Consider the following 125000-nt stretch of genomic DNA (forward strand, 5'->3'; position numbering starts at 1 on the left):
CCAAGCTGTACAATTTAGATCAGAAATGCATGAATTATGTGTGTGATATCTTAACTGTATTCACAATAGCAGAAACAAATAACAATTAGGTTTGGTCCCAGACCATAAAGCAATACCAATAGAAATGACTGGATTTTTACAAAAAAAAGTTTAATAATGAATAAACATTGCACCGTAATATACTGCCATCATGTTCAACTTGCCAGTACATTTTCTGCTGAGCTTTAGCCAAATTTATTTATTTGTTTGTTTGTTTAAACATTTATGTTCTTTTGCTTTCCTTAAATGTAGCATCTGATTATATGGTCTCGAGAAAAGCGCTAGTATCATTTAAAAGATTATCATCCTGCAACTCAAAATATATTTTTTTCTATTGATGATAGTCTAGCAGAAAATAAACAGTACATTGAAGGGTTACTTCAAATAAAATGGCCTTCATGCAGCGATCTTGAAAAAAAAAGTTTTCTGAGAAAGACCATAAAATGTATATTTTAACTAATACAGATCAGAATATGGGGGGGGGAGGGTATTTCCTCCTCCAAAACAAAGCTAATCATTTCTATGTCAAATACCAAAATATATCTTCCAAGTGAGATGCAATAATATAATTGCTTGTAACTATGGTATATTTAATAGTACTTAATGAACACTTTCACAATGCTAAATTATATCATTTTCTATTGGTTCAGAAAGGTAATCGTTTTACTTTCTGTGTTATGAAAATATACTTTGGAGCAGCAGTAAAATAGGTTAATCACACTCAGTACCTCAGAAATTATTCTTTTTGCAGTTCCTAATTCAGCTACATAGCATATTTTATTTCTAAAAGAGAAAACCAATCAGTATAGTTAAGTACACAAACGCTTTCATTTACATTTCTATATATCTAAACTCCCGCTTTATGAGTGGTGTATCTCCTCTCTTTACTATATAAATCTCCTTTGATTTAGATTCATTTCTGATTAATGTGAACAAATTTATATATATATGTAAGTATGTATTACTGTGCTTTTAACAAATACAGGCAAGAGAGCTAGCAACCAAATTTCTCCAAATAAAATCCTCTATAATTCTAGTGAAAAAGATAATAATTAAATATTCAAATTCTGTCACAACAGCCTGTCAAAGCTTCCAGAGATCTAACATCTTGGCTTTAAAAGGGGGTGGGCATCCTTTGATGAACCAAACAGTTGGTATTTCAACATTTACAGGATACCTAGGAATCTTGGTCATAACTGACCAGTTTTTAAGGTTTGGAAGCTCTCCTTTTAATATTAATAGACCATCTGCTACTGAGATCTAATATTCACCTTAAGAAATGTTTGCTGATTATACTAAAAAGCTGAGTATTCCAAAGGGTCATTTGTCTTCTATTTCTCACTAGTCTTAGTTTAGATGTACTATTTTCATAATTATTGGATTTCAGAGTATTGTATTCCTCCTTCCCCCCCCCTCTCTCATGAGCTAAAGGCATGTGATATAGTCCTGTTGCTAAATAGGTATAGTCATCCAAATTGCTGGTGTAGACAACTCTCTGAGAATAATACATTGTCTGCTCTGTATTCTTAAGTCTGGTATTTAGTGCAGTAAATTAGAAAACTGAGTAAGAAACTTACTCAGTTTGGAGTGGTTGAGAAATACTTAAAACTGGTACCTCAACAGCACAACATCATATTCTTCATAGGATAGTGAGAAATATTACATCAGAATTAATCTTTTTCTTTTGATTGGCCATAACTTAAGAAAAGATGGATGGGAGGAAGGACAGACAGACAGGCAGACAAATGGATGGATAGACAGACACAGACAGACAGATAGTGACGGCTTTTTGACAATGCCTTTCTCAAGTTATTTTCCAAAATGTCTAGTTACGAAAATAAAATTTGTCAAAGCAATATTAAATATGATAAAACCTGATTTCTAAAAAAAAAAAAATGATATATTTGTAAATGTTCCAGGTACAGTTTTGGGGCACTCTAGTATTTACTTTTCGTTTTACAAAAGTAGAATCTGTCCCTTCAAAAGTCTTTTATAATTTTAAGTACATAGAATGGGGAGGGAGAAAAAAAGAACCCACACCCCTCCAAGTTCCTTGCATTGGGCTAAATCATATTAAAATATAAGAAGTACTGGACATGATTCAGGTTTTTATTATAGCCATACAGTTGATTTTATTCTATGCTAACTGATTTTCAGTAGTGAACCAATTAAATCTCTCTCTCTCTCTCTCTCTCTCTCTCTCTCTCTCTCTCTCTCTCTCTCTCTCTCTCTCTCTCTCTCCCCCCCCCTCCCTCTCTCCCTCCCTCCCTCCCTCCCTTCCTTTCATCCATGCTTTCAATGTTTCTTCTACAAGTAAAGGCAGCTATTTCAAAGCCCCAGAGTGCCATCTTCTGGCTGTTTTTACTTAGTGAAAAAATATTTAAATAATTTAGCTATTTAATTATCAGATGAGCCAAGGAGTCAATAAATATATATTCATATGGCAATATGAAATCTGAAACAGGCAACGGACACTGATATTTGCTGCATTCTCTTGAAACATAACACACACGAGAGGGAGGGAGGGAGAGGGGAGGTGTTTATTTCTGATTTTTTTTTCTGACTAAGTATAATATTGTGTTCTGATTCCAATCCACACTTCAATATTAGTAAAACACTGAGTTGCCAGTGAGTGACGAGGAAAAGGTCCCAGAGTTGCAGAAGACAGTAAAATACAAATATCAAGTGCACATGCAGCTACTGTTGAAAAAAATGCATATTAGTTATGGAGCTGAAAATAAAATTACAAATCCACTTGAAATACTTCGTACTATCCTGGATACCAAGGGGCAACCAAAATTATCAAAGGATTACAACAATTCACACAGGTATAATCTCTGATACTCTATAGCTTAGAAAAAGGTCAAGCAAGGCAGAAGATGGTAGAAAAAGTATCCAGTATGCTGTATTTAACAAGGGAATTGATATAAGGAGGATGTTTTTCTATTTTTCATAATACTAGAATTCAGCATCCTCCAGTGCAGCTAAGTGGTGAGAAATTCCATGCAGACAATTGGAGAAATTTCATCACATCACTTAAAAGGGAAAATACAGAATTCAGTTTCACATGCTGTGCAATGTGTAATGCTGTGCAAAAGGGTTTTTTTTACAAAGGAATTGGAGAAATCCACAGAAGTTAAAATTATATTTACAGTATCTCTTTTATGAGACATAGTGGGGAATCTCCATATCGCAGTGACTGGAGAACAGAAATATATATGAGAGGAAGGGAGGGAAAGAGTTAGTTATATCTATTTGAGAACAAGAGAAGGAGAAAAGCTCAAACATAAAATATACGGGATCACTTGTCTGAAACCCCAAAATTCTTCCTTTCCATATAAACATATAGAAAAAAATTATAGATTAAATGAATTATTAATCCTCCTTGCTCTTTTTTCCCTACCACATAGTCAATAATCCTCTTAATAGTTGGATTTCAAATATAAGACATGTGAATCAAATGAAACAGAAAAATGAGGCATAAAATGATGTACCATTTACAGGTATCAACAATTTTGCTTCAGTTCTGCCTAGGAAACAGGAAAGTAGAAACTCCATTCTTTCCTCACAATATTCAGTTCTGCCATTAGCTTTGATAAGATCTTACAACCTATAAATTTAAGACAGGATAATTCTTACTAACCATATTTTTTTTTCACTTGAGCACAGCAACAAGTTATGGTTAATCTCAAATTAAGCTGTACAAATTCATCCTTACAGCCAGAGCAGGAGGAGGAGGAAGGACCTCACTCAAATACAAGCAAACAGTTCTGCTTTGCATATAAACAGGGCCACCACAAATGTTATGAAAACTACATACCCTTCTTTTTAAGTCACAACGTCTGCATTATAACCAGAAAGAAAGACTGGGATTATTGATTATTTCAATCATTGCAGAGAAGAATTCTGAAGATTTGTTCCACCTTACAAATATTATTATTTATTATTTATTTATTTGTCAAGTACGTATTAGATAATATATATAAGTATCAGCATGAATTGAATACATAAAATGAATACAATTAAATTAAAGGGAACATTAGGACAGGGACGGTAGGCACGCTGGTCCTCTTATGCACGTCCTTCACAGACCTCTTAGGAATGGGGTGAGGACATTTGCCAAAAATTTTCTTCTCTGTGGCCATTAAAAAGGTAGCTGCAGTCTTCATTACTGCAAATGATCCTGCAAGCTATTTTAAATCTTCCTTCTCTGGACTGGAGGGTGGGTGGAAGCAGATTGTAGGACTGAGGTGATAGCCTTTACTGGCAGAATTAACAGGGATCAGATTGCAGAATGAATAAGCATCCTTCTTGTCTGATGGTTGCCCCCAACCTGCAAGCAATCTTTATTCTCACGTTCAGCACACATGCTTACTATCACAATAGTAATAGTTTCCTGTCCTAAGCATTCCCAAAATGAGAGAAAAATCCCATCCGCTATTTTTGTTTGGAAGTTTGGAAAAGATGCTATGGGGAATTCCTTTTAAATTCAAGCTGCTGCCTTGTTATAGTAATTTTTGTTTCGCTGCAAGGGCTCTTGAGGTTCCGATACATCATTCTATCATTCAGTGACACTGAAAACTGTACTTTTCAAAAGAGAAACTCCAAGTCTATTTTCAGGTCAAAAGGGCTGGATGGCAATCAGAATCGTCTAAATCTGAACCGAGATGCTTGCAGCTTGGGTGAAAATATCACCAATTCTGTAACCCTGGACTGTAAATGTACATATGAGTTTCTGAAAATAGTTTTCAAGAGAAAATGAGAGGGAGAGGGAAAGGGACTCTGGAGTTTACTAATGTCTTATTTCCCTGCGATTGCAATTTTTTCTATAATCTGGTTCTGAGGGAGTTAATGCACCTGCCATTCCGGTGCTGACAAACAGTTTTTCAGATGAAAATGGAACATTAAAAAAGAGAGAGAGAGAGACACTCAAAGATTGCACTCTGGAGATTTCCTGAGTCCTGCCAATAACTAGCAGGTACCAAGCACATGAACATTTTTGACTGCTCTATGATTGATGGCGTGTATTTGTGGCTTGCTGCCTAAACCTCTATTTTGCTTTGTGCATCTCACTTTCAACTTACCAACCCTTTTCCTCCTCCCCCTCCCCCTCCCCCTCCCCCTCCCCCTCCCCCTCCTCCTCCTCCTCCTCCTCCTCCTCCCACCTCAGCAGTTTGGAATAAAGACATTTCAGCCATTTGGGATGAGAAGAATGATTAATCTAGTGTTTTCTCTGTTTTGAACTGCTTTGTTCTATTGGGAGTTGGGGGAGTAAGTAATCCATTGGGAGGAGTGAAATGTTGCTGCAAGGAGTAAAGCCTTTTGTTCAAGTCATGATGCCCATGCCAACGTTTTTGTTGGTGGGGAACTTTTTGTCAGAATCAGGAGACATATACAAGTAGTCCTCAACCTACAACAGTTCGTTTAGTGACCGTTTGAAATTGCAATGACATATGACCATTTTTCACATTTATGACCATTGCATTAGCCCCATGATCATGTGATTTGCATTTGTATGTTTGACATACATATGACGGTTCATATTTATGACGGTCGCAATGTCCCAGGGTCAAAAATGTCCCCTTTTGTGACCTTCTGACCAACGATGTCAATGGGGAAGCCAGATTCACTTAACAGTAGTTTAGTTACTAATTTAACAACTGCAATGATTCACTTAACAGATGTGGCAAGAAAGGTCATAAAATGGGGTAAAACTCACTTAACAAATTTCTCACTTAGCAACCTAAATTCTCGACTCAATTGTGGTTATAAGTCGAGGACTACCTGTATAACAAACAGAACCAGGCTAAGGTAATTTGCTGCCTGAGATGAAAGATGCTCCACCCAAGCCCTTCTCATGACCAATGCCTGATGCCAATGCCAGATTGTGACTGCAGTTGAATTTTCCTGAAATATAGATTATTCCATCTCAACTCTCCATACAGGTAGTGTTTCTGCAAGGTTATCTACTAATACTATTTGCATCCCAGGATCCATTAGTTAAGGCAATGACCTCATCCTGGCTAATGACCTCTAACAGCCTTCTCAAAGCCTGGTTGGCAAGAGATCTGGCCCTCAAACACCTGGAGGGCACAGGGAGATTTATGGAGATTTAGCATATTGTGTTAGATTTAAATATTTCCCTGTCTCCAGATTCCATTTCCAATGAGCCACTTAGGACAGCAATCCTACCATAATCAGCTCAAATTCTCCTTGAATAAAAAGTTATTAAAATAACTTATTTTACTCATTAGTCAGATCACTGGACTAATTAGTCACTGGAACTTCTGGTAGATAGAGAAATCTGAAAAAGATTGTAAAGGTATTCAACCAGATATGATAACAGCCATATTTCTGATATTTTATTTTAATTACAGAATTAGGTTGTATGCCCTATTTCATATTTCTCTACAAGCTGAATTTAAAAATCTAAAAAAGCCTGAATTTGCCAGTACCTGGACTAAAAAAAAATGTTTTCAAAAAGGTTTTTTTTTTTCATTTTATCACATGATTCCCTTCTATTTCACTAGTGAAATAGTGTTGTGAAATCTTTAGTTTAAATAACTTACAAGTCATTCTATGTGAAAATTTGCCAGTTTATTAGCAATGTAATTCCTTTCCAGTGTTGGAGAAATATGGTTTGCACTGAAGATACATTCCAAGAATTAGAATTATTAATATATTCCATAGCCATAAAAAAAAAACAAGGCAAAAATACAATATTTCCTTAAACATATTTAAACTGAATAACATTTACAGATATCATGGTCATAATATCTAAGCAAATTTATTTCTTGTTTACTTCCCTTGTTTCTCTGTTTATGTATTATTTGACCGAATTCAGAGTTCTAGAAAATTCTAAACATTGTGTGCCCTTTAGTGACATTTGGTTTGGCTGCCTTAATAAAAGTACTAGCCAATGTTGGTTTGTACTTTATTAAAATATAAAGTGTTTCTAACATGTTGAAATTCACAGTCCAAAGCATATGTTTCCAACTAATTTTGAAAAAAAAACATTAAAGATAATAATGCATTGAAAAGGAGCCTGAAGAACAGAAAACATTTTTACCAAATCTGTTAAAAACATAAAATAGATCTACTAAAACTGTGAATGCAGTCTATTCACTCTAGAACAGAAAGAATTACACATGCAAACCAGGAAAATCTACAGAGCAGTACAAGAGTGTCACCTACAGGGGAAAAAATAAGTCAGAAATATAAGTTTTAAATAGCTCAAATCACTTAAAGTCAAAAGTCAATAGTTGCAAAAGGGTGAAGAGTTCAAGAGATGCTTTATTTTTCTTAACATAATGGCATGGGTTATTTGGTTCTCCGATCGATAAACGTTTGTCAGATTGCTAAACTAGAGGCAAAAGTGGTTTCTGTACACATTACAAAGAAGCAACCCTTCGTATTACCAACTATTTTGGTCTTGCACCAAAATCAGTCATCAGACTGCTGCCCTTTCTTGTAGATATGGTATAAACTGATGCAGTAAATGCTGAGAAAATTGATTTATTGATTTATTTATTATTTATTGGTTCGATTTATATGCCACCCTTCTCTGGAGACTCAGGGAGGCTTACAATGCGTTAAGCAATAGCCTTCATACTTTTGTATATACCTGCTTAGTAGGGCTTTCGGGCCCCCTAAGCGGTGTTCTTTTTTATACAAAGTCAACTTATTGCCCCCACAATCCGGGTCCTCATTTTACCTACCTCGGAAGGCTGAGTCAACCTTGAGCCTGGTGAGATTTGAACTCGCAGTAATTGCAGGCAGCTGGCAGCTAAGTGCTACTTAACAGCACTTTAGTCTGCTGCACCACCAAGGCTCTTTTTAATAATTCCAGTGCTGACTTGAAGAAGATAATAAGATGGGACAAAGTTGCTAAACCATCTTATGAAATACACAATTACAATTCTCAATTTTGCAGGCATGAAGCCACCATCAGAACAACTTCCATCGGCTAATTTTAAAATTGGCTCAACATTCTGCAGAACAGCTTAGTTTCTCTGACTGTGAAGCACTGAGCAAAAGTAAACGTCAACTGTTTCTATGCATGATGAACTCCACCACAAAACCTGTGAGATTAGTCAGATATGTGTCTTTTAATTAACTTGGAAGTAAATGAGTGGGAAGAAGAAAAAGCAGAAAGACATTTAAGGGCTGAATTAGGGAGCTTGGTCTGCTAAAAAAAATGTGCACTCTTTTGAAATGCTAATTCCCATCAAGATTTACAATTTCTTGCTTGTCACATTTTATACCTGAGGGAGGAAGCATGCATAGAAAAATATGTTGTTATTATTTTAAAAAGTGTACTTACACGAAAGGCATTGTGGCTGGAGATGCCCTTTCTATGAAACAGTACTTTCTATGGTTGTACAAGTCAAAGAAAGAAAAAGAAATGGTGTAAAATTATAGAACTCAAGCAAAGAGAAGACTCAACACTCAGCTAGACTGCTGCATCAGTATCTAAATTGGGAGACGCTAGTTTTCCCCTTTAGTTCTACGACAAGAAGCCTTGACAATATTGTTTGTCTTCAGCATCTCTGCTTCCTCCATATAGGTATATATGCATAACTATGCCTTTTACCCTAACGTGATATTATAGGTTTGCTAGGATGAGAACTAGGAAGGAAGGAAGGAAGGAAGGAAGGAAGGAAGGAAGGAAGGAAGGAAGGAAGGAAGGAATATGGTTCCAAAGAATGAAACACTTTGTTATTAATAAAATTCTGTGCATTCCTATCTGCATCCAACTGCTTTATTTGGGTGCTTGTTATACCACTATAAGTGCACCTACCATTATTGGTACCACTACTGTACTACTTTATTTTTCCACATTCATTCAATCTCCATTTGAAGGTCTTTATATTTCTTTATTTTTTCTAGTTCTTATTGACTCTTCTAACACCACCCACTGCAACATCAATTATCTATATTTGTTTCTTTGTAGCTACAGTTGTGTTCAGCTTATTATGGGCTAAATGTTTATCAGTTTGCATTTGAAAGTCCTATAGGATCTTAACCTCTTTGATCTCAACCACGTTTTTAAATAGAGTGATTTATTCTACTTTAAAATTTTTGATGCCACCCTTCCAAATCCGGGTTTCAAATCAAACTCATAAACATGAGTTTATTAAATTCCTTTCTTGCTTTCTAAATTCCAGTGGATATGTAGAATATTAGAATATTCTTTATTGGCCAAGTGTGATTGGATGCACAAGGAATTTGTCTCCGGTATCAGTGTACATACAAACAACAGTGTACATATAATCATAAAATACCAATAATAGAAGGTAATAGGAAAGATGAGAAGGGAGTAATACAGCCTAATTAGAGGGTAAATATCCTCAGACATAAGACTGCACTGTGGGAAATAGGTGTTCAGCAGAGTGATAGCATGAGGGGGGGAAAACTGTATCTGTCTAGTTGTTTATCAAACTCATAAACATGAGTTTAAATTCCTTTCTTGCTTCCTTAAATACCAGTGGATATGTATGCTAGTTAAATCATTTTTTTATATATATAATGAAGGATAGCTATGCTAATAATTTCCCTTTTTAGAAGTCAAGTTTTGTTGTAACATTGTACACAAATCTGTCATATGCTATACTTCTGGAGAAAAAAACTCCCAATTCTTGTGTGGAGATTTTACAGTACAGCGTAATTTTCAGAGGAGAGAGAATGCATGGCAACAATGTGGAAAAACTTTGATAATTGGGGCATAGAATATGTGTGTGGTTTTTTTTCTGGATTAAGAAATATCCTGCCTTTCCTTTTGTCCAGCCAGCATCATAGTTTGCAAAAACAATCGTGCTTATTAGGCAGCCATGATTAAGGATGCATCAGAGCATTCAACAACATCCGTTGTCCATTGCTAGGATTATATTGTTGGCCACAACAGAGACAGGCAGGATTAAGGAGGCAGAGCGATTCACAGCTTTAAAGCATAGCAGACACATCCTAACATAGATTTTAAAGGTGTCCTTTACACCTTTGGAATCACCATGTTAAAATGTAATAAGAAATAGAAATGACAAAATCATTCTTTTAGAGTACACACAGGAAAACAAAAACCCCTGTCTTTTATCTTTTAATAATGTTAGTGATATAAATGTCAATGAAATTAAAGCTTGAGGCAGTAGAGTGATTTAAGGGAGTTGAGTAATTAAAAAAAGGAAAGAGAAGCACGTTTCACTGGCTGTTAATTTGTGGCTCTCCCTTTTCCTCCAAAAATGCACCACCACAATAATCCTAATAGCTGCAATCACAGCATTTACTGCACATTATGGCATCTAAGAATGTGCTGACTGGGACAGCCGACAACCATTTTGCAATGTAATTCACACCATAACATCAACTCTCAGCTTCTTGCCTTGAAAAACGATGCAATACTTTTTGGGAAACCTAAAACTGACTTACTGATATTCAGCAACGAAGGCTTATGCGCACAAAGAGAAAGAGAAAATGTACACAAACACTACTAGTTTCTGGCAAATTAATTCTAAGATCCAAGCAAATGTGTTTATTTTCTCTCTCTCACTAGCAGCTCTAAGTTTGGAAAACATGTTTATTTTATTCCTAGAATTCTACGGCTGATGTTGATCTCAATAAACTGCTGCATCAAACTTTCTCTAGTCTGGTATTTTTAATCCCTTTTTAATTTCAACCATAGGAAAATGTATGCAAGTAGCCATTTAAGAGTAGTTTTAAACAAATCCACTTTTCCTCCATCGTCCATGGAAAATTTTCTTTTTCTTCCTCATTTTCATTCCCTTTGTTTAGAATAGGAATCTCAAAATAAAATAACTCCCATCTCCTTCAATTCGGCTGTAGGATTGAATTGTGCAAATCGGGGCAAAGTTACCCATTTTTCAGACTGAGAAGTGCAGGCAGCACAGGGAACATTAAGGGATGGAGGGGTCTTGATTTATCAGGAAAGGGGGGGAAAATCAGAAACCAGAGAACACATTTCTGCATATTACTATTAATCCAGCAGTGTTGATATATTCCAATGCTGTTTCTCTTTCGTGAAATAATTAACATATGTTGTAGTTAAAGGAAGAGTGAATGATTCTATTACTCCGTTGATCACAAATTAATTTTCAGCAGACAACATAAGACACTTATTGGACATAAATTTATTTAACAAAATTTGTGATCATAAGATCCTCAGTGGCTCACAAGATAAATGGTAAAAATATAATAATTATATATAAATATAATAAGAAGAGATTTAAAAAGAGAACAAAATCTAAACAATCATCTAGCATACTAATATTGGCTATGACCTACAATACACTGAGACCTGGATGGAGGTAGAGCTCTAGTCTAATTCTTTTGGAATTAGGACAAGTACTGGATTTTTCAGTACTTGTCCAAGAACTATTTTAATATTTTGAAATCAGCCAAGTTTGGCAAGATACTTCTTAACTGCATGATCTCAATTAGTTTAACCTTCTTGCTCACGTTTTGTAAATTTTTGCCACTCCCTGCAAGAGAGTTCTCTGTTGAATTTATTCAGTTTTCTTCAGGAAGAAGTGTAGGAAGTGGACAATCACACACAGTCAAATATACACAAATAATTGTGAACTGGGAAATTGTGAGATTGGAGGCAGAATCAGTCATCAGCCCATGCACAAAATGGCCAATAAATCAGAATTGTCCATCAAAAATCAAAAAACCATAAATCAGTAGATTTATCAGCCTTGGATAACTAAACTATAGATAACAAGATCCACTTCTACATTGTTTACAATGCAAAGGGCTTCTACCTAGCTCTTAAACCACTATCCCTGAATTTGGTTGGATGCAAGTAAGTATAATTTAAGTATATTTTAACTTTTCTTAAAATAATTGAAAAAGAAGTCAGGGTGATACAAGTAAATAGCACACTTCAGTCTACTTATTATGACCTTTGGACTAATCAGACTGAAGGGGCACCAATCACAACCACAAAGTCAACACAAATGTAAAGTTTGGTGTGCAGATTCAATCAAAACAGTGAATGTGTAGATTAAGCAGAGGAAAGAAACCACTGTAGGACAGTATTAATTTTCGATGTGTTTAGCAAAAAGTGAATTGCCAAGGACAAACGAGAAGCACTATAGACAGTAACCTTAACATGGTGCAATTTTCTGAATTTCTTAATGAGTTAGGATGATGATAGCACTTTCACACTTCTTTTTCTTGCCAGCACTCTGCGGTCAATTCAACAGTTCCCTTGTGGGTCTTAAAATCAAAGTGGACACTTGCAATCAGACAGCCATTCTCAGATACAGACAACTGTCTGAGAATTCTTTTTTTTTTTTTTGTCTAATTAATATAAGATCGTTATTTACTATAGGACTGTTAATCTCTTTTATTTAAAAATAAAGAAGATGCATGGACATCAACGGTAGTATAACTTTTCGTCTCTGGAAGATCCAGAAGAAACTTCGCTAATTCTCTCCCCCTCCCTTTCTCCCTCAAATAATAAAAACACACACTGAGAGGCACAAGGATCATTTTAACCTAAGTGTCTGGGAAATGTGTAAGGAAAATACAAGGCAAAAAAGTAAATCTGAAGAGTTGTGTTGCATGATTTTCATAAATATCTGCCTTATTTTTGGTTCTAAAACAAACAGAAGTCTACAGTGTGTCACAAAGATTTCTCTTCCTTTGGCAAGAAACCCTGCAGAGGGGCATGACACTTTCTCTTTGAAGAGGAGATGCTGGGGACTGAACTGAGACCTTTTGTATGAAAAACATGCTTTTATTACTCAGAGTCTGGCAAGAGAATCTGGAAACAGACTGCTTCTTCCATAAAACATATTTTGTTTAAAAGTTCTATTCCAAATAACACACGCACGCACACATGCACGCACGCACACATACAAATTATGAGCAGTAGTTTACAACTAGGGATAGTAATTATGGAACAGCTATCCCTGAAATGTTGATCTGGCATCGTTCCTGTTGTTTTAACTTCAGGTGAAGAGCATATTTTTCGGTGAAGCCTTATAAACATCTCGTGTAGTATGGGGCCTTTCACTTTTAAGCATAACAGTTTAATTGTTTGTTTGCAATTAGTTTGCTATTATTGAATTTTCTGTTACTTTTGATGGGAAGGTTTCATGCTTTATTTCATATGCCACTTGTTTTATATTGTCAGCAAATAGATAACAAAATTTATAGCAGTCAACAAAGGGATACATCCCGCCAGATGCATCACACACTGGCCACACCCACACCCAGTTTAACGAAGGATATGTCACGTGGTGCTGCTGTGATGATGCGACTTTGACACCACTGTCCTAGATGATAATTCTGGAGATTGGGGGATGATAATTAAATAACAACCACAAACATCACTACCTTGCATTGTACCTAGAAATGAACCAGCCATTAGTGATGTCACTATAAAACAGGAGTGATACACATCCAAATGAGGCTTAAAACTCTTGTACCAATGTTTCTCAACCTTAACAATTTGAAGAAGTGTGGATTTTAAGTTGCCAAACTGGCTGGGGAATTCTGGGAGTTGCCTTACACCAAGGATTGTTCACCAATCTTTGAAGGGGATGCATTGCCCAGCTTTTGTCAGAACTTGAAGTGATGAAGCAGGTCTCCTGAAAGGGTCATCATGACTGCTGCCAAGAGTTTATTCAGTTGTCTCTGCATGTGTGTAACTCCTGAGGAGAAATATTTTGTTAAGCCAACACACTTTGCAAAGTAGCCCTTTCAAATATTTTTTGAATGACTCTCCCATTCAGTATACTTACCACACTGCCTCTCTTCCTAGGCAAGTTTCAGAGATAGCTATTGATAAAAAGCTTACAGTTTTAGACAAATGGCCTTAAACTGTCTTATATTAATGTTACTTTCACTAAAATAGAAGCTTTATACAAAATGATATCTACATAAAACTTACTGGGTTTCAATTCAAAGTCTACTTTGTTTCTCTTGGTTGCAAGGCTAGTAAAGGCATCTATATGGTTCAGAGCACAAGAAAAGACAGAGTTTTCTACTTCCACACCACTGATTCAAGTCTAAAGCTTTACTGAATTAGGCTATTTGAAACAGGCGGCTGTCTCTCCATTTACTACTAATAATCCTCCAGTGCCAGCAGATGGAATTCATGAGCAGGGGAAAAAAAAGAACCTGTCAGACTTTCACACAATTGGATGTCTCTGTGTGTGCTTCAGTCTCTAGCCTATTACTAATTACCTCATGAGTGGTGCCATTTCATTTATTTCCATTTCTGTGGGCCAGGGCAATAGATATAAGACCTCTATGAGCTCCTAAAGGAAAATTCTCATCTTCTGGAAGCTCACACATAAGGCCATATTCACCTGTTACATCTGGAACAAATATAATACTGTTTAAGTGGGCATAATGCCCAGGATTTATAAAAGAATAAAAGAGTCAAAAGTGCTCAAATAACTCAACATCAAAAATGATATATGCAATTAGCAAAGAGATATAACGTATATAGCTCTATAGTTATATAGATGCATTTTATTCATGGGAGTTACACTCCAGCAGACAATTATGGGTAAGGAAACTATAGTTAATTCAGCCTATGAAACCTGGAGGGTTAGGTTCTGGGATTTGGAAAACCACCAGAAAACCATCAAAAATATAAGGAAAAAGCAGAAATAAGGATACTTTACAAAAAAAAATAAGGTATACAGAATTAAATGAATGAAGGAGTAGAACTGCCATCCTCTTCTTCAAAACTCTGGAAATTATCACTGTTTCTGATGATTCTGCAGTTAGAGCGGGTATAGCTACATCTTCAAATTAGACGGTGATCATTCTTTGCAGAAACTAAAAGGCAATAAAATGTCAAAATAGCTTTTAACTACCTTTTGAACTTGATGCTATAGTCCATCAGAGTGTCAAGTTCAAACACATTGTCCACCAAGATACTTCTTAACTGCATGATCTCAATTAGTTTAACCTTCTTGCTCACGTTTTGTAAATTTTTGCCACTCCCTGCAAGAGAGTTCTCTGTTGAATTTATTCAGTTTTCTTCAGGAAGAAGTGTAGGAAGTGGACAATCACACACAGTCAAAATATACACAAATAATTGTGAACTGGGAAATTGTGAGATTGGAGGCAGAATCAGTCATCAGCCCATGCACAAAATGGCCAATAAATCAGAATTGTCCATCAAAAATCAAAAAACCATAAATCAGTAGATTTATCAGCCTTGGATAACTAAACTATAGATAACAAGATCCACTTCTACATTGTTTACAATGCAAATAATTATCTACAAATTTCTTGCAGGTTCTACCAATATGAAGATGTCCCGGCCTAAAAAGACTACGCCTGAGTGGTGTAGGAGGCTAATGCCTCCTAAGGCAGCATTTAACATCCAGCTGTCTGCAATTACTGCGAGTTCAATTCTCACCAGGCTCAAGGTCGACTCAGCCTTCCATCCTTTCTAAGATGGGTAAATTGAGGACCCAGTTTGTGGGGGCAATAAGCTGACTTTGTATAAATATACAAAAGTATGAAGGCTATTGCTTAACTCATTGTAAGCCGCCCTGAGTCTCCGGAGAAGGGCGGCATATAAATCAAATTAAAAAAAAAAAAACTGGCCTTGCATATTCAAATTTTTCAGCTCCAAGAGCTATATACATTTCATGATCAAGACTAATTATGCCTATTCTCATGCATTGATTCATACACATACACACTACATATCAGTGGTGAAATCCTCCACGGATTGCCACCAGTTCACTGCCTGCGCATGCATGTGCAGTGCACACAAAACGTGCGCTTCACGTGGGAAAAGGAGGCTTGGGAAGGTAAGTAGAACAGCGAGGAGGGGAGCAGCTGTGCCATGCAATTTAGCTTCACTAGAAAGCAGGATTTCCTACTTTCTAGCAAATATAAACCATGTGGCACAGCTGATCGTCGGAAATACCGATTCACCTGAACTGGTAGCTTTTTTTTACTAACAGTTCATCCAAACCGGTAGTTTTTAATCACTACCGGTTCACCTGAACCGGTGTAAACCGGTAGCATTTCATTACATATTACCTGCTACATATTACCTGCTACTAAGTTAAGAAGGTTCTCCAGAAATGAAATAAAAATGTGGTATTTTGGATTTTATGCAATATTCTTCTTTCATTAGTCAAATGTTAGAACGTAATCTAGTGAAGCAAAATGGAATGATGAATTCTTCACAGATATAGAAATAAACTATGACTGCAAAATGCAACAATTGGGTAACTTCCATAAATGGGCTACTAATCATGAACCTTTTTACAAAAGAGAAATAGAAAGGCAGTTTAAATATGTTCATATTGTTTTTCAAGCGTTACACTGAGCTGAACATGATTCCTAATAATTCTGGGTGCAAAGAAAGGTAGAAATTATGCTCAGGCACATATATCTTTGTAGGCAAGCTTTTCACCATAACTATCCTCAGTTGTGGAAAACTATAGAAGTTTTCAACAAAGGCTCACCCAATGGTACAGAGTTCATACATGTGGTGCAAAGACCTAGAATAATATAAATTGTGCTATCCACTATCAGGAACTATAACATCAGTTAAATTAAATGGTCTACAAACGAAATTGGGCAAGATTGTGGAAGGTATGCATTCCAGAACTGTATTTGCCAATATGTTATAGTATCACTACAAGAGAAGCAAAATTGTACTCTGTTTATAGATATCGCAAAGCATCTGATAGACCAGGATGCTGAACTGCGTACTTTGGAGCTCTATAATTTTTGAAAGATAATGGCATCAGTGCATTTACGCTGTACTGTACAGTATATTTATACTAGTTAAGCAAAAACTGCTCACCCACTACAGAGAAAGCAACAATTCTTCCTCTTTTTGATCAGTTGTACATGATGCCACCATATGGCGTTCCATAATCAATTACAAAGTTGTACTTCAAACTCAGTGCTGCATTTATAATATTACTGTAAGCAGCATAAACACCAACATGGGGAGGGGAAAATGTGTCCTTTTTATAGGGTTCCTGCTGATAGTCCAGCTGTTAACCAATCCATGTTCTCTCTCATGTATTTTATATTTAAAAAATAAAACCCTGCACATTTTTTCTGCTTTTTTTCTTTTTAAGTCTTGCGGCTGAAAGGTACATTTTGTCCTGCCCCACTAGGTCTGTATAACTATGTTAAAATGTTTTTATTAGATGAATTGCATCATTAAATTGCATTATAAAAACTAAAAATGCATCATTAATTTTCAAAAACAATAGTAAATACATCTCATTTCTGATACATGATTTTGCATTTAATTTTTGCCCTCGGCCATACGTTTTTTCCAACAGACTCACTGTCTCCCATTATGCAGACTATACAAATAGAGCTAAATTGCCAAAGAGGTTTTTTTTGCCTTGTTGCTGTTGCCAAATGTCTGTAATGTGAAAATAAATGAATTTCTAATCGGCTGTTGCAAAAAGAAAAATTACTTTTTGATCTCGGTTCAGCCAAGCAAGAATCTACCTACCTAGTATAATAGGATGGCAGGGCAATGTATAGGATGAAGAAAGACAAGGCTAGACAGAGATAGACAAGCCAGCAAATTAGGTTAGCACATTTCAGTTCTATGTGAGTGGCATTTCTTAATTAAATATACACAAGTTCCACTGAACTATACAGTCTCGTTGCTGGAGGGGCTTCCTATTTAATGTAGCATTGGTTCTAAATAGCCATAGATCACTTATGTTTACAACAAAAAGAATGAAATGAAAGAGCACTCTGCCTTTTTTTTTTTCAGGAAACAAGGCTGATAAATCAAAGAGAATAGTGAGGACACGTACGTGCAAAATCTGAAACATTTAAATGTGGCAAAACAATGCATGTGTTAGCAATCTATTGATGTAAATAGTTTAAGCACTTCTTTAAGACATTATATGCTCAAGGATAATCCCAAACGGATATTAAATGGCCATAGGCAGTTACGATATCAAATAATCATTTTTTTAAAAAGATGAAAAAGTACTGGAAAATCTGTTTGTGCACCTTTGTGCACTTGAGAAACAACTTTCTACATCCAGCTCATTTTCAAGAAAAGCAAATAAAATATGGTCAACGTATATGACAACCTGGAGGTCAGAGTTTGGCTCTTATTTTTCCGGTGCTTATTAAGGAGTTATTAATATAGTGTGCCCTACAGTATTCTAGACAGCCACTGCTTTGTACAGATTATGTATCTTTTATATACATAGTTCTTCTGTGTATTTTCTATATACACAATTTCTAAATTTCCTTGGGTGTTTTCTATAAATAAGGTTGCAAAAATCCAGATTGCCCCTAGACGGCAGCAATTATATTACTTGCAGGCTTCTGCAAGTAAGGGCTCTGGGGTAGAGAGAAAGAAAAACCAGAAGTAAACAAGCAGGGTTCAATTCAATGTGAGTTACCTTACCACACAAACAGATGAGACTGAACCTGAGCAAGTGTTAAAGAATGAAATGCAAACTGCTGTCTTTTGATGGTTTAAACCATGGATGTCAAACTCAATTTCATGGAGGACGCATCAGGGTTGTGTTTGAACTTGGGGGTGGGGGCATGCATGAGGGGTTGTGGCCAGGTTGTGCATGGTCCCCCGAGCTCCATTTTCACTGGCAGAGACACTGTGAGCCGGTCCTTCACTATTTGCAGGGCGGCCCCATGAGCCGGATCTAAGCACCCTGCGTGCTGGATCTGGTCTGCATCAGTGGTGGCTTGCTCCCGGTTTGCACCAGTTCTATAGAACCGGTAGTAAAACTGGCAGGAGGCTCAGCCCACCGACCCCGACATCATCAAAACGTCTGCATGCGCAGAAGAAAGCGCGCACGTGTGAGCAAAGCCCCCATTGCAAACCGATAGTAAAGGTAAGTAGAACCCACCCCTGGTCTGCATGCCTTGAGTTTGACACCCCTGGTTTAAACAGATCTATACAAAGTTGATGAAATGTATACTTGCAGAGCTGTATTTGTGACAGCCCATTGGTGCATGTAAGTAATAGATAGCTTTGCAATCATCAAGCAGTAATGCATTCTGCAAATGAGCCAGCAGAACAGTACAATTTTACACAGCTTACAATATTTCTGAAAACAAGTGTTTCTATGTAAGATAAGAATTGCCATACTTTGAGACTACAATGCACATTCCACACTACGTCTAGCAAACGTATTTGGATTATGCTCAAACTTTTGTTTCATCCAATTAAAACTAAGCTAATATAACAAATTTATTAATCCTAGCATCATGGAGTAGATTTTAAACACTGAATTTAAAGCATAATTGTTCCTTTGTACCCATCCTCCCTCTTGAAGCTTTAGCAGTCAACATTCTCTGTACCAAAAGTGGTCTTTTGTATTCTTTTCATCTGCAGTCTGCAATTATATAACATACAGGAATATTATCATACTATATCAATTTATGAGTACTGTAAATAAAAGAATGGAAATACCATATTCAACGTTAACCCTACTCATGCTTTTTAAGGCAAATGTGCCTGTCTTGTGACCAAATTGCATCTCATTTTGAAATTGCATTATAGGACATGCCACATATATAATTTCTGAGCCGTTTTTGGCACAGCAAATCCCACACTGGATAAATTGCAGTATAGACACTACCTTTCACAGTTAAGGTTTACTTTGAATCCCTCCCCGTTCCCATTTTTATCTATAATAGTTTCTAATCAATGCATTAGTCCCTTCCCTGAATTAATTTGCTGCATTGCTCAGAAAGCCATTCAGGATACATTAAACTTGTTTGCTACTCTGCTGGCAAAGCAAACACTGGGCTCATGCTACATTGCCAACCTTTTGAATTGCTGATTTAGTTTCAAGAAAACTTTGCATATTTTTAGAAGGCATATTAATTATCCTAAAGCAGGTGCAAATTCCACCACATGTTCCAACTCCCTTCCCAGTCTTGTTTATTATTATTTGACTCCATATTGGCAGTCATAAGCAAATTACTCCAGTTAATGAAATAAAAGGATTTATTGTCACCCAAATTTACATCAACACTTTAATCATAACACCTTTTCATCTAACATACTTTTCCAAGAACAATTTGCCCCACAATTTGTCAGCAGGGAAAATGGCCTTGTATAAAATGCTGGGAGGAAGGGAATGCTAATATGTACCACCACAGCCTTTCATTCTTCTAATTGCCCAGGGAATTTAAAAGAGACAGACTTATTTACTCACAGTAGGAAGTGTGCTGCAATAAATTAACATGATTATGGGCCTAAATAAGACATTGACATTGAAAAAACAAGGTGGGAGGGAAGAATGATAAAATCCTGGAAATTTATACGTCAGTGAATGAAGCGTTAGGACCAAATATCTCTATGTCAGTAGCAGAAATATCAAAGGAATACATTTAGAGTGTCTTTTAAGACTCTCTCTCTCTGCTTTTAACATGATGGCCATTTATGAGTAAGGCATTTTAAAGGAATAAATTATTGAAGTTATTATTTTAAACTACATTTTTTGTCTCTGCAATCACATCATGTATAGTCACCAATATGGTGCTCTGAATAAATTGGCTGAAATTACACAAGAAAGCCATGTACAACTGCTGTATAAAATTCATGAAAAATGAAAAAAGGATGGTCTGATGGCTAAAAATAATTGATTAAAAATACATAAAATTCATTGCGGGGTTTAGTGCATTCTTAAGCTGCTCCTGTCCTGTGCTCCTGCTAGCAAGACTCTAAATAGGATTTTAAGAACTGAATTCAGATTGGGATGCTTTCGCATTGACTGATCAGGTGTTCAATCTGAACTACTGGCTACTGTGATTCTACAATGGGCAATTTTTGTCCCATTATGCACTTCTAAAATTCTGTACCAAGAAAACAATTGCCAATCACTTTCCTTTCATTGCAGCTTACAAATAGCCAAATCAGTAAAGTGTTCACATAAGCTATTTGGAGACTCAGGTTAAACAACAACAACAAAAATCTAAAGTGTTTAGTACTGCACTGGTGAAAAGTAAGTAACTCAGGAAAATAAAAATAATAATTAAAACAACAATAACAATAAGATGCCCAGTTTTCCAGACTGGCAGGCAGAGTCATAAATACTCCACTACTGGTGCACCGTAGTAACTGAGCAGAAAGATTATTGAACTGAAGAGAGGTAACCCTTAACACAAGAAGGTGTTGCTGTCACTGAATGGAGTAGCAAATCAAAATGTAGGAGGTTGTCTAGAAAACAATGAAGGACAGAGATGATCTGCACAAGGCAGAAAATCCTACTTTCAACATGGAAACTACAGGGAGAGTTGGGGCAAGTAGAGGATAACACCCCTTCCTGACTTACAGATATCGTTGTTGGTTCATATTCACAATTGGGGCAACCAGGCAAATATGTCCTCAGGAATATAGAAAGGTGAGTTATACCAAGCAAGAACATCTGTCTTTTTGGTCTGTTGAAACTATGTACCAAGCATATGCACCAAGGCAAATTCCTTGTGTGTCCAATCAAAGACAATAGAAAAAAATTCTATTCAGTCAATCAATCAATTTTATTTATTGATTAGCCCTTTGGGCCATATCAAGTGCAGAATTACAAAGACAAATCATTACAAAGTTTTGGTAAAACAAATTAAGTAAGATTGGAATAACTCGCAATTAAAATACAATTAGAATAAAATACAATCTAAAATAAAATCGGGATAAAATACAATAATTTAAAGTACCATTTAAATATAATTAAATTTATATTATGATGTCGCCCCTGCATCTACCCAATCAGTGTTAACTGCTCTTAAAATTACATTGTTAGATCAAGTGATCATTCTTACAATCTACCACATTTTGCTGCACCAACTTTGTCCTCCTTCCCATCAACTTTACCACAAATTTAGCAATCCATTTTACCAACTGCAAGTTGGAACCTAACAAACAATATCGCAAAAAGTGCTCTTTAGACTTGGGGGTGCTGGTATAAAAGATCCTGCCCAGTTGATGTTCCCTCAGGTCTGAATATAGGGGGCAATCAAAAATTACGTGGGACGTTGTTTCGACTTCCCCTGTCCCACATAGACAGACCCTTTCCCTTACAGGAATACCCTTATATCTACCCCAGAGCATATTTGTTCCAAGTTGGTCCAACCTCAGTTTTGTAAAGAATCTTCTCAGGACAGGAAACAAAGGCACAGCTAAATATTTTTCTATTTTGAAGATTTGTTTATTGGCTGATAACCAGGGGCAAACTTTTACTGCTGTCACCTGTGCAATATCCGATTGGGCACTTATGTCCTTAAATCTCTGTGCAATCCAATTTCGGATCTGCCTATAGTCGTACTGCTGCCAATTTAAAGGGATACCAGAGCTAGATACCTGCTTCAGAACTCTTGATAACCAGTTATTTTTATTACTTGAGATAATCTGCTCCATTAGCGCTAATTTTGGTAACCTCCCTTCCTCCATCTCGATTATTCTCAACCAATAATAAACAGTCTTCAACAAGGCCCTAGTGCCAGTCGCATGGACTCCTGTTTCTGCCCTTACTACACATGCTGGGGTTCCGGGGGACACTGCCAAAATTCTCCTAAGGAACTTATTTTGAGGGGTTTCCAGCCCATAGAAAAAAATTCTATTCTATTCTATTCTAATCCTTCAGAATCCATGACAGTCACCAAATACTTTTGTCAGGGGTTTCATGTACACTGAGATATGGGTCTTCTTTGAGAATGCAGAGTTTTCATTCTAGATGCACAAAAATACCTTCTTGAGTACCATTGGAAAGTCACTCAAAGCCTCATCCAGTTCCTATTATACCATATTTATTCTTACCTGTAACATTATTTGTTATACACTAGTATCATAAGTGCATAAGTGCATATGCATAAGCGCACCAGCGTGCCTACTGTCCCTGCCCTAATTTTCTTTTATTCGTATCCTTTTCATGTATTTATAATTATGTTTACACTTGTATCTGTCATAAAATACATGCTTGATGAAATAAATAAATAAATAAATAAAATAAATCCAGGGTCTCTTATAATGTCAATACACATTCTCAGTTGTCCTATGAAAGATACATCATTATCCTGAATACTAGAAATCCTATTTTGATGACTTTGCATCCCAAATGCTTACCTAATATAAGAGTAATTTAAGCATTAAGAGCCCCATTTTCTCTCCTAGTTTAAGAAAGAGAAATCTAGGTGATCTTTCCAAATTTTATTCATAAAGTCAGTATGGCTTGAGTTACACATAAGCTTCAAAACAGAGTTAAGATTCTCCATAATGAAAAAAACAAAATGTTAAAATGTTATGGTATTTATATAGCTATTTACCAAGCATATCTAAATTATATTAAAGTAACCAAAATATTGTCACAATCCCCAAAGCATGTCACAACTTTTGAGCACTCCTAATGTTTAGAAATTGAAAGTTGAAAAATTTGACACAGTACCAAATACTGAGAATATTTGTAATGTATACAATAGTGAACTAAAGGGCCATTCAAGTCTGGAGCGATCTTAACATGAACTTCACATTTGGTATCAAACAAGCTTTGATTCTCTTATAATGCAAAAAGCCATATTTTTGGTGCAATCCCTCTATAGGTATTTTTTGCCTGCTTGCTTTGCTTCTCTTTCAGCTAAAAATTTCTCATTCCACCAAAATAAATTGCCCAACACTTGCTTTCTCATACATCACCAAGTGTGGATGCGCCTTATCAACACTACTCTACTTTCTCCATCTATTACCCCATTTGTTTGCACTTTTATCCCATTGTCCTTGCACAAGGAAGAAAACATCCATCACCACCACATCTGCCACCTGTCACAAAACCGTCAGTGGTATAACAGCCAACATGACAAAACTGTTGTAAAACTGCACCATCTCTGGAGCACCAGGTTAGAGAATTAAATGCTACAAGAAAGGTGAAGGAGAGAGAGAGGTACTATATATAGAATAGCTGGAGAAATATTAAACCTTCCAAGTCTTCACATACTTGCCAATTAGCAAAGAGGTTTTTACAACACTGGCCTTGATTCACAGTGCTGAAAGAAATATTGGTGATTTAGTAAACCAGAACCTTTTGATTCTGATCATTCTGTGGTGCACCAATCCTCAGATGTGATATATGTTGGGCATCTTTAAAACAATAGCAATAACTAATGTCTTAACATAATATTTCTTGAATATCATGTCTTCCAATTTTAAAAAATATCATTTTAAAAAAATAAATAGTTTTACATTCTATTTTGTACATTTCTTCTGTCCTCACGTCATTTCAGTCACTCTTTTTTTTAAAGACATAGGCTGATCAGCCTGATATTGTGTTTCCCCAAAAATAAGCCCTAATGCTTATTTGGAGCCCCCAAAAATATAAGACCAGGTCTTATTTTGGAGAAAACATAGTAGCATTTTTAATATATGGGTCAGTATATGGGCAATAATCAAAAGCTGCTTAACCTCAAACCCATGGAAAACACAACAAAGAATCTGTTGAAAAGTGGGAGAGATACAGTAGGAGACAGAAGGGTTTAAACTGTTTTGGGGAATAGAGAGAATTACACTCTTGTGAGCAACTATTTAATATGACTTAGTTTGGCTTACAATAAAATTTCTTATCTAACTGTGCTATGTCAAGTAGCTAGACAGCTACCACTAAGTGTTGAGCTCAGACAATTGGTGTTGTGGGGGGGATAATTTTCAGCCAAACCCTAATCCAGGGAACCTGACAATATATACATGACCCGCCTCATACGTTATTATATTTACCACCAATATTGGTAAATATAGTGGTAACATCTCCAGATCTGGACTAGAAGCATTCAGCATCAGTAGCCTATATTTGTTGGTGGTGGTGGTTTTTGCTATATACCATGTTTGTGGGACAGTTTATAAGCCAGTGTAGTCTAGTGGTTAAGGTACCAGGCAAGAAACCAGGAGTCTCTGACTTCTAGACTCCTCTGCCCTCACTCCCTTAGACATAAAATCCAGGTGAGTGACTTTGGACCAATCATTCTCTCTTGGCCCAACTCACCTCTCAGAGTTGCTGTTGTGAAGGAAATGAGTGTACACTCTAAACACGCACTTTATTCTTTCCAATCCATTGGCGTCAGCCTCACAGGGTAAACCAGATAGGAATCACAAACAAAACAGCCATTTCTACTTTATTGTGGTACTTAATTGTAAAGCCCCATTGACAGAATCATGCAAGTCTAAAAGTATAAGTACTCTCTCCTCCTATCTCCATTACAATCCCAAGAAACTAAGGAGAATCTCTATTGAGCCTCTTGCTCTGCCCAATATCCAGTTGCAGACTATGTTATCTCTTATCTCTTATTTCCTTGCAAAATCTCTTGCTCCTGTCTCCCAAGTCTTCTTCACTGTGCTTTGAACATTTCCCTTTTTCATTCTTGGATCTGGAAAGGAAGGGAATAATTATTTATGGAACTGATAATCTAATGGTAGCTTTTAGTTTCTATAGGTTAGGATTGCCTGATCCTGAGGACAATATGTGTCTGTGTGAAGGAGGCATGGCGTTTACTGTATTAGATTTGTGGTGCATATGGAGCCTGAAGTAACTTGATGCATGTTGAGTGATCCAGTTAGAATTATAATTCTTCCAAAGCCTGTTGACTACATAAGAGTACTATCTGGAAAAACATGTGAGATCAGTTACAGCTATTGCAACCTGAAAAGTGTAAATGAAACTTCTTGGAATTAGGCAAAGTACCTATGGTATCATTCCTTGCCCCATGATTATGCTATCAATCATCACCACCATGCCCCCAAATTCATTCTGTGGCATGTCTACAGAAGCTGTAGATGGAAAGATCCAAAACATCCCTTAACATTATTTTTAAGGCATGCTTGAAATACCACCACTACTCCCATTTGCACTATCATAATAGCAGTGATAGAGTAGTAGCAGAGCTTTCTCCACAGACAGAGACAGGATGGGGGAGAGAAAGATTTTTAAAAAGTCAAAGATGGTGGCCACAGCCATGTGTCTGAAGCCCTGTCCCTTTTTACATGCATTGCATATGGGACCCATTTCATCCCTCAGTTGCAGCTGCTGCTTTTACTTTTACTTTAAAAAAAAAACAAAAAAAAACACCCTAATGGATTACTCTTTCCATTGGCAAATTTCTATCTGCACAAAGAGACGAAAGTTGTAATACCATATTGCTTCTCTTTGGGAGCACTGAATTAAACCATAGAGGGGTTTTGTTAATGGCTCTGGAGGTTCATAGACAACAAAAAGGCAAAACCTCAAATACAATACAGAGAGTTTTGGTATAGAGTTTTGGTATCCAAAAGTTGCTTATTTTGTTGAAAACTAGATGGTTGTTTCCATCTAGTTTTCCAAGACAAATGTCACCTCTAAAATTATTTTGGGGAAATATTTTATTTGTTTTTTCTTAGATTTATTTGCTGCCCATTTCATTTTGAAGTGTCATTGGATGGCTAGATTCTGGTGTCAAACAGATGAACTATTCTAAAATACTCTTATTTTCTGTCCTGTTTCCTGGTTTTAAAAATATTTTAGTGGGTTAATATTTTTATTAACTTCTTTACTGTACTTATATAGTACTGTATAGTTTGTGGATAGTGGAGCTATTTAGATAAAATGGGTTGGAATTTTCAACAAATATTAGCAACCAAATTTTGGAAATCTACACTGATGATATCTAATACTGACACTTTTTTAAATTTCAGAGTATGTATTAAAAACTAGCTGAAATGATCAGCTATGTCTGCTTTTCCCTAATCTGTTGCCCCCTAGATCTGTTGTATTACAAGCCCCTAAATTCTGAGTGTGGTAGAAGTTGTGGATGTTAGTTATAATCTCAGGATCTGTTACTAATAAATGAGAGGTGATTCTAGGCAAGTTGAGGGGAAATGAATGTGTGAATATAAGTTGTATGGAATTCTAAAAGTAGCTGTAAAAACTTTAAATGATGTGAGAGAATTTAGGTACAGCAACAGCAAACTTGTTTCTTAAAGGCTGCAACAGTTTACTTCCCTAAAAACTAAGCTCTACCATTATATTTATGAGCAAGAAAAGGTTTCTGCTACTCTATTTTCTTGCTGCTGGGGCTATTACCTACTGCAGCCCCACTGTAATAGCGCCTGACAATTTTGCTCAGCAGGAAATAAGGATTGTTATGGCTAAGGAAGCATGGAGAAACTTGTGTGTTCCTTTCTCCTAACTCCTTTAGCACTTCTGCTAAATAAAAATCCATTTTTATTCTTAAGGGAGCTAAGCAGAACGATGTTGTTTTATGTCCCAGTTTTTGCCACCAGTGATGTATGTCCCTTTTACAAACTTATCTGTGAGTTTTTGCTCAGTTTATAAGCTGGCGGCAATCTTTCTTTCTTAAAGCTTCCTTCTCTCATAGTCTGGAGGAACCTTGAGATTTCCTGCTAGTGATTTAAAGGGCTATAACACTTGCAGGCTAGATTTGTTTTAGTGTCCATAAAACTCAAAAATTTCATAAAACAATTGGTGAAAATAAAATTACCAAAAAATGATGTACTGCCAGCAGACTGTATAATAGTTACGGGGGAAATGGAGAATATGATTCACTGGGGTATAAAAATGACAATGTATTTATTGCAGTGCAGTGACAAGAAACTAATTTGTCCCATTTACTTTTCAGACAGGGATAGAATTCTGATATTTTTCCTCCTCTCGTTACCTAAGCTGAGGTATAGTACTATTTCAGAGTGCTGGAATCTGAGGGTTTCTTCTGAGTGTACTGCTTTAGAATAATGGAACTAGTTACACTAGTTACACTATTTATAAATGTGAAACTATGAACCAGATTTCTCCATGTCTTGTATCAGACATAAACCTGTTGAGAACCTATGCCTACGCAGATTTTATTTATTTATTTATTTATTAGTTTGATTTATATGCAGCCCTTTCTACGGAGACTCAGGGCGGCTTACAATGCTTTTAAGCAATAGCCCTCATACTTTTGTATATACCTGCTTAGTAGGGCTTTTTGGGCCCCCCTAAGCGGTGTTCTATTTTATACAAAGTCTATTTTATTGCCCCCACAAACTGGGTCCTCATTTTACCTACCTCGGAAGGATGGAAGGCTGAGTCAACCTTGAGCCTGGTGAGAATTGAACTCGCAGTAATTGCAGGCAGCTGGCAGCTAAATACTACTTTAACAGTAGTTTAGTCCACTGCACCACCAGGCTCTTATTATCAGATGTTGCCCAATCACAACTTCCCAACCAGAATGGTCAAAGATGAGGGATGATTTGTATAACATCTAGACGACTACAGATCCTTCACCTAGTTTAATCTAAAACAGCAGCTCTACTGTGTATTTATAAGCCCCAGCTTTCCTGAATAATTAATGACAAGTACTTTGACCAGAAAATCAGTATGGTAGAAGAACTCTCTTGAGAAAAAAAAAGGCTTTCCTATCTGGAACTGATCTTATCTGCCAAGGAATGTTGAACAGGAATAGATAGGCAGGATTGTGCTGCTGAATTAATCCTTGGTTTTAAATTCCAATTAAATAATTTATAATCCCACACTGAACAATCAGTATCAACATTAAAAATTTTGGTCTGTATAAACAATACAAATCTATGTCTTTAGTTAAGGTACTTGACTTTGCCAATAAACAATTATCTGGCTTTTGGAATCTACTGATAAACAGGATGGTTTTACAAAAAATTAACTCAGATCTCAGGAACATGGAATCTATTAATATCCATTTTAGGATATATAATAACTAAAGCAAAAAAAAAATAGTCAAACTCAAATGTTCACATTACCAGAGAATGTATTCTAGATTTATTTACCTATTAAATTTATATAGTTTCCCATCTTGCTGTTGTGACTCTAGATGATTTACAGTGTTAAAAACCAAAAAAGCAATGCAAAGACAACTACAAAAATTAATTAAAAACATTAAAAACAATAAAACTACTAAACCATAAAAAACAATGGGAGAACATTATTCATTTCCTAGAAATGTAACCATTGAACAGGCTCTCCACCAATATGACTGGATTTCCATGCTAGATGACAAAGCCATATATCTTCAATTACTTCCAAAAGGCCAACAGGATCCTTTACTAAAGATCTTTAGTAAAGATCTTTAGTAAAAGTCTGATTTTTTTTATCAACCCTATGAAAAGAGCCACCAACAGCAAGATGCAGTAATTAAAAAATACAATCTATGAAACTGATTTATTGTAATCTATATTATTTTGTATAACTGGACAGGTTTTTCTGGCCTACAAGAAGATAACATCCATAGAGATCCTGTTAAGCTGATGATGTTACCTAGTTAGCTAACAAAACCTGAAAGCAAATAACCAAGCTCTGAGAGCACTAAGGACTCCATAGTTCAATCCTGAGCTATATATCTTCTCTTCTATTGGATCCAATTAAGTCTGCCCACTTTTCCTCTACTAGGACTTCTGCCCATTGAGTATCTGTAACAGGCAAGGAAATTTTATAGTATAAATGGGAAATGGCTGACTATTTTGCAGAGATTTAGCAGATCAAGCAGAGGACCTAGGTGACTTGAACTGTCAGCTTATCAAAAGCATGCTAGAAACACATAAACACTACTCTCAGTTGCTTGACTGCTTACTTTGCCCAACTGATTAAGTAGCTGCAAAGTGTGTTGGGTTGACATTTAAAAACCTGATGGACCTAAAAACTGGTTACCTCTGAAATGTCTATTCTCATTTTTTTAAAGACTTTTGTGATCAGTTTTTAATATTAGCACATGGTCGGGTTGATTTATACTAATAACATGCCTCAAAAGAGATTCAGAAATAGTGCTTTTGCATCCCACAAGACCAATATCTCTCTATTTCTCATTAAAGCAGCCCGTGTTTCTTTTCAAAAGTCAGTGCAAAAACAAAAAATACCCACTGCTTTAATGAATCTACTTATTAAAATAACTCTTAAAGAAGCAGCACCTTTTTTTCTAAAACTTTTTCTAAAAGTTAAGCTGCTTTAATGAATAGCAGTGAAAAGCCAAAGCACTTCTTCAAAATCATTTTAAATGTTGAAATCCATAAGGCTTTCTTTTCTTCGAGCCTGCTTTTATTTAATAGACATATTTGTCAAGACCACTTTTAAAGTTTGGAAAGTTTTATAAAACTTGATAACTAATGCAGTTTTTGTCTAGTCTTAAATTGTTTCAAATATTATTCTTATTTCAGATTCTTTAAATTTTTAACATTATGATTAGGGTTTTGTTTTTTTTTCATTCAGCAATGAAGGCAGATTTAACCTGGCATTTTCAAACTTGTTCAATCTAATAAATTAGAATAGTTAATGAACAATTTCCAAAAGTCATTAGAAAACATGTTTTGCTAATTTAGAGCTCTTTGAAAGTTTCTGCTGGGGTGAGAACAAGATGGCTAATTCCATTATGTCTTGACTCTCAACATAAAAAACTACTGTCCTGAGGTCTCATCACAAGGAGCAGTTATCCGGAGCACATGTGGGCAATCTCCTGTCTTCTCCTTATCCAGAGAGTTTTCAAGGAATTGGTCTACTCTCTAATTTTGTAGTCTTTGCCTCATTCATTGCCTCCACTTTTACAGAGCCATCTTCATTTGCCATACCATTCTCAGAAGCCCAAAGTGAATGTCTTCTCATAGAGTTACAGTATCTTTTTTTTGTGTTCTCTTTTTGTTCATAAAATTAGCATTCCAAACTAGTGTTTCGTTTAATTGAGAATAGCAAATAGAGGTATAATCCACTGTAGAAAGAGTTTATGTTTTAATCAGAATGCTTCTTGTCAAAATTTGTTTGTTTCACTTAATTTGATTAATCAACTGAATTTGTATATATATTTGATTAAATAATACAATAATATTGAAGTGCACTTTTATCTTAAAATTGTTATCTTGATTTCTTAATGGAACATGGAATTAAATAATTCTTTTTTGTTTAAGAATCAGATACAACCTGTGAGTTGCATGTTGAAAACTAGCTGCACCCCAAGAAGGGAAGTGGGAGTAGGGACAGGTGGTAAATTTGATTTTGAATTTAAATGTAACTAAAATTAAAATAATTAGCATAGTTAATGATTTATTAATACTACTGTCCCAAAGATACTTTTTTCAAGAGGCAGCTGGACTTTCCTTATTTTTCCTTGAAGACATTTTGCTTCTCATCCAAGAAGCTTTTTCAGATGAGAAGCAAAACTTCTTCAACGAAAAACAAAGTCCAGTTGCCTCTTGAAAAAAGGATCTTTGGGACAGTCATGACCTGAATGATTGAGAATCTCCATAGATATTAATACTACTTTTATGTCACATTAAAAATTGTAGCATAAAGGGATCCTTCCCTACTATACAAAGAAATGAACAAAAATGTTCTTTTTATCTAGTAACATTTCTTTCTTACATGCTAAACTGCAAATTGTCCCTTGCTGCTTGGTGAGCTGGATTCTGATTTATCTCCCCCCACCCCAATTTTCTCTTCCCTTGACATTTTTTGTACCCCTATATGTCCTGGTGTTTTGGGAAATTTCTACCTTACAGTATGGTAGTAAAAAAGTTTTAATACAGATGGGAATTAAATGAAAATGGTTTCCCCATCTTTCCAGTTCGCTGAAATCAACAGAAAAAATTAATTATAATAACTTTCCCTTCCATTACTTTCAATGGGACAGTCATGATTAAATTTAACTGGACTGAAACAATTGTAGACTGTGTCTGAAAATGCTAAATTCCATTTTAATTCACCCTTTACAAATTTACTATCCTCATTCTCTTCTTCATATGCTTATAATCTGGCAATATTGAGCACTAAAGGTGATAAGCAGATTGTGTTTATTAGGACCACATAAGGCTTAACTTTCCATTGCTAATTAAAACCTGTTTTAAAATCTGAGGAGAAAAGCCCTTGATTCTATCAGTTCATTGACTCCTATTGCTCATAAAAACTGCATATTACCATAAGGAAATTTAACCAAGCGAAGCTAATGGCCTTTTAGCTGCTGTGCAAACACTGTTCTGTTCCATTCTATACCAAAATTATCTTTGTCCAACCTGTCATCAGTTGATCTCCAATTCCCCTCATCCCCAGTCAAGTCCTGCTGGCTAATGTGTGATGGGATTTGTAGTTCAACAAACATCTGGGGCCTACCACAGTCCTCTTGTATAGAGAGCAGGTCATCAGGACTGTGATTGTGTTTCCCTTTACAAAACAAAAGAAGGGTTATTCTATCCCCTTAACAACATTGTGCCAGTTTTGATAATCAGTTTGACCATGCTGGGATTCTCTCCAGGACCAGTATCCAAATTATAAATAAATTATACACTTATTTATTTATAAGATAACCACTTGTTCTTATAATGCCTGAGAAATCAGGCAAACTTTTCTTTCTAGCATTTTTTGAAAAAGATGCTTGTTTTGGGAAAAAAAGCTTATTAAAAAAGGGAGCATTTTATATCCTGTTTGGTATTTCTATACGTGACTATTTCTCCAATATTAGCATATTATACACAACACTTTGTATAAGGTGTGATAAGTAAATATTGCAACTCATGTGAGAAATGCCTGACTTTAAATCCCGTTCTGAGTGGGATACATTATTATATGAAAGTATCCCTATTGTATATCTTCCTTGATATGAAGGGTTTGTGATTGGACAGAAATTACTTAAATAAAACATCATAAAACATATATTAGTACATATTTTATATTCCTAGTCAACCAGAAACCTAGACAATTTCCTTACTCCTCCATTCCTGGATAGAAATTTCACTGAATTTACTGGCAAGTATTTTTGTGTACATACAGTATATATTATCTAAATACATTTAGATATTTACAACATCCGCTAATAAAGTATGACAGATATGCGATGTCATTTCCTAATACAATACTAATAATGTTTTCATGCTGTAAATGAAATTTATGAACTACCATATATTTTGTATGAGGAGAGCTTTGTTAGTTTTCAGTGTCAAAAAATCAGGAGGCGTCTAGTGATATTTTTTCCTAACAAATTTTATTAAGAGGTATAAATGTTTGTGGATGAAATTTTAAAATATGCTGCATAAAAAAATATGTGTGCAATAATTTGGACAATGTGAGTTTGCACTCTCTTCAATTCTTGACCAAGCTAGGAGAATAGCAGTTCCTACCTATTATAAATCTCACAGAATTTCAGAAAGATGCTGTTATCTCAGCTGACGTAAACGGAAAGAGTAACTCCTTATGGCTGGTGAATAAGCAACAAAATCATTCTGTTCATCTATCTAGGACCTGGTTACCTACAGGACCGCATTCTGCCACCGATTGCCTCCCACTGACCAATACGCTCCCACAGAGGGGGCCTCCTCAGGGTGCCGTCAGCCAAACAGTGTAGGCTGGCGACCCCCAGGGGGAGATCCTTCTCTGTGGAGACCCCGGCCCTATGGAATGAACTGCCCCCAGACATACGAAGGATCCCCGACCTCCGTGCCTTCCGTTGCGCTCTGAAGACCCTATTATTCCAGCAAGCTGGTCTGACAGGATAAAGGTTTTTTAAATTGGGTTTTGATAGGGGTTTTAAAATGATTTTAGTTATATGTTTTAAATTTGGCCGAATGATTGAATTATTTTAATAAGCTTTTAATTTTTGTTGTGCATTGTTTTTACCATGGCTGTTCACCGCCCTAAGTCCCTCGGGAGAAGGGCGGTATATAAATATAATAAACTAAACTAACTAACTAAACTAACTATCTTAAAAAGTTGCAAGAATTAAACTTAAGTTCTTGTGCTATAGAAAATATCTGTACTTTTGTCTATGAACAATTGTTTTCTTCTTCAGGTTTCTTCAATTTACATCTTTAAAGCATTTATTTGAATTGGATTACAAGGCCTTTATATTCATGGACTGACAATTCTTATATCCAAATGTCACAATTCTTATTATCATAGCTGAATTTTGCCAAACCAATAAAAATGCATGTGATTCTCAAGCTGGCAATAGCACTTAGAATTATATACCACTTCAGGGTGCTTTACAGCCCTCTCTAAGCAGTTTACAGAGTCAGCATATTGCCCCCAACAATCTGGGTCTTCATTTTACCATGACTTTAAAGGATGGAAGGCTGAGACAACCTTAAACTGGTCAGGATCGAACTCCTGGCAGTGAGCTGAATTAGCCTGCAGTACTGCATTCTAACAACTGCGTCACCACGGCTCTTGTTTTAACCTATATTCCATTTTTTTGATTTGAATATAAAATCTGTTCACAGCAGTGTTTATAAATAAAGACTTAGAAGAGAAGAACGAACTAATAACAGGAATGATCTAGGAAATTGTCCAGTTAAGACACAGATAAACTGAACCAAATGTTAAAGGGAAAAAAAACTGTTGGTTTGTTGTTGTTGTTTTGCTGTTGTTTTTATAGCAAAAATAGGTTGTATAAAAATTGTTTTTATACCAAATGTAGGTTAAGGTTCATTGGATTTAAAGATACAACTACTTCTTCCATTTTTTTGAAAGTCCAGAATTAACAGTTTAGCTGTGGCAAAAAGAATCACGCAAGGAATACAATCCCTAAACATACAGGAATAATCCACAACTCCAAATAGTTTATATCAAGTTTTTTTTTTTTAATTCAATTATATCTGATTCACTAAGACTGCCTGGAGAAGTCCCTGCAATTTTCCAGAAAGGTTTTTCAGAAGTGGTCTCCTACTGCCTCCTTCCTAGGGCTGAGAAGGAGTGACTGGCTACCCATCTGATTTCATGCTAAGGCAGGACTGGAACTCCTTATTTCTAGCCCAGTGGTCAGTGGTGGGATTCAATTTTTTTAACAACCGGTTCTGTGGGCATGGCTTAGTTGGGGGTGTGGCTTGGTGGTCATGTGATTGGGTGGGTGTGGCTATCTGGTCATGTGACTGGGTAGGCGTGGCTAGCTGATCATGTGACCGGGTGGGCGTGCCTATGTGCATAGGGACTACTCAGAGGGCTGAAAAAAGTCATTTCTGACTGATCCTCGCACTTTTGACCGGTCCTCGCACTTATGACCATCCTTACATTTATACTCATTGCGGCATTCTTAGCAACCATGTCAATCATTTCACCACTACTTCTCTTCACCACAGTGACAAGAGCACTGGCTCTTTGGCTTTGAAATGGAATTGAGCACCGCCCCCTAGAATCAGGAACGACTATCACATATGTGCGAGGGGAACCTTTACCTTTACCTTTACCTTTACCTTACACAAGGGAAGATTGTACATATTCAAATGACATGCAGGCAAGTCCTTGGATTTGGGAGGTTTTTAAAAAAATTATTCACTGACATTTCTTTCTGCTGTATGGCATGATTATTAACGTCACCAAATATTACAGACTTCATCATCTTATACTAAAATGTAATGTAATGTACATTATAAACATTACAATAACCTTGTAAAAGCTATTTCATTTACCCAATTGTGGTAAATTATTATAGCTTTATTCATTATAATTTATATGCTGACAATTCATAATTACTCTAGGTAACTTATACCTGACAGATCTTAAAGCAACCAGCTTTAAGGACAGCATTAAATCACCATTCTCCCTCCTCCGAACTGCTCCTAGTTTAGTGGCACTCCCTCCTTCAAAGACACTTTGGGAAATCACAGTCTTAATGGTCATCCAAAATGACAACAGGGAATGCAATCATCCTCGGAACGGGAGGGGGGCAGGCTATTCCAGAACAAAAAGATTTTGAAAGCCTGCTTTGCTCATGATCCTTACCATTGAGGGGGAAATCCATAATCATGACCTCTCAGCCAGCAAAGCTCTTGAACAGCATCCAGGAGCTTCGGTTGCTTCGGAATGCAGTGGCCTGAACAATTTTGTGCAATCTTAGACTTGCACATGTATCATCACTTTTATGGGAGCTGCACTGGTTGCCAATCTGTTTCTGAGTACAATTCAAGGTGCTGGTTATCACCTTTAAAGCCCTATATGGCTTGGAGACAGGCTGTTTGAAGGATCACCTCTCCTGCATTTCATCCACCCATCCCACCAGAATAGGAAGACAGGGAATGTTGCAGGTCCCATAAAATGGATGTATATTAGGAATATACATCTGGTGGAACCACAAAAAAGCCTTCTTGGTGTTGGCTTCTTCTCTATGGAACGTCATTGCCTTGGAGATACAATTGGCTCCACTTCGTTGCTTTTACCAAAGGCCCTAAAGAGGCCCTGGTTTTCTTAGCAGGCCTGGGACCATGAGTGGACCTGGAGCTAATCAAGTGGTTGATTTGATTATGTTGTTGCTGCCATGGTGGTGGTGGTATTTTGTGGATTTTTAACGTTGTAAGCCACCTAGAACCACCTGTATGTGAGTTGGGTGGACCTCTGTTTAATAAATGAATAAAGTCTGTCAATAATAGATGGACTCAAAGGGAACAAGAATACAAGTTATAAAAGGCTCTAAAGGTAATAATGTCACCTTGAGTTGGACCCAGAAGCCAACTAGCAACCACCAATGGAGTGTCCATGATATCTGTATTACTCTATTATAGCTGTTCTCAGTTATTAATCAGCCTGATTACAACAGTTAGGCTAATTGTTTCATAATATGAATTATATATTCTGGGGTTCTTAAAACTCTCTGAACTTCGTTGTTTGCTTGCAAAGATTTCATTTCCCATTTATTACCCAATATGCAACTAAGCAGGGATCAAAAGCAGACAAACATTCAATTGAAAATAATACGGTAAATCAAGTAGGAAACTATATCCCCACCAAAACAGGCAGGGTAAATTACACATACAAACATACAAACATACATTCTGTGTGTGTGAATACATCAGTGGTGGGTTGCCCCCAGTTTGGACCAGTTTGCTAGAACCGGTAGTAAAACTGGCAGGAGGCCCCGCCCACTGCCCCGGATGTCATCATCGGTGATCTGCGCATGCAATCCCGTTGCGATCCCATTGCAAACTGGTAGTAAAGGTAAGTAGAACCCACCCCTGCAATACATGTATCTCAAATCTCACCCTCATTCACACTGAAGTGCTACTCTTTTCTATTAGATTATATATTTCATGTAGTGAAAATTATATTGAGCAATATATATTATTCCCTATGAACATAGACTTTCAAAGAAAAAACATGGATTTTAAAAAAACTTTTCAGAGTATATTGGAGTCTATGGTCCTTCGTTTAATTATCTTTTGTATTTAAAGCTATGTAGTTAATCTCTATTTAATTGTCCAGTATAGTAAAGCCTTAATTTAACAGACCAATTGAAGGAAGGGCCAAATGTTTGTTAAATCCAATTGACATTTTTTACATAAAATCCACATCATTTACACAAAATATGTGATTTATAGACAATTATAAGAGACAATAAAAAACCTAGGAAGGAAAGAAAATACTAAGACACATTGTCTCCAGCAGCCCACATTCAAACATGTGGACTTGATGTATCCTTTTCTTGGATATACACAAAATTATACATTAAGATTGCTAGTCCTATATATTGTAAGTATTAAAGACTTAATCAATGTCTGGCTCATACTGCTTTTCATCAATAATTAAGCTCAGTAGAAAAAAAGAATAACCATTTCATTCCTATATCATTCTCTAAATATTTTTATGGATTACATTTTTGCAGGTGTCTTTTAATACATCCCTTTGCATACAATTTGTTAATTAATCATTCTATCACAGAGTAATGCATGCCGCTTTAAGGACAATTGTTTTCTTCCAGTCCATATAAGTTGCTTGGGAAATGTGCATTAGGTCATTTCAGCTAAATAAAAGAATACAAGTTATCTCCTATCCCTAACTATGGATTGTCCTAAAATAGGTCTTCACAGTTGGCAATTTTAGCTTTGTGATCGAAAATGTATTTATTTTTAAGGGGCTACAAGACCTTTTCTTGTTTTGTAAGTGGAAAAGGAGCTCCTGTTATTTCAGAAACAGCTGTTGCTTTCCTAACAACAAATGTACTCATGAGTAGATCTCCTAATCGATGCAATACTCCCCAATATTACTCCTATGCCAATACACTTGGCAAGAAATATAAGAATGTGGAGCAAACCATTTCTGTTTTGGTCATCTTGGGTAAATAGTCCAGCTTTATCAAAATAAATAAATAAATTAGAATCTGAAGAATATTGTTCCTTCCTAAACACACCAAAACAGAATGAGCATTGGATTGCCTTAGAATATTTATACTGAAGAAGATTACATCCCGGAAATCTAAATTATCTCTCTCTTCCTTTTCCTCTCCTACCTGCCATGGCCCATTTCCTGTTATATTTTTCCCCTAACAAACCAATAGATTCTTGAGATCATGGGAAGCCATAAAGAATTGGAATCAAATTAAGTCTACATTCTAACTGCATTAGGTGCTGTCAAGCATAGTTTACTCACTTTTCACAGTTCCACCTAGAGACTAAACAGTTTTGTCCCTTTCTCCCTACTAATCAAAACTGATTACTCCAATAATAGACCCCTGATGCTGAACACTTTATGAAGGTAAATTATGCCATATTGAACAGGAAAGGGGAATGGAGAACTCTCCCAGCAATAAATAGGTTTAAAGATGCATGTATTGATCTTGCTCCTGTTCTTTATCTCTTTCAGTGCTTTGCCATAGTCATGGGCTCAATCAATATTTGCAGTGCTGTAATGCCATCTTTCATAATAGCATCGTAATTGGCTGTTAGCACATTTTGTCCTACAATGAGCTTGTACTGGGACTTTACAATGAAGTCCTTTGTCCTCATCATTCCTCTACCCCAGGGGTGTCAAACTCGTGTTGTCACAGCAGCTTCACATGATGTATCATGACTTTTTTCCCCTTCGCTAAACTGGGAATGGGCGTGGGCAGCACATAATATATCCGGGCCATGAGTTCGACAGCTCTGCTCTACCCCATCTACCCAGTGCTATTTGCAAACCAGAGGCAAGGCAGGAGACATCAAATTCAAGGCAACCAATGAAATTCTACATTTCTTGATCACCAGCTAGTTCAAATATATATAATCCTTGGCATTCTCTCTGGTTCTGCTATGGCAAGAAGTTTCTCTGCATAGGAACTGGATGATATAAAATAAGTTTTCTAATGATAAAAGAAAAAAATATGCTAAACCATATTGTAACTGAGGAATAAGAATCCAGAAGTAAAAGCACTAAAATTATATAGTCCAATTCTCTCTGACCTAATACTCATCAAGGTATTTGAATTTGGATCACACTATTTCAAATTAGCATGTTGAACATGACATGACTAAATCTACCTGTTTTGAAACATATTTCCATATAGGAATTAGCATGACAGGAGGTTAGATAAATTATATTCTTTATTTCTAATTATAGGTGTGAATGATGATTTCTGGCATGGATGAGTGTTAAATCATTTGAGTAGCAACCTTCAGTTAAAAGTGGTAAAACCCAGGTATGGCTTTTCTGGCCCTTCTCCACAAGGAAAGCCATGTTTTTACTTTCTAGACTACAAACATGTGGATCTATTTATCCATCCATCTTTAATTTACACAGACCTGTCAAATGTGAATTAGTCACTTCTGAAATTCTACATTCAACATTTTAATCTGAACTGACATTTTTCTTCTAAATAAGATAATTGTTAAGATAATTTTTTGTTAAATGTGACCTTGCAAAATCTAAGCAAACACTTTCCAAATATACTTTTCTGCCAGTTAATTAGCAGAAATCCACAAACAGTAGAACTACTACAGTGCATTAAAACATAAACCTATGAAAGTTTCCTATTTTTACATCTTGAGATCTAAGAACAAAAATTTGCACAGTCTTATTGACTGCCATATAATGTAAACTTACAATTTATGGTAAAAGTTTTCCATTTGGAACTCATTCATATTCAATATGAATTAAAATAATAACATATCTATTTATTTTACTGAACTTATTTCACCAAGAACAAACTGGGAAAACTGATGAATAAACAAAAAAGCCTAATTTTTACTTTGGATTCTCTTACCCTGGCATTTGGATAGGATTACCAGATATCTGAACAGGGAAAGGAGGACGCAAACCATTTGAAACAAGGACCAAGCAGAAAGGATGCGCTAATGGTTTAACTGTCTTGGCATCTGTGACAAAAATTACAGTGAAAACTGCAAAAAAAAAATGTACTTAGCCTACATGTACTTTTTGCACCATCAGAAAGATTGGTTTTTTTTTTAATTTTACCAGTGTACTAGAACTGGTTAGGAATAAAAAACCTTCAATATATAACTGATTAAAGCCTTGTCAGTTTCAGACAATTGCCCAAGAGGGTTGGAGGATACTGATCAAGATCACAATGGAGGTTGTTAATTTGCAGGGCATTGCAGAGACAAGCTCCTCATAGATATTCAAAAAGCCAAACAATATTTTAAGGATATATCTTAAAATATTAATAGGATTACCAGTCCTCCTTCTGACAGATGCCTAATAATCCTATACCTATCAAAGAATATGATTTTGTTTATTGGTGCCATAGAATATGTTCATACTATTATAACAACTCAACTGTTGCAGTTGAATAAATATAACTGGAGAACTTGTTATCCTCAGAAGGCTTGAAAAGGCAGCCTGACTATTTGTGGCATCAATATTAGTAAATTGTTCTGTTTCCATTTGTTGAGATATTGCATTCCATCTAAAATTCCTCACTGTGGTTCCTGAATCATCCACTCTCTTCAGTGCTTCTATTTCTCTGCCGTGTTTCTTCAGGTATAGGAAATCTAAATACTTCCTGATGTTGCTAAACTGCATCTCCTGACATCCATCCTTCCTCATTGATTATGAAGAGACTGCACAAATCTGCAGACATCCATCCTTCCTATATTGATTATGAAGAGACTGCACAAATCTACCAGTTTCTCCATCTGTATTTCATTCACAGTTAATACTACATCATATGAGCCAGAAGTCATACAGAGGATCATGGAACATGCTTCCATGTGTCAAATGTTCCATATTGTAAACACACTGAATTTAGCTCACAACATGGAATATCTCTATTGTAATGTATTTCTCAATCATTGAGGACAATTTGGAATACAATATCATAGTGGGGGGAAAGAGTTAAGCATTTCCTCTTATCACTTCTCCTCTTGTTCCCCTTTTGAAGCTAGTTTTTAATCTTCTCATACACTCACAAAAAATATTATATTTCCAGTAGGTATATTATATCTGGACTACAAAAATCAATCCAAACACAAGAGGAGAGCAAAAGGAAGCAGGAAACTAACTCTTGGTTGCCTTCCATATTTTTGCAAGCTTAGACATAGTGTGCCTTGCGGAGACACAGTATTTTATCACTTTGGCTGACCATAATTCAGTTTACAGTGGTTGTTGCAGTTTACATAATGACCTTTGCACATTTTCCAGCACTTCTTCTTTTTTTATTATAATTCAGCATTCATAGGTCTTTCTCTCTCTCTCTCTCCCTCCCTCTCCTTTTCCCTCCCGCTCCCTCCCTCCCTCCCTCCATTTGTGTATGCATTTATGCCCAGGTGTATGCCCATGGTTCTGTCTTGTTTCTGTAAAGTATGATTAAAACATGCCACATTTTCCTCCAAGTCTAACAACACTCTAATATGATTTGTCTAATATGAAAAGAAGTTATTCTGTGGGAGTAAAGAAAACCGGAAGGATTCAGGTGCAGTCCCTGTAACAGCTGCTAAACTGCTAAATCACATTCAGTGTCCAACACTAGTTTCTATTTGGTAGGTTCTGATTTCTATATGGTGTGATTATAATATTAAAGAACCTAACACCTTAGCAGTAGCCATTCATTCTTTCACATGCCCAGTTGTCTTTCATTGAATTATTGTGCTATAAAGAAAGACATTTTGTTCCAGAATCAATAAGATGCAAAAAGATGCTACAATCTATTTTCCTAGGCACATAAAAACAAGGTAAGAATAAACTATGTACATACCGTCCATCATTTTACATAATGCAGGATGATATTATCCAGAAAAATCCTTCTCTGTATCCTGTACTTAGAAGCTTGACCAAAGCCAACTCTGAGCAAAATAGAAAATTCTTGCCTACTTTGCTGCCATCCTTTTCTTAGGGTCAGGGACCCTTACACAATTCACATGGTTGAAATTAAGTCTACTTGATGCAGAAATTAAGCTACATTCTTTTCATTCCAAATCTACATTTACTAGAACTGCATTTAAGACAAGCCTGCCCAACTAGGAACCCAGGAAAATTAACAGAAGTTTTGTTATTTACATAAACTACATTACTGTATATCTTTTATATCTGGTCCAAGACAATTACTCTTCGCTCAATGCAGCCCAGCAAAGCCAAAAGGTTGGACAACCGTGATTTAAAGTTTGCAGATAGACCAGCAGATAGAAAGGATACTGAAGTGGAATTAATGGCTAGAGTGATTTGACAAAGCTAATATACATATACACATGCAAGCATAAATGAGCAGCTTCCTCTGGTCATTCTAAATGTTGCTAGCTTCCACGGAATGAGTCATTCATCTGAACCACTTCAGTTTTGTGTCATTATATCACCATTAAAATGTGTAATGGTGTAGGTGTGATTCAGTTTTATTGCAAAGTATATTCATCCTGTTTTCTATTCTGATGAAAGGTATTTACAAATGGGAAAAAAACATAAAGGTTCAATAGAATAGTTCATTCAGAAAATTGAGCAGCATATTAATACCAGTAAATAAATAAAATCTCTTCACACCAGGAAGCTCTAGATAAGTTGCTCTTCATCCATCTAATTGTTGGGATTTATGAGTTTATCCTTGATTAGCAAAGAGCTGCCAATGATGGATCTCCAATGGTGTGCTGTAGCCTGTGTCTTTGGCACAGCCAATGGTTTATACAACAGTATGAAGGCAGGTGTACAAGTCAAAGCTATGACCAACTAAGAATTCAAATCTATTAACTGCTATGATATAATTAGCTATTACACATTTGAAGAATCATGTGTAAGATTCTCTCTCTGTGTGTATATGTCTATGTGAGAATGAATGAATGAATGAATGAATGAATGAATGAATGAATGAATGAATGAATGAAGATAGAAGGGGGCAAACAGTTTGTTTTATATGAGAAGGGGGAATACATAAAGAAAACATTTCAAAAAGATGCTCTTTAACTGGTCGGAATCTACCCTTAGTTTTCAAGATTCCTTTTTTAACCCAGATCATCCTTAAAGATACCTTCCTGAAATATATATTCTTGTTCCTTATTTTGCCAGCTAATAATTTCTCTGTCATTTCTCCATTTGTTTATGTCTCCATCTCCTCCTCCACCAGTGTGTGGGTGTGGGTGTGCTGGGGGGGGAGGTGTAGACATAAATATTTGGCAATCTAAAAAAGTGGGCTGAACTCCATGAAAATGTTTATCATAATAAACTGAATCTTTAAGAATCTCCCTAAACTAGTTATGTAATAAACCAGAATTCTAAGCTACCCCAAGTTTCTAAGTCAATTCAACATTCTTAATATTAGAAATAAATGATAGTACAAAAGTGTGATATTCATTGTTGAAACTAAGGTTAACTTCTTTTCCAACTAGTTGACACAGACAAGAAGAAATATTTCAGTAAAGCATTAAAGTAATGTCCTCATTTTTTATTTTTATTTTTGGAGGGGGGAAATACTCGTAGGCTATCTCAGATTCATTCTTTGATGAATTTGGAGTGAGGGGACAGATTCACCGCAAAACATTTATTCTGCTACTTAACAAAGATTTGAAGTGCTGAGAAACTTAATGGTATTTTTATGTCATTCTTCTAACACAGGCTTTTACGCTGTGCCCTCGCCTTCTTTTGAAACTTTTGCCAGATGACACAAAGGGTTGTTGAATTAATCACACAATTTTCTGAATCCTGGCTTGTGCATTGAAGGAGAAGAAATCAACGGATGATTGCTATCCTGCGTTCTTCACAACTTAGACCCATTGGAAAGAACAAGAGCTGCCCAGGAGCATGGCTTGTATTCCACATGAAAAATTAGCCCCTTAACCTTAAACGTGTTAAGTGCAGACATGCATCTTGCATGTGGATGTAAATATAGGAAAGTCTCTCTTTGCCTCCCTCTGCTTATAGCTGAAGCTCAACAAGATAAATGTCCCCCTCTCAAAGACAAGATACCTATTCTACAAATCACCACTCTCTTCCCTCTGCACCTTCCCTTCCCTCTAACCCTCCTCTATTACTCATCCCCTGGAAGAAAATGCAAAGAGTAATAATAATTAGACAAGTACAAATAGCCAGACAGCGATATGGATGGCATGTCCCACTAAATAAAGGGCCGTTACCATACCAACAGGCAGGCAGAGTGCTGATCTAACAGTGTTTGTTGGCGCTGAGGCAGTGGCACATCATCCGTTATCCGACAACTTGGGTCTAAGACACGAAACATTGTCCCATTCCACGTGCCCCTTCAGCATAAGGCAAGGGAAACTGCAGGGGGAGAGAAAAAGGCTGCCAGGATATATAAATAAATACCGTTGATAGCAGATTTGCTTAGAACCGTTTAGGCCAGTCGGGCCTGGAAAGCCAGGGTGCTCAGAAGAAACTGCTTCATGTTAATATGGAAGAACAAAATGCCGATATTAAAGAGCAACCAAGTAAAAAAAGTTAGCTGATAAACAAAATGATGTTTCATTGCCTAACTTGTTTTTAAATTGACTAAAAATAAAGGTTTCTATAAGGTATAAAATGAAAAACGAATCTTTTTTTAAAAAAAAGAATTCTGCAAACCTATTAAATTCAAAATAGAAGCTAACCTGTGAATACAACATATCGTCGCACCTCAACTTTGTTCATTTTCTTATTTTCTTTTCCTTGTTTAACTCACAAAACAGTGTCATAAATAGAAGGCATAAAAAGGGCTGAACCTGGGAACAATAATGCAGTATCTGAATTAACTAGGGACTTTTGCTGAACTTATGCAATCAAAACATCAATTTTTTTTTCTTAAAAATTCTATTCAACTTGTGCACAGGGAGAAAATTTGGGACCTAGGCTAAACTATTGATGATTGTGAGCATGCATTATTAATTTTGTTATTATTAACAATTAACTTTTGTTGCCGCTGATTTTATGCATCTATGACTTGTTCTGATGTTCTGATAAAGTTAGATATCTAGAAGGACAAAATAGAGAGGTGATACGAATGTTGGGATAAAACATTTGCTGGCTATCCAACATACTTCTCATTGCATTCCCCCCTCCCCAAATAATATTTTCTCCTCTGTTGGTGTCTGATGCCACACTTCCATGGTATAAATGTCTTGTGATGGTAGAATTTAGCAACATTTGTGTGAGTGGAAAATGATGTGTAGGGACTTCTTTGCTATGCAGCGCAACCCTATCTGACTCAAGCCTTGGAAGCAGATAGGATTGCACAATAATAGAAGATTAAGCCTTGGTTTGCAGATTGTATTTCCACATTTCCTGTCTGCTGAATCAGGGCATCTTAACTGTGATAAAGAAAAAAAAATAGGTCTCAAATAAATGGTGGCCTTAATAAATAATAAATATGTAAAAGGCCAATTGTAAGTCATCCCAGAAAAAGGTGAGCAATAAGTTGAATTTGCTTTCAGTTAATGTGCCTAAAAAACAGGTTCTGAAAATTAGACTTGTGCATATTACCTCTGGCTACCATTTGTCTTTTTATATTTATTTTGACTGAACAGAACAAAATAACTTAGAAGGTCTTCTAGTCCAACCTCCTGTTCAGGCAGGAGACCCTATACCATTTCAGACAGGTGGCTGTCCAGTTTTTTCTTAAAAACCTCCAGTAATGAAGTATCTACAACTTCTGAAGGCAAGCTGTTCCACTGGTTAATTGTTCTCACTGTTAGGAAGCTTCTTCTTAACTCCAGGTTGCTTCTTCCCATCCATTGTTCCTTCTGCCCATTTGGAAAATAGGTTCTCTTCTTTGTGAGGTCCCTCTTCTTTGTGACAGTCCTTCAAATATTGGAACACTGCTTTCCTAGATTCACTGATGGTTTATTAGGATTCACAATCTGAATAAGATTATGCATATTTAAATGAAAAATTGTAAAGTGACAGCTACTGGGTCCCAGACTTATTTTCCTACACCTTTTCTGAAAGCAAAATCTTCAGGTAGTTTCACTACCAGCTGGGTTAGCTCCAAGTAAGCATCAATGAATAGTTCCTGCCTATGCCAACAATACAAGAATGAAAAGAAGCAGTGACAGTCAATTATATATGAAGGAATCAAGCTGGGACAGTTACAACTCTGCTAGCATATTTTGAGATAAAGGCTTTAGATTTCAGGTCACTTAAATGGCAATTGCTCCCAGAAGAAGGAAAAACATTGTATGCCATGCTCAAATAAATCTTCTGTCCACTTGATCTGTCAAATGGAGGTGGGAGGATGAAGGAACAGGACTGTTCCTGTGCAGTAGACAAGCTCACCTAATTGCTAATAAAACATACTAAAGTCAAAGGGCATTTTAACTCTATATAAACAACTAACAAGAAATTCAGAATAAGATTCTCAGAAATATAGATTGTATATCCTCTAAGGCACATATGTCCTTGTAAATGCAACATTGAACACCATACAGCAGAATATTTAGCATTTTGGCTTTAAATGTTTAAATGTTGCAGGCTTATAACTGTTATCCTTATAAACTGAATATCTAATCATTTTATTAGAAGCTGTTTAAGTTCACAAAGAGGTTTGAAGAGTGAAACTTCTAAGAAGTTAATAACTGGAAAGATGTTTGAAAGAAGTTTGATAATTATTGATCTTCCAGATATGGGAGTTGTTAGCATACCACTTTGTGAAATAGGACTATCCTAGTTTTTGTGTGGTGTGGTTGATTTTTAGCATTTCAAATTGGCAGGAGGATTTTATTACATATTAATGTACAATCAACTTAAATGCAGTTATTGTAAGATCTAAACCTGATATGGGTCATTTTTTTGCTTCACCTAGCATCCTGCCTAAATTCCATTATTATTATTTATTTAGGACAATCTCATTCTCTAAGGTTGCTTATTCAAAGTTTACTTATCTGAACTTCCTTCAGGCCACTTTCCTTCATAACAACCCAACTCATAACAGCATTATGCCAATGTTTGTATGACTATTTAGAGAAAAACAAAGCCATCTAATCTTTAAAATAGCTACTGATTTCAGTTGTTGTCCTCACTGAATTTTCAAAGAAAATGTCATCCTTGGTTTTCCATCTTGATGTTGTAATGTGCAACTATCCAGAGGTGGGTTATTGTCATGTAAATAATTAATATTGATGGCGCCATCAGAAAAGATGCAGAATGAACTGACAAATTGGTAGGAATACCTCTAAATACAGCAGGGGTGGCTTATCCCACTTTGAAAAAAGTAACATTCCATTAAGAACACCTTCCTCAACCATTGCCCAGCCATTATTTCTGTAATTACAGTATTCTACAGCTATGAAAACCCTTTTACACAGGCAACACCTTACTTGTTGCAACGGCTTCCATTTCTCCAGAATGCCAGCTAACTTTGAAAGCTAGGAAATGACACACAATGGCTTGTCCAGCTCCCTGTGACAGGTGCTCTTCTGTGATCAGTTTACAGGTAGTCCTCAACTTACAAGAGTTGATTTAGTGATGGTTCAAAGTTACAACAGAATGAAAAAAAGTGTCTTACGATATTTCACACTTACGATCATTGCAGTGTCCCCATGGTCACATGATCAAAATTCAGATGCTTGGCAACTGAATCATATATATGACGGTTGCAGTGTCCCAGAGTCATGTGCTCACTTTTTGCGACCTTCTGACTAGCAAAGTCAATGGAAGCCGGATTCACTTAGCAATGATGTTACTAACTATTGCAGTGATTGCAGTTAATAATTATGGCAAGAAAGGCAAGGAGTGGGACTTAACAAATGTTAGCAACAGAAATGTTGAGCTTAATTGTGGACATAAGTGGACGACTACCTGTACTAGGAAGAGGGGTCCTTCTTACATTGTTTGACTGTTTTCCGTTTTGATACCCAGAGATTTCTATGCCTGCACAAAGTCCTTTCACAGCTTTGCATTTAACAAGACAAAAGAGACAGTTAACAGGATGGAACTCCCTCCCCTGACTTCGCTTCCCCTCCTTTTTTTTTTTTTCCAAAGACCTTCACAAACTAGCTCAATCTCCTCTCACAGACTTCTTGCTGATACGTCTCACTTTATTGGTGAGTTTGGCCTTGGGTGTCTCAGCTGTTTGATCAATATTGCAGAGGGTCAGTGATATTTTCTCCCTTTTAGTGGCTTGCTGTCTTTAACTTTGTCACCTGATGAACAGCACTACCCCTCGAACGCTTATCTTGTATCGATTTTCTCAGCTCTCCTTCTGCATTTCCAGCTGTCCCACCATTTCCTTTCCTGTCACCAGATGCCCATTTGATATGAACTTATCCCCTTCTACACAAACTCCTTGTTTTACAGGGACTTCCCCCTCCCCCCCCCACCACCACCACAAACAGGCAATTGTCAAAAAAACAATTTCCTCTTTTGGGAAGGAGGCTGACTCCTTGATATCCTTCACCATTTATTATTGGGATTTTTGCTTTTCGCCTTGTTCTCATCATTATCGCTGCAATTTCAAAAGCGATAGAATGCTGTAAATTGAAGCTTTTCTTCTGTAGTCTCATTAACCCATCCTTGGATAAGCCACTTGCAGGGAATCGAGAGCCTGTATTCCACAGAGGGTAGAATACATGCTAAGGTATAGCTGAAATCCTGCTTTAACAACAGTTTCTCTAAGCAGTTTACAAAAGTAAAAGTACAATCCTACAATAATAATAATTACTAAGAGATTTTTAATTTCTTATTTATAAATAAATCAGCCATCAGGGCAGTTGCACATAACAAAAGTGCCAGGAGAAAAGAAAGGTATTAAAAGGCCTATAACCGTGATGGCAAACCTAGGGCACATGTGCAGAGATGGCACATGCGCCATCACCAGTTGCTCTTCTGGTTTCTGGTGTGCACATGCAAGTGCTGGAATGCTGGAAAATGGACTGAAAACAGCTCAAAAAACAGCCCAAAATGGCCCCAAAACAGGCTGTTTTTCAGGCCATTTTGGGGCCTTTTCAGGCCGTTTTCTGGGTTGTTTTTGGCTTGAAAACGGCGCGAAAAACAGCCTGAGAATGGCCAAAAAACAGGCATGCATGTGCCGGCCAGCTGGTCTTTGGGTTTCCTGAGCTCCGGCGCACGCGCATGCACACACATGCACACACATGCACGCATGTTCCGCTTTGGGCAGTTGGTGCTAAAAAGGTTCGCCATCACTGGCCTATAATCACTTGAGAGAGCCAGCTTGTGCAGTGATTAAGGCACCAGATTAAATATCTGGAGTTCTAGTCTTACTTTAGGTACAAAGCCAGCTGAGCGACCTAGGGCCAGACACTCTCTCTCAGAGTGAAGAAGAAGGCAAAGGAAAACCACTTCCAAAAAACCCTTGGCAAGAAAATCACAGGGACTTGTTCAGGCAATTTTCAGGAGTCAATACTAACTCAGGGACACACATTTATCATCAGATGCATAAATTGCAGAGGATAAAAAGTTCTGCCTTTTAATAAAATTTGTTAATCAAAAAAGTTACTACCTGACTCCAGTTTTGTCAACATAGGTTAAAATGGCTCTTTTTTTTGTAACAACTGTTCCAAAGTCACACCATGAGCTTTTACCCAAAGCGGCAGACTTTTAATGTTGTTTTAAAATAATTAAAAGCACATTATACCCATCAACTCAACAGCCAAAAATATATGTTTTGCTGGCCAGGATAAACTTTTTAAAAATATTATAGATGAGTCTAAAATTAGTATGTAAAAATGAAATTATATTTTATTTGAGCAATTTATATAGCAAATGGACAACACACAATTAAAATAATAAACACTAACAGAATATAAAACAAAATCCACCAAAGTCAACCTAGCGATCGAAACAATTGTCCAAGATGGGTTGAAGAAATCATCCTGACCTAGTGCCTGAGAATCAAACAGTCCTCCATGGCTTTATGAAAGGCAAACACGTTTGCGGCTGTCTGAATCTACCAAGTGGTATGGTGGTCATTTGATTCTCCTTGACGAAGGATTCCATAATTTGTTTTATATTTTTATTATAATAGTAAAAGCTAATTAAACTAAGCTTAAAGAAAAGAAAATAGAAAGGAGTAAAGAGTGTAAGAGGAAAGAAAGAAAAAGCAAAAATATAATAAAGAAAAGATACACCGTACTTTTCGGAGTATAAGACACACTCCCCCTCCAAATAAGGGTGGAAATGTTGGTGCGTCTTATACACTGAATACAGCCATTTTTGGCCTCCCGAAGCCCCGCCCCTCGCATCCTGTTTTTGCGAAAAATGAGGGGAGGCCTGCAGAGTGCTCCTGTGGGCAGGGGAGGGCAAAAACAACCCTGTTTTTGTGAAAAACAGGTGAAAAATGGGCCCATTTTTGACCTCCCAAGCCCCCCACGTTTCATGTTTTTGCCCTCCCCAGTCCCCAGGACCACTCTGCAGGCCTCCCAAACCCTCTGCACGCCCCATTTTTGCAAAAAACAGGACATGCAAAGGGTTTGGGAGGCCTGCAGAGTACTCCTGTGGGCCGGGGAGAGCAAAAACTTTTTTTTCTTGCTTACTTGTTTGAAATTTGGTTCGTCTTATACACCAGTGCGTCTTATAGTCCGAAAAATACGGTATATACAAAACTGATTTCCAACATTCTTCACAAGCATAAACAAATTTAATGGCTTTTCACCCCCTCTAAAGTTACAAAGTTTTAGCTTTTCAACCCATATTCTATCTCTTATCTATAAACAAATCTATAAAACTTCAAAAGAAAACCACAGAAAACCATAAACACTAGGAGAACGTCCAGAAAGCGTTGCCAGAAATAACAACATATGAACCAAGTTCATATTTCTGCATTTTACTTCTAAGAATCCTAAACTTTAGTTCATTAAAATATTGTTATTATTATTAAATTTATATGCCACTCATCTCATTGTCCAGTGATTGCTGTAGGATATGATTTCTCTACCTTTCTTCTTTGCCCCTTAGCACTGAATTCTTCAAGACTGTAAGAAGCCTCTTTTGTAAATCTAATAGAAAAAAAAAATACCTGGGTCACTCTCATGATTTACAATTATTATTTCCCTTTTAAATAAACTCAGCCAGTTTATTTTGTAGATTTAAGTGAAGCATCAAATTCTAAGCCATTCTCTTGGTCTGTCAGTTATAAATTCACTTTCAATACCATGTCTACCTTGTCAGATAAAATTTGTTCTATATCTGTCATTTCTTCAGAAACCTCTTTTGCACATAGTCTATTCATAAAAACAGACATCATTACTGACATTGCTGATATTTTCTAATTGCATTCCATATTCTCCTTCAATATTTTATTCTTATAAGATTTTGCATCATTTTATAAGCTTATATATCTTTTTTCTACCTAAAATCTTCAATTCCTACTAGTACCCAGTTTTTTTAAATCATGAAATTGCTTGTCTTTGTTATGTCTTGTAAAAAGCCAAAACAGAATCTATTTTCCACAAAAAGCTATATATAAAATAATTTCTTTATTAATTATAAAGAAATTCCAAAATCTTATTGTAACAGTTTTAATATTCCAATTTTTTCTGGACCAATAATCTATTTATAACTTTCTAAGGTCAAAATGTTAGTTAGCTTTTTGCTATTTATTTCAGATTCTTTAAATTCTTAAACTCATCATCAAAGTTTCCTTTCATTCAGGATTAAAGGCAATTGGCATTTTCAAACTTTCTGTTCCAAAGGAACCAATAGTTTAGATATAGTTAATGAGCAATTTTGAAAGCGATTAGAAAGTCTACTCATTTCCTTGTTCTTTGTTGTTTCTTGTTCTTTGCTTCAGTCATCAACTCCAATTTGCCATACCTCCCCAGAAATCAAGAAATGCCACAATTTGTGAGTGTGGCTAATGAAAGAGATGGTGGAAGTTATAGTTTAAAACATCTGGACAACATTGTTTCACCAATTCCTATTATAGGGTAAGATGCATCAGACAGTAAGAATGTAGAATCTGCTGCGGACGTATCTTCTTTCAACCAACATCTTCATGATGAAATGGACAGCATTGTATTGACTCATCCAAGCTAATATTTCTCAAGTCTAGCTGGGGAATTCTGGGAGTTGAAGTCCATTCTTCAAGCTGTAGTACTGTACACTGGCCAGCAGTACATTTAGCTTTTCTTCGCCATTGTAGGAACAATATTTAACCTTTCCTCTATTTCAAATAAATCAGGTCCTTCTGCCAAGAACATACTTCCTTTTTTTTGTGATATTCTAGAAATCACAACAGGAAATGTGGCTCATTAAAAGTGAATATTTCCCTCCCTTGTTGTATACTCATTTGTTTACATTATTGTCATTTTTATACTTATTATAGTGTGCTGTCCCAACCAAAATTATGCAAATATCAAAAATTAAGCTAATTACGATGTGCTAGAGCCGTGATGGCAAACCTATGGCACACGTGCCACAGGTGGCACGCAGAGCCCTCTCTGCTGGCACGCGAGCCATCGCCCCAGTTCAGCTCCACTGCGCATGCGCGCTCACCTCCCGCCAGCTAGCTGATTTTGGGGTCTCTGTCGCACATGCGCAGGGCACATGCGGGAAACGTGCACACATGCATGGCTGGGCCTACATGTATGGGAGTTGCCATGCATGGGTGGGGATGCACACAAGGGGAGTTAGACCTGCATGCGTGGGGTGGTCACATGGGGGGGGGTTGTGCACGCATTCAGTGGTGGCTTCCTCCCAGTTCGGCCTGGTTTGGCCGAGCCGGTAGCGGTGACGATATGACATCACCGAACCGGTTCTCTTTGTTCAGGATCTGGGCCCTCCTGCCCGCCCCCGCGTTATTCGTACCTTGGCACCGCCCCCAATCTATTCGTTGCCTCCCGAGTTCCAGCTGATCGGCTAGAAGGAAAAAAAACTGTTTAAATTCTTGCCACGGGGCTTCAAAGGGCCGCCTTACAGCTGATCAGTGTTAAAAGGCAGTGTGGTGGTAGACCAGTGCCCTTGAAAAACAAATGGGTAGACCAGTGCCTCCAAAAACAAATCAGTAGACCGGAACGCTTCAAGAACAAATGGTACAGCTCTGCAAGCAGTTAAAAGCCTGGTAGACCAGTACCTCTGCTAAATCCTAAAGAATTGTCACATGACCATCAAACCATGCCCACAAAATAAGCCACGCCCACAGAACTGGTAGTAAAAAAATTTAGAACCCACCCCTGCACGCATTGCATTATGGGTGGCACTCGGCACCAAAAAGGTTAGCCATCACTGTGCTAGAGTGACCTACTTCATAGGAATGTTGTAATATTTAACTGAGGTGAGGGGAACAGAATATGCCTATTATTTTGGAGCTCCTCTAAGATTGGCTGAGTAAAGTAATTTAATTATTAAACATCTTATAAGTCTCTGGAGATATCCAAGAGAGCTATTTTTGATTAGATTTTTTAAAATATGCATTCACAATAGAAAATTTACTATTCATGGATTGCATAAGTAATAAATTGGGCTGTACTCTATGGATAATACACTGCTCAAAAAAATAAAGGGAACACAAGCAGAAGACATCCAAGATCTGAATGAATGAAATAGCCTTATTAAATACTTTGTTCGTTACATACAGTAGTTTTGTGTTCCCTTTAGTTGTTTGAGCAGTGTATAAACTACTGTATGTAAAGAACAAAGTATTTAATAAGGCTATTTCATTCATTCAGATCTTGGATGTCTTCTGCTTGTGTTCCCTTTATTTTTTTTTTTGAGCAATATATTTATATATATTCAGTATAAACATTGTGCTTACTTCTATACATTTTACTTGTTTTTTCTTTTGAAGACGTTTTGCTTCTCATCCAAGAAGCCTCTTCAGCTTCAGACAGGATAGTGGGGAATGGAAGGATTTATATTCCTTGCAGACAGCTGGCAATGCATAAGGAATATAAATCCTGCCATTTCCCACTATCCTATCAGAGCTGGGGAAGCTTCTTAGATGAGAAGTGAAACGTCTTCAAAAGAAAAAACAAGAAAGTCAAGTTGTCTCCTGAAAAAGCACCTTTGGAACAACCATGACCTGGATGACTGAGAATCTCTACAGAATTTTACTTTTAGATATTTAAAATAGTGAGATATTTCAGGCAGTACAATATATTGAGGATTCACACACACACACACACACACACACACACTTCCTGCTTTTATTGGGGTTTCTATTTTTCCTCCCAAACAGACATAGAGCTGTGCTGTTAAAAACTATGATTTAACATACGTCTTTTATTCATCTAACAAGTTTATTCCTTTGTCAGGTACTGCCTCATATCAAAGGATTTTACTGAGGTGGGCACGCAGGGAATTTATTGCTGTAACAGGTTTATTCTCACAGCCTTTAATCATTTATGCAGACTTCCGTTTTGCAACTTCGGGTACACAAATGGGCAAAAGGTGAGAGATCGTGAGGCCACACTGCCCCCTTGTGGTCCAAAGCAGCACCTGACAGCCAGAACATTAATCATAGCAGCAGGAGTGTAAAATTCAATTTTACCTCTCCATTCATTCTGAGATGAGTTGAAGGCCGGCCTTGTACATATAAACTGCACTTTACTTTATCAGAGAGCTGGTAACAAATGGCGTGTCTTCTTCAGGGAGTTTAACCATCAAAAAACAGTGCACCATTTAATTCCCCTCGCGCCTAGGGTCAGAGCTGGAGCTCTTGGCATCAGCAAATGCTTCAGTCCTCAGCTGTGCAGTAAACTATGTTTTAGAGATTGTTCCTCAATATGAAATGATCAGCCCATTTATCTGCTAAAGGAGCCCATCTCTTTGTTCAGCGTCCCAATATTTTTTTCCGCCAACCCGATCTGGACAATAAACCAGACCCGTCTTAAGATATTCTCTGTTCAATTTGTTATTTGAGTCTCTCCAAGCCCAGTGGTCTCTGTCAGCATCCAGATTTCCAATTTTCTTTTTTCGGACAGTTTGCCTAGGTTCTTGCAAGACCGAGAGGACTCCTGCTATCCCCCCCCGCCCACCCCTCGCCTCAAACCAGGAAGATTAACTGCAAGAACGAGACCTTCAACCCAGTTGAACCGAGAACAAATTGGCACTGTTCTCAGCTAATGTTGAGGTGAAATTTCTTAAGACAATTTTCAACTCCAAGTAAAAGAGGCAAGGGAAAAGCAGTGGCAGATCTTCCAAAGCCTTTATATTACATATGGGGACAGCTATAGGTCATTTTACTCTTTCTTTGTAATTTTATGTTACATTTTAGAACCCTTCCTAAAAGGAGAAGTCTCTAACTGCCTTTAAAATATATATATATCTGCCTCAAAACTGACTTTGAAATAATGCCTCCATCATTCTAAAGAGGTTTCCGGAGAGCCAAAGAAAATAGGAAATCTCCTATGGCTTCTTGAACTGACAACATGCCATTTTTATTAAGTGCTGTGAAGAACACTTGTTAAAATTCTCCCAACTGACATCCAGAAAAAAAAAATGAAGCTTTACAGCAGATTTTTGTGCTCAAGTTCTTTCTTTCTTTTCTTTTCTTTTCTTTTCTTTTCTTTTCTTTCTCTTTCTTTCTTTCTTTCTTTCTTTCTTTCTTTCTTTCTTTCTTTCTTTCTTTCTTTCTTTCTTTTGTAGGAAGTTAGCACCCACCGCTCTCCTAGAAGAATGAAATATTCTAGGAAATATTTAAAAGGCAGTATATTATACCTCCCTGAATGAGAAAAGGAGAAACATGCTCTTGGAAAGCAACCTTCATCTTTGTTACTGGACCAGAAAGACTGGACCAATCTATCTACAAGACAAAAGGCTGGGCCAGCTTATCTACAAAACAAAAGATCTTCACCCTCAGGATTTAATAGGATTAGCCCTCTATCCATCTCACCACATGGCACCTGGAGAGATTGCATCACCCAGCAAGGTTCAACCAAGCCTGGGACTTAAGACAACCTACAAAGTTACCCCTGCATGGCCCCATGGGAGTCTGACAACCAATCAGGATACCTGCCCTTACACAGGAACAGGAAGCTCTAAGGCGGGACCCAAGACAGGGTATAAATCTCTCTCTCTTTCTCTCACCCGTGTGCTCAATTGCCCAGGATCTCAAACCATGTGGTCCTGTCCACCATTAAACCATCTTTCCAATCAGCCTCCATGTTTCCAGTATCTTTCTTCCCACTTGGAACTGAACCCAGATGGAGATTTCTTCCAACACTTTCTCTCTCCCTCCCTCTCCCTCTCCCTCTCCCCCTCCCTCCCTCCCTCCCTCCCTCTCTCTCTCTCTCTCTCTCTCTCTCTCCATCTTATTTCAAAGTCTGGGCTGCACTCAATCAACAATTAAAACAACTTCAATAACAAATATATGCAGTGGTGGGATTCAAATAATTTAACAACCAGTTCTCTGCCCTAATGATCTCTTCCAACAACCAATTCACCAAACTGTTCAGTTAACAACCGGTTCTTCCGAAGTGGTGCAAACTGGCTGAATCCCACCACTGAATATATGTATTAAAATTATAAAGATTAAAAACCTGGCACCAAAGTTAAACTTTCACTTGTTAAATCTTCTCATCCACCTCACCCTGTCCCAGCACTTGGGGGAGAAGATAAGTCTTAAGTGCTATTTGACTAGGAGGGTAGAGGCCTACCAAACTTCAAGGGGAAGGGTGCTCCATAAGGCAAAGGCTGCAACTGAAAGTGTACTATTGCTACACTTCCTAAATCCCACAAGATGGCAATATTTAAGGGAAGTTACTAGGAGCATAGCCACTCCATCTGATCCGATAGGACAGGTAGATGTCCTTAGGGAGAGGCAGGCCTTCAGCTAACCTGGCCCTGTGCCATATTTTAAATTCACAGTCAAGGTATTAGTTTCAAAATGTAAATAGCATCTTTGGATCATATCAATAGCTGGTTAAAGAAGAGGATTCCTAATTTGAAATTAGCATCAAAATAATGGAAACAAAGGAGGTTAGCAACAAGTCACTTTGATCTATTGATCAATGAGGTTGTAATACACTGGGCTGTACATTGATTCAGTTTCTAATCTTGAAAACACAAAGTCCCATCAACCTTCATGTCCTTTTATTATTTAATTAATATATTCACATACCACTTCCCTTTGCTTTGCCTTGCCATGCCATGCCAAGCAGTTTACAATCAGTAATTTTAACAATGCTTAATGAATAAGCCGTATGTTAAAATACAGTATAAATTTAATTTCCATTTTAAAAGTGAAATAAAATAAACAAACAAAACTAATCTCAAATGTTTTTATAGGAGATCTGGGTGGAAGGAAAACATTAACAATTACCTAAAAGATATAATTGTAAAAAAAAAAAAATAGCAGGAGGGTGAGAATTCCAGGGATCTCCAGGTTAACTAATGCTGATGTAGGATGAAGCTCAAAATTTGAAGGCTTGGTTTAATAGGTAAAATATTAAATAGCTAGAATCCACACAGAGGGGAAAAAATAACTCTACAAATCAAGTAGACTTTATATGGAAATTCGGCATTCACAATAATAAATCAAGATGGCATCATAAGAATGTGTGCATAAAAAGAGCTCTGCCATTTGTAGCCATAAACAGCAATGTCTGAGCCATTGATTTCCGGCCCTCTAACCTTAGTCATGAATGAGCAAGGATCCATGGATAATACATTTAAATGTAAGCAAGGAGTCTGCAATGTGCACAACATTGCACTAAACAGAAATCAAGGAAGAGTTTCCTCTGAATAGGCTAATCTGAATAGGCTAATCATGTGATGTTTCACAATGTTTTTTCTATTTATGGAGCTGGGGTAGGCGTGGCCTGCACGTGATGCATCCGGCCTGTGGGCCGCCAGTTTGACACCCCCGCAACTGTGACATGGGTTCTGCATCAACATGGACATCACTGAATGCTACTCAAGGTTAAAGCCTCTAGATATCTGAACGTGTCCCAGAGATTTGAGCTACTTCATTTTCCGAATAATCAAGGCCAGATCTTCAGTTCTTGTGAGTTGAGATTTAATTCTGAGATCATTTATTCATTTATTTATTTATTTTATTGAATTTCTATACCACCCTTCTCCCGAAGGACTCAAGAAATAAAATCACAACAAAAATAGCTTAGATTTTTTAATTGTTTAATGGGTTTTAGTCGTAAGGTTCTTAATTTTCAGCCAAAGGGTATAATTCTTTTAAATTTTTAAATTTTGTATTGGATGTTTTTTACTTGGCTGTGCACCGCCCTGAGTCCACCAGGAGAAGGGCGGTATACAAATTTAAATAAAATAAAATAAAAAATAAAAACAATATAAAAATTAAAAGCAATTAAAACAATTAAAATTGGCCCAAAACTCTAATAAAACGACCCATTAAAATAGTTAGGCCAGCCCTGCTTGTTGGAATAATAATGTTTTTGGGGTGTGACAAAAGGTACGAAGGTCGGGAATCCTACGAATGTCAGGGGGTAACTCATTTCAGAGGGTAGGAACCCCCAGAGAATGCTCTCCCCCTGGGGGTCGTCAGCCAACATTGCCTAGCCGACGGCACCCGGAGGAGCCCCTCTCTGTGGGAGCGTACCGGTCGATGGGAGGCTATCGGTGGCAGAAGGCAGTCTCATAAATACCCAGGTCCCCAACCATGGAGCACTTTAAAGGTAGCAACCAGCACCTTGAATCGCACTCGGAAGACCATCGGGAGCCAGTGCAGCTCGCGCAGGAGCGGTGTTACATGGGAACGTCAAGTCGCTCCCGTAATTATCCATATCATAATCCATATCAGCATGACAAGCAGACTGCAGATTAGGACCCATTCAAGAGTTGTGAGGCATCAGATAATACATATTTTATCCTTTTCCTAAAGATAATATGACAGTAATTGGGAGATTAATTAAAGTGTTAAACTGGCACTGGGGAGACCCAGGAAACCCACCAGATGAGTTTGGGTGAGTTACTCTCTGTAATCCAATTTACTTTGCAGGGTTGTTCTCCAGATTTTTGGAGAAGAGTGGGAATGCTATGTACATTAGCTTAAGCCCCTGAATGAAAGGTGGGATAGAAATCTAAATTATATTAAAAAGGCTGTTAAATTTGCTTCAGAAGGATCAAGTAGCCCTTACCCCACCACAGAATATCTAGATCTGTTGGTGAAGGGCAAGATGTGAAAAAGTAGCACTTCAGAATATTTAAGATTATTATTTTTAGACATGATCTCTTGGTGTTCCCAAGGATTCTCAGAACCTTGTCCTGACAAATAAAATATACAGTAATTAGGTGAGGTTATGGTCGCTTGACAATGGATCACAGTACTCAACTTTCCTAATATCTAAGGTTTCTAAAGATAACTGATAATTCTCCTCTTAAAAAGGAAAATAAATTAACCCCACTGCTGATATTCAGTTTTGACATCACTAGAACTGTGCAAAATAAGCAAAACAATTCTCTTGTTTTGATGGACGTAATTTAGAACATCCTCTTATCTAAATCAAATTTAGCGCCGAGTAAATTACAGATTTTATCATGCCCTTTACCTGGTTCTGTCTCTGGCTACCAAATTGCAGTTTTTATTCTTTCCAAAGGTGAGGTGAAAAGGTGAGAAGGAAATTATGTGAAGTACACCAAGGACATCAGCAGGATAACTTTCTCAAACCAGGATGGAATGACACCAATTTTGGTGTAGCAAAAGACAGACTGAGATTTGGAAGCCAGAAAAAAGATTTGAGGTAAAAAAAAAATTAGTCTGGATCAAGCTGAGGGCTGCAGAAAATAACACTCCTGGAAGAATTTCCCAAGTGCACCTCTATGGGAGTCGCAATTTGGATAAGCAGCTCAAAATGATTCCAGCTGCTCCGTTTTAAGGCTCATCGTCATCATGTGACTAAAGTGGAGCATCTGCAACCAGCCCTGTGCTTTCTAGTGCACACCTGCAGAGACAGACATACGCACACCCAATGCAAAGCAATATAAACTTATGGTAGAAGCAGAAATACATTTGCAGGCAGGAAATGTATGGTATTTAGTTGTGCAGGAAAAATAGATTCCTCTCATGATCATTGCTGGTAAATAGGTTGGAAAGAATTCCAGAAGCCTTGCCCTGCGCACTTTCCCTATTTTGTCACTTGGTTGGTCGTTTTCCCCTAAGAAAAATGGTTTTGTTTCATTTTTATTAGAAACATAATAAAAGGCCAATGGAATCTTCAGTGTATGTGTGTGTGTAACAAACGCTGGTAGAGGAAGGTGTGCATGTCTGTGCAGCCCTTCATATAATTCAGAGCACTGGAGGGTGGGGGTAGAAATGTTGAGTTTATCTGCAATTCCTTAAAGCAGAGGTCTTCAAACTTGGTAGCTTTAAGATTTGCGGACTTCAACTCCCAGAATTCTCCAGCCAGCATTATCTGCAACTCCTTAAAACAGAGGTTTTCAAACTTGGCAGCTTTAAGACTTGTGGACTTCATGCTATGCTGGCTGGAGAATTCTGGGAGTTGAAGTCCACAAGTCTTAACGCTACCAAGTTTGAAGACCTCTGCCTTAAAGTAACAATGCCAATTCTCTGGTTCACAAACACACATACTAACATGGTAAAGAATCTCATTTTTCTTGACAGAGAATTAGGTTTAAGGAGGAGGCTATGTAAGTTTACATCAACATTCATGTAATATCATGGTAACCAACCAAATTCATTATTTATATTTACATTCAACTAGCTCTCCATAAACTAACATCAAAATATAGATTTAATACTTATAAATAAATGATTATCTACCATCAAGTCATTATCAATTCTTAGTGACCACATCGACTTTCTCTATGATGATCTGACTGGGGCAGTGCGCATGCACGCTCTTCTGCGCATACGTAGAAGCTTCTACGCATGCGCAGAAGCGTCCTGATGACATCGGGGTCGGTGGGTAGAGCCTCCCGCCAGTTTTACTACCAGTTCTATAGAACCGGTCCGAACCGGGGGCAACCCACCACTGTCCCTCCCCAAAAGTCTTGCTATGCTGCCTCATTATGGCGGGGAACTTCTGGGACAGATAAGCAAGGAATATTGGGAATCTGTGCAAAGTCTATATATTTCCAGTAGGATCACCCAAGCGCTAAAGGGTATCCCAGGTGCCTAGCTAAAGCATGGAGGCACCTGTATGGAGCTATATAGGAAGATGATGGAGACAGACAATCACTTTAGTGACAATAGCAAAGGTATCCCATTTATTCTGCATGGGAGAAGGCAATAGTAAGCCACTCCAAAACACCTACACAGATAGAAAATACAAAATGATACTTCATTACCTTCTATAAATAGACACATTTCCAGAGTTATGGAAGACAGCTTTATTTTGTTTTTTAAACTGTTGCAAGAAGACATGGAAATTTACATACTTTATGTATCCAGGACTTTGCAAACTCTTTAAAGGAAGAGCTTTTTAGAGACTCATTGGGAGCATCAGCGCTATTCTGGACTTTACACAGTACACAAAAAATAAAAGATAAGCCTATGGAACTCACAAACAGGGAAGAGGGAGAGAAACCATGAATCCATAGATTGGAATTAAACTTTGTTAAATTGCACATACAGCACAAAGACATTGTATGGATCGGACATTGATAGCTCAAGCTTCTCTGCAGACTTGTGAAAAGCAGAATGGAAAGAGGAGTTTGAAAAAGTGACTCAGGATGCACATCCATATTCTGTGTAAAAACAACACCACAATTTACATGTATTTTAAAAGAAGAATAAAAAAGAAGAGAGCAAGTCATACAACCAACTTATGTTCTAGGAAGAAAGACAAATCCATATTTCCAAAATACATATATCCAAAATAAATGATATTTCAAAATAAATATCAACGTGCTGAGGCAAAGAAGAACGTTACAAAAGAAAAACAGTCATTGCACACCTTAAGCAGTGTACTCTATACAAACCAACCTTCCTCTCTGAGGAAAACAATCCTAGCACAACTGCAAAGTTCAGAACATTTTATTTTTAAAAAAATATGTGTCAAAAGGGTTTTTTTTTTTTTAAGATTCATGGAAGTAAATTTTCTCATTTGTTATATTTCGCTATAAACAATCTTGTCAAATGGATTTCAGGTTAATTGTAAAATGGGCCAGTATACTCTATTTCATTGAGGGAATTTAATTTCTAGAATTTGTTCTAATTTGCTGTTTCACTAATACAGTATCTTTCCTTCCCTCAAGCTACAATCATTTCGCCAAAACGTCTTATTTACTGTACAAGGAACATGCAACAGAAATCCATGTAGATAGAGCACTAGCAGTTCTACACCACCCTGTGTCCCATTCCAAGGAATCCTTATATTCAACAGAGCCTCAGTTGGGGGAAAAGATAATATTTCTGGACGTGTCCCTCTGGCTCTATCTTAAAGTTGGATTCTTTATTCTCATTGCTATAATCACCACTATCTGAACTTTTAACAGTCAGTAACACATGCCAAGAACCACAGATTTTTGTTAACTATAATATCAAAAATTTGAGAATGTGCAGATACTGGCTCCAAGTTTCTCATTTCTTAATTTTGAAATGAAAGGAAACAACAAACAATATGTCCGCATTAAAGTCCTTTCTCAAGGAGCTTAATTTAGTGAAAGTCTTGACATTATGGCTGTAAAATAAGCTAATTTATTATAAGAGAGAAAATGCAAGAAAGAAGAAATGTAGAAACCAGTAAAAGATTAGAAATCTATTGCTTTACAGGAAAAAAGACAGGGAAAAAAATCACAGCAGTTAGGCACAATCACAGTTTCAAGGTTTTCATTTCCACCCATTAAGGTACGTCAAGGCTTTGCTTGTGTTCCCAAATCTGCCTACATGTATAGCAGGTAGTTCCAGGATGATCAAGTTTCACACAGTGGTCTGAAGGATCCTGAGCATCTCTCTGAGGGCACTGTATCTGCTTCCTCTCCTTTCTGCTTCAAGGGTATAATGTAGTTATCCATGTACTGCAAATTTCTTCGAAATTGTGTCTTTCTGGTTTTTTTTTTTTTGCACTGATAATTTTTCTACTTTATTTAAAATGAGCATAGTGCCCTTATGAACAGAAGTGGTCATCACAACTAGACTGCTGGATAAGATGTCCACAATACAAGCTCTATTTAAGTGTTACAATGTATTGGTCATGCATACATCCCTACAGAATCCTGGCAAGCAGGCATTTCAACATGAATAGTTGATATGAGGTCAGGTTGCTAATCAACTAATTGTTGGAAGGACAGTTGTACATTTTCAAATTGGTGACAATTTTAGCATCACACGTGATGAACTTCAACAGTCAGAGAGAGTCAGTGGTCATCTACTTTAGCTCTTTTGGCTTTCAGAGAAAGATGCTGTAATAAAAAAAAAAGATAGTATCTTTTAAAATTTATACTCTCATAAACGCTCTAATGAACCAACTCTTCATCAAAGAGTTAATCAAAACTAGCAACTTACTAGCGTAAATTGAATGTTGCTTTTACAGCTCTCCTGAAACTCCATTTTGCCATCCGGCCAAAAGCATTAAAGCGTACAACCATTTGCCAATATAGAAATATAGGCAGTCCTCGACTTATGACCACAATAGAGTCCAAAATTTCTGTTGCTAAGCGAGACGGTTGTTAAGTAACCTTTGTCCCATTTTATTACCTTTCTTGCCACAGTTGTTAAGTGAATCACTGCAATTGTTAAATTAGTAACATGATTGCTAAGTGCATCTGGCTTCTTCATTGACTTTGCTTATATGAAAGTGACCACATGATTCTGGGACACTACAATTATCATAAAGATGAGTTAGCTGTCAGGTGTCTGAATTTTGGGCCATGGATATGTTACAACGATCGTAAGTCTGAAAAACGGTCATAAATCACTTTTTTCAGTGCCATTGTAACTTTGAACGGTTATTAAACAAATTTTTGTAAGTCAAGGACTACCTGCAATTGCTATTTTGAAGTTGTAAAAATGTGGGTGCCTGGTAATACAAAATAAATAAAATGAGGAAAACACATCTTGCAAAATTGCAGACTTTGGGAATTTCTTCATCAATAGAATTGATATTATTATGAAGCATTCCACTGTTAATCAGATGGAGTAATTTAGTCATTCCAAGTAGAGTTGCGTAACATCCTTATTGCACTCTTGATGTGACAGATGGTGGTGAAGAATAATTCACAGGGCTAACTGCAATTGTTTTTTTTCCCTCCTAAATATTTTTGTCTCCTAAATATATGCCTTGCCAATTGATACTAAACTGACATCATCTCTCCTCCTACATTTAAAACTCTAAGGGATCAACCTATTCCTAGAACACCATTTTGTTAACAATGGTCCCACTCTCTTCCAAAGATTTGCTAGCTCCTACTGCTTTCTGAAATAAGACTTAATTGTATTGTAATTAATGGGATTTCAAGAATAATATGGGTTTCCATTTTGTGTTGACTTTTTAGAAACAACAGCCACCCTTTATTTAACAACTATCTCATTTAGCAACCAATTTAAATTTGAAGTATATTTTAATCTAATAAACGCTTTAAAAGTGAAATACGAAACACAAGAAAATATAGTAAGAGCTGCCAATTCAGCAGTGATACCGTTTGGAGTCCATGCCGAGCCCGTACCGTTCCTTGCTGATAGAAATGAGGGGCCAGTTCCAATAACCAAGTAGATTTAATAGCTGTAACATCTCGCATGTAATACTTCGAAGTCTGTATAACTTCATTGTACACTACCCTAAAAAGATAAAATAAAAATAAACTATATAGTATATGAGACTTGACATCTGAGCTAAGTAGTAAGTTAATTATCTTCCAGTATTTTACCCTTAGTATAATTTCTTGGCATGACATGGCATGGCGTAAGATTCACAGACATACGTTGGCCAGATTAGAAGCTTAACTGCAGACAAGCATAAAGCCACATGAACAACAAACAGGTTAGTTTTCATTTCAATGCAAAGGTTTTATGGACTTTTATATATTTTCGAGGGTTTAAATTCAAGGTTTTTTCCTCCCACTCATTCATGCCTTGAAGTCTGGTGATTGTGTTACTGTAATAGGTTTCCCCAGATTTAGGAAAGAGAAATAGCAGCTTGGAAATCTTATAAACACAGAACATAAATGCATTCTTCCTTGCTCAGACAAAATACAGGCAGTCTTTGACTTACGACCATAATTAAGCCCAGAATTTATGTTGCTAGAAATTTGTTAAGTGAGTTTTGTCCCCATTTTACAAATTTTCTGGCCACAGTTGTTAAGTGAATCACTATACCTCTTAAATTAGTGACAGGGTTGTTAAATGAATCCAGTTTCCCCATTGACTTTGCTTGTCAGAAGGTCACAAAAGGGGATCACAGGAATCCATAAATATGAGCCACTTGCCAAGCATCTGAATGTAAATCATGTGATCCTGGAGATGGTGCAAAGGTCCCAAGTGTGAAAAAATGGTCATAAACCACTTTTTTCAGTGCTGTTGTAACTTCAAACAGTCATTAAACGAACTGCTGCAAGTCGAGGACTACCTGTATTAGCCAACTTCTTTCCTGAATCAAAGGAAAGCTAGAAAGAGGATCAAGAAAACTCCATCCTAACAAATTCTTCAGTAACCTAATCCCTTTTCCCTTTCAATAAATCTAGTTAAAGAAAATTCTGTGAGAATTCTGCTTTTTGATAATCTGCTAAATCTAAAAGATATGTTTATCTTTATATCATCTCTAGCCTGGGGACCATTGGCTTCCACCTCATGAGCTCATACCATATATGGCTCACTACAAAGAGCAACTATTAAGAAAACATTTAAATGCTTTCCCATTATTATTCCATAAGAAACTACATCAGGTAGGCCATAAACCTCAATATGAACAGCTATATGCTATAAATTAATATGCACATTCTCACTTTAGATTGAAGGGATTTAGAGCATTTGAAATGTTTTGGAAGTCAGCTTTATACCTCAGCATACCTAGGAAGAGTTCAAAGAAAATACAATACACACAGAAATCTCTCTGAATCAAAGAGAGAAGCAACGTAGAACTAAGGAGAAATTTCCTGGCAGTTAGAACAATTAATCAGTGGAACAACTTGCCTCCAGATGTTGTGAATGCTCCAACACTGGAAGTTTTTAAGATGATGTTGGATAACCATTTGTCTGAAGTGGTGTAGGGTTTTCTGCATAAGCAGGAGGTTGGACTAGAAGACCTCCAAGGTCCCTTCCAACTCTGTTATTCTATTCTATTCTAAAATGTATGATCTAATTATGACCTTGCATAGGAATTAACAACACTCCTATTTGCTTGTTAGGATTGAACCAAGTTGTGTCCTCTCCATCCAAACCTTCAGGCACAGACCTAAGATTTGATGGCATCATCAAGTTGGTCCTGGATCAAGATGTATAACTGGGCATAACTGGCATACTGGTAATATCTAACCCCAACCAATGGATGACCGTAGCCAATGTTTTCATGTAGATGTTAAGCAGAAGAGGAGAAAGCATTGAATTCTGCAACACCCCACAAGTGAGAGACTCTGTGACCTTTGTCCAGCCAACAATATTGATTAGAACCAACCAGAGAAAGAAGAACCACTGTAAAATAATAACTCCCACCCCAAACCTTCAAAACCAGACCAAATTCTGTAAGTCAACAATACTGAAAGCTGTTGCGAGAGATCAAGAATCATTATAGACACACCAAATAATCAGCAAATATGATTAAATATAATGTATGCCTTCCATGAAGGCAACCTTTTAACATCTTCTAGCAGTCAATGCAAACAATTCCAAAAGCAGTCACCATGAAGTCTAGTCAAAAATCAATGAGCAGTATTGGACAGCATTCACTCAAAATGAAATCATTTCATTTTGCATCTTGTAAACTAATTCACCTTCTAAATGACAATCTTTCAAATCTAATATTGGTTCTCCATAAATTACAATATCAAAACCATAGAAATAAAAAAGCTTAGCTTACCAACGAGGAGGTTTCTCTGCATACAATACTGAGGTGGGATGTATGTAGAGTTCATGATCATCACGAATAGTCCTTGAAATAACATTATTTTAGAAATACAATATTTACCAAAGCAACATGTCAATGTTTATGTATAGTACAAGCCACTATCAATTTCCTCAAACATAATCAGTATGTTACTAAATCAGCAACATTTCAGCTATCCCAGCTGTCTATTGACTATTTTGAAATCTCCTGTTCATTTTTCAAATGAAGCAGATTTTTTTCAAGAAAAACCTCTTTCCTTGACCTAATTGGATTTAGTTCAAGTGAATTCATTATCAGGTTGACCAGTTTGTCCAAATGGAGCAAGCATATTAGAGACCAATTGTTCCAACTAATGGCTATCAAAAAGAATTTTATGAACTCAAGTAGTGATAATTATATATATCATGTACGTATTATGATATTGTATCAAGTATAATCTTGAACAAACTTCTTCAGTTCAGTCATGACTAGCCTATGTTAGCTAAATGAAAACAGTAATATTTCTATTGGTTTTGGAAGAATTTGCTAGAATAAATACTTTGTGCTTATATTTTTACGTAACTGCTTACTTTTTAATTACTGCACTCCGTGTTTTATATTAACTGTTTGCTGTCAACCAGATGCTGGGTAAAAATAAATTTACCTGTAACACCCAGTAGAATGAAATCTGGCTGCATTAGCAAAAAATCCAGAAACAATACATCTTAGAACAGGGTCTGGATCACCTATAAGAAAGAGATGGATTTGACATTTTACAGTGAGCATGTATCAGAGACAGATACCCTGTTTCCCCCAAAATAAGACATCCCCTGATAATAAGCCCAATTGGGCTTTTGAGCGCATGGCAATAAGGCCAAGCGCATATTGCAGGGTTCAAGAGACATAAACTGTTTCAATTCCTACCCTCAAAACGACGCTTTAGAGCACTGCACACCAGAACAACTAGATACAAGAACAGTTTTTTCCCAAATGCCCTCACTCTGCTAAACAAATAATTCCCTCAACACTGTCAAACTATTTACTAAGTCTGCACTATTAATCATATCATTCCCACCACCCATCTCCTTCCACTTATGACTGTATGGCTGTAATTTTGTTGCTTGAATCCTTACGATTTATATTGATATTGTTTCCTGATTGGTTATTTGTACCCTATGACTATCATTAAGTGTTGTACCTTATGATTCTTGATGAACATATCTTTTCTTTTATGTATACTGAAAGAATATGCACCAAGACAAATTCCTTGTGTGTCCAATCACACTTGGCTAATAAAAAATTCTATTCTATTCTATTCTAAAAAAATATAAGACAGGGTCCTATTTTTTGGGAAACACGGTATCTTGGTATCCTCCAGATATTCTGACTTTTAAATCATAGCAGCCAAACACAGGAGCTGCCCCAAAAAATATATAGAGGCAAGGTTATCTTTTTCAACAAACCTGAAAGGCTCAGGTTAAAATGAAAAATAATAGCCAATAATTACAAATTAATGGTGGAAAGAAGAAAGAGTAAGTTCTTCTCAAAAGTACATCTTCCTGACACAAAAGTAAGTATGTTATAAGAGACAATGCCTATAAATAAAGAAACGAGTACTATTACATATTAAAAACAGAAAAATTCAATTCTGCAGATTAAACATGAAAAGTACACAGGAAACACGTTGGTAAATTAAGGCAGGTCATTCATACCTTCACTAGATTTTTTTGGCACTTTGAATTTGACAAGAAGTTTTTTCAGCTGCTCCCTTACAATTGTGGCTCTAACAAGACCTTTATAATTCAGAAAGTGTTCCTGACACCACTGAGAACTTTTGTTGTGCTACAAATAAAAAGGATATGATGGATCACACCTAGAAAATTTCTATCACAAAGTGTTAGCACTTCATATGCAGTTTTCTGGTTTCCTTAATGTCATGAGAATGAAAATATACACAAACTTTCCCAGTCTACACTACAAGGCAAAATTAATCTCAAAACCTTATGATCCTTTTCAAAATAAAAGCAGTGCAATTTGCAAAATAGGCTCTACTATTTTCCCAGCTCAAATAATAAAAGGCTTTAAAGTCCACTTGATATCCTTTTTTAAAATTTCACAAACTGAAACTTACTGTTAACAGTTTAATTTATCGACATCCTAAATCTTAATTTCCACTGAGAAAGCTATTGCACATGGCAGAATTCTGCAATAAAGACATTAACACTAACATGCACACATATTTGAAAGATAAGTAAATATGATCCAAGTTACACAACACAAGTAATTATAAAGATTAAGAATCTCAGCTTTAATTTTAAATATTACATGTACTTATCTCTTGCTGTAAGAGAGATAATTGTTAAAGACTTATGTCTACAAGATACACCACATGCTGTTAAATTTCTAAAATCACAACACTTTAGGATTTTCAGTTATCTCTGCTGAGCTCCTTGCCTTCATTACAACTAAAATTGACTTTATTAGCTTTACAAAACCCATCCAAAGTTAATTATTGCAAATGATATTTTGGTATATATTGACATCAGTTGGAATCATGGCTAGAAAAACCCAAAGTTCGTTTTGTACTTTAGTTTAACTGCTTACTTTTATAAAAGCTTCATAGACATTAAGCATTGTGAGATGGTCACCCTCCTCAACAGCAAATTTTCTGTGTTCTCTAATCTGAAAAGGAGAAATCTTTTATATAGCAAACAACAGAAGCTGAAATAATTTTCTGCTAATTTTCAAGAAAAGTATAATCTAAATAGGTTGAATCTGCACTTTAACGAAATTTCAACTAACCCATGAACACAACAGTCTTCTCAGCATTATACTTCAAACAGAACTTCAATAGGTATAAGTGCTCAGAAGTAAAAGCATATCAAAAACTACATCATTAATACACAAGTCACCGTAATGTTTTTAATTAAATAGCTAATAAGGAGGCACAAAATATAAAATGAAAACAAGGTATCCAAGTGAACAAGTCAATGCAAGCAGTCTAGAAGTGTTTCAAAGTTATGTCGGTGGGTATAAACCAGCACTTACAGCTTGAATTTTTTGGTTTGGAGGAACTGTGAAGATATTTTGGATTTGCATCATGGATGCAATGCTCAGAATCTCTTGGGAGCAGCCAAAATTTCCTGCAAAATGATTTAAGGAAAAGAAAATTTCATTGTCATGGAGCAGTGCTTCCTTTGTTACACCTTTCCAATTAAAACAGCTATCACAGAATTATATCTCCTATACTGCTTTCTCCGTACTCCTATCTCACTTTCATAACCCAGTCTATCATGCATCTACATCTAAGATATAGCAAAATATTTATTTTTAATGATAAATGCACATTAAACATTTTAATTACAAAGTAAAAAGAATCAACACTCCAAATTATAATAGAACATATCACCTGATTCTAGGAGCATCTTTGCAAACATAGGATTTAAAGGGAACTCTGCTATTCTAATCCCCAGAGGTTCAGTGAGACGACAATATTTATCCAGTCCTGCAGGAGAAAAAAAAACAATGATACAGAATGTCAATACTGGTAATTCAGGATGCCTTAAATGTAAAATGTTAAGAGTATAGAAAGATGTTATTGACTGTATTATTTTCCAGAGCTAAAACCATATTCCTGGGATCTTTGCATTATATGAGTCGCTATATCTTCAGCCTAACATTCATATAACAAAAATGTAATCAATGATGAATGTTGAAATGTACATATCCTTTTTTTCCCCAGAAAAATATAGTATCTCCTATTATTTTACTGCTTTATAGATCTTACAAAAATTTTGGCATGCATTTGACACAGAACAAGCAAAGCTTCGCATCAAAGGCAAAAATGTTTTCGTTCTTATAACCCTGGTACATTAAAAGCAAGACAGTTCTATTTTGGTTAATTGATCAATAGTACCTAGGTGTAAAGGCAATAACATGCATACCTTTCACTCCCTCTAGAGTTAAAAATAAACAAAGACACCATCTTACCTCCTAAGGCATACAACAGCTCCAGAGCTTGCACCATTGATTGAGCTGGTGGAGGCTAGAGAAAAAGAAGTAATATAATTTGTTCTTTGTTATAGGAGGATATTTTCAATTTAGAAACCCACTTTTCTATGAATTCAAGAAGGAATCGGTAGTCTCCTATTGCAATCTACTTGGCTTCAAAAAGTTTGGCACCGATTAAAGAAGACTCCACTTTGCAACTTAAAAGACAATGTTTGGGGGAAGAGCCATGTCTTGGATCTGTGCTAGGAGGCTATTTTAAAAAGGCAGGACAGCCACAGGGAAGGCCTTCTTCCAACTTCCCATTAAATAACAACATTTAAGGGAGGGGAGCACGCTCATCCTATGTAACCTAGTAAGACATGCAAATATCTTCAGGGAAAGTTGGTCTCCAAAGTAACCTGGCCCTGTGGTCTGTAGGGCTTTAAAAGTCATTCAGAACCTTGAATTGCACCTAGATAACAATTGGGAGCCAGGGCAGCTGACACAGCATCAATGTAAGTTAGGTGAACTGTGGAGCACCCAAAACTGTATGTGCTACTGCATTCTGGATCAGTTGCAGTTTCTGGATGGTCTTCAATGGCAGCCCCATGTAGACAGCATTGCAGCAGTCCAAACAGGAAGTAATTAAGTCATGAGTGATTATGAGCAAGGCCTTCCAGTCCAGGAATGGCCCATTAGTATATAAGATGAATTTGTGCAAAGGCCCTCCTGACCAAGGCTGCCACCATGGCTTCCAGCAGGAGTCCTGCATCCAGGAAGATACCTAGGCTGGATGACTTTATGAAATAAGTGAGACTATCACCAATCATTGATGCCATTCATTCACTCAAACCTCTTTAATATCTACAGAACCCAGCTGAAGCTCTGACAGCATTCAGATAAGCAAACATTTATAAAATCTGAAGGGAAATATTTTTTCATAGAATTCAAAATATGTGTATACTTATCTTCACATAATTGTAAATCCTTTTTAATGAACCAGCTTTGTAACCATGCAGTTTCTCTGTTTGTAGAGCACTGCAGCAAACACATAGGGGTCTACAAAAAAACTAGACATAGCTATCTTGGAGCCAAGGTTTTTGTGCAAACCTCGCTGAGGTTTATGCTGGTATATGTAGCCTGAAGCAAATTAATATTAAACTAATGTATGAAAAGCATGAGATGAAAAGGGAAACAGCTTTTGGGATCTTCCCTATTTTGATTCATACAATAAAACATTGCAAAGCAAGTGGAATGGCTGATCCAAAGGCCATCAGTGAGCTGCACAGTCAAACAGGTGCTTTGCTGTGGGTCTTTTTGGCCCACGTCTAATATCCCCATCACTTCGCATCATTCATTTTCATATTGTGCTATGGTTAGGGTTTACAATAACCCTTCCCCTACTGAAGAATGGTGGGAAATAGAGATACTATAAAAGGATAGGAGATCTTAAGAGTTCTTCTTTTGTCATATGATAAATACGAAAGATTAAACAAGGTTCTCTTACTTACTGAGAGGAAGGGAAACCTAAGCACATTGTCAATTCCTAATGCCTTAAGCTGCAATATAACTGGTGCCAGGTTACTGCGTTGCATTTCAGGAATAGTGGACTGTGGCAATTTCTCAAAGTCTTCCTCTATGGAGAAAGCAAAATTCTTTGTGATTAAGTTTTAAACATGAATCCTCCCCCCCCCCCCCGTTATAAGATTCCACAACTCAATTAATAATGCATATTAAATTAAAGTGTTCCAACTAAAAACAAATCTTTTAAAAGTGGTGCTTTAGAATGTACAGAAACACATACAAAGCAGATCTTTTTGAATCATTAAAGCAGCTACATATTTTTCCTTACTTATGCACTATCTCCACATACTAAATGCAGGCAAAATCTTCATCTGCAATATAAATGTACAGAGCTGGAAGACTATAGTAAGAAACATTTGTCGGGTGGGGAGAGGCACTGGTCTTCAAGTCAATCTTAATTCCTGGTGTCTGTCTGGAGAAGTCCCTGCAGTTTTCTTGGAAAGAACTGGTTTGCCACTGCCTCCGTCCTAGGGCTGACCGGTCCAAGGTCACACAACTGACTTTGTGCCTAAGACAGGACTAGAACTCGGATTCTCCCAGTTTTTTGCCTGATGCCTTAACTATTCTCAAGAAAGATTTAATTGGCTATAAAGAAATGTTTCCCTGAAGCATTCTGTAATACAAACTCTTGTGCAGCATTATGAAGATATGAAGAACTTCAAGAAAAGGAAAATACAGGAGAATCTGATTCCATAACATACTGAGGAACATAATAGGGAAGAGAGATTAAAAATGAACCATGAAATTCTATTTTGGGGTGGGAAGGTGGATTATCAACAAAAGAGCCTTGATAGTACAGTGGTTACGCACCCTGTTATTAATACAGCTGCCTGCAATTTACTGCTGGTTCGAATCTCTCCAAGGCTCAAGGTTGACTCAGCCTTCCATCCTTTCTAAGGTAGGTGAAATGAGGACCCAGTTTGTGGGGGCAATAAGCTGACTTTGTATAAATATACAAAAGTATGAAGGCTATTGCTTAACGCATTGTAAGCCGCCCTGAGTCTCCGGAGAAGGGCGGCATATAAATCAAATTAAAAAAAAAAAAATACCTCTACGTATTTTTGTACATTATTACGAAATATTTTTTTAACTATCTGCATAAAGAACAGTTTAGAATAGAATAGAATAGAACAGAACAGAATAACAGAGTTGGAAGGGATCTTGGAGGTCTTCTAGCACAACCCCCTGCTTAGGCCCATTTCAGACAAATGTTATCCAATCTCTTCTTTAAAACTTCCAGTGTTGGAGCATTTACAACTTCTGGAGGCAAGTTATTCCACTGATTAATTGTTCTGTCAGGAAATGTCTCCTTAGTTCTAGGTTGCTTCTCTTCTTGATTAGTTTCCACCCATTGCTTCTTGTCCTGCCCTCGGGTGCTTTGGATCATAGCTTGACTCCCTCTTCTTTGTGGCAACCCCTGAGATATTGGAACACTGCCATCATGTCACCCCTAGTCCTTCTTTTCATCAAATTAGACATACCCAATTCCAGCAACCGGTCTTTATCTGTTTTAGCCTCTAGTCCCCTAATAATTTTTGTTGCTCTTCTCTGCACTCTTTCTAGAGTCTCAACATCTCAACGTTTATTAAGTTTTTTTTTTAATGCAAAATATAGACAATGAAGTTGAATTTATTATTATAACTCTAAGTTACACAGCTCAATTATGAAACTATTGACAATAAATTAAAACTCCAAAAATAAGCAGTCTCTACCTGTGTAAAGTCTATAACATTTTCCTGAGCGATTCCGTCCAGCACGACCAGCTCTCTGATTAGCCGAGGCCTTCGAGATTGGAACAACCACAAGACATTCAATGGCTGTTTTGGGATTATATGCACGAAGCTTCACAAAGCCACAGTCAACGACAAATGAAATTCCATTGATTGTGATAGAGGTTTCTGCAATGTTAGTAGCCACTATCACCTGAAAGGACCAAGGTAAAAATTAGTCCCTACCTCATAAACAACTAGGTAAGTTTGAGAATATAACAACTGTGGCTTGTTTGAAGGGCTGCTTTAAAACCCCAAAAAACAATTTAAACAAAACTAGAACTGTAAGAAATGCTGATTATTCCATTTTGACCAATGACTATGTAACAGCAATATCCATTTTAAAACACTTAAAATTTTTCGGTAAAGCAATATTTTGTACATGTTAAATCTGTACAAACTGCAGATTAGGAACAGATTTCTACGGACAAAATTACAGCCCCCAGTCAGCAGATAAAATTTCCAGAATAAATACCCTAACAGTTAGATGAAAAGCCATACTGCTGCTTTCCTTCTTAAAAAATAAAATTAAGAACAACTGTTCTTTCATCTGACATTGAAAAAGAAAGTTCATAATTAAATAGGTTAAGGGGGGGGAGGGACAAGAAAAAAGGACTGATGCAGAAGAAAGGGTCACATTCTTAATATACCATTAGAGCCAATTCTGTCTGGTTTGCATTCAGCATTTCTAGCAGCCAAATTATGGTCTGGAATGTCTCAGCAGATGATATATTTTTGAACATGATATAAAATATAATAATCTCTATATTTTTCAAGTGTAATATAAAACATCTCTATGCATATCTTATCCTAACAAATTAAGTATGAGATGATGGGTACTACACACACAGAGAGAGACACAAACACACAGCAACCTTACCCAGCTTGGTACCCTCCAACGTACCGATACCGTAACGTTTTATAATTTCTGTCCAGAATGTTTATGCTGGAAATACTGGGAGTTGCAGCCTCAATGAGGCTTGGCAATTATATTTAAGAACAATAAGTATATACTTTTACCTTTCTCACATTATGAGGCATTCTTTCAAAAACTTTCATCTGCTCAGTAGCAGGCAATCCAGCATACATAGAAAGGACACGCAGGTGCTTCTTCATGCCTGTGCGAGCGATGATTCGAGCTTGTTCTATCAACATAGAAACAACTGTTTCTACTTCTTCCTAGAAAAGTAGTTGAGTGATTGACAGATTAAATTATATTTACTGTACCTTCAAGAGCATATCATGAGGCTCCTTTTAAAAGGAGACATCTAATCTATCTTCTCATAAAAAATTTTTTCCTGTTCATGATCTTTAAAAGGCCAGTTAATTGTGTTAATAGGATGCCAAACATCAAAGTGATTTTCTTCCAATGCGCCACAATACTTTACAGTCCAATACAGAGGGCAGGATGGGAACTTTCATACTAGAGCCTTGTACAACCATCAATTATCTGGCTATTTTTAGAGGACTTCATACAAAATGGATAACAGAAAAGGAAGTATAAATTATTGGCGCTTTTTATTTTTAGTTTAAATATAATTTCCCTGCAAATTCCAGAAGTTGAATGGAAAGTGTATATTTGTGGCCTTTGAAATTAGGTACACCTTCTTTTTCCGGCTTCTTCAGATTTTTGCCACCTTTATTTAGATTTGCACAAATGCAAATCTAATAGATGACTGGGGAGTGTCAAGACAAATATTTTCAATTACTTGACTACTATGTCTTCTTTTTTATTCTCATTTGTGAAAAAAATAGTTCACAGAGGTAGAATATGCCTTATCTCCTATTTTTCATCTTATTCCAAATTATGAGATGCCCTGAGTCTCCAGAGAGGGGCGGCATATAAAATAAATAAATAAATAAATAAATAAATAAATAAATAAATAAATAAATAAATAAATAAATAAATAAATAAATAAATAAATAAATAAATAAATAAATAAATTTTCATTTATTTGATACTTCATATATACTTCAGAACATTTTAATACTGCTATTCTGTTCCTCGGTGATCAAATAAATGCATATCACTAACATGTGAAAAAAGCTGGCAGGTTTTATTCCACCTATTAAAAGAATGGGCAACTTCACAAATGGAAGTTTGTAAAGAGTGCTACCCTTTTGCAACAACAGAAATGTTTCTGTTTCAAATACTCTGAAATAAACTGGCATGCAGTGTTTACATACCTAGTAGGTTAGGAAAGTAGTATTTTCCTTTGAACTATCTACATGAGGATAATGTGTTGTCATAACAATGCAAAGGAATGTCTAAATGCAAAGTATATATTTCCTCATATAGTAGAAACTGCTAGTAGTGCAGTTCATCCAATTGGTTGTAACAATATCTTTATGTGTGAAGTAGGCCTACAATAGTCATAATTATATTTCTAATTATTAAACACATTTTGGCTATCAAGCACATTCCAATTGTTCTCCTCAGTTCCAATTCATGTTGTATCATATCCTACAAATTTTTCGGATAGAAAAATATGTGGTAATGCCACATATTTCTGCACCTCAGATCCCGACGACCTCTATATATGCTGTTGCCTTGATCCATTAAAGCTAGAAATGAAGAACTTGCCTTAGTTTCAAAAAGCAATAAATGCCATGAGTAAAGATTAGAAGTATAAATTTATTTTATTTTACTCATTCAATTTCTATAGCCACCCATCTTGGACAAGTGATTCTGGGTAGCAAACAATCGTAAAATGTTCATGCACAAACCATTCTGTGTTGCTTTCTGGTATTGAACTGGCACACGTATTTCTTGTGCTTTGTTCCACACACAGATTTAAATAGGGTTGCTTTTGTCCCAGGCAGAGATGGCTGAGGGAGTGGTTGGGAAAATGCCAAGGACACTGGCAAATGAGAGTACATGGAAAGAGAAAGACTGAGGGCAGACTAGTGCGTGATACTGAGAAGGAAACAAAACGAACAACACACATTAGCCTTGCTCAACTCAATCTGTTTCATCTAAACCAGTGTCCCTCAATTTCATCAACTTTAAGAAGCCTGGACTTCAACTGTCTGGGGAATTCTAGAAGTTGAAATGCATATCTCTTAAAAGTTGCTGAGGTCGAGATACACTTATCTAAACCAGAACAGCTAAAAATTGCTAGGTTTGTTTCTGCTGACCAATGGCCATTTCAAAAGAGTTTGGCAAAATCTCTGAAAATGCCTTGGTTTGTTCCAGGTTCAGAACAAAACAGGTATCCTGTATCATGCACTTCTCTGTATTATCTTATACCCACTGGAAGCAAAAAGGAAGTTCTGGAGAACTAAAACTTAATTTGCTGCACCATAGGCAGGGAAGAAACATCCATAGATTACTCACTCTTGTTTATTATTATTTTAAAATAGGCAAGTACATTTTATTAAAAGAAAATGCTTAAATATTTACATTTGATATTTGCACTGCCTCAAGTGTGTATATGTTTCTCATGTGCATACACATACATACACTTTCCTTGTCTCATATCCTCCTGATAAACCTCAACCACAAATCACAACATTCCAGGTCAATAGAATCCAATATTATAATTCAGTAGCCTTCTCTCAGTCACTAGATTCTGGAAGTCTAATATAACCAATATTTTAAGTTAGATGTGAACAGCAATCTTGCATGAAATAAAGTCAACATATTATCTTACATCAAACCAATAATTTCAAGAAGACAAAGTTTATTTTGCATCTACCTGGCCAGTTAAAAATGCCAGTATATCGCCATCACCTTCTGAATTATGAATTTTCATGACTGTTTCCACAGTTGACTTCACATAATCTGGAACAGGACTGTTGGGGGAAAGGGGAGAAACATAATAAATTTCCCAATGAAGTGTAGTACAATTTCTATTTATCACCAGGAATAAAGGAAATACAAATAGATTTGATCCTTTTAAGAGGATCAAAAAATTAATTTTAACTACTCTTTTCAGTTTTCTTTACAAAACATTTAATACTACTAAACATTCTATAATTCAATTTATATATATATGCTTAAAATGTTATTCCACAATAGTGGGAAAAATAGTTCAACAAACAGTACGTATCCTTCAGCATATTATTAAAAACCTAACTTTTTAAACAATGCAAAATCAATATACACTCAAATGTAGCATATCTGAATAATCTATATCGCATTTTGAAATCTGGTTCTAATGGCCTTCAGTAACTATTTGCCCACAAGCAACTTTTAAACTTTCAACAAGGAAGTAAGAATTAAAATTGTTGTTATCATATACAAGGTATCTTACCCAAGCATATCTCTTTATCATAGAATTGGAATGGGCAGGCCCACACAAGAAAATATTTTTAAAATATTTGAAGTAGAATGTGGTGGAAAATCTAGATTCCAGTGCCTAATATGTGTCATTCCACATAGCATTAAAAGTAAAAAAGAACTGACTAAATTACAGTATATTCGTATAGCATATCACTTTACGAAGCTAATGAAATAAGCTCATACAGAAATACAATATTTTTCCTTAAAAAGGCTACAGAACATGTTTTATCTATTATAGATTAATATGGCTACTCTTCCTGAATGTTTTATAACAATTAAGTTGAATACTTCTCACTTTAGTCAGTTGTAAAAGTAGCGATGTTACAAGAACATAAAGGGACAAGCAAAAGATTATCCACCTATGAACATCCACATTTCTTGCTTAGCACGCATGCAAAAGCAAGCATCTGGATGCATAGGTAAAGAACAAGCCCACTTCTGCCACCGGACCTTTCCATCTCCTTCTGTGGAGGAGGAGGGAGGGCATGAAGTTGCTGCCAAGCTTGCCCATAGCCCTTCTGTGGAGGGGGAAGGGGAGAATTAAGGTTCCAGGGGAGGAAAAGCATGAAGATTCCACCGAGCCCCCGTAGCACTTGTCTGAAGTCTGCTCCAGCTGGCCGGTGCAGAAGGGGATGGGGGAAGGTTCCTGAAGCCCTCCTCCACTCAAGTCTGCGCCTGCTGCTCACAAAATAGGAGAGAGATACAGTCAATTGGAAAACAGGATTTAGGTTTATATCCTAAATGTGTTGGTAACAAAGCCCAAGAATACCTAAAGATCCATTTAATCTTCCTTTCTCAACCAGACTTCTCTTCTAACCACCACTTAAGCATTAAACAGGAACAGACCTCTGAATGTAGAAGACATCCACTGGAAACGTCCGTCCTTCCACAGTGAGGATCATGCTGGTATCTTTGCTTGGGTCACTGCTCTCATTTTGGTTAAAGAAATCCCTAAATTTCTAAAGTAAGGACAGTAAAATCATCACCAACAACACCAGCTAAAAGAAGCAAACGCTTATCAAATACTGGGAAACCAAGGAGAAATATTTAAGTTTAAAATAAAAACTTTTTTTTTTTTTTGGAACCAAATCCTTACTTCTAGCAGCACATTTTCAAAATAACATCAAATAATTAATAAAGCATATATATAACTAGCATATTTATCTATATTTCTATATATCTATGTCTCTCTCTCTCTCTTTCTCTAAGATATATATAAATATATATGACCTTGCAATCTTAGTAATATTTTAAATTTTGACCTTGATTTAATAAAACCAATAAATTATCCATTTTTAAAAAAGAAGAACATATATCCAACATTTTTGATAAATTTAAAAATAACAATTTGCTCATAAAAATGTAAATTTAACAGTTACGATTATAATTAGCCAGAAGCAAATTTATACCTATATATAAATATATGAGATTTAATTTGCATACTTGACACATATTAAATATGCAGTTAAGCTACTTTCTACGTTCTATGTGGACACATAATGTATTATAAAACACAAGCATATAAAATACTAACCATATGAAATACAACTCAAATTTTTCAAATTAGCAGTGTGGCCTGTATTTCTTTTCTAGATTTACTTAGTCCAATAATTAATGTTCTGAAGACATTTACTGTGATTAATAACAGAATTTTATTTACTACTTACATTACTAATGGATAATTATTTTCCATCAATTATCACTGGCAAACAAAAAATGCAGCCTTTTAATTTTTAATGAGTAGGAAAATTAGACAGAACTGAAAGAACATAAAAGCAGCCATTTATTCAATAAGTCACTCACACACGAAGAATCTAATCTATATTAAAGGAAACTAAGATGCCATTTTGCAGGTTTTCTAACGGCTTCTGAAAAGGAATGTCTGTATGTAGTTTAGGCAAGCAGAGGTAACATAACCAAAACCTTTACGCTTTATACAAGATAACCATTGTCAGTTAAATACTTCTGAGATTAACCATGGCTTTCAGGACTCAGCTAGGAGAAATAAAGTCATCCAAACATTATTTTTTTTAACTGAGAAACACAAATCTTAGTATGATGGTCTTCTCATAAAGCTTATTTTCATTACCTGGGCCTGGCATGAGTATATTTCCAATACAAAGATCACTGGGAAATGGATCTTTAAGGCAAGCACTTTTTGTCAACCATATTTACAGAAGTATGTTGTTGTTGTTTTTAAAAACTAACTATGGAAAGAAGAGTTGTGAGGGCTGGAGGAAGATCTCCATCCTTCTTTTTATTACCAGTGAAGCAGGGAAGGGGGTGGCAAGGAAGAATTCAGACAGTGATGGGAATCACTAGACATGAATGAATTGCCCCCAAATCAAGATAGCGTGTCTTCTCAAATGACTTTATCAACTGTGAACTAAAGTCCAAATTCAGAACCTATTTTCCAAGTGCATCAAATGATCCATTGATCTTCCTAAGACTTAAAACAGTCTCTATTACAAAGTCCGCTGTAAAATAATTGTTTGAACAAAATCACTGCTTTTAAACAATCCACCATTTACTCTGGCGGGGCTTACACTCACAGCAGTATGTTCCCAGAAGACTATGCCTTTGTACCCAAATATATGGATGAAACTCTTACACATTGCATCCTAGAGGACAGATCACAACTAGTATAGATCTATTTCAAGCTATTTAGCTCTCATCAGCTAGCCATACCCTTACACCCTGCCTGCATGTTAGGCAGTTGTATTAACCTCTGAGTCACAAGTTCTCCTCCCTTCATCAGCTTGACTCATTTCTAATATACTCTTCTGGACAGTCACCTACCTCAGCATCCAGTGTAGCAGATGCTATAATCAAGCGAAGATCTCCTCGTTTTTTCTGAACCTATAGAGAAAAATATTAAAGGCTGTTCAGTTGGAATCAAATATCACAAAAATCTAAAATTAACACTGATGAGAAGTACTGGCATACTTTAGATTTACATGTAAATACATATCATAATAATTCAAGGTAATTACAAAATCAGCTTTTGTTCTCATTTTCTCATAGAAGGACCCATTCACCTAAACTTGACATTAGTTTTAATGCCATAGTTTCTCCTCTTTTGAATGATCAGTTAGGTATCTTAATTTAACCCTAGAAGTATGCAATGTTTATAATAACCGTCATCCTTGATATATCTTGTCAAAAAATTACTAAGCAACATTGCACAGTGAAACAGGATACATTATACTATTTTCTCCCTAGCTCTCATATTCTTGATGCTGGAAAATCACAACAACATACCAGGAGGGAAGTACACATAGTTTTCCAAATACAGAACTATATTCCACAGCATCTCCATTCCCATACTGGGAACAGTAGTTCAGCAGCTTATATTAGGGCCACAAATTTCCATTCTTGATGTAGATTGAATATAAGGGCCTTAAAATGGTTGGAATTGATAAGATTGCAGGCCTACAGCAACAAAGTAATTGTAAATATTTGCTCTGTTCCCAACTCAATGGTTGCAAAAAAGAGTTATGAAAAATATAGTCAGAATGCTAACCTTTTTTAATAAGCCAATGGCAATATCTGTATATAAAGTTCTCTCATGAGCTTCATCCAACATGACGACACTAAATAAAAGCCAAGATATATTTTTAAAAAAGATCCCAATTATGAAATGCTCATCACAATATTAAACATGCTTGGTAGCACCAAGTTAACAAATATAATTCATGATTTAATAGCCAGTTATTATGGAAATCATATAATTAAACTGATGTTACACACTTATGACTCCCAAACTTTAAAAACTTCAACAGAGTTACAACAAAACATAATAAATTATACATAAATTCTAAGAAATACAACTTAAAATAATTAATAGAAAGCCAAGTATAACTTATCTAAACCATGACTTTTGTAGAAACTATTCAAGAATTGTAATCTGAAAAACTTTTCTTGGGCTACATCTAGCTATATTATTCCACCAGCAAAAACTGGTTAATTAACCAAATGGATTCTTATTTTCCATCTCAGCTACTAAATAATGTGACCCTTCAAATTATATTTGGAGTACACAGGAGGAGAGAAAAATAGAAGCTGTTCTTCTTATGGGAGTTAACATTTACTTATATAAGAGAATTTTTAATACAAATGAATAAATATGTGGTATGTATTGTAGCAAAACTCAGAAAGACAGTAGGAATGAAAAAAACAAACTGCTTATATAATGATGGCATTCTAACATCTCTTATGATTTGTGTCTATGTTTGTGTGTGTAGAAATAAATGGTAGGTAGAAAGAGTGAGTCAGTCAATCAGTTAGTATCATTATAGTATCTGATTTATTGAAATAATAAACAAAACTCTGAATACAAGATTAGTCCCCAAACATGTAGTCTACATTCAATAAAAATAAGAAAATAAAACAATGTAACAAAGAGAGGTAGAAATGAACACAGACAAAGCAAAATATGACCATTAATAGTTTAACAATAACCAGTGTGTTTACCTATATCTGGTTAGTAATGGGTCAGCCATCATTTCCCTGACCAGCATTCCATCTGTCAGAAACTGTAATAAACAAACAAAAACCCATCTATGTTTGTTCTGAAACAAGATTCATGGCCCAAAATTGCATCAGTTGGTAAGTAATTTCATCTACTTCCATGGGTTCAGAGATTAGTGTGGCTCTTTTATACAAAGTAGCATGTTTGCAGAAGACAAGGTATGCCTGGAAGAAACTGAAGGTTTGGAGAAGGACAAACAACATAAAGGAAAAAAGCGATAGTTGAGAATGCTAAATGGGACAAAACATTGTTTTGGCTGCAGTGGGAAAGGACAATTGTTGAATTACAAAAGGTAGTATTTACAGCACATAATCACCTATTTATTTATTTAAATAAATTGGCTGCCCGTCTCTAATGAATAAATCTGATATTTCTTTTAAATCACTGAAATGTGCTTTGGAATATTGGAACGACCCTGGACTCACCTAAGTATGTAGGCCCCATAGGTAGTCCTTAACTTACAACCAGAATTGGGACCAGAATTTCCACTGTAGGTTGTTGCAGTAATAAGTCAAGTCACACCTGATTTTATGACCATTTTATGGCAGATCAACATGGTTGTTAAATGAATCATAGTCATTAAGCAAGTAATACAGTTGTTAAGTGAATTCAGCTGTCACAATGGGCTTTTTTTAACCAGAAATTCAGGGAAAACTCAATTCAAGCCAGTTACCAAGGTGCTCAACTGTTATCATGTGACCGTGGGGATGGTGAAGTGGTCATAAGTGTCAATAAAGGTTATTTGGCACTTTTTCCGAGGCTGATGTAACTTAGAACCATCATTAAATAAATTGTCTTAAGTCAAGGACTAACTGTATTTGACTCTGAAAAACATTAGAACCTATTCAAAACTGCTAACCAATATTGATCCTCCGTATTGTCATCCCCAGAATGTACTGTTTTACTTGATCTTGACTGACTCGAAATATTTGTAAATACTTTGAGGACAGAAGCATTTTGCCCAAATATATATATATATATATATATATACCTTAATCCTTGTAACTTGTGGGTCAGTACAATCATCAAATCGAATGCAATATCCAACTTCATGGCCCAGCAAGGCACCCCTCTCTTCAGCTACCCGCTCTGCAATCTAGGAGAAAGAATAACATGAATATTGCAAATAATAAACACATTTGATTTGTGAATGTATTGTTTGCTTATCTTGCACAACTAGGGAAAAATAATTTTAAAAATTAGTGAAGTAAAATTGGTTAACTTGAGCTAATTCTCTTGGATCATTATGTAGTAGTTAGTTAAGTATAACCAATCTTTATATGGCAAGGCCCAGTTTCATTAATAAATACTGGCAATGCGATTATTCTGCTTCTACAAGGATGAAGAAAAATAAAGTAAAATCTTCTGTACTTAAAGACTGCACTAGCACTTCAACACAAGAAAGCTGGTTCTCCAAAATTTTCTTTCACCAAAAAACTGCCAGACTTGCAGCGATTTCCCCTTCATCATCAGAAATGTATTATTTGATGGCGGCCCTCCAGCTGTAAAATGCTCTCACTACTAAAGAGGTGTACCTCCTGCCAAAAAGATTGTGTAATAGAAGCACCAGGCATATTTTTGGATCCAAATTAAGACTATAAAAAGGAAACTTCAATTTAAGAAATGACACTGTCTGCTCCGTGTTTCTGTATGAAAAGGCACCAAAGAGAGGAATTATTTGTTGGCATTCATTAGCTTTTTAAAGAGATGACATTATGGGAAAGAAATAAAATATCTGCAATGATTTGACACTCAATGAATTAAAGTATTTGACCCATTGTTTTAAAGCTTTCTTATGGCTGTTTCTCCTGTCACAGTTTTGTGTCTTCAAGTCTATTTTACAATATTCCATCAGTGAACAGATAACCAGTTCATTCTAATAATAAATTTCAATTAGTTACAAAGCTAAATAAACAAAAGCGTAATCTGTATTCACTAATATTTGCTGCACCAAAAATAGAAATGTCCAAGTGCATTTCACACTTGTTCTTCAAAATGGGCCATGTGATAAATCTCAACAACCTTCAAATGAACCATGGCTAAACCCATGCATAAACACGAAGCTAAAATGACACATTTCAGTATTTATGCAATGCTACATTTTAATAAATATAGAAAATCTTTCAAACACAATGCCTATAATTCAGGACAAATATAGCAAACTTTTTACAAAGTTCCAAAATTGTTAAGTATTTTGTGTAGTACATTTCATGTCCTTCAAGTAAATGTGGCTATGAGATCAAAGCAACTATTTAGCACTAATTACTAATTTTCCTAATTTTACAGATTAAACTGGTCCTTATCACTCTGGGGAGTCAACGGAGTAAATGGAAGAAATCTTAGGAACATCAAATCTTGCATGCATTTGGCATTCTCACAGGGAGGTGACTATTTTTAAATTTTATTTAATTTTTTTTAAAGAAATTAATACATGAACTAATTTGCAAATCATGCAGCAGAACCCAGGAATGAAATTCCAGCTCCAGTCTGAGCATTCTGCTATTGGGACAGTACACTGAATCCAACCCTTTTCTAAAGATGAACATGAAGTAGTATAGAACTCCTTTCCTATAAGTAGCATTTGTTATGTAATCATCCTCTTCAATTATAAGCAGCAGGAGAAAATAGAACTAATGGCTGCTTTAAACTTCCTCCCTGGTCAAAAACCAGGAGGATGTAGGATGTTTCACATCCATAAGACCAACTGATAATGCCTCAGGTTTAATCACTGATATATTCCCAACATCAAACTTTATTAACTCAACTTGGGAAGTAGAAAGGGAGTTCCAATGTCAGTCTCCCTCTAAATTTAGAATCAAAATGGATTAATCTTGTCAGAAAGAAAGAACCCTCTTGGAGACATAGTTTTTGGTAGTGTCAAAGAAATATAAAACTAAGGAAAATCAATTTATCTTGTGTACTATTTTATTTGGTTAAACGGCAATCTTTTATTGAAACCAAGATGGCTTTCAAATCAATTTAATATATTTAATAAAATATCAAATATCTCATTAAACATGTATAAGCATTTTAGCATTCCCAAAATAGCTCTTTGGATCTAACTTATCCACTACAAGATCCATTTGCGCCCTGTGTCAAAAAGTCTCAATCCATGCAATGAATTATAATGAAATATACTGGTTAGTCTAAATGCACTGTCAAAGACTTTGCAGATTTTTACCTGTCTGCTCTATAGATAGAGTTATACAAAACAGATAGCTTTGGATAGTCCATGCCTGATTCCAAAATGTACTTTTCAGGTGTTTGGGTCTGTATATGGCATGAAGCAGAACTGTTTTGTTTCACGTATAAACAGAGAGGTGATTATTCTGGACAGAAATGGTTTGGGGGACTACAGGAACAGTAGGAAAAAGCAAATGAAATTGGGTTTTGTTTATGATGGCATGAATGGACATCAGCAGCAGTCACTGAGAGGAGGCAGGGGAAGTGCTGAGAAATGGGAAACAGATCAGCATACAGGATAAGCAGAAGAGATTGTAAGAGAGAACAATGGGCACCAGGTGGCTCTACCTGTCCCATAACATTCCTTCAGAATTTTTTGTCTTGTAGCGTATGGGTCTTTGCCAAAGCACATAATCAAGTCTATTTTTCTCCACATTATGAAGGCATGATGGTTTTTTTCCAGGACAAGGAAATTGTTAACAAAACCTTTATTCAATTGTGAAAAGCATCCGAGTGTGCTGTTAATATGCACAGGTCCCAACTGCAAATTACTGCCCTCACATCAAATAAAAAAATAAAAGAAAATATACATTCTAAGATATTATTGCAAAAAATTTCAATGAAAACCTGTGGAAAGTATTTGTACCTTTATTAGTGTCTCATAGATATTAACAAATGTCAAGAATGCTTAATGTATTTGCAAATACTTTTTGACAGACTTTACACATTTGAGTAAAATATCTAACAGTCTGTAAAAATAATATAGAGAGAAATCTCAGAATTTGGAATCCAGGCCACTCACTGAAATACAAGCAACTCTCCGAGGTTGTGTTACTCCCACTATCCGGCCTTCAGCAGTCCAACCAGCTTCTGTTAGATACTGTCATGGAAAAAAATATTCATTAGAACTGATGTATAAATTTATATTAATCTTGGTTTTTAATTACTTTTCATTCCTCCTCATTTTCCCTCCATTTCTGTTTTCCTGCAAATAGACTTTCTCACTGGGAAAAAAAAAATTGTAGATCTAATTCAATGTAGAGGTAGTCCTTGAGTTGCGACAGCGATTGGGATTGCCATAATTAAGCAATGCAGTCATAAAGTGTAATGTCATGTGATCACATTACTTAGTGACGACCCTCCTGCCAGTCCTGGCTGCCACTGTAACTTCAAGATCCATGAGTCATTAAGCATGAAGTGGTGGCAGTCCAGGTAAGGAGAGCAAAGGTGCCATCTGGAAGTCTGGTAGGTTCTGGAAAGTCCAACGCAGGTTGTGCACAAGTGCAGGATGGCCAAGGGTGCAGTGCTCCCTTATGCTTCAAACATAAGGGGTGTCAAACTCAAGGCCCGCAGGGCCGCCCTGGAAACAGCAAAGGACCAGCCTGCAGTGCCTCTTCCAGTGAAAATGGAGCTCGACAAAAGACAGAGAAAAGGAGAGGGCTCCTCCCGAGCTCCGTTTTCACTGGCAGAGTGCTCGGGCCGCCCCAGGCGCCCCCGGGCTCCATTTTCGCTGGCAGAGGGCTGCAGGAGGTCGTTGCAGCTGAAAACAGAACCTCTTACAAGCTCTGTTTTCACTGGCAGAATGCAAAACTACTAGCAAAAGTAGCATTTGATCACACGAGTGACATCAAGCTGGCCATGCCCCTCCTGGCTACACCCATCCCGGCTCCCCGAGGTCAAACACAACCCTGATACAGTCATCAATGAAATTGAGTTCGACACCCCTGGGATAGAAGCCGTGGTGAAATCCTCCACCGGTCGCCACCAGTTCTCTGCCCACGCATGCACGGTGTGCGGCAGATGCACGCACGCATGCAGTGCGCATCAAATGTGCGCTTCGCATGGAAACAAGAGCCATTTGAAGGTAAGTAGAACAGCGAGGGGGGAACAGCTGTGCCATGTGATTTAGATTCGCTAGAAAGCAGGATTTCCTGCTTTCTAGTGAATATAAATTGTGCAGCACAGCTGATCGTCGGAAATACGGGTTCGGACCAACCAGCAGCTTTTTTTTACTACCAGTTAGCTGAACTAGTAGATTTTATCACTACCAGTTCACCCGAACCAGTATGAACCGGTAGGATTTCACCACTGGATAGGATAACTTATTGGAGTAACTTGTGACCTTCCCTGTCAGCTTTCCCATTGACTTTGCTTATAGGAAGCCAGCACAGAAAAATGCATTACAATTCTTAAATTATCAAGAAAATATTTAATAAACATCAGAAAAATGTATAATCCATTTTCTCACTTTATCAATTAACTAAGCTGGACAGTTACTAGCTATCAGATTAATACATTTGAAAGGGTTTGGATCTATATTTTGGTTTCTATAAATGGAATGTGTCCCAACAAAAAAATTAATCTAGAGGAACGTTTCTGCAGGCTAAAGAAAGAAAGGTATTTTTTATAGTCTTTCTCTTCAGCTCTTTGAAAATCTGTCCTAGAAAGTTGAAGGTTCTTCTGGAATTTTATGGAAGGTGTTACTGATGGTTACAGAGAGAAAAGGAACTAGTAGCAAATCATTTCTGTTCCCATTTTCCAGAAAGTCTTGAACAGAGCTTATCTTAGAGTGCGCTTTAGTAGCAAGAACAAATTCTAGACATAAATTAGTTATTTATAGTGAGATATAATAGCAAAGAATTAGTGCTAATGTGAAAATTGTAAAATATTTTCATTAGATCAATAATTATCCAGAAAAAGTATGAATTAATTAACCATGGAGTTAAATCTGCAAATGTTAATTTGAAAGTGAAGAATATTTTTGAATATGCTCCTCTGCTACAAATAGCTGGCTTCAACTCCAATAAAGAAGGTAGATCCATGTTCTAGTTAATCCAACTGGACCATTTGGAGAATTAGATACGATTACTTAGAATAATTAACTCCAGTAGGCCTACCAATTCAATGACTTCTGCTCAGCATTCATGAATTACAAACTAGCCATGGTTATGAAGGCTATGACAAACAAGCAGGAAAAAACAATTGTAAGTGATACACATATGCTTATTATCAAAGGACATTACAAGTCATCCTTGAATTACGACAGCCATTGGGGCCAGAATTTCCATCACTAAGCAATGTGGTCATAGAGTAAAATTTCACATGACCGCATTCCTTAGTGACAGAAACTTGGTTCGCTAACCAAATCCAACCTTTTGTTAGACAAGGACCTAACACAATACAAGTCACTCCTGGCTTGGTCTCTCCCAACCTCAAGCCTTGGTAAGGTAAAGGACTGTCTCGTCTTCAACTCCCCCTACCGACCTACCCCCTTACCCATTTCTGCCCTTTTAACCACCTTGTACTACATCATCTAGGCCAAGGCCATCATCTTGGTGCCCTGTTATCCCACCAGCCTTGCCACCCTGTGCTTACTGGCCCTATAATGGCAAAGAGAGCTTTGCTGGCCCTTGCTGACCTCCTCCATCTTATTCCATCCACTGCAGATGAATCACGTTGCATGTACCTTGTCCAAATTGTGTGCCCGCTTCTTGTGAACAGTGGCATGGCCAGCGAGTGCAGGACAGAAAGGCCAGCAGGAGAGCAAGGCCAGTAAGCACAGAATAGCAAAGGCAGTAAGCACAAGGCAAAAAAAGCTAGCCTATCTAGCACAAAGTCGCAAGGATGGCAGGAGCAGCAGGGCCAGCCAGGGGGCATAGGCCAGCAATGCTAGAAGAGCATAGGACAGACTAAAGGGCAGAGACAGTGACATATCCATCCATGGCAAATGATTGATTACCAGGTCAAGTATTCCATTAATAAACAAATAAATGCAGATTATTAGTACTCACTTGGGGAATCTGAGTGCTTTTCCCACATCCTGTTTCTCCAACAATCACTAATGTCTGATAGTTTTCTACCAGATAGAGGATATGATTTCTAAGCTGGAAGAGAAATAGATATTCAGACATGGATTAAAGTACTTCATAAAAGAAATTTCAATAAAGGGGTAAGGATGCAATCCATTCTGTGATGACACTATGGGAATATTTAGGTAGAATGCTTTATCTCATATACTCTTAAACAAACCATAAAACAGATTTATTTGTACTATATATAATTTACTTTAAAAGGCTACAGTAACAATAAAATATATAAAATAATATAACACAATGACACAAAGAGGCACATTATCTTTACCAAACAAGTTACAATCTAACACAGAATTCTTATATCCATTCAATTGCAATTCAACTCATGTTTACAGCAGCAGTGAATAGCAGCAGGCTTGTATTGCTGTCACAGTGTTCCCATACATTGAGATAGGAAAAATAATTCTGTCACAGCATAATGTGACCTACATATGTTAAAAATACATTTTCTATTTTGCAAAAATCAGTTTAAAATATGAGAAGGTAGAGCATGCCTAAATGGCAATGCTCGCAATTCTGCAGTTCAAAGTAATAAAAGGAATTCATACCTTAAAAACAGGCAGCTTTTGCCTCTGTTGCTCAATAGAAAGGGAAATAAAGGGATTATAGATGACCGAAACGCTTGAACTTTCAGCAGCATTCTGTCTTTCCTCTGAGAGGCTGACACCTGGTCCTTCTGTGCCTACATACCCAAGCAAACAAATTATTATTAATCTGATGTTAATTTTTACAAAAATATAAAGGTAAAGAAATGTTTTTGTTCACAATTTTACTTTGTAATTTAACATAGTACATTTAAGAGAGAATTAGTCCTCGCAAATTCAGAGCTTTTCAGTTTAGTATTTTAAAAGATTTTTTAAAAAAAAAAAAACAACTTGCTGGCATACCAGTCATGTCCATATCAGAAGAAGACAGACTGTTCCTCAGTTATATACCATATTTTTCGGACTATAAGACGCACCGGAGTATAAGACGGACCTTAGTTTTGGGGGAGGAAAATAAGAAACAAGCTGATTGGGGGTGGATTGGCCTCCCGGAATACCCCCAATCAGCTGTTCCCAGAGGTGAACTTTAACAACAGGTTCGTTGGTTGTGAGCTCTGCGCCTTGCTTTTTTTTCAGCCTCTGAAACCTCCGTTTCTGAGGCTATTTTTCAGTCTTTCAAACGGAGGTTTCAGAGGCTTTTTTCAGCCTCTCAAACAGAGGTTTCAGAGGCTTTTTTCAGCCTCTCAAACAGGTTTCAGAGGCTGTGCAGGCTACATTCAGACTATAAGACGCACTCAGATTTTCACCCTCTTTTTGGGGGTAAAAAGGTGTGTCTTATACTCCAAAAAATATTGTATCTTTCAATTGTCTCCAAGGTGAATTTTCTAATTCACTGTGTATAAGGCAGGTTTTTTTTAATAATGGTTCAGAAATTAAAACAAGAGCTACCATTACTGGTAGAAGACTGAAATATATGCATTTCTATGATACTACCGTAGATACCTTGATTATGAGGAATTAAAATGCTGGATTTTAAAAACCTAAACAGTTTAAGCTTCTGGCAAAGTCCTGGTTGTGCTTTTGGATGTCCTCTGTTGTGAGTGAGATTGGACATAGTGTCTCCATACTTGCCCTACATGACCTCTTGCTGACTTTCGATATTGTTGACCATTTGAATCAGCTCAGAGAGTTGGAGTTTACATGGCATGTTTTTGCACTGGTTCACTTCCTTCATTCAAGGTCATTTCAAGTTGGTTGTGATTGGGAAAGAGAGATCTCACCATTGGCCCCTACAATGTGGGGTGTCACAGGGTTTGGTGCTTTCTCTTCTCCTTTCCAGAATCTACATGAGGCTACTGGCTGAGCTCATCCATTGCATGAAGTGAGGTGTCATCACTGACGATACTCAATTATATATTTCCCTCCCTGGTAAATGTCTCACCCCAGTTCCTGAAGGTTGTGAGAGTCTGGATGGGGCACCCTGGCAAAACTGAACAGTTTTCATTTTGGGGACCCACTGATTCCAGGATCATACCATCTTTCATGCTGAATGAGGTTGCACTACCAGAAACTTAGATGGTACAGAACGCACTTGCACTGCAGTTATGTACAGTGGGGCAAAAAAGTATTTAGTCAGCCACCAATTGTGCAAGTTCTCCCATTTAAAAAGATGAGAGAGGCCTGTAATTGACATCATAGGTAGACCTCAAGTATGAGAGACAAAATGAGAAAACAAATCCAGACAATCACATTGTCTGATTTGGAAAGAATTTATTTGCAAATTATGGTGGAAAATAAGTATTTGGTCACCTACAAACAAGCAAGATGTCTGGCTTTCACAGACCTGTAACTTCTTCTTTAAGAGGCTCCTCTGTCCTCCACTCATTACCTATATTAATGGCACCTGTTTGAACTTGTTATTAGTATAAAAGACACCTGTCCACAACCTCAAACAGTCACACTCCAAACACCCACTATGGTGAAGACCAAAGAGCTGTTGAAGGACACCAGAAACAAAATGGTAGACCTGCACCAGGCTGGGAAGACTGAATCTGCAATAGGCAAGCAGCTTGGTGTGAAGAAATCAACTGTGGGAGCAATAATTAGGAAATGGAAGACATACAAAACCACTGATAATCTCCCTCGATGTCACGCAAGATCTCACCCCGTGGGGTCAAAATGATCACAAGAACGGTGAGCAAAAATCCCAGAACCACACGGGGGGACCTAATAAATGACCTGCAGAGAGCTGGGACCAACGTAACAAAGGCTACCATCAGTAACACACTACGCCGCCAGGGACTCAGATCCTGCAGTGCCAGACATGTCCCCCTGCTTAAGCCAGTACATATCCGGGCCCATCTGAAGTTTGCTAGAAAGCATTTGGATGATCCAGAAGAGGATTGGGAAAATGTCATATGGTCAGATGAAACCAAAGTAGAACTGTTTGGTAGAAACACAACGCGTCATGTTTGGAGGAGAGAGAATGCTGAGTTGCATCCAAAGAACACCATACCTACTGTGAAGCATGGGGGTGGCAACATCATGCTTTGGGGCTGTTTCTCTGCAAAGGGACCAGGACGACTGATCCGTGTACAGGAAAGAATGAATGGGGCCATGTATCGTGAGATTTTGAGTGCAAACCTCCTTCCATCAGCAAGGAAATTGAAGATGAAACGTGGCTGGGTCTTTCAGCATGACAATGTTCCCAAACACACCGCCCGGGCAACGAAGGAGTGGCTTCGTAAGAAGCATTTCAAGGTCCTGGAGTGGCCTAGCCAGTCTCCAGATCTCAACCCCATAGAAAACCTTTGGAGGGAGTTGAAAGTCCGTGTTGCCCAGTGACAGCCCCAAAACATCACTGCTCTAGAGGAGATCTGCATGGAGGAATGGGCCAACATACCAGCAACAGTGTGTGCCAACCTTGTGAAGACTTACAGAAAACGTTTGACCTCTGTCACTGCCAACAAAGGATATATAACAAAGTATTGAGATGACCTTTTGATATTGACCAAATACTTATTTTCCACCATAATTTGCAAATAAATTCTTTCCAAATCAGACAATGTGATTGTCTGGATTTGTTTTCTCATTTTGTCTCTCATACTTGAGGTCTACCTATGATGTCAATTACAGGCCTCTCTCATCTTTTTAAGTGGGAGAACTTGCACAATTGGTGGCTGACTAAATACTTTTTTGCTCCACTGTATGCTTCTAGGGCAGCACATATTACATTTCTGCTTCATAGGCTGTTTTGGTTCCTAGTTTGCTTTTGAGTCCAATTTAAGGTGCTGGTGCTGGTGCTGGTTTTAACCTTTAAAGCTATTCATGACTGGATTATCTGAAAAGCTGTCTCTGCCCAGTTATATTACTTGCCCTATTGCAGAAAAGGCATACTACGGGCACCATCAGCTAGGGATCTGTTTGATGAATCCTAAGAGATGGGCCTTCCTCTATTGTGGCATCTGCCTTAAGGAACATTATTTCCCCTAAAATTAGAATGGCCCTTTTTGACTTTTTGTTAAGGTCCTTCAATACCCGGTTATGCTTCCAGGTCTGGGGCTCCCAGGAGATTGAAGTTCTGATGGCTCCATTGCTGAGGGAACTATTTTTATCCTCCCTTCACCCAGTGTTAGTTTTATTTTTATGCTATTTATTACTGCAACTTCCAAGAATACATATAAATCTACTTTCTCTGTTCTGCTGAATTAGCCATGTCATTTTCAAGGCTCGGGCAGCTGCTTTGGAAGGTGCTCCTGATTGTCTCTGCATGCTTTGAGTGAAGTGATTGTGAATGTATATTGCAATGTACTGTTTTCTGCATGTAAGGGATCTCTTTTCAAAACCGCATAATCTTACTAGATAGTTATTTTATATTCTTGTAATTGTATTCCTTAGTTGCAGTGTTTTAGATACACATACATAATAAATAATTTTGTTGATTTTGATCATGATTTCTGAATATGAAACTTTTACTGTACATTAATTGTCCTGAATATAGATCTATTAGCAGTAATTACATGAGTATTTATTCAAAATAAATTTCTACTTTAGGACTTATTTCTATATGAAATGAACATTGGTTATGCAACCTGTCTCACTGAACTCAGAAGTGTTTGAATTCAAACACTTGTAACAAACAACTGACCTAAGTACACCCACAGCAACTGACAATTGCATGTGTTAAATCATACAACAGATACAAATAGGTTAAAAAATATGAATACAGGTTGTCTTCAATTTACAGTCACAATTGAGCCCAAAATTTATCTTGCTAAACAAGACAGTTAAGTGAGTTTTGCCCCGTTTTACAATGTTTTGTAATGGAAGTCCATTATTTTGTAAAAACAGTTTTACAACCTATCTTGACACAGTTAAATGAATCAAGTGCAGTTGTTAAGTCAGTAATATGGTTGTTAAGTGAATCTGGCTTCCCCATGGATTTTGCTTGTCAGAAAATCACACAAGGTGATCATATGAGCCTGGGACAACCATCATAAATATGAACCGGTTGCCAAAAGTTTGTTTTTTGATCACATGATCATGGGGATGGTGCAAAATGTCTGTTTTTTCAGTGCCATTATGACTTTTAACGGTCACTAAATGAATGGTTGTAAATCAAGGATCACATGTATATGTAAGCTGCAGTGGGCTCTTCAGTTTACAAGAGGAAAAAAATTATTCCAATTTGATTACATAATTAATTGCTGTTCTTATGATCCATCAAATCAACCCTGACTCCTGCTGACTCAGGAACAAGTCCATGCACTTTCCTTGGCAATATTTTTAGAAGTGGTTTGCCTTTGCCTTCTTCCTACAGCTGAGAAAGAGTAACTAGTCCAAACTCATCTAGCTGGTTTTGGTGCTTAAGGCAGGCCTAGAACTCCTGGTCTCCGAGTTGCTAGCCTGGTGACTGTACCTCAAATTGGCTCACGTACCATAAACAGCATATTACAATTTAAGATACTATCAGCAATATCAAGCAGCATGCATATGCACATCTTCACATGTTGCAATTCAAAAAGCTGCTATAAATTCAGGTTTGCCAAAATTTATCATTAGCTACAATTTATACCATATAAATGCTTTCTTATTTGCATAATGTGTATGCATTGCTATCAATTCATGTAATAGCTTGCCCAAAAACCATATTATTTCAGTCTGAACACATCTCAAAGTAACAGATTTCGAAAAGTTTCTTTAACATGTCATGGCTGTTTTCAAAATTATGCAGCACAGAAAAGAACTTAATTTATACATTGCACTATGCCAAAAAAATTAGTTGGTTTTGCTCTATATGTTATGTAAACCCGATACTATAGGGGTTACATTAACTATGTTTTAAATATGAGTTTATTCAACAAACACATGATTAAATAAGGAATGTTTCACCTTGGGGGAATTTCTAAATTATCCATTGTGTGTTGTGTTGACCTGGCTCTAAAGAATTTTACCAATAAACTATTGTGGACATTAGGGGTATTGGGGTTTATGATCATCACTAAGTAGATGAAAGAACTGGAATAAATCTAACTTTAAAAACATTGAGAAGAGAGCTATGTAGTCATGTGTTTTCTCTTCGACAATCTTCACTTTATTTTATTTGTACTTCAAAAATTTGTAACCTGCTTCTAAATTTTGATTTTTTGTATATGATTTACTATCTACATATAAAAAACAAAGTGCATATAACTATCATGGTCATACTAAATAGCAGCCATCAAAACTGACCACTAATTGTATATAACAGTCATTTGATAAGTAGTTATTTAAAAATTGTATATTAAATTAAATAGAACTTTCTTGCAAGTAAATATTCATAGAATTATTCAAAAACATTTAGCTTCAAAGATCATATTACAAATTGGCGGCCATCAGGGGTTTTTTTTCCTCTACCCTTCAATAACTTTAAAGGATGCAGGGATAAAATGGGTTAATGGAAATGTGAGGAAAAGTTAGGTTGTATGTAGAACAATACAGAATTATCAAGTTGTTATAGATTTTTCCTAGAAGAAAATGTATCAAACTTTGGAATCTATTCAAAATCATTGTTAAAAAGGCTACAAATACTACTGTTAAAATCTGGATATACAGTAGAAGGACCACTGTGTTTATGTTTTTCTAGAAATCAAAAGAGATCAGTTCATGGGCAAATTATTTTTTTCACTGAAATATAAATTATTAATAATCTCAGAAAGAAGTCGCTATTATATTAATCAGTGAAAAGTACTCAAAAAATAAATCTTCCTTAGAACCCAAAGGTGTGAATGACTACAGATTAAGAAATGTGTTCCATTGAACACAATGGCAGTAATAATTCAACAAGGATATATATATACAGAATATTAAAAGCTATGATGTCAGTTTTTGTGGCATTAAAGTGCAGGCAAAGTTCTCTAAATTCCACATACTCTTTTGTAACTGCAAACAAATACCAGAAACAATCTGTATACATACACAAATAATTATATAAGGCTCCATGTCTAAAAGCAAGCAGTAATTTAATTTAAATATTAATAGCTCTATAAAATTTTCAGCATTGGAAAACTGTCTTCTAATTATCCTTCACGCCAGAAAAAATCACAAAATGCAAATAGATAAAAGCTACCATGTAAATTGCTTAGCACTGCAGAAGATCCTGTTATCACAGCATTTGATTGCCATTGCATTTACATATAATGAGCTAGCAAGAACAGCATCTAATTCCACCACTGAGGATTTTTACCTTACTACTTTTTAGTGGGGTGGAAGCTTTTCCTCAATTCCACAATGCCCCTTAAAAATTTAAAATCATATCCTTTCAGTTCAGATGAGAGTTATCTTAAAATCATTTCAGGTTATTACTGCTTTGTACCCAACAAAAGCATATTTATTTTGCAATTGTACTAGTCAGCATGCATTGCCTATTAAAATAGGTAAATTCCTTTTTTTAAAAATTCATGGGACGAGACTAGTACATCTCCTTCAATATATTTTAAATGTAAATATTTGTGCGGTTTGCCTCTAAGGAGGTTCAGTGGCGCAAGAGAAGAAGGCTGTACTTATGGGTGTGTTAATTTTGAATATTCTACAACTAGAATTAAGACTGGTGATAAACCCCATGACCGAAAAAGAATCTTCACTAAGCGAATTTATGAGTAGAATTTTATAGCAGCTTAATCTCAATCCGGTGCATTTATTTAACGGCACCTGTCGAGGTAAATAGATTCACTCCAAAGCATTACATGGCATGGGAGGTGGGGGGGAGCAGGACGACCGCCAAGAAAGAGAAGCACAATTTTCTCCGTTCAGAATTCACAAGCCTCTAAGTCAATGGAACCGCACGTTCAAAGGTTAAATATGATGATGATTCGAGCAGGTGCAGAATAACTTTTCTTCTAGCCTTGTTAATTTGTGACCGGCCACCTATTTTATTTTATTTTTTATTATAATATTATTTAATGAGTCACAAAAGTCGCGAGTCCGTCCTCCAAAATAAAGCATCGTTACATTCCCTACCGCCTATCCCGCCGGCGTCCTTTCGCAAACTGAAACACGTTTCCACCCCAAAACTAGAGAAAAGCAACCTTCCACCCTTCCGCTTCTTATTCCCTCCCGTGGCATTTATATTCCGGTCCCTTCCAAGAAATTCAAGGCTTACCCGGTTTCCAAAACTTCATCGGACCCACGGGCGCCGCCATCTTGGGGTGAAAGGTCAAAATGAAAAGAACGGAGCCTCTCGCCATTGCAAGGATCATGTGATCGGGAGGCGTTTGGGGATTGGCTGGTGGTTACCATGGCTTCTTTCCCTCGCATATATGAAGCGGCTGCCTCTCCTCCAATCTATCGCCCAAGGGCAGAGTTTCAGCCGGGGGGGGGGGGGACGCAGGTGTCTTTCGAGAGCTGCGTTGATTTCAGGATCTCTGTCGTCTTGCGTCCCCGAGAGGCCAGCCTTTGGGATATTTTAGATGAGGGTAGAGGCTTCGGCAGAAACGCAGACGCGGCTTGCCATGACCTTCTTTTTCAACCTTGGCAACTTTTAAGATGTGTGGATTTCAACTCCCAGAATTCCACATGCTCTTATTTCGGAATTAAATCTGAAACTCATTTCTCTCACCAACATCGCAGGTCCAATATAACCACACCTTTTCAAAAAAAATAGCTGGATACAAAAGTTTTGGAACATAATGTGACATTAACATTCTTGACATTAAAAAAATTATCCCCTTAGATCAGGGATCTTCAACTTTGGCAACTTTAAGCCGGGAGGACTTCAACTCCCAGAATTCCCCAGCCAGCTTTGCTTCTTATATATATTAAAATATTACGGTTCCATTGGGTAAAAGAGTAGGCATAGCTGGTAACAGCATTCCCCATTGCAAAATTTTGTTTCAGATTCCACTAATACTCTGTATCTAGATGTATTATATTACCTTGCTCAATGTGACATATTCCAGATGAGCTGGGCCAGAGAATCATGGTTGCTGGGAATTCTAGGAATTTCAGTCCCACTACATCTAAAACAAAACCTCATTTGAGGACATATGACTCTGACAACTAAGTGCATATACCCATTGTTCTTTGATTATAATCCTTCATGAATTATCTTGGTAGCATAGAGATGATTATTTCAGGTGGTTGGTTCCTGCTGGAGACTTATTAGAGGGATTTATTTATTGATTGGATTTCTGTCCCACTTTCCATTCAGGTATTAAGGCACCATATGTACCAATTTCTATTTTTCCCACAAGAACCCTGTGAGATAGGCTGGATGGAGATAGTGAGTATCTCAAACTCACCCAGTAAATTCCTGTGATTAAAAATATTCTTGTGTGATTGAAAATACTTTGAGAAGCACAGTAATTTACAAACCCTCAATAATTGAAATTAGAGGAAACAATATCCACTAGGAAAATTCCTTGCCTTAATAAATCTATGGTCACCCTTTTACCATCAATTCACATGAATATTTCAAGAGCTTTTCCAACTAATCTGGTTTCTGATGTGTAGAAAAATTTTCCAGTAGTGGAATATTTCAGATGCTAAGTAAATAATCCAAAGTGATGGAGGAGGAAAAAAATAGTTATTAAAATATATCTCATATTAACTAAAAACTAAAAAACTAAACTTTTTTTCTTTATGTTTTATCACTCCTATAGTATTTTACCCTTATTTTGTGTTTATCTTTTGTAAACTATTTTGTAGTATCAGATAAGCAGCATATTAAAAATATTACATAAATATATGTAATATAAGTAGAGACAAGTCTTAAATAGTACCTAAAGGGAGATGCATTCTCTTCTCCCTATCCAGATGTAGAGATTCATCATTTTCAGTTTTATATAAATGCACTATTATCAGAGGAAGAAACATATTTCGATTGTTTTGATTTAATACAAACATATTAAAGGTAGTAAGCAAACTATTTAAAACAATGTCTCATATTTGATTCTATGTTAGTGCAGTGTTTATTCATAAGCATGCTGTGCAAAATGCAGACTTTTGCTACCAATAGTTTTGAAGCTGTTGCTGGGGATGTCTTTGTTACTCAAGGTTGCCATTTATTCCATACCTGAATCCCCCAAAGATGACATCACTTTCACAGAAACCAGAATAGCCATAAATAAATAATCACACATGGGGTGGGAGTGGGGAACTCATACAAATGACAACTTTATGGGAATCAGTTTTGTTAGAAGACCATCAGTGATCCTGTACTTTTCCTTGGAAAGGTAGAAATTTACTAACTTCTTAATATGTAGCATCTGATCTTTGATGACGATCATCAAGTGCATGTATAAATTCATCTTTAGATGTTGCTTTCTAGGAACCTGAATAAGAACTCATTCACAAAATGAAATAGATAATAGATCTTTCCATTTTAGCATACCTACCCATAAATATCAATTCCAATCCAACTAGAGGATTATTTTAATATGGAATTCCTGGTTTACTGGTCTGAAAAATTAACTTTTTTCAATCATTTCTAAGTTAAATTACAATTATAAGTACTTCTGAATATTCAAAATTGTAATTACACCTGTCTAATGTGAAGAAAAATGAGTTTTTGTCATTTACATGGATCAGCTAATAAGAGAAAAGCCTTGTTATATTCCAAGAGAGCATTCTTTAAAAATCATATAATCAAAACAATCATTCTTACAAATGAGTACAAGGCAGAAGTATAAAAAATAAGAGGAAAAAGAAATATGTGATAGCATATCACAGTCAAAAGAGAACCCAAAGGTGCTTTTTCTTTGAAGATGTTTGAAAAGCTGAAGAAGCTTCTTGGTTGAGAAGTGAAATGTCTTCAAAGAAAAACCAGAAAGTCCAGTTGCCTCTTGAAAAAGCACCATTGGGACAACCATGATTGAGAACCTCCATAGACAGTGAAAGAAGAAATGAATCTGCTCACTGAATATGAAAAAATGACGGATGAGGAAGCAAACAAAGCAGGTGGACAAGTATGAGTCGAACAGAGTATCCAGGAAGAGAAAATAACAGTGAATGACCTTTTGTGAGTACTCTACTCTATAGTGTTATGTGGATGCATCCTGTTATTGCAGATTGTTGACATTTTCCTGTTTCCAGATCAGTTCCCTGATTTTCAAAAAATGAAGAAATACACCTTGATCCAAAAGATATATCTAATGTTCCATTTCCTAAATGCTTCTAGATCATCACTAAATATGTCAGTGGCTGGCAAGAAATTTTTAACTTGAGCAGTGATCTGAAACAAATTGCAGATTGTTAATTATGCAGAGACTTCATCAAAATGGAGAGCAATTATCTGAATCGGCCAGTCATTGAGAGCTGGCCAGCACACAAGTTTAGTAAATTATTATGGTTGGTCACGCAATGAACTAGATGTTTAAGATGGATTAGGCATTTTTATTTTATCCCCCTAAGGCAGTGTTTCTCAACCTTGGAAGCTTGAAGATGGGTGGACTTCAACTCCCAGAATCCCCCAGCCAGCAGTGCTGGCTGGGGGATTCTGGGAGTTGAAGTCCACCCATCTTCAAGCTTCCAAGGTTGAGAAACACTGCCCTAAGGTCTTAGGATTCATTATTTGATGGTGTTAAAGGTATTGTTATAGGATGTAAGCTATTCTAAGTATAGCTGCCTTTTGCAATTGACTGATGATTTTGTCAATATCGATCATATTCAAGCGGTGCTCCAGATGTTTTGGGATTGGATTACTATCGGTACTACTTTTTTCTTTTACCATAGTCATTCTCCTTACTTTGCAGGTCTTTATATTTTGTTATTTTCTCAAATTCAGGGGAGGAGTTCTTTCTTTTCTGTTCTGTTTCTTTTCTGTTCAGGTGCTACACTATCCAATTTTGTGTTATTGACAATTATTAAGTCTGAAGTGTGATGTGGCAAGTGCTTGTCTGTTTGAATTCTGAAGTCTCAGACCACTTTATCTTCTTCATTTTCTATTATTTTGTCTATTTTAGAGTCTCGCAAATTCTTGCTTATAGGCAAATGGAATTGCTTGCAGATATTCCAATGCACAATTATTGTTACTTTATCGTGGGATTATTTGTAGTCAGTCTGTGCCATCTTCTTGCAGCAGCTAACTAGGTGGTCTACTATTTTTTTTAGTTTTTTTTGCAGAGGCAGCATTTGCTGTCTATTCCAGTCTTCCTAATTATGATTTTCTGCTTATTCTTAAGGCTTGGTTTTATTCAGCCAGAATTAACCCTGTCTCTTCAATTTTCCTTGTTTTACTCATTACCAGGACTTATCTGCTTTGCCTATTTTTTTAAAAAAATGTACTGCCATGTAATATTTTGCCTTGCCATCTCTTCTATTGTTCATTTGGTCATTCTTTTAGGCTGGTTTGCTCTCTCCAGTACTTCGTAGACTTCCTGATATAGTAGCTTCAGTGCATCTTCTTCACTGTTCTTCAATTATTCCAATATCCTTTTTTCTTCAACTCTTTGATGCAAAATTCCACATCCACCTAAACATTTCCTTGGTATATTTAGTCTGCCAAGTCTCTGCATAGATGAAGGGCATGACTCCTTGTCATTATTTTTCTGGCCTTATTATCCAGGGCTTTTAGTTCTGCTTGAGTCCAATCCATTATTTTAGCTATCTAATGACAGGAATTGTCTACCTGTTGCTTGTTGTTACATCAGTTTATGGCTGAAAATATTCTTCAAATGAATATTTATTTTGTAAGAGAAAGATTTGTCTACAGCAAAATTCTGTTGGAAACACTGACAACTTCTTAAAAATAAAAAAAATCTCTAGAAATTGTGAAGAAAGTCAAGCCCTTGATGGAGTTTCTCACTTCTTTAGGCTGATCCTGAATTTCACATGCAGCATATCAGGACTGAGGAGAAATAACCATTTACTTTGTGTGTTCATAATTTTTATTATATATTTTAATTACATTATTATTAATTACATTTAATTACATTAATTAGTAGTAAAAGCTCATGTCTCCCAGAACCATCACTCTGAGTGAGCCAAACACAAAATCCAAGAACACAGGCAGATATGTAAGTCTATAAGACTAAATAAGGAAGAAGTTTAAGTGAACAGCAGCCACTGCAGACCTCTAGCGCAGGGGTGTTAAACTGGTGGCCTGTGGGCCAGATGCATCATGCGCAAGTCATGCCCACCCGAGCTCCGTGAAGGGGGAAATGTCACAATACATCACGAGTTTGATATCCATGCTCTAGTGCAGGGCTGTCAAACTCCTGGTCTGCGGGCCGGATGCATCATGCGCCGGCCATGCCCAGTTTAGTGAACTGGAAAGTCCCAATATACATGACGACACCGTGATGTTTTTGACACCCATGGTCTATTGGCTACTAGAGACTACAAATTTAACAAACACCCATGTTTTGCAGCTGGAGCCCACTACGGTAAGAACCAAGAAAGGACCTCCCTTCCCCCCCCCCTCAGTACCCAAGGGTGATGAAGGCAAGGTTGACACGCTCATCCATGATCAGGTCGAAGCAGCACAGAATCTCTAGAAACAGGTCTTGGGGCTGAGCAGCATCCTGGCCATTGTCTTGGATTGTCACTTGTATTTCCACTTGATTTTCAAGTTTATCCAGCTTTATTTTGTGTATTCAGTAAAACAAAATCCTTATTAGGGTCACCTTGCCAATTGTAATTCCATTTTAATTATCTTTTCAGCCACATTTTATTATCCAATATTTCTGGTTCTGGTAGCTCTGCATCAAAATATCTTTTGGAAATAGTCTATTAACAAAAAGTAGACATCATTGCTGACATTTCTATCATAGCTACTAACGTTTCCCCCATTCTTCAAAAACCTCCTGAAGTATTTTTAATGCTACAGTGTTTTGTGTCATTTTGTAAAGACTGAATAGTAAATAAGCAATTTCTAAACATGATTAGAGAAGTTCATGAACTAACTATTCTTTGAAAGGCCACGGTTGTGTGATGGCCGATCATTTTGTTTCCTGGCTCTTAGACCAATGGGAGACTATGGTCTATCTACTTGCTGGTTCTTTGGTCATAGCCATGGTCAATCTCTGTTGGAACCATCTTTATTTCACCATGCCTCCACTGGAAGTCAGAGCCAATTGCTTACTTTAACAATTGTTGCATTGCAGCTTTACAAGTAGGATTCACAAATCCTAAAATAGCCTATTTGGTGTTACCATGAGTTTCGGATACCACAATTAACAGGTTCATTACATTAAGCCATTAATCACGGTTTGTACAGTATCACACCAAAACTGAACATACAATTTTGTAATTCAATAAATTGATGAACAAAGGGCTACCAAAAGTTTTCAGACTGAAACTGTGAACCTCATCAAAGAGATACAATCACAAGAGACTAGATTTGGATTCTCAAATGTCTTAACACACTTTTGGAAACAAGATCATTTTTAAAAAATATTTTATTTTCAAAATGTACATTCAACCTATTTTGCTAAAACCCATGGTTGCAAATAAATGTTTTTTATTCAATTCATCAACACTATATGTCTAACTATACTGTAAGATTAGCAAGAGATAGGTGGAAATTTTTCCATACTTTTATTAAAGGCAAGAGCTTATTTAGCAGAAGAGCTATTATGAGGCTTGAAAAGTGGCTTGATTGGATCATACTCTTGGATAAAATATTTTAGAAATTTTAGAAAAATTGCATTGACAAAAACAGTCAATCCTCCTTCTCCCCAAAGATTCATAAGGTACCACAAAATAAACAGGCTGAAGTACAAGACCTGGCATACCTCCAACAAATGTAAGTAAAACGAATCCTATAGAATAAAATAACAGTGCCTTCTTTTGTACTCTTAAGGTAGATCCACCTATGGGCTCTGCTGCACACAAGGGATTTTTTCCATGCCTCAATCAAGTCTTATAATGCTACAGAAGTGGGCAGTTTAAGAAGAGAAGCATCTCCTTGCTGACAACTATGTATATAACAACTCCCTTCTGCATTTCTCAGAAGCAGTCACTTGAAGAATAAAGTGCAAAGTCTCTAAGATTTATTAGGCTTGTGCTAATCTGTTGTCTAGGTTTTAAGTTACACCTCACTGGATGGCAACTTCTGTAATTTTCAGCTGCACTTCCCCTCCTAGACAGCATAGAAACCATATGGTTAAGCTTGGTTCGAATGACAGAATAGTGAAATTCCCTCTCCTTGTTTAGTTTGCGGAAATAATCTCCCCGATGATTGACAGAATAGTCAACAGACCTAAGGGATGTTAGTGAACCAGCAGAACTTGCCCGAGAACATTGGGAGGACAATGAAGAAAGTGATCGTGCACTTGAAGAAGTTGAGGTGGACTTTCTAGAAATAGGAGATCCTTCTTTAGAGGAAATTCTTTGATCAGGAATCCTCTGATCAGGTATTCTCTGAGCCATGGGTACTTCCACATTATCTCTTTTGTCAGTCTGTGTCATAGAAGTCTTGAGTACAACTGTCGTCTGAGTGCCCACCATTCTAGATCGAGTAGTGGTCTGGGTGGTGGCTGAAACCACAGAAGTAGTAGTTTGTGTGGCACAATTTAAGAACGTTGTTGCTCGCTTCTCGTCTAAAGTTTCAGTCTGAGTGGACTGGCTGTTTGTCTCTTTAGGTTTTGTTAGGATTTCAGAACCGCTATGCCATTCCTCTTCACCACTAAGGTGTGGCCGTTTAGCACTTATCCGACCCCCTTGGAGCTCTTTCACCTGTTCTATTTCTCTTTCAAGATTCTTGGGGGAGCTTGAGAGCCTAGCAAACTCAGCTCTCAGAAGATTACCCACAGTGAAATCTTTGCAAGGTGTTAGTTTATTGTCTAGATGTTCATGGAAAACACTAGTCCTGCAGCTTTGAGGCAGCTTTGAATTAAGAGGCTTAGATTGTGCATACAGGATTCGGAACTCCAAATCAAAATGTTCCACTATTTGGCCCGAGAGTAGCAATAAATTACTGCTGTTCAGCTTCCCATCAGTCCAAGTGAAGCTAGAAAGATGGAAAAAGAAAATAGTACATGATACATTTAAAGTATTAATTAATTTAAATATCTCTTCCCTTTAAAAAAAAGACAGTTATACCCATTTATTAGATAGGATGAGGCTGAGATACTAATTTATCGAGGAACATATAGTAATCATGGATCTGAAATAAATTTATTGACAGAAAGCTCAATAAATTCTATTCAATTCTACTGATTCCAAACAATACTGTAACAATTAATTGCTAGCAAGGTAATTTTTAGTTTTTCATCCAATCTTCACCAATTTATATATAATTGGTTAAAAAAAAGACTGACTACATTTAGGAGTATAAGACAAAATATTATACTATATCATATCTTGAACTTTCATCTAAATATACTTGGGAATTCTTTATGGAAAAATAATATGTTAACTATGTAACGGGGAAACCAAGAATTTTAATCATTGCTGCTTAATACGTCAAATGACTATTAGCTAATTGTCAGATGGCTATTAGGACAAGCCTACACTAGAAGAATAACAATTTAATTATGCATTTTAAAGTGCTTAATGATATATTATGAGCAAGAGATTATAATTAGGGAAAAATGAGCACAAAAATGTATTAGATATTTATGTCTGCAATAGATTAAATTTAGAGAATATCATTTGCTCAAAGTCATTCCATGGGTAAATTTGAATCTCTGCCTTCCTAGTCTTAACTGAAGAAATGAACAACCAAACTACACCTATAGTTATAGGATTTGAAGTGTTTATAAACAAGATTCTTTACAAATGAATAGAAAGTTACCCTGGGTTCTTGTAATAAATGCGCTATTAATTTTATTTGAATATATTAAGAATGTTAAGTCAACACTGTACTAATAGCATTAGCACTTAGACTTATATACCGCTTCACAGTGCTTTTACAGCCCTCTCTAAGCAGTTTACAGAGTCAGCATATTGCCCCTAACAATCTGACACCTCGTTTTACCGACCTCCGAAGGATGGAAGGCTAAGTCAACCTTGAGCCTGGTGAGATTCAATCTGCCAAACTGCTGGCAGCCGATGATCAGCAATAGTAGCCTGCGGTACTGCACTCTAACCACTGTGCCACTGTGGCTCTTAATAATAGTGTAGAAGAATGGGACTAGAATCCTCTATGGCTGCAAGTATAATAGTAAAGAATAAATTCTAGCCCACATGCTACGTATAAATACAAGCTTATGGCAGTCCAGGCAGACCTTGTTAGACCTACTCCAAATTAATGGTATTATTAACTTAATGAAACTCAGTCTTCCAATAACAAAATTTATAACAGAAAGGAAGCCTGTGTGAAAGTGCATTTTTCTCTTTCTCAATATCATTTCTTACAAAAAACATTCCAGTTTAAATATATGCTTGTCCCCATTCTATCCACATTTCAAATTTTAAAAGCAATCTTAGATCCTTAAAAACTGGAGCTTCTTGGACTAGTTCCTAAAACTGGTCCTAAGACCCATGGGCATTCTCCAAAACCCTCTCAGTGGTACCACAAATTAAAAATTTGTCAGCCTTTGTTGGAAAAAAAAATACAATATTAAAGTCCCTTCAGTCATGAGAAATGGCAGCGAATGCATCAATTTTAAAGTTTAATATAATAAACACTGATGAATAAAACCCATTCAAACAAAAGCCTTTTTGGGTTATCAATAATTTTTAAAAGTGGGAAAGCATTCTGACAGAGAAAAACAATTAACACTGGTTTAGAGAGAAAGATTAATCCACTGTATTTTATTTGTAATTCAACTACATAGAGGAGAAAACTAGCTGAAATGTGATGGCAACCCAGTTTAAATATGAAAACTAAAACTCCAAAACCACAGTTCCATTTAAATATAAAATGTATACAAAACAGAATGTTTTAAAGAAACACAGCCTTGCTTTTCACACCAAATTCCATATAGAAACATCAACATATATCCATTCTTGGATCTACTAAGAGAGAATTTAGCTTTCCCTGCATGGATGCCTTTTTGCAATACTAAGTTATTAGCACTAAATAATACTCGAGGATTATGGAAAATTATGTCAAGTCAACTGGGTTACTCAGCTGAAGAAAGCTTGTCCACCTATTGCAGCCAAGAGTCCAAGCTAAGTTTTTATAACAGATACTTTACCTGTAGGAGCCTGTAGTCACTCTTACACCATCAACAAGCATGAACTTCTCATGGACACTCCCAATTATCTTAGCTCCTGATCTTGCATAATATGAGTTTCCAGTAATAGTTCGGACTCTCATTAACTGTTTTCAAAATGACAAAATTTTAGACAAAATTACCAAGGCAATGTGTTTAACCACCTACATATAAAAAGGGCTATAATGGCAATGCAGAAATATAATATAGTGAAATATAAAAGTTTGGGGCTTTGGCAAGTCAACTTTCTCATCCTCCATGAAAACAAGGGGCTATTGTAAGGGCACCGTGCTTATCTTCTGAGTGCTAATGAGTTCCATGCATTTTTTTGTTCCAAAATTGAAACTGTTCAAAATTAATCTTAGTGATTGTTTTTCTTCTATGTGATTTAAGATTTCTTTCTGCTGTCAGTTAAAAGGATGGAACTGTGCCTCATCCATTCAATTCCATTGATATGGCAAAGGAATAAAATGGGCTTGACAGTGCAGAAACAAAGATTTATGACTATACAACACAATGCTATTCTTATCTTCAACTGCACATTTCTCCATTAGAGCTTCTGTACACTATCAAACCAGAAAATCAGTATTCTTATTAGTAATAGGCACAGAAGCCACAGCATTAAGAAATGTCAAGAAAATCTACTTCAAGGGATAACTACTGGAAAAAATGATAAGAATGGCAGAAATTGAATCAAATCCTTTATTTATAGTTCTAGCGCAACAAAATACAAATATAAAATTAAGAATACAGGAAAAGAAAACCCTAAGCCTGAAACATTTGTTGATAAGATGATATCAACTAGCTTCTGCAGCCCATAGCTGTTCCTAAAAATGTGGCAATCCAAATTAAGTCTTCCAGAAGACTAGAATTTTTCGATAAAAGAGAATTTCTGAAAACCAGGTTTATTAATGTCAGATGTTATAGATGGTAAATGAGAACTGTAATAATATAATGAATTACTGACTCAACATCTGAATCTGAGAAGACCCAGATACAATTGCTGCATGGGAGACTAATATATTTTTCTATAGTTATAAGAAGTGCTCCAATTGAAATAAATTTTTTAAAAAAACCCACATACATTACTACAGATAGTCCTTGAGTTACAACCATAATGGTACCTTCCCATCACAACCTAATTTTAGACTATTTTTGACACGGTTGTTAAATGAATGCTGTGGTTGTTAAGTGAACCAAAGATTTACTAAGGAGTACGATTTTGCCAAAAACTGTAAAAAAATGCTGGGTTTTAGCAAAACATCATGGTGATATGATGTGGGACATTAAAAATGGCTGTAAATGCAGCTTGGTTGCTGATTACCCAAAGTGCAGTCATTTGACTGCTAGAGAGCCCAACTGTTGAGAAACTTTTAAATCTGAGTCATAAGGACTCCCTGGAAGGTCCATCAGAACTTCAAACAGTCTCTAAGTGGCAGGTCGTAAATCGATAAAAATCATTTAATGGGGACTTAAAGTGCATGCTGCAGAAAACTAGAATCTTAGTTTTTTTAGTAATAGATCTCAAAGAATTCGCTACACTAGTGGGAAACTAAAGTAGCTCAGCACCTGTAAAAGGCCGCTTAGGTTACAGATAAAATGGCTCCTTGTCTCTACATTGTCTCCATACAGAATTGAAATGGGACAGTGAGCCTAGCAAAAGTTATTTACCAGTCAAAAAAAATTATGCTGGTAACTGGACCAATATTCATATATGAAATGTAAATAAGAGAAAAAAAGATGGCAGATAGAGAACCTTAATTCTCTTTAAGCTATCAGATGGATATATACTAATTAAACTAATTCTACAAATTTCTGAGATTATACTCACTACTTGTTTATTTTCTACAGCCTTGGATGCATCATTGACGCTCTCTGTGGTAGAGATTGCAAGATAGCTTGTAAAGCTATTTTATCAGTGTAGATTAAATTTTATCTTCTAGAGAAAGTCATTTTGAAAGACAGACACCTCACTACCTCCTCCTGAAGTTTTTAATATCATTTATGAAATCAAATATTAATGACATTATTACTAAAGATAGTTTATTACTTTTTCCTCTTTTTTCAACAGTGTTCAAATAATCTTGTATATGTAAAGATAAAAATGTTCTACAACATACATTTTCCTGTTCAGGGGAGAATTCCAAGTTTTTGCACATTTCCAAGAAATCGCAGAGAAAATTCTGATCCAGAAGTATATACACAGGAACCAGCCTCTTCTTACAAGCTTCCTGAAGATCCCTGAAGATGTCCATATCTGTGAATGTGTCCATAACCACAGCAATAACCTTGAAGATAAAATTGAAATGAATTCTAACATTACAAACATTTTATCAGAGGCTTTAGCACAAAATGAAATATCTTTCCATGCTGCGGCACAACTTTTCTCATTATACCATGAAGATATTCTAGATGCCATTTCCATAATTTTTAGCTAGTATGAATATTCATAGCTCAAACGTTTAGACATTCCCTTTATAACCCTTCTTTCAAACTAAAATGTGTAATGGAACATCTCTGTTCTCTTAGTGCTACTGGACCAATGAATTAGAAAAAATATTAAGTTTACTGAGGTATGCTTTATATTTTCAGTATGAAGCATATATTCTTCCATGATGACATGAAATTTAAGAAATTCATATATGTGGATAAATCAGGCCTGTATATGATTTCCCATTTCATCCCATTTTTAAAAAAATACCCATCTTCTATGTTATATCAAATTTTATTGAATAAATATGGTGGAGGAATATGTAGAGTGATTTTTGCCTATATATTAAAAACTCTGCCTCAGTGTCAAATGCCACAGCTGAGGAGCTTCACATTCTCTGTCACCGATTCTTATTTTACAAGATTGAGGCGTTAGGAAAAGCTCACCAAGCTTCCTACCAGCAAACCTGTAATTGCAACCTATTTGCTGGGAGGAATCTTGGTTTTCATTCTTTCTTTGAGCATAACTAATCCTACGCAGCCTGCTAATTAGCTGATTAAGAAACTACCTGGATAGCTAGCACTGAGGGTGGGGAAGCCACTGATTTCTTATCTTCAATAAAGATTTATTCTTATAGTCTAAAGCAGCCTTCCCCAATCTGCATAAGCTGAAGTATATAAAGTTGTATAGCAATGGCCATACTGACAATTGAATTCTGGGATAAAAATCTCAGATAATGAAGACCAAGCCAGAAAATATGCAATGATTGTAATATATTTTCTTTTTCTCTTCTGTTGAAAATATCACATGGTCCTGCAATTAACCTTATATGTTGGGCTTGTATAATTACTTTCATCATGGCCACTAGAAGCTACTGTAACAAAGTCGGCTGTCTTTCAACATTTTCTCCACTCCCTTCCTTCAAGGCAGAAATTGAGCCAAGTACCAGCTTGCTGCAGGTGTTGTTGGGAATGTCAGTGCTGTATTTAGTCTTTAAAACTGTTAAAAACAAAACAAGAAGCTCATATGACTTCTCATTTTTGGAGCACTAAACATAAATGTGCCAAATACAGGAATGACAAATAACTTGAACTTTGCACTACTTTTGTATAGGAATGTCAAGTATTCCTGGATGCTGGAAGTAAACACTAATTGCCTGATATTTTTACAATCCTACTTGAGGAAAGGGGGGGAAAAGAGTCGTCACAAGAACAACGCTTTTCAAGTCTCTGGGTTATCAAATACCTTCTGTATATTAACAATTGTGGCACATTTATAAACACCATCCTAAGACTTTAGCAGTGATACAGAAGAATAAGCTATTTACTAAATTCTCATTCTTATGCAGAGATTTGTATGTTCTTCAAGAAAAGTAATATCTGGCTCTGGCACTTTATGTCTTTCATCTCAGAACTATTTTTTTAACCAGATGTTTGGCAGACAGAAATTTAAAAAGTAATTTTCTACATGACAATACAATCCAGGTTATCTGTCTAAACATCCCATCATGTAATTTAGTGGCTGTTTCTTGGGGTTACTTGTACAACAACTCAAAGTTTTTCCTTTCCTTCCTTCACATTGCTTTTTTGTAAAATGCACCTTTTAGCCTATCACATTGAGTAAATCAAATACTTCCTCTAGAGCATACTAATTGTCCTAGATGGACAATTGATATATTCCAGATATGCAAGTCCTGATTCTGCCTTACAGTCCATCTGATGAACTACTTTTACAACATAAATATTATTACAATAACATATATAGTTATTTATATGAAGTTCCTTTAAAAACACTTGAATACTGGTCTATATACTATCTATTCTGATATTCCTAATCCTGCTTCTAAATATCTTTTTTACTGAAGATATTGCTTCCATCCACATGAAAATCATTGATCCCACCCCCCCCCAAATGTTAAAATCTGAGAACTAGTGGCTTCAATAGGGCTATCACAAAGTTCTTTCTGCCCTCAGTTTTATTAAGTTTAACACTCTTGACTTCATCAAGCCTCATGGACTACAGAATCAGGAAAACTAAGATGACCGAAAGAAATAAGCTATACAATCATAAAGTGGCTATACAAGAATTACAGGTACATTGGTCTAGTATTGTGTCAGCCAAATGAATACATACACTGCACAGTACACACCCCAACCTTTGGGCGGGATATCCTATGGAAATGTCAAACTTGCATGATAAGGATTGAAATTTATTGAAACATAGATATTTCTGCATATTATTCTCCAAAATCCATCAAGCATATCAATATAATAGCAACATATTTGAAAATAAAATGCAGCAATGACTGTAATCTCTATGTGGAAAGATCAATGACCATTTTTGCCCTGAAAATATCTAAAATTTATTTTGATTGTAATAAAGGCAGCCAATACTGTTAATTAAATTATTCTGTGCAACTACCACTACCTTTTTTGTACCAATTCACTCCCACATTCTTCTCTTGTAAACCTGTCTGTGCAGCTTCTGCTTTCCTAAAAAGTCTAAACTGCACTTGAAAAGTGAATTTTACATCTGTTTTATAAAATCGTTTGCCCCGCAGTAAATGGAGCTTATCCTACAACAGGCACCATTCCAACATTCCGCTAGGCAGATGAGTAACTGCATTCCACTGCATATTTGTCTGTATGTGTATATTTCAATCTGTCAAGGAAGGATATTGAAAGAAGAAACATCCCCCAAGTGATTACAGCAATCCAGTTAACAATTACAGTGAGTGCATAAGACAATTTATATTGAGGTTATTTGATCTGAATATGTAGATACTGCTATAGTATTGTATATTGCTTTTAAAAAATTCTCTTTCCCAACTGGAATGACTATCCACATCCCTCAGCTGATATAGAAGGCTAGCTAAGGATTCTAAATACCTGGAATTCATCAACAAGATCAATGATTTTGAGAGCAAGGTTTTCGAGAACTGGACTCTGGAACTATTCACTGAACTGTGGTACTTCAATATGTATGGTAGTTCAGCACTATTTATCTTGAGTCCAAATTCAATATAATATAAATAGTAAAGAGCACCTATTGTAAGTTGTATTCTCTAGCACTTACATATATCTCTAGTGCAGGAGTCCCCAACCCCAGGTCCATGGCATGCAAGAAATTGGTCCGTGCAAACAAGTGAAGAAACTCCATCCCCAGGATGCAGGCAGCACAAGAAACCATGCCCCCTCTGGTCTGCGGAAAAACCTCTCCCACTGGAACCAGTCCCTGGTGGTACCCAAAAGGTTAGGGCCGCTGCTCTAGTGCATACTGCTACAACAAATAGGGCCCAAAGATGTTTCAAAAGATGAAATGTGTGACTTTGGTTATTTCTAAAGAATTCACTGAATAGCAGTTACAAACCTAAAACAAGAATGTTGAATCATTCAACACCAAGACAAAAGAAAAATAGGCTGTTTTTATCATTTAGGTATCATTTCATAATCTCTATACCGGTAGTTAAATTGTACTTGATAGTTTGCACCTTCTACTATTTAGAATGGGAATGATGTTTAGATATTTAGAAACAAAACCTAAGAGAGAGGAATAGTAAAGAAAAATGCAACACAAAAAAAAATCCTTCACCTCTGAAGAAGCTGTATGCAATGTCACAATATTGATACAAAAGGGCATAATTGCACTGTGATATCAAAATGAACATTTTGTCATTATCATGGCTAGCTGTAGATGCCTCCAGGTGGTGTGTCTTTTTTTACTTTAGTTTTTGGTCGATACAACAGTCCAGTCCCTGCCCCTGATTTTCTATTCCGCTTGTCTCTACCCAATCTAGATACTAAAAAAACAGCAACCAGACAACAGGCCACATTAAGTTTGGATGGTACATACAACCTTTTCTTAACTGATATCCATCTGATATTTCAGGATATAATCCCATGATCTTAAACACTGTGGATTGGGGTTTATAAGAGGTAGAGTACACAAACTAGAGTATCAAGTTGGTAGAATCAAATTATCAGTGCTATGTTTTGATAGAATAATTAATCAGTCAAGACATTTTCAGAGGAAGCCTAGACTATTTCATGATGTCTCACTTACATAAATATCTCCCCTTACAATGTCAACTAATTTGTACCTTCTAAACAAAACATATTGGACTGCAATTGGATATTTTCTGCTTAGCATAATTACTTAGAAATGATGGGAATTTTAATTTAGAACTTTAATTACAGGCTATATCACATTTGAAAAATCTAGTATCACCTCACCATATGGAGAACACTCACATGAATTTGTAACCAATGCATTTTTTTTCTAAACAGGACTAGAAATCTCAAAATCTATAGCTGTATTAATATCACAAAATGATACTAAGGTGATCAGCTAAGGTGATCAGCTAGTATGACACTTAGATGGTGTTATACTATCAACAGCCAGAAATATTAGAAAACAGCTGACTGAAATATTCACATCCTGGTATCTCCACCCATTAGTAAGCATAGCAGAAATTACAGCTGCTATGTGAAGTGGAAAGACAAGAAATCAAACACAACAAATGGAGTTGTGATAATTTGTACTATAAGTTCAGAAACAAATTTTCTGCTACTTTTTAAATAAATATTGGGGGTGGGGGATGCTTCTATAAAAGCATGCTTCTGGATTTGTGCAATTCCTTATTCTTCCGTCATATGCTGCCAAGTCACTGGGAATCAGGTGATATACAAATTTAAAAAATATACTTTTTATTTCCTCTTCCTACCTTGAACCCAACAGCTTTACTCTTATGTCAATGATGGCCCATATAGTTTGGTAAGAGACTATTTATTATGCTCATCATACAAAGATAATGGAAAATACTATGCCCAAAAGCAATAACTAGGATAATGGTTACATTAAAGCATCCTGGTTTATTTGAAGTAAAGGTTAAAATTACAAAATATTTCAAGGCTGTTTCATATTTTAGTAGAAAAGATGCTACTCATGCACGTACATTTTGCATATATTCATTGTGAGAATAAATACATTTAGCAGTCATAGTTTACTAAATTAACTAATTTTGGCTTTCTGTCTTCTATGAAACTAATCATTGCAGTTCACAATGCACTATATGACCCAACACACATTATGACTTAACAGAATGTCAAGTCAAACTACAGGTAGTCCTTGCCTTACAACTGTAATTGAATCTGAGAATTATCATCATAAATTGTGATGGTTGTAAAACAGGTCATCACATGACTGATTTAATTTTTATGGCGATCATTAAGTGAATGTGGTAGTCGATAATCAAACCAGTGTTTATTATAGGCCTGTTTTGCTAGAAACTGGAAGTAAATGCCAGTTTCAGGAAAAACCATTGTAAATTGCAATCATGACTGTGGGTGTCAGAAAGAGCTGTAAATGAAAGCTGGCGAGTGCCCAAAATGTGGTTACATGACCACTGGGGGGATGGGGAGCAGGGAGGGGGAACATCAGAACTTTGAAACCAGGTCATAAGTAGCTTTGGGGGTAGAGGGTTCTATCGAAACTGCACAATTATCCAGCCATCAGTCAAGAACTACCTAACTAGACAAGGTAAATAATCATGGCACAAAGCAACTTCCTGTGTTCCTAGAGAGATATAAACTAAATTATGACAGTAGGCAAACGGCATTAGGTGAAAAAACCGATGGAAAGACATTGAGAAATAAAATCCAAAACAAGATGCTATTAATATTGCCACTGTCAAATCTATTTCATTAAAGAAATGGCTTTTGAATAAACACACATCATTTGTCATGTGCTATCTTGACATTTGGTTATCAGACTTGCTTACGTCACAGAAGATAGAAGAAGATAGGTACTCATTTAATCAATTTGCCTTTCCTACTTCTGTGTCACTGAGGCGCTGAATGAGAATTTCCTTCTTCCTACTGATTATAACACTATGGGTCGCAACACAACAGGCATGCAGGACAGGAAACAAAACATTCCACCAGCTAATGGCTTCACATGTTTACAGTGTAATTAGTCATGAAAATATACCTGTCACAAGAATTGTTTATTGGTTCCAAAGACTGTAATACCCCTGCTTCAATATTTTTAGCTAGGACTACCAACCCAATATTTTAGAATTAACTCATAGACCCCTCCCATGCCAATTATAGCATTATGGTATGATGGAGGCCATCCTGCTTCTTATTTTAGATACCTTAACCGGAATCATGTAATCCATTTCAATGAGTAAACAATAATTTTGGCCTTCTTTGCAAAGGATGCTTTCTCAACAGCTGTTATTTTTCAGTTTACTTATTGGTCAGTTGTGGGATGGTCAGTTATGAAAATCTTTTTTTTTATACTGAGAGATAATTATCCATAATAGATACAAAATAGGAATCAATACTTTGGTGACCAACTAATAATTTAAATTGCAAGTAGTTCTCTACTTACAACAGTTTGATTAGTGACAACACTAACTATAACTAGTGAAGTTACAACAGCACTAAAAAAAAGTGGTTATGACTGTTTTTCACACAACTGTTGCAGCATCCCCATGGTCATATGATCAAAATTCAGATGCTTGGCAATTGACTCATATTTATGATAGTTGCTGTATCTCGGGTCATGTGATCACCTTTTGCAACCTTCTGCCAAACAAAGTCAATTGGAAAAGCAGATTCACTTAACTGTGGCAAGAAAGGTCGTAAAATGGGGCAAAACTTGCTTAACTGTCTCGCTTAACACCACAAATTTTGGGCTCAATTGTGGTCATAAGTTGAGGACTACTTGTATAACATTTCTAGTTCCTGCCTTTGGCCATGCTGACTGTGGCTAAAGTGAGTTGAAGGGTGCTAGATTGCCAGAAAGAAGGAATGCATGAAACAGATCACTAAGCTGAAGGATTTTGGAAGCAGGTTAACGGAGAGCTTTCGTTGCCAACGGAAACCAGATGAAAGATACAGAAAGTCCAAAGGGTTAATGAATGCATCATTTGGTGCAGTAACAAATCAGACATTTCCAGCTCCTAAATTGTAAGCTCCATTGAGATTGGAATTCACTGGATAGCCTTAGTCAAGTAATAGTCAGGGTAAAATACTAACCTATAGGGCTATAGAAAAATTATTATATCTAAAGTGTTTTGAAGACTAGCCCTATAATAAAACTTAATTAAAAATAGATACTGCAAGTCCTGATCTTTGACAATGCCAATTTAACCTTGATTTTTCCCCTATAAATTATTTAAATGTCATTTCAGTCTAAAGAAGTGGCAGAAGATTTCAAAGAGCTTGTACTGATTATCTGCAAAATAGATATTTTTCAATTCCTTCAGTTATATTTCTAACTTAATAGTCAAACTTAAATAGATGAAGCATAAGCATTTATGTACTATTACATTACCTTGCATACAATATAAAATTCATTACACCATCAGTCCTTTAACCTTGAATTTTGAGTTATTTTATGTAAAATTCCAATTAGAAGATATAAGAAAATGTGAATCAAAGCCAACTTGTCTTTTATTATTACTATTGTTTTTATCTTGGATTGTTTTCTGTTGCAAGTCACCCAGGGTTGCATTGTTAGGATTGGAGGAGCCATGTAATTTTTTTTTAAGAAATGGCCCTTGCTGAAAATATAACAATGGCTGAAGGGAATCAACATTTATAATTTATGTCACTATAGAGATCTTCAGCTTCTCAACAATCACACAGTACTTCAATTAATTTTCAAAAGAGATAGGACTCTACCACGAAAAGCAGAATGAAAATAACACAATGTATTTATTTTTTTAAGTTAGACAAAAGACCAACTTCAATTGACTCTGGCTGATTAACAGTTTACCGTATTTCCATTCCTCAAGAATTGCCTTTGCTTCCAATCCATACATATATATATACCAACTGAAGATTTCTGCTCAATTCAAATTGGGCTGGTAATTCCTTCCTTGTTTACATTAACAGCAATTGTAATACAAAGAAGAATAAATGCAAGCATAACCATATTGGACAGCCAACAGATACCTACCTCCTACTCCCAAAATAAATCAAACAAATCCCAGTTGCACTGGGGAGTCCCAGGCATAAAGGATTTCTCTTTAAGAGATAAGAAATCTGTGAGCTTCTGTCTGCTACTGAACACAACTCCCTGTACACTGAAACCAGATGAGGCTGTTGGGAATCCAAGCTTAGTAACCATCTGGAGCACTGGTCTCTAAGTGAGTAAGACAATTTACTGGGGTGGAGGAAGAAAAAAATTAGAACATTGCCATTTATCCATTACATCATTTTTTAAAAAATTGGAATGTTGATTATCTACATATTAATGCATGTATATAACTTATAAACAGACATATGAACTGCAAAATCTAAGAAAGTATACCACTGACCTAGAAGTCCAACAGCTGTCTTTCACTACATTAAACCGATCTACTATGGCATTTGTCTTTCATACCAAGCACAGTAATTCTGCACTGCTTTTATAAAGGTAAGAGTCCAGCATACACACACTTTCTTGGAAAAGCATTACAACGTAACCCAACAAATTAGTGCCTCGCGGTGAAAGTAGCCTTTTTAGTTCTTTTCCCACATCCGGCTTCCAAACTTGGGAGGCTTTTCCGATAACCACAAATGATCAACTAATAAGAGCGCTTCTTACAATCACCGCACTCCCAACCACACATTAAGGCGAACTCCTAGGAGACACGAGTCAAACACGGAGCAGTAATTTGCGGGTAGTTATAGAATAGCAAAGAAGGTTGCGAGGACTGTTGCTTTGCGGCTGCGGGAAAAGACTTTCAAAACCAGAGTCGAGCCTGATCAGCGTGCAACGTTGCCCTGCTTGACACCACGGCTGTTCCAACCCTGGCCGAATCGTGCCCACTACGAAGCGCAGCTCCAGCCAAACTAAGGAACCCTCAGTAACAAGACTTGGAAGGGACCTTGGAGGTCATCTAGTCCAGCCCCCTCCTGTCTTGATCCCTTCACTCACTTCTCTAGCTGACCGGATCTGCTTGCGCACCGCCTCTTTGCAAGCATAGATGATCTCTCCGAAGCAGGGCTGGAAATAAGTCTCCACGCGGGTCAGTCCTCGGAAAGAGCCGGTAACAAAAGCCGGCCAGCCCAGTTCTAGGACAGGCGGCTCAACGTCGGACTGCACCGGGAAGTATGTGAGCGAGGAGCAATCCAAGGAGTTGTTCAGGGCTTGGTCTGTAGCCGAGACACTTTCGTTTGTCCCGAGTGGCTGCACGGCGGCGCGCAAAATAGCCTGGATCTCGGGATCGGAAAGGAAAGAGCTCATTTTTTCCCGCCGTAAGAAAGCCTGGAAAGCCGGCCGGCCTTTGGCGATAAGCTCCTCCAGCGCCAGGCGCTGCGCCTCGTTATAGGCCGGCGGGGGAATGGGCTCCCAGCCACGTAAACTCCGGAAAGGGGCATCGTCCAGGCACTGGGACTGATTCGCCATCGCCCTTCCGAAGGACGCGAACCCTGGGGAATACTCGGGCGCGTGGGAGGGGTTGGCACTTTATAGAAAATTTGAATCTAAACTGGCGTCCGCGCTTCCGTTATAGGCTGGAACGGCTGTCGCCTCGCCTCTCGGGGGGAGGGGAAAGGCTCGCTGATTGGCTGTATTTCGGAGCGGCCGTTCCAATCCCGAGAGAAAGAAAGGAGTTTCTTGGAGATTTAAAAAACAACCGTCCTTCCAAGCTCTCGGCTTCAGCAGATACCTGTCGCTCAGGCCCGGGGCTTGGGCGCGGTGAGGCAATCGCTATGCTCTTCGACCAGGTAGGTAACGATACAGAGCTGCAAGCCGCCTGAACTGTAGGCTGTCAAAGAAGCCGACGGTTTGGAATCGTGTCAAAGTTGTTGTTGAGCGCCTTACCTCCTCTGGGTCTCCGAAATTAAACCACAATGGTTTATTTTATTTATTGTTTATTTTATTGTTTATATTTATATACCGCCCTTCTCCCGAAGGACTCGGGAGGTTGTGCACCTTTGCAGACGCGGCATCTGTGCAAATTTCTAGGTCGGTCCTGAACAGATCGACGTCCATGAATTCCGTGCCAAATATGTAGAGCTGCTGATACAGTTCTACAGAGGAAATTATTGACTCTGTCACCTGCACCTCTATAACTGTCTGGTTTGGTTCTGCAACCCAACAAGACAGACAGAGACTTCAGAGGATAATTAGAACTGCAGAAAAAGCAATACTACCAGCCTACCTTTCATTGAAGACCTGTATACTGCACGAGTCAAAAAGAGGGCTGTGAAAATATTTAGACCCCTCGCATCCTGGACATAAACTGTTTCAACTCTTACCCTCACTGCACACCAGGACAACTAGACACAAGAACAGTTTTTTCCCAAATGCCATCACTCTATTAAATAAATAATTCCCTCAACACTGTCAAACTATTTACTAAGTCTGCACTACTATTAATCTTCTCATTGTTCCCACCACCCATCTCCTTCCACTTATGACTGTATGACTAATTTTGTTGCTTGTATCCTTACGATTTATATTGATATTGTTTCCTGACTGCTTATTTGTACCCTATGACTATCATTAAGTGTTGTACCTTATGATTCTTGATGAACGTATCTTTTCTTTTATGTACACTGAGAGCATATGCACCAAAGACAAATTCCTTGTGTGTCCAATCACACTTGGCCAATAAAAAATTCTATTCTATCTATTCTATTCTAAGATGACACGATTGAAGCCACAAAATAAAAATGAAAGGATCCTCGGAGTTCTTGAGATCTTCGCTCCAAAATGGTCGTTCTTTTCCTTAAAATGCGAACTTGTTTTTATTATCACCATCCATGCTAAGGACTGGAATTTAACCCATTTGTTTTCTTTAAAAAGGGGGGGATTGAGGGGAAGTAAAGAGAACCATAGAGCAGTAGAACATTTGTTTTGGGGAAAAGATTGGAAAAATTAATGAATTCATCACAGCTTCCTATAGAGGCTTGTGCAATAAGCACATTAGTGAACCATTAAGTTTACTTAGACATCAAGAAAATCAAAGATACCAGCTCTAACTCACTGGAAATAATTAAAAACCAGGAAAGAACAATAAATGGACTGTGTGAAAATACCATTCCCCTAAGGATCGCTAGTGCTTTTTATTTAAATTTTATTTAAAAATTTATTTATTTAAAATTATCGGAATGAAGGCTGAAAAGAGGAGTAGTCATGTTTGTGGATGACACCAAACTGGTCAGAAGAGTAAATTCAAGATAGATTGAGAAATGTTCCAAAGTGGGTGAATGTGCAAAAAGGCAGTCAAAATTACCACTGTATAGGAGCAATTCCCATATAAAGAAAGATTACAGTAACAGAAGCTTTTTAGCTTGGAATGAGGATAAAGAATGAAATGATAAGAGGTCATGCAGGATATTCATTTTTCTCCTAAATTATGGAATTTGATGTCAGGAGTTGTAGCCATTGTGGCCAATTTGGATGATTCTAAAAGGGAACCAAATAAGTGCCTAGAGGATCAACTATAAAAATCTACTGTCTGTCTACTTCAGGAATTGTATACTATTTCCTGAGCGACTTAAAATGAGTTGGTGGGAAGTAAAGTAAAAGGGGACAATCTCCCTCCAGTACAGAGAATGTGACACACAGTGCTTCAGTAGATAATCCTTGTTCTATCAAGCTCTTTGCATAGAATTTGAATAGTTCTCTTTCACAAAAGCATAAGAATGGAAAGCAACATTTCGACCAGTGTTTCTCATCTTTAGCAACTTTAATGTGTCTGGACTTCAACTCCCAGAATTCTCTAGCCAGCAAACCCGATACACTGCTCAGTTCAGGAATTTAGTTTGAAACATCTGGCTGTCAAGCCTCTACTTGAACATACCTGACAAAAGGAAACATACCGCCTCTTTTAATAATTGGGTCCATTGCCAAACTTCCTTAGTTTATTCTATCATTTAATGGGTGTTGTGTGATAATATTTCAGTTTGAAGTGTTATCATATTCCTCTCAATATTTAGGTCTCAAGCCTGAACATGCTAAGTTCCTTTATTCTTCCTAGTGCTTATCTTCTAGATCCTCATTCATTGCTTTTCTCTGAACCTGTTCCAGTTTTTCTAAATAACATAGTACCCAGAACTGAAACAAACTCAAGGTAAGATCTCACTAATGAAGAATAAAGTGGAATTACTTCTTCCACTAGTTTACAATAGAACTACAGATGCATTCCAGGCAGAAAAGGGAAAAAAGATTAGGAACTAAGTGGACTGACCTAATACAGAAATAGGAACATAAACTACGAACACAGGTTAACAATGAACCACAAAGATAGACATAAGAGATAGACTAAATAATGAGGAGTCAAAAGCACAAATAAGAATATACAGTTCAATTACGATAAACTTGATACATATTTGAATCTTTGTTTATATGTTTACATGCTTTGTATGCTTTGTTGTGATTTGTTTGTTTAGTTTGTACTTTCAAATAAAAATTTAAAAAAATTAAAAAAAAGAACTACAGATGCATTCCAAAATTGCATTTGCTTTTTTTACAGTCTCATCACACAGTTGAGCCACATTCAGTTTATAATCAGCTACTATGCCAAGATTTTTTTCATAAGCCTCTTTGCTAAGCTAGCTGCACCCCATTCTATATCTGTATGTTTCATGTTTGTTTCTGAAGTAATTTTGCACTTGACTTGGTTAACTTTCATTCCATTATTTTCTCCAAGCTATCAAGATGGTCTTGAATTGTATTTCAGTCTTCTAAGGATCTAGCTATCCTTCACATTTTTGTTTTTTTAATTTTGGTAATCAGTCCCTCCAATTCTTAATTCAATTAACAAAAGTAGTACAAGCATTGAAGAGTACTTTGTGGTACTTTGTTCAGCACTTTACAGTACCTCATCCTTGATGTGGAACCATTGATGAGTACTTTGATTCTTTGTGAAGGTTGTGTATCTGCTTAATTGCTGTACCCCTCACCAAACTCTTAATAATCAAAACTATTTGCCATGCTTTCAGGAACCGTGAGAGTTGAAAGTCAAAATATTTGTAGGTCAATCAATGAGAAATGTGCTTTTTTGAAAACAGCTATGAGAATCTAAATACAGATTTGTGAATCTATATTTAGGATTATGTTTATACTGCAACAATCCCTAAATGTTTCTTTCATTTCATTTTTTTCAAGGTTCCATAAGGTTCCTTCACTTTTCAGCCAGGATAGTAGTGATTCTAGCCCTATACATATAGATTGCAGTATTGTGGGATAGACTAAAATTCAAATATTCAAACCCCAGCCATTTATTGCCACTGAATCTTTGAACTTTGTACTAGGAATTAAGTTCAAATATATAATAGTCTGGAGTGGTTACATTTTCTGTCATAAATAAGGTAACGTTGTAGTTAAAATCATTCTGAATCTACTAGAGTCAATTTAGTGAATTTGAAGATGTAGCCAATGGCAGTGTTGGCGAACCTTTTCAGTACTAAGTGCTGAAATGGGAGTGCACGTGCAGGGGAGCACCGGAAACCGGAAGAGCAATGGGCAACGGCTGGCATGCCCAGAGAGATGGCTCTGCATGCCATTTCCAGCACGCGTGCCATAGGTTCACCATCACTGGCCTATGGTGATGTGAGATGAGGAAAACAACTTGAGACAAATGAAGAGTAAGATCCAAGGAAATCCAACCCTAGAAAAAGTAGTGAGATGGCATCAGGACTCATGGCCCCTGACCTTTGGCATTTAGGCCTTGAACTGGAGGTTCCTTTTCCTAGCCCAAGGGAAGACCACCATTGCTAGGTAAGGGGTCAGAAGCACAGAAGTACATGAATGCTTGGCGGTGTAGGGAACCACAGAACACAGAAATCTATTCAAAAGGAACTTGGAACAGAAAATAAGGATTGACCAATGCCAGATGTGCTCAATCTAAGGTTCCTGTATTTAACATCCAATTAAGATTAGCAATAGAGATTTTTTCTGTATCAAGCATCTTTAGCCATATATGTTGCTTTTAAATATGTTTCAATTATTTAGCCATGAAGTTTGACTTTAAAAAATAAAAAAGTCTTGAATATTGTTCCCAATAAGAACTCTATTTTTCTTTTAACTCAATTTATGAAACCTTTTCTGCTGGACATATGAACTAGTAATTCTCTGTTAACTCCAGTTCCAGGCGAGTGAAACTTGCTCTAGAAATCAAACGCATCACTTTCTATTGATAAAGGAAGAATGTGCAACATAGTAGGCCTTAGCAATTGATGCTTTGATAGAATCATTAACCACTGTAGATTTCTCAAAGGAACAGTTTGGTTACAGTACTCCTTTTCTATAGTACAGCAAGGGAGAGAAAATAAATCCAGCAGTATATTGAAGTTTTGCTTCTTGTTACA

At 36.6% G+C, this 125000-nt stretch overlaps 2 protein-coding genes across 5 annotated transcripts; both read right to left on the minus strand.

Annotated features, from left to right (window-relative positions):
* Positions 1-61334: 61334 nt before the first annotated feature.
* Positions 61335-98449, minus strand: DHX35 (DEAH-box helicase 35). Of its 4 annotated transcripts, none has more exons than XM_034413933.3 (23): positions 98315-98449; positions 90739-90872; positions 90110-90202; positions 87121-87198; positions 84127-84231; positions 83078-83139; positions 82128-82197; positions 81404-81463; positions 79451-79563; positions 79055-79282; positions 78018-78114; positions 75340-75498; positions 74263-74473; positions 72478-72602; positions 70967-71021; positions 70386-70481; positions 70025-70119; positions 69581-69658; positions 68689-68818; positions 67641-67722; positions 66971-67042; positions 64626-64737; positions 61335-63362 (listed from the first exon to the last, which is right to left on the minus strand). In XM_034413933.3, the coding sequence occupies exons 1-23, from the start codon at positions 98409-98411 to the stop codon at positions 63318-63320; spliced, it is 2397 nt and encodes a 798-aa protein (XP_034269824.1). In that variant the 5' UTR covers positions 98412-98449; the 3' UTR covers positions 61335-63317. The 4 variants fall into 4 exon arrangements, with proteins under 4 accessions (XP_034269824.1, XP_034269823.1, XP_034269826.1 ...); XM_034413932.3 differs by having other exon boundaries at positions 64599-64737; XM_034413935.3 differs by lacking the exon at positions 79055-79282.
* A 6082-nt stretch (positions 98450-104531) lies between these two features.
* On the minus strand, positions 104532-121379 carry SACK1D (scaffolding CK1 anchoring protein D). Its single transcript, XM_034413936.2, has 4 exons — positions 119617-121379; positions 110375-110542; positions 108237-108361; positions 104532-106102 (listed from the first exon to the last, which is right to left on the minus strand). The coding sequence occupies exons 1-4, from the start codon at positions 120085-120087 to the stop codon at positions 105100-105102; spliced, it is 1767 nt and encodes a 588-aa protein (XP_034269827.2). The 5' UTR covers positions 120088-121379; the 3' UTR covers positions 104532-105099.
* Between the last annotated feature and the right edge of the window lie 3621 nt (positions 121380-125000).

The sequence above is a fragment of the Pantherophis guttatus genome, chromosome 3, assembly GCF_059756535.1.
Source record: "Pantherophis guttatus breed Tessera chromosome 3, ASM5975653v1, whole genome shotgun sequence".
In the NCBI taxonomy this organism is placed as follows: domain Eukaryota; kingdom Metazoa; phylum Chordata; class Lepidosauria; order Squamata; family Colubridae; genus Pantherophis; species Pantherophis guttatus.

What these genes read in the sequence shown, in the direction of transcription:
- DHX35 (XM_034413932.3), bottom strand. Translation starts at nt 98,411, where the DNA reads ATGATCCTTGCAATGGCGAGAGGCTCCGTTCTTTTCATTTTGACCTTT. An exon ending in AAAAGCTGCCTGTTTTTAAG is followed by an intron (nt 90,203 to 90,738) that starts GTATGAATTCCT and finishes TTTCTCTTCCAG; the next exon opens with CTTAGAAATCATATCCTCTA. An exon ending in AAAGATGCTCCTAGAATCAG is followed by an intron (nt 70,120 to 70,385) that starts GTGATATGTTCT and finishes ATCATTTTGCAG; the next exon opens with GAAATTTTGGCTGCTCCCAA.
- SACK1D (XM_034413936.2), bottom strand. Translation starts at nt 120,087, where the DNA reads ATGGCGAATCAGTCCCAGTGCCTGGACGATGCCCCTTTCCGGAGTTTA. An exon ending in AGATCCGGTCAGCTAGAGAA is followed by an intron (nt 110,543 to 119,616) that starts GTGAGTGAAGGG and finishes TTTATCTTCAAG; the next exon opens with GTTATTGCTGTGGTTATGGA. An exon ending in TCTCCCCTGAACAGGAAAAT is followed by an intron (nt 108,362 to 110,374) that starts GTATGTTGTAGA and finishes TTTTGAAAACAG; the next exon opens with TTAATGAGAGTCCGAACTAT.